The sequence below is a fragment of the Hippoglossus hippoglossus genome, chromosome 13 (assembly GCF_009819705.1).
Source record: "Hippoglossus hippoglossus isolate fHipHip1 chromosome 13, fHipHip1.pri, whole genome shotgun sequence".
Lineage (NCBI taxonomy): Eukaryota > Metazoa > Chordata > Actinopteri > Pleuronectiformes > Pleuronectidae > Hippoglossus > Hippoglossus hippoglossus.
Genome location: NC_047163.1, coordinates 26,859,368 through 27,003,546, shown reverse-complemented (window position 1 = coordinate 27,003,546; position 144,179 = coordinate 26,859,368). Strand labels below are relative to the sequence as shown.

The following is a 144,179-nucleotide window of genomic DNA, read 5'->3' as shown; positions in this document are numbered from 1 at the left end:
CACATATACAACATGTATCTGCAAAAACACTGTAGTTTATAGAAATGCTTTGAACAGAGATGAATTAAGACACCTTCAGGCTGTTATGGACTTTACATGTGGCTCATATAGCCTTGGTCTGGAAAGTGATAGGGTGATAGAGTGTGTGGGTGCGTTAGATGACTTTTCCAGATGTTGTGTGGTTTCCTTTCGAATGGGCTTTAATAAGAGCCAGCAGTGCAGGGGAGCAGTAGCAGGGTTACACAATACTTCTGCTGTTTACATTATATAGACACACACACACACACACACACACACACACACACACACACACACACACACACACACACACACACACACACACACACTCACTCTTCTTTTTCTCTGATATTCACATTACACTGGTCATACATATTCACAAGCACACTTGAGTGCAATCACACATGTGAGCCATTTCACATGCATACACACATGCTCATATACACACAGTCCAGACTGTATATCCTTATAAACAGAGCTGGGTCTGACTGATGGACTGACTTTCAAATATAGGTATGTAGAGATCTGATTCCCCTCACATAACACACACACACACACACACACACACACACACACACACACACACACACACACACACACACACACACACACACACACACACACACACACACACACATGCACGCACACACAAAAACAAACACACCCAAGCATCAGAGCTGCGAGCATGGGCTTTGCTGCATAGTGATGTCTTGGCTTGCTGTTTGCTCTAAGCATCACTGATGGGTCTGGAGGAGCGGGTCTAGACCATAACACACACCATATGTCTCCTGGAAACCACAGAGAACAAAACAAAGTCATCAGCAGGCAACCAGCAGCAAGCAGACCAAACACTTTCACTCCCAAATGACCTCAGATTCTTTCTAGCTGTGGCTGTATTGAGAAAGATTCTTAAACATTTTCGGCTCCGGACTGAAATGAGAAATTTATTCTGGCAATGAAGTCCAGGCTCATACAGCCACATTATCGAGACCTTAAGGAAGTATGTCTGGTATTGCTTATTTATCAAGCTCTGTGGTTGCATTGTCAAAATGGCAGTTTGGTCAGTGTGGTCTCAGGTCAGATAACTATGATGTTGTCTTTGGAATAAATATTCACAGTTGAATCGATCAAAACTTCACTGTGTCCCAAAACATCCATATTCTCACTGTGCATGGCAGTCAAGCTCAGCACCAGTTGGATTACACAAAGGCCTCAGTTATACTCTTGTGGATGCAAACATGGACAGAAGAGTACAGAAGGGTGAACACCCCAGGTGCATAGTTGTTCTTACATTTCTCTCCAGTCCACTTGGAATCCTTGTCCTTATTGGAGAGTTAATGGATTTTCACACTGTCACTCTCTAACTATGAAATATATATCACCTGGACCCGAGAGGTCACTCACACACGCGTGCATTCAGCAAGTATAACACTCTGCAGCTGAGTTAGTTGAAAGAGATAAGACTCATATTTCATATTACCACCACATCAGTCTGAAGGTAGTTTATTGGACTTCTAAATTTTTGATTCACTGTTCACATTCTCTTGTTTCTTTTTTCTTGTTCTGAACTGTCCTGCATGCGTCTACAAGACTGCTTTGCCCATTTAGAAGTTTAACGATGACTAAATTCATTATTAATTTTGTTGTCAGAGCTTTGATGACCCATAGCTGGGTTTCTGTGTGACCCAGGGAAATTATTCAGGCATGATCCATTCTTTTAGTCCAGTATTTAGCTTCTTAAAGGTTACCTGTAATACTTAAAGCCATTATAATTGATATTTATATAATAACCATATTGACATTGACAAAGTGAAATGGGTGGAGCAAACAAAAGCAGAACCAGACTCAGGGTAGGTGCTACTTATACTATCAAGTTCTACAAAATCTATCTGAAGCTTCAATTCACAGTCATCAGCAACATTAATCATAACCACATATCTGATCAATGACTTGACAACATGTGAAAAGCAGATATTTGACCTCATGTATTCATGAGAAGACTGTGCTTCAGGTGCTCGCTGAGCCCACAGGTGGCTCCAGGCAGAACTGAGTTAAGCACAACAACCAGGAGCACTGCCAGCTGTTTCATCATACACACATCATGTGGTCAAGCCAGTCTTCTGACCAGGAGAAGACAGATTTAATATCTGAAAAGGTAAAAACTCAAAGAGTGAAACTCTCCATGGAGCTGAATAAGCACTCTTTGATGAAGCTTTTAATTCTTGTTACTCTCATAGTGGATTTAAATTATTAAAAACAATAGGTTCTAATGTGTTGATTTGAACAACACTCATTGTGGCTCCTACTTCTGGCAGACTCTAACTTAAGGTGCTAAATCTTTAAAACCAATTGAATGGGTTTGCTTCTGTATTGTACTGTTGTCTCTAGGCAAGAGATGTGAGTGAAAGCTGTTCTCGCTCCAACAAAGCATTACTTAAAGGGCCTTGGGTCAGAAGTTTGGAATCAAGCAAACACAGTCGAGGATGAGGTTGTGGCATAAATGAGCAATGACCAGAACATTTTATTAATGTTATTTATGCTAGCACATTTCCAGGCCTTGCACGAGGACGTTTAGGGATGTCTAGATATAATTCTACATAACAGAGGTTGCCCTGTAACAAAATTTGCACACTGACAGATTGTGACGTTCTTATGTATGTCCATGCACTGAGGCTCCAGCCAGGGCATAACTTAATGAGTCACAGTGGGTATACAAGATCATAGATTCAGATTAGCATATGTTTGGATTTCAACAGCTTTATCACTGATAAAGAAAAAGTATGATATGTAAGAATTAATCACATTTGATAAGCTTTTGTATAAAATTGTTCCTGGTACACACTAACATTTAAAGTGGAGATGCATACAGGTAACCTGCACTCACATTGAGATATTGTGGCATAAGTTATGCTAATAATGAATGTGCATTGATCAAGTAATGGTATTCATCGAGTTAAAATGAGCAATTCATGATAAGTATCTGCCCTTAAGAGAGTTTGGTGAGTTGGAAAATTGTACGAGCAAATGTGTCCAATGACAGTCAGGCTAATGTCTTCTTGCATGAGGCTCATTGTTTTATTGAGCCAAACGAATAACATGTCACATCAGAGCCAAAGTCAAACATCATGAGTCCAGATGATTGAGGTGTGTTTGTTTCTTTAGTCAGACCCGTAAACTGCTACAACAGCAAATGTGTCACCTGCATGAGGATGGAATAAATCAAACGCTCCTCAAGTATTCAAAATATATTCAACTGTTCTTCTGGCTTGATCTGCCAAGCCATTAAATCCTAGCTGAGTCATTCTGCTGTGTTTTAATTAATGAGGCCACTTTGGAGATTTATTCTTGGGACCAATTACACCAACTATGACTCTATGGTAAAATCAATCAGTGCTGCTTATATGACATCATAAGTGACCAAGCAAATCTCCTGGATGGCATAATGGCAACACTGAGTAGTAATTCTTATTCAGAATAGAACTTACTCTGGTTGAGGTAATCAGAAAATGCTGTTTACATGATGTGTCTTATTGAGACTATTGTCTTGGGTTAGCCATTTAAAATACAAGTAGCATAGGTGCTCAATTTCCATATTTACTAATGTAGTAGTCACTAAAAGATGGACATCCCAGTCCAATTTATCTTTGTATGGTTACTATTTCTCAAAATTTCAAGGATAAAACAAGTGAGTCTAAAAGAACATGACTTTTTGAAATCATTCTTTGGACAATGGGCCAATATGTACTTAGTATGGACTTATTATTGCAGAAGAAGAGTGTTAACAGTGAGGGGTTTCTCTCCCATAACAGGCAAAATGTGTCCTTTAATGCAGGCCAATTTCAATACATAGGGGAAAAATGCAGGGTTCATAAATCTAAATAATCTAAACAAGGAGAAACACTAGGAAAACCAAAACAGCTGGAACACACAACTGATAAGATCGAATGAAGGACGAACAAGACAAACCAGGGAAACAAGGAACTGACAAAGACAAAGGGAAGCACAGAGATTTATATACACCAGGGAAGCAGGGAGGATTTAACACAGGTGAAACACATAAGAAACAGCTGCAGACAGGAAATAAAGCCACACATAAATCAGGAAACGGAGAACTCAGAAAAAACAAGCAAACAGAACACAAATCTAAACACAAGAAAACCGAGGTAAAAGTCCATCAAACAGAAAAATCTGGTCCAAAAACAGTCCTTTTCAATAATTTAAAATTCCAGGGACCAGATCATGACACAGAAGTTGACCTTAAAGACCAACACGATGATGGGTGCTCTGATGGGTGCATGTGCATTGGCTTTTCAAACCTAGTGGGGGCTGGACAGGAAAACAATGGTCTTAATCTGAAACTGGCAAAAACCCTTAGATGGTACTTTGCAGCAGGTTTAAGATAAAGAGATAAACAAAGGATAAACAGTCTTGTTAAAGAACATTGATTAGCTTCAAAACATCAGCAGTAACTGCACCGATCTTGACAGAGTGAACACAAAGCCTTAATGATTTGAGCTGTGTGTTAATGATGAATGTCATATCTAATGCAGATATGAATTTATCCTGGAGAAACATAATTAGAAAACTAGAATCATGTAGAAACTCCAGCCTCCGCATTTGGATCAAATCTCTTATCACTTCAGGTACTTCACATATCCATTCTCCTCTCTAACTTTAACAACATTCAGTTAATGAGTCAATTTAACCTGAGCTCATATCAATCCACATATTCAGTGTGGATGCAGTTAAGAACTAAATGTTTACTTCTTGCACTTGATTTGAGGCTAAAATGAGGGTAAGGATTACCAATGAGCTGAATTATGGGGGAGACAGTGAATGTCAGGGAGTGATGACTTTCCTCACTGTCCTCCAGGCTGTTTTCTCAGTGACTAAACCCAGATATGTTTTAAGCATATTAGACGTTTGCATGCAAGAAATAAATAGAATATTTTTAGAGTAAAAGTCAAAACGTTATAGCCTAATTGACAGTCGCACAGTTTTAACTCCACACAGCCCACACACTGTGACGGAACCAAAAGCCAAACCGACTGATCATCATATGTGAATAAACTTGCCTCTCAATTTCCAAATGTAACCTTCAGGGAGAATAAGACACTTTGAATTAGCCTGATGACTCTACATTTTTACAACATTCAACATGCTTTTCAAAGAGCTTCATAAAACACAGAGGTTATAGAATATTTACAATCTTCGACCTGAATTTCAGTCAAGAGAATCTATTGAAGTACTTTCCAGACTGTCAAATGACATCATCAAAATCTATACAAATTACATACAGACAGTGAATTGGTAGGAGGTCAGTTTGTGTAAAAGTATGAAGGAGTGTCTGCATATTTGTGCATCTAATTATGTATCTGTAAAAAAAATCAAGTCTGTATGGCCCAGATAGAAACCCTATTAATTCACTGCTCTGTTAGTCTATGCAAACATTAGTGCGTACATGGTCTGACACTTGCATTGGACAGTAGTGGCTCTGCTGGTTTGGACGCTCCTCACATGAAACCAAGCATGTGCCAAAGATTCAGCAGGCAACGCTCTAGTCTTTATTGTAATTGTAATGAAATGCTGCTGCGGTCGCATATTACTGAGGTATGGATTATTCATAATACAGGCCTGGAAACTCAAATGGGAGTGGAAAAAATATGGACTGTTCCAGAACTGAACTTCAGTGAGAGGGATGAGTGGGCAACCGCTGTGATATTCAATTAATCAGTGAAGTTAATTTAAAAAGCATCAAATGCCCAAACTTTGCCGGTTCCGTGTTCTCAAATATGAAGATTTGCAGCTTTTTTTCTGGTTGATATCATCGTACCGAGAGAATCTTTCTCTATTGGACAGTTTGTCAAATGAAATAGGTGCACACTTATGAGGTTGGTATTTTTCACCCGAAATCCTTCTAGACGATTAAATAAAAAAATGTATAAATAAATAAAATGTAAAATTCGTTTTTTGGCTCGCCCAATGATTTAAAGAGCTCTGATGGACAATATTTCTGTATTGACCACCTCTCAGTTTTTCTCTCCTGCAATTGGGAAAGGCTGGCAGCGTAACCCCATCAGGTAATGTTGGTCAAATGAACTTTAGTGTTGCAAGACAATTCATTTGAACATAGCCAGGTTAACAGAGCAGCCCGGTCATCCAATTACACAGGTTGTCCTGCACAAAAGTCATGTGCCATATCCATGGCAGGTAAGTCCAAAAAGTCAAAGATGGTTTCTATCATTTTAGTTAGTTCCTATCTGACTGATATTCAAGCGCTCATTTTCCCAACAAGTTTGGTTTAAGTTAGTTATTTGATGCTGTAAGAAAAAAAAAATGGTGGAAATGTCATACACGTTTGATAAGCCCTAACTTATCCTCTCTAACCTTAAAGCTTCACTTATGTGATGTTTTGGTGCGAGAGCTGTGATTGGGTACCATTTCAGCTAGTGGCATTAAGTCAGAAATTGTTGGAGATGATTGGATACAAACGTGGGTATGTCTCTCCGCAAAGTACACAGATCTTTGATTGGCTAAATAAATTGCCATTGGGGAGTCAGTCAATGTGTAGCCATAGCCCTGTTTCTCTCATCCTTTATTCCCTCTTCTTCCTCTTCCCTTCTCTTAAAACACTGCCACAGAAGCTGAGCCAAAACGAATCGTTTTTTATTCATGCTTTCAGCAGCCCAGCAAAAAGTATTGGATTCTATTAAGATGGAGGAAGGGGCACAGTTTAAAAACAGCATTATCCTTCCAACAACCTTCAATCAATTAGATTCACCATCTAAAAAACCCACTACTAATGGGCACTAAAGAGCTCAGGCACGTACGCACATATACACACATAAATTATCACTATTTTGTCTGTAAGTCTGTACGTAGCGATGGGCCAACTACCTCCACATCAACACTTGGAAACACACACACTTGTGAAAGAGGACAGATGCAGGCATTTGGAGGGTAATCTGTGTTGCACACTGGGAACTAGCTTGTCTGCTGGTGTCACACACACACACACACACACAGACACACACACACACACACACACACACACACACACACACACACACACACACACACACACACACACACACACACACACACACACACACACACACGCACACACAACAGCGAACCTCATCGGACAGAGCAGCCAGCAGCAAATGGGAAGAGATGCTCTGGGAGTTATAGTCAAACACTCCCATTGGCTGAGCGACCAAAACAAACTCCAAACCAGAGCAGATAGTTAGAAGTTGCTCCGAGTAAACAGCTCTTATGGTTTTGGACAGTTGGCAGAATGGAACACACTGAGTGCTGTCAGTGAACAGAAAGGCTCGCAGCACTTTCTGTGAAATGTAAGAGCATGAAAGCTGCTGGAACATTCTCAGAAGCATAAATAAAGAATTTGATGCCAGCAGCAATGCCCGAAAGGTCTCATCTTGAGGAGAAAAGTGATCATTTTCTCTTTTTTACCTGTGTTTTGTACTAGAGTTCAATATGACTGATGTTTTGTGCTGACGGTTCACTACATTTCTTGACTCATGCCTTCGCCTCAGACCACATTCTGTGTCTTCATGAGGCCCCTCACCTCTTCTTCTTCATCTTCCAGCGAAAGCATCCCCGATTTTTCTCCTCACACACTCTCTCACTATGTTTTCCTGACAGATTGAAACTCTCTCTCTCTCTCTCTCTCTCTCCCCCCCCCCCCTCTCTCTCTCTCTCTCTCTCTCTCTCTCTCTCTCTCTCTCTCTCTCTCTCTCCTTCATACTTTAGATGGACTGTAAAGTTTCCTGAGCTATAAATCTATTAATATTCACTTTGGAGTCCAAAGACAATAAATCGCATCCATAAAAGCACTACTTTCCATAAAAGCACTCCCCCACCCCCACCACAAACACACACACACACACACACACACACACACACACACACACACACACACACACACACACACACACACACACACATATATATATATATATATATATATATACTGTATGTAGACATACAACTGACATATGGTGTTACACACACATGCACGCACACAAATCAAGCATTTTATTACCCGCCTGTGTATGTGAATTTAGCCTCCGTCTGTTCACATGATCTTCTTTCAAAAGCGAACTGAAGACAAATCTTGTAGTAATGTTAAAAGTACAACATTAACCGATCTATTGCCTTTTTACTTGTTTTTGTCATGTGTGTTTTTGGCCTGTTTTCTTTGAACACACTCAGTCCACACCTGCTGGATGAAATGTGCACAGGCTTCTAGTGCATAGAGATGAAGTCTGGTGAGGTGTTTTTTCAGCCCATAGCGTGAGATGGACTTTAGACTTCCTTCAGGCAAAGACAGAGATGGGCTTTGATCTATAGGTGAGAGACCATGGGCTCCATGGAGTGATGGCACAACCACCAGACGCAGAGAAGTGCAGTGGTCAGAGTCTTGAACAGAGTAGTGTCGGAGAACCTGTCGATGTGGAACATCAGGCAGCAAGAATCTGGATTAGCATCTGCAGTGCCTCTCTAATGAGGCAGACCCTGGCATCTTTTGACCACATTCCACATCGCACTTATTAGTTTCTACACATTTTCCTTTTACTATAATTTACCATTTATTTTGTAACATTGCATCACTTACGATCCTGGGTTTGTTTGTGTTGGCAAAATGTTACAGTTCATATCAAAGTACTGAGTATATTAAAGTAAACACATAACCACGAGTTAGTTAGTTACCTTTTATTATGTTGCAGGTTAAAACATTTGTTTGAAGGGGTTTCCTTTTCTTGAGGAAAGTTTGTTATGTGATTTTCCGACAGTATTAGTTGTGTTTCAATTTAGTGATTTGGTGATATAAGGTCAGAAGATTGTGTTAGCGGGGGGAATTCTGTGTGTGGTTACCTGCTCTTGATGGTTCAGGTGGAAGGTGTGAATTGAGCCTCTTCTCCCTCAGTCTTCAGGTGGTATCCAGTTGGTTGAATCAAACAGCTGCTGTGATGTATTCCTGCATTGCTTTATATGCTCTGCGTGATTTATTGTTATGTGGCCGAGTTAAGAAAGTCAGTGCTATCTCTAAACCCCACAGGGTCTATAAAAATTACTTCCCACTTGACATTACATCCCGTATCAGAGAACTGCACTGCTGTAAAGTCGGTGGATGGTTGACAATCCTGCTGAAACAAATCAATAATGTAATCACACCCGCTGCTGTTGCAGTGTAAAAGTCTCTTTATTAGGCTGCGGTGAGAATCAGGCCATTTACTGAGTCCTTTTAGGCTGACAGCTGCTCTGATACAGCAAAACCACCACCGCCCAAATATACAAATACAGTCCCGTCTGATATGAGTGCAGCTCTGCAGTACCTGGCTTTTGGGGGTTTTGTAATCATATTCATCATTATACTGTATGTACCACTAAACTATGATTGTTTGACTCTTTGTGTTTCATGTATGATTTGCTCTTTCATTTTGTTTGGGTCACTGCATGTGTTTGTTTGTATGTGGGGGGCTCGTTTTGCTATACATTTAGGGTATACAAACCAGGGGCCTTGGTGGGTGTGTGCATCTGTCAAGGTGGCAGATGATGCAGGAAACCTGGGGTTGTGCCTCCCTGTCACAGACCTGCAATTTGTTTTTCTATTAACCCCGACCACCATCTTCCACTGACCTTATATACAATATAATTACCATGCACACAAATCGTTGGGGAAATAGAAAAATAGAAAAATACATCGAAGGTAAACATTAAAGGTAGTGATTGATTTATGTTTGAAATTTGACAGAGACTCTTTGTCTCAACTCCCACAAATCAACACTAGTTTCTTATCTATGACCATGATGCTTATCCAGCATTGACCAAGTAGTTTCAGTAAATATATCAACGCTTTTTATGAACAATGAATCACGTGAATACTGGTATGTGTAACGTGTCACTTGTAAGGGCCGTGTTGAAGAAAAAAAGTTCTAAGATTTCCTGAATGAGGAATGTGGAGCATCTTGTTTGGTTAAGCTTTTTGTTTCATGTAAACATCAGCACAATATTATCATAACTGTTTAATAACCATGTTTATTATGAAAAACCACATCGACATGAAGGATTTTGTCTCTTTTGTGGAGAAGGAATATTATGACTTTATTCTTGTAAAATTGCTACATTTTTCTCATCATGTTACAACTTTACTCACGGAATACAACGATTTTCTTCTCAATTCCTACTTGATTTTCATAATATGACTTTACTCTCTAAATCGGAGGGTTTTTTTCTTCCACATGGCAGTCACAGAGAATAATGTCATGCAGCTTTGCCTTCAGCTGTGCACATGAGCCACTGTCAGACTTCTGTGTCCTCACATCGGCTCCTCCAGACTGTCTGACGACTTTATGTTAGGGGGCGGAGACAATCAGCTGAAAGTCCGAAGGCTCTCACTCCAACATTTGTGTTCACACATACACGTCCTCTGGAAAAAACTGCGGAGGCTTGTTTTGGTTTTACAGGACACGGACTTCACCGTCTCATCTTCACTTTCAGCCACAGCAGGCTGATGTTTTCAGAGCGTATGTGTTCTGCCGCTGGGCGTGGCTGACCTACTTCAGGCTGTCCCTCCAAATCATTTACTGACCTGCCGCTCATCGTCACTGATTGCCATCACCTCCACTGCAGTTTAAAAGTCTAGTCCTCCTTTCCAGTTGTCACCAGATCATTGTTGATTCCTCGGTGCAGTCTTTGTTTTCTACTGTTCCACTGTGCTTTACACTGACCACACTAACTGTTCCTGTGAAGCCACGTCCAGCCTGTCCTGTTTTTCTGCACTCACCTGGATTTCATTCATTGTGAAGCAAAGACTTCCACAGACTCATTCCCTTCTCTACTGTGATCATCTCCAGTGTCTGCTAGCTCCCTGGATCGCCTGACCCCTGGATATGTTTTTGGACTTTTTCTATCCCTATCTCCAGACATTACTTTATCTAGTGTTGCCAAATACTTGACAAAACACGCTCAGCACCTCATAACGTACAAATTAAGTGACTAGCTGTTGAACATAGTGTTAACCTAGTAGCTATGAAGGAGCAACACAGACACAACTTCAAATGTTTGTGAATGTTGAACTTTATCTGCTGGATGTGCAACTGTTTGATAGAAGGTTACAATGTTGATTTAAAAGTTTAGAATATATCAGTGATAAAGTGGATAAAAAATACCATAAACGCAGGTTTAACAACAAAAGCATTGCTATCCAAATCTTAACCATAGATATCAGTGTACAATATTGTATTGTCATTTGTAATCTGCGAAAGTTGAAAATTACCAATTTGTTGTTTTCCTGTTAGGAAGAAGAAAAGCAGAGGAAAGCTGTTCAGCAGGTAAAAACTAAAAAAGGTTGGTCAGCACAAATAAAGCGAGAAAGTGCCAAAAACACAAATGTGATCACATGCGCGCAGAGAAATGAAAAGGTCAGAAGTAAAATAAGCAATAGAAATCTGGAGGAAAAGGTCAAAATGATACAGAAGACATGGAAACATAGGCAATGGGTAACCACAAGAATCCCACACTATGAAGTGATGCTATGTATGAATGTGTATGTGTGTGTTTCTTGTCTTAATGATACCGTGGCTCAGTGGAGTGAAGAGGCCGACTCCTCCACCAATGTCTACATATCAAACACAGGGACAGAAAGGATGAAGAAGAGGATGGACAGAGATGAAGAGAAATGGAGAGGGGGGCAAAGGAAAGTAAAGGAGAAGGAAAAGAGAAGAGGAGAAACGGTAAAGGGTACAGAAGCAAGAGAAACAGTTAAAGAAGAGAAGGACAAGGATGGTGGGATAAGATAGAGATATGGAAAGAGGAGAAGTGGAGATGGGGTCACTGACACTTTTTCTAGCTTCTCTAGTGAATAAACAGTCTTGAGGTCAGTGAACAAAACAGTTCTCATAAGCTTTTCAGACATGACCTGCAGATCAAGTCTGGACCCAATTCTCCAGACTTGATCTGCAGTTTGTCTCTCACACACGCACAACACAGCGGGAGGTTCTCTGCACAGACGTGTTCACAACAGCAACAAATCCTCCATGTTATTCGGGCGAGCATTAAATCCACTGTGGAGATCACGTGATCTGGTTTACAACACACAGACACCATCGTCGGCTCTTATCACCACAAACTCTCTTGACGTCTTCTTCGGTGTCTTCTATGTGTGTGGCTCCACTTTCTTATAGTTTTTTTCATTTTGCGTCTGTCACTTGTTAGAAGCATCATCAACCCCCCCCACTCGATCGCTGTGAATCCAGCGGGGGATCCCCTGCTGTGTTCACACATCAGATTCTGTGGACTTACTGTGGACTTTATACTGGGGGGGCAGACGGAGAAAGTCTGCAGATAATCTCGAGGCTCTCACTCAGACATTGGCGTTCACACGTACACCTCCTCTGGAGAATCTCCGAAGTTCAGTGCATGTCTGAAAGCAGCTATATCGAACAACTTCTGTCCTTTGGGCAACACTGCTGCGCTGATCTGCTGCATCTCACTGTTGTTCACACAGGGAGCATGTCTGCTGAGGAGCTGCCTCATGACATCTCTGGGATGACTACTGTATTTCCTCGAGTAAAAGTCGGGCTATGTATTCAACTAAATGCCAGGACTCTATGGTATGAAGCCGTGCATCTTCCTGTCCTGCAATAACCATAAAAATCTGATGAAGCAAATTAATGAATTCAGTCACCAGAAACGCTAGAGTGCATTTACTTTGAAACAGGTACAGGAAGTGTTGAGTCTATTTTCTTGAAACTAAGCGAGAACCCCAGTTTCTAGAAAAGCAGTGTGGCTCACACACGAGAGTCGTCTCATGAGGGCAATCTGGCCTCTTAAGGGCTGCTGCGTGTTTGTCATTTGATAACTTCTGTAGATGATGTGTGTCTCATATCAAACACAAAGGAATTGTCAGGGTCTTGTGAAGTAATTCTTGTTGGTGAATGTGAGACATTCAGGTCACACATTTGCATCTTCACAACATGGCTCATCGTTTTGTTGCTTCCACTATGATTGGCGAAACTCACAGGATGTTTCGCAGAAAAGGTTCAGCTATTGGATAAAAGTACAAGATTGTGTGTGTATAATTAACCAATTAAAAAATGCTGATGCAGTATCATCTGATCAATAATCAGTTAGTTTATCAATAACCTTACCAACTTTTTGAACCTGATGCAGCTGTTAGAGACGTCTATAAAGTCAGTTGTTTGTCTGTTGGCTGTTTTTCTCATGATTCTCATGACTTGAATTCCCTTTCACCTCTGTGACCACATGTCCCTCAACGAATACACTGTACAAAAAGAACTTTGTCCATTTGGCAAAATGAAAGATATAAAGCTACTGTCTCATTAATATTCAGTTGATTAAATTAAAGTTGCCGTAGAGGCCACGTCAAGAAACGTCTCAGGGACAAACTTGAAAAACTTTGCTTTTCCCAAAAATGTATGAAAAAAATGATGTGTGAAATATTGACCATGGAATAAAAAACATCCTTCTTTTTTATAACTACAGGACATATTTGAGCATATAATTTACCAGTGGAGACGGATGAAGTTGGGAGAAGAAGACAGGAAGAGGGGACTGAGGGTGAGCCATAAACTAAAGATCACTTTCATCAAACAAAAAAAGGACTTAACAACGTCATAAAGACAAGCCACATTAAATCATGCTCATTCATTCTCTCCCCACACTCTGTCAAACAACTTCCCCATCTGATTTGCTTCCCTTAATCTTCTCTCTCTCGTTTCAACATGTCTCACAGCTCGTCCAAACTTCACTGCTGTCTCTCTTTCACATCCCTCTGTTTCTTTCAAAACCATCGTTCCTCCGTCTCCTCCTCTCTCTCACCATGCAGCTCTGTCCGTCCATTCTCTCACCTGCTCTCTTTCTCGTTTCCCTCTCTTGTGTTTTTTATTAGAGGAGAGGATATGAGTCAAGGGTGATTCCTTGATTGCTCCAGCACATGTGAGTGGCCTATAAATCTATCATCATGTGTCTCTCCCTGCACACACACACACACACACACACACACACACACACACACACACACACACACACACACACACACACACACACACACACACACACACTGTGGTAATAACATATGCCCAAAGGGAGAGAAATCGAGATGGGGAGAAGGACGGGGAGAGAAAAGGAGATGTGAACATGGTGGTCGAGGGGTCCAACGACAGGACAGTATGTTTGTTTAGGCTTTCACACACACACACACTCTACGTAAACACAGACACAGCTCACTAGCCCTACTGTGGTGGGCTTTGCAGAGAGTATTGGTTTTCACAATATGTGTCTGGAGGGCACACCTGTCAATCACAGCGGGACCCCTGTGTAGGGGACCACAGGTGACATGAGGGGCACAAGCTGTAGATCATGAGATGCAAACATGAAGACACACAGTCTCTCTTTTCTCTCTCTCTCTCTCTCTCTGTCTCTCTCTCTCTCTCACACACACACACACACTCACACACACACACACACACACACACACACACACACACACACACACACACACACACACACTTACACACACTCGAATTAGGCCTTTAGAAGCCGGTAATTTCAACACAAAGATGAGTTTCATATCCTCGGATGCTTTGCAGCGATTCATCTGTCACTGAAACAATCCGCAACACACCCAGCTGTTCTCTCAGAAAATATGCTTGTTTTAAAATGACAAGCCAACCAAATTACCACATAGTGCAGTAACTGTTTGTGTTTGTGTCACAGCTTCCAGCACAAAATAAAAACAAATGTAAAATGCTTGTTTGAAAGTGAGAAAGTAGATGAACTGTTTGATTTATCTGGCTGACCAGTAATGCACATTGTGTTTTTTTGCCCTGGTCCTGGCTGCTGGTCGTATTTTCCAGGCTGTAGTAACGTTTCAGTCAAAACATTTCAAAGAATCTGAAATATAACATTTAACAATATTACACAAACTCACAATACAAAGAGAAATAGGGTTAGTTTGTGTGTTTTTCTAGTTGTTGTTATGACAAGAGACAAACTGTAAGCAGGGCTGACTGGTGGGGTTGATTCCAGCTCTTTAATACACTGATGGTATTAATAAGCTTTAAAATATTAATAATTATAATATTAATCGAAGGGACTTTCATTAACAAAGTTAGTGCTTCACAGAGGGATTAAATTGATATAAACATTTTTAGATAAAGAATGTTTTAAGAAAGGGATTTAAAAGCAGTAACTGAAATCTAAGAAAACCTAATCAGGTAAATAATTCACAGTTTGGAGGCCGACAGCCTTTAGTCACCCATCGGGCTCTGGGAACAATCAGAAGGACCCAATCAGCTGATCTAAAATGCTGCCCAGGCTTATATGAATTCTTTATACATAGTAGCCCTGTTGTGTACAGCCTTTAAGTCAATAATAAAAATGTAAAACCTTTACTCAAACAAACAGGAAGCCCAGACAGGGAGGCCAGATGTGCTATTGTTTTTTATTTGATCATATATCCTTGAACCAGTAATAATCCAAGCAGCAGCATTTTGGACCAGTTGAAGGAGATTTAGAAAAATCTGAGCAATACACCTGTGTAGAGGGCATTACAGAAATCTAGTCGTGTAAATACTCAGATGATAAAACAAATATACTGTTTGAAATGAAGTTAAACTGGAAGAAGCAGGACTGAACAACGTTCTTTATCTGGTCATCAACACCCAGATCTGTTGCTATGATGTGAACATGTATACTGTCCCAATCTCCACCCCTCATGAGTACATTTATAAATTAGTTTTAAAAACGTACTTAAATCGTGCTTACCTACAAAAAACAATTTATATATGACATTCAAAAAATACTTTATATACTTCATACTTACCTTTCTTTTTCCTTTGAAATGGGCAGCCAAGAAACTGTCCAAAAGACAGGAAAAGGAAGTTGGCAAGGCCACACCATCTCATATGTGATAACATTTTCAAGAAATTGTTCCCTACAGTGCATTGACAAAAAGGAGATACTGGGTCTATGTAAGTGTGCGTAGTTCAGGGGGTCTGGAAGATGAGAGCACGACCAGGACGTCCATGGCTGCTTAAAAAACTTGAATCCTCCACAGAGTTGGGGAAACAGATGAGTGACTGGCATTGATTAACAGCACTCTATTAAAAACATATTATGTCGAAGTGAGCAGCAGTCGCTAAGAACACACAGGCACAACCTTAAAATCTGTGCAGGTTCCCTATGAGAAATTATCTGTCAGTGACGGATGCAAAACTCCTGTTGCTCAGTCTCAGTTGTTCTGGGGGACATCCCTGACGATGGTGGCTACATACAGAGATGTGAAGAATCGGAAATGAGCAAGCAGAGCGGACATTTGTCAACTTTGATCGTGCCAATGAAATATTACTGAAAGCAGATTTAAACCAAACCCGAGGCTCACAACAGATGAATTCCATTTTCCCCAATTCACTTAAATCAATCTAAGCTTTTTCTTTAAAAGACAAAATTGAGGCACTTCTCTACTGACTTCAACTTTCAGGTTCTCATCTGAGGAACGCTGTTCATGAAGGAGTCCATTACAACACTTTAAATCCTGTCAAAGTGAGTGAGCCTCTCGAAGGCAGAGGACATTTTGTATCAGGGACGATATCCAGTAATCAGTAAGTTTATGAAACAATCAAGTGGACTGTTTCATGGCAGAGACGTGGAGCTGCAGCAGGGGGACGTGCTCTGTCTCTCTACCTGCTGCTGTGATTGCAGAGTCCAGAGACGCAGTCTAGCGTAAAGCCACCGCTTCAAACCGCACTTAATCACACACTGCAGCACAGAGTAAATATCTAATCACACACGCTGAGCTGCATGACTGCTGATGCACACACTAATGTGTTTATCATGCACACACAAGCGCACACACACTGACTCCCAGACTGTACACTTCTGAATGGATAAACACACAAACACATACTGACACGTGTCTTTCAGGTATGGAGAAGGAATTCCATCTTTCTCAACTTTGTGTAACGGTCAGATCAGGCAGCACACACACACAGACACACACAAATGCACACACACCACTGTTTGTGATCTATCTCAATGCCACGCCTCAGCAGATTCAATCATAAGGGAGCTTTAGTTTTTTTCTCTTTCTGTTGTTTTATTTTCCTTTTCTCTCTCTCTCTCTCTCTCTCTCTCTCTCTCTCTCTCTCTCTCTCTCTCTCTCTCTCTCTCAGAAACGCACACACAAACGCACACACCCTCTGTGTCTTTTGTTTCTCAGTCGGAGCCAAGTAACTTTAGTCTGAATGTTCCCTCCCCATAGAACTGAACACAGTCAACACACACATATTCAATAGGACCACACGCACTGAAAGTGAAAAGTGAAGAGTGAGTTACAGACTCGGAGTCGTTGCTGATATATGGCTTATATCATATGTGTGTGTGTGTGTGTGTGTGTGTGTGTGTGTGTGTGTGTGTGTGTGTGTGTGTATATACATTATATAGTGAAGGTGCATGTGTCTGAATACGTTTGCATGTGTATGTTGGGGGTGGGGGTGACAATGGGAATGAGTTACAATTGCTTGTCGGGTCCTCAAGATTTACTCCACACTTAAGCTGCACATTAAACACACAGACTCACACACACTCGGTTTATACTGCTATGCATGTGTGGACCTTCCATTAACAACTGCACACTCATTTTCTAATATATAGTGCCTTACGCTCTCCACAATCTTAAACATACCTCCACTGAGATAAAGCTAATACTCAGTTTATCTGTCAAGTTAATCCCCAGATTCTCATCACCTTTTGATTTTTCTCCATATTTATTCCAAACAAACCAGATAGATCCGTTCCTGTGTGCTCAAGGATTTCTCCATTTTGAAGTCAGTGGGTGTGAAAAGACAACTAAGCAAATAGTTTGGGTTTCCTCAAACGTGTTTGGCTCTTAGCAGATATGTTCTCTTGCCTGTTGCAAAGCGGAACAGGATGACAGGGAATTAAGTGCTGCCAGTGGAGGTGTTGGCATTTCTTTAATATTGTGTTGACAATGGATGTCTGTAGACATCCGAGAAAAACACTCATCAGTTACATGAAGTAATTACACTGAATTATGTCAAGAAAACATTTGCCATTCATACGAAATTGTGCTTTAATGTGACAAAACCAATCATTTTTGGCCACTTGGAAGCAGCAGAATACAAGCTGTACACACAATAATGTTGGGTTGTAATAGTCAACATACACATAATAATTTGATTTTTCACATCCAGTAGAGACAGAGAAAAACTGCATCCGTTAGCACTTGTGTTTCTTCCCATCTAAAGAATATATGTCCAAGGTTCACTCTCTTTTCAGCTCTGCTTTGGTCTCCACCAGCTCCTCTGGGGAGATCTTGTTTTCTTTTTGTTCTTCTAATGCTGAGTTCACGCTAAAACAATTTTTGCCAAATTCTCCGCTTGCTGACAAATTTAGGAAGACGTGACTTTAAAGGCTCGCCGACATGTCACCTAGTCTGACCACATTTCTAGCAGGCTAAATATTTAGTAGAATCAGTGACAACTACACCCATTCAAATGCAGAAAAGAAATGAAGGTGGAGACTGGAGCAGACATACTATTCAGAGGTTTCCCCTGGTGAAAGATTGAGTCCTATGTGACCCCCTGTCGTCAGTCTGTCGCTTAGTATGAACTCATGAGGACTGCAAGACAACAAGTGATCAGACGACTTAGAAAGTTGTGTAGTCTAACCTTGACATTAAATTGAAAAAAATATTGTTTTCTTTAATTCATCATTTTTATTAACTAGATTAGTTTGCTAGTAACCTGGATATCACATTTTTGTCGGCCACTGGATTCTGAATGTAATTGGAAAGGGAAGGTTCGGTTTATGTCACAAAGGAACTGCATCTGCCATCCCACAACCAATACGGACACAGGAAAGTGCCTTTGTTTAACCCAGTTGCTAACTGTAACTTTCCCTAAGTAAAGGAAATTGGCAGATGTTAGAACAACCAGAGTAAATGTGGAAAATTTACCTAGCAGGATAAAAACAGCCCCTTTGTTGAAAAGGCAAAGCAGATGAAGGAAGTAAAGAGTTGTTTCTACCTGAACCAGGACGTTGCTAACTTTATCCATCATTTCAATCTGAGAAGCAGACATTTACTTATTTTTTGGCAGAAAACAGCTGTCTGTTGGGGCTGGAAGTGACGTTTGACATTGATGCGAGCTGAGAGACTGATAAAATCATTACAGCCATCTGAAAGCAGCAGGACTGATATTTAGATTTGATCTACTTTGGATTCTAATTGGAAACAAATGTTTCAGCAAAGTGTAGCACAATTGTACACTGACCCATCGGGGAACCTGACTGAAACGTGCTGCCAACTGCAGAGTAAGTCTGTACAACTGCACCATTTCAACTGGTTAGTTATAATTCTGTACTCAGCTGCCCAATTCATGTTGAAAAACACAGGACACAGTCAGTTTTATTAAAACCTTTACATGCTTCTCTCTTTCTGTCAATAAATATCCTCAGAGCAGACCAGTGTAGGATCCTTGATGCACAAAATTTCTTATAACGAACAGATTTAACTCGCCTCCTGTGTGAGACATAACCAAACACTGCTCACAAAAACATATACATATGCAGCAGCCATGTCTGCATCTGCACAGTGGGTGGCATTAATCGATCACTGTAATAAGCAGGGGAATGTGACTCTCTTGGCTTTCCATACAAATTGGCCCTAATGCCACACACAAATCTCTCCTCTAAGAAAAAACTTAAACTTACTGCTAAATATGGGCACAACTAATCTACCTATTCATTTCACAAATGTCTGTCTGTATGTGAACGCAAATCTCCCGAACCAATAACCTAATCGGCTTTCTTCTTATCATCTTCTTATCGTATTCATACAAATTTGATAAACAGGTGACCAGGGCTCTGTTGCAGTCAGTGGGTCCCTGGATAAACTACAGCAGTCGGAAACTGAGTCAAACCACGGGTCAAAATCACCATCACATCATTTTGATAATTAGATTATTTTTATTTCACCATATCGGGAAGAGAAACAGACACAGACGGAGTGACCTGCGACGCCCATCATGACAACAACGTTCACAGTATCACTTCCTGTTTGGCTTATTGTTTTCAAAGTATAAGCACAATGTACATTTTGTTGCTGCAATGCTTTATACTGAGTGGAAAAACAGGGCTTTTAATTTGAAGTATTGTGAACTTGGGTCTGTAGATTGTGTCCATTGCGCAACAGACAACAAATAGCCAACATGAAATGTATGAAAAAATTACATTTGTTCAGTAAATCAATTAAACTTATGTTTAAACCACACACATGAACAGTAATAAAGCAAATTCTGTTTAATTTCATAAAAAAATTAAATAAAATCCTCACTGCAGATAAACCTGGTAGGATGAACACAAAGTGTTCTCACTTCACTCTGCACCATAGACTGTTTATAAAAAACAATAAAAAGTGTAGAACATTGTAGAATATTGTAGAAGTGTTTGAGGAGGACTCACTAAGGACAAGGAATAATTCAGAAGTTTAGAACAGGTGCTGCACTAGTGTGCTAAATGACAAACAGACAGATACATTTAGAGACAGAGTGGGTTAAACTAGCATGGCTGTACTTTTTGCCTCAGTTATCCGGTTTGTGTTCAGCTGCCGTCACATCCCTCCTCCTCTTCTTACTTCTTTTCCTCTTCTTTTCATGACAGTAAATTGAGAAATGTACACAATTTACAGCCTCCAGGCCAAAAAAACATACAGGTGGGGCCCTGAAGATGGCAGCGGATTGACTAATTAAAAAGGAAAATCCCATTTCCGCATTGACTTTTCATATCCCAAGACCAGTTTGATACGCTTGATTCAATACCGAATTCTAAAATCTCACCTGAGGCAGCGAATATTGCCAGGCGTCTGAGTCTAAGAGTCTAAATCCATCTGTTAGTGTGAGGAGCTGAGCCTGCCGCTGTCTGCAGGAGCAGAGCAGGTTGCACCGCAGAGCTCGGCAGATGTTAAAACTAAATGAAGATGTCCTATCCCATTTATTCCTGCTCCTCAGCTCCTCTGTGTCCTCGTCAACCCCCCCCTCACACACACACACACACACACACACACACACACACACACACACACACACACACACACACACACACCTCGTCTTCCATCTCTTCCGTTAAGTCCAATTCTCCTTCTTTCTCTTCCAAGTATAAACTTTGCTGTGCACCACTGACTTTTATGCGACAGTACAATTTTCCAGCGAGGCTAAAGATCACACTAAGCCGTTAAAGTGTCGGGGAACATCAGTCAATCTTTGTGGCTGCTCCAGCAAACAAACACAAACTGCTTCGCTATATTCAGACTTTGCATGTTTCAATGATCAACACCTTCATCCGTCAAACACACAATCTGCTATTTCTAACACGGGGAGTTGAAATATTTCACTTTAAAAGCATTTTGTATTTTGTATAGTGAGGAGAAAATTACCATGGTGACGTTTCGATTTAGGACTGAATAAGAGAAATCAGGAGCAGTGCAAGAGATCATCATCAATGAATGAGAGCCCCAAACTTTTCAATGATGTTTACAGCACTTTAAGACCACCGTGTTTCTCCTGTACAGAGAGCATCTGGTAACCACGACGATGTGGTTCAAAAGTGTGAATCAAGACTCTTGTCACTTTGAGCCTCTTTAAGCCACCAAACCCTCCACATGAGTCAAACCCCAGCCTGCAGCCTTCACACAGGATCTTATTGGCTGTTCCACAGTTTGGATTCAAAACTATTTTTGTTGGCTCCTTCCAGAAATCTACTTATTAATTTAAAGTTTTTGCAAATTGACTCCTAAATTGTTTTATGTCTCTCTATCTGGAGATCTAGCCATCTATCACCGACTGTTACTTTTCTATTGGCCATGAGTGTCCACTGATACACACGGAGTCAGTTAAGTATTTCAGTGTTCATGTGTTAAAAATGTTATTAGTGTAGAAAACAAGTTATTTTTGGGTGATTTTTTAAGTCTAAATAAGATTGACAGAAATAAATTAATGGCTTTAAACAAACTACAGCACAGTTCTTCACTTCAACTTCCCCACAACTAAATGTCCATGTTGTAATTACCTTCACCAAGGACGTTAGGTTTTCATTGCTGTCTGTTATTTAGTTTGAATTATTTAAAAACTACTGACTCGATCTTATTGAAACTTGGTGGAAGGGTGGAGTATGGGCCAAGGTAGATCTTACTAACCATTAAGGTGACTGATTTTTGTGAATTTCTCAAGGAGTAATTCAGGGACCTTGATGAAAGATTATATATAAAGTGTTAATACTTATAAACAGGTGCAATTTGTGTGAATCTGGATAATGAACCAGATGTAATGTGGTGATAAAGTGTCAAATCAGCCTTGTCGAAGGTAAGCACTCTCCACACTAACCTCTTCAGTCAGTAATAGTTTAGAGAACCGTGATTAGCCTTTAAACGCAACAGGGCTGTAAATGTGGACTAGTGAGGAGATCCGTTTCCATGTTCGCTGTAATGTCATTTATTGTCCCAGATAACCTCTGTGGTCCCATTCAGTCACTTGTTATCAACCACCTTTAATAAGACACGTTAAGGTTCATGGCATGTTAACTGGTTTTGATTAAAAACCTCCTGAGGTGGGTCCCAAAGTGTCAGGTCATTTTAAATTTAATATAAGCAAAATAAATTTGTGGTTTATCGAACAGAAATGAAGTAATTGATTAAAAAAAGAGACCTGGTAGAGGTATGTTTGCCCTCTACCTACTGGTAAAGTACATATAGGACACACTACACATGGTTTGGTGTACATGGGGAAATTATGAGCCCTGCAGTAGATTTCTGATATCTCATTAGCACATTGTATTTGCTGAAGCTGTAATTATTTCCTGAAAACAACTATATTGAAAACAACCTATTATTGATTTTCCAAACTTTTTGTGTTTTGTACCTGATCATCTGCATAAAACTTGTTATATTAAAATAACATGAAGGGGATTTTTTTCAAAAGGTTACCCTAATAGGAAGCAAAGGTTATTTGGACATTTTTAACCAGGTACTCTAAAGAGCCATTAGTGCATTTGTGGCTTTAGTGGACACATTGTGATTAAGTTCCCTAATAGAGTTTGAGTGTTGGTCTTTTCATTGACCCTCACTGCTCTGCATCACCGCTACAGAAACCTTGTTGAACTTCTGACAGCACCTGCAGTAATTCACAGGGCTCTAAGCTGTCTCTCAACTTCTGCAATCCGATGAATCACACAGACCACTGATCACTGCAGTAAAACACTTGCAATTAGCCTGCGTGACATTTTGTTTCTGTGTTCCGTGAATGAATCCATATCCACGTATTTGAGCGTGTGTGCGCCCGGTGTTCAATGAACCATGTGGATGTGCTTGGGCATAGGTAACATTTCAGCTGCCTGGTGAGCCTGAGCATTTCGCTCACGGCATATAGCACTAATTACTGCGGTAAAGACATACAAAGACAAGCACTTAAAACCATTTACTAATTTCACTGAGCCACAGTTGTCCCGTCTTGGTCCCTCCCTCTCGCCGTTTGATTCCATTCATGTGATCACTCTCGTCTCGGCCGTGTAAAGAGACAATTAGTTGGTTCCCTCGTCGACAAAAGGGTGACCAGATTCAACCAGTCTAAAATGGGAGTGGGAGGAGGTGGAGGGAGGGAACAATTTCATCACTGAATAGATGTGATTACATCTCTGGCTAGAGCGCAGGGGAGGAGGCGGGAGGTGGCAGTAGGGAAAATGAGAGGTGGAGGGATAATGACAAGCAGCAAGACTGAAGTGAAACGGAGCGGATGAGGTCTCTCACCTCTTTTTGTTCTTCATTTGGGTCAGCGCTCTGATTACTGGGGACGAATTGAGCAGGAAGTGCTGTTCTTTAATATTGTTTAAGCAGATGGATAAGGGACATTAGACACAATGGCACAGTTGTGTGGTCAGGTCTTGTGGAGCTCAGCGGGAGCAGCATGATTAAATTCTAACTGTGCAGAGCTATTGAAAGAGTTCAGGCTCTATGGATTACAGGATAAGATGAAGCTACAATGTTCCAGTGAGGGAATTAGAGAGTTTTCTGAGGCAAACGTTGATGCTCCCTAGTGCAGTCTCAAGGTGTCTTTCTTTCTTCCCTCAGGCTTGTCTGGGTTCATTGTTGAGACATAGAGTGGAGAGACTGCCCTGTCGTCAGTTCATCAGGAGAGATGCTAAGGTCTCACCTGTAGTCCACTTAATGCCTGTTTAATGCACACATGTAAAGGACCAGATCAGACCATTAGAGTTAACTTTTAGAAGCTGTGTCTCTCTATGGAAGAATATGTCAGTCTGCTGCTCTGATGGTTTACTGCTGTGGTCCAGATTTAAATATCTCATCAGCTCTGACATGTATATTGATTCAGGTTTATATGTTCATTCAGATGATATATTATACTGAGTCTGATTAATCCATTGACTGTATATGAACCCCTGACCTCCAGGTTTTATCGATCTATGGATTTATCGACTCCAGCAGGTGGACATTTAGGATTTTGAGTGAAATGTCAGCAAATCTTGAGCTGTGAGTGGGCGACCCAATTGCTGAATGACATCACATAGGTACAAATGCCTTGAGCAGCAGGTCCCTGATTTGACTCCCAGTCTGTCGGACCATTCGCTTCGTGTCTCTCACTAAATGTGTCTACCTGAATAAAGGCAAAATGCTTAAAAAATATAAATACAACCTAATTTGTGTACCATCATACAATGATGAGTAAGTAGGTGACACTTACAAATTCGGAAACATCCATTCATCATTGATCCAACATCCTCTCTGCTGGAGCTGGAGGCTGGAGCCAAACACCTCTCAGGGTCTACCTGACCCCAACCTCCAAGCTGGAATAGCCGGAGAAAACACAAGGAAATGTAGGGAGAACATGCAAACTTCACTGGGATTCAAACCAGGAACCTGCTTGCTGTGAGGTGACACTAGCCCCAATACCACCGTGCCACCCAAAGACACATGCTGTGCACTTTAAGTACCCAGCACTCAAAATAGTCGAGAAAGTGGACACGTCATAGCAGAAGAGATAGGACCAACAGTTGTTTTCAACAAAAACGCTTAATTTGTGAGTAAAGGAGCAAATGTTTGAGAACCTTAAACAAGCTAAACTAGTAACTCAGTGATCAAGACACACCAGTTCAGACGAGTGTTTATATTCGGAGATGCAACTAGTAGATTTGCTGTTGTGTTACTGATAAAAAGAAGTTTGTTCCACATTTTAGATTCAGATCATCAATCAGTGCCAGATATGAATCTAGTTGTTGTCTTCTCTGTGAATAAACGGGGCAGATCACGTCACATGGCGATCACACTCTGGAGATGGTGGGATGAGGCTCATTGAATTTATGACTTTCCCTTGATGGATTTAGTTTTTTCTTAAGACTCTGAAAAAATGTAATGTGAGCATTTGCCATTCGCAATGATCTCAGTGAAATGACAGCAGAGAGGAACAGTCCCTCGCTACAGCAGCAATATGATTGGCCCAAAGAGGCTGCGGAGAAATTTGATTGGGTTAATTGAAAGAGTGACAGCCCTTAGTCATCTAATTGAGTTGGAGAAAGAGAAAGGGAAAATGGAGAGAAAGACGGGAGGAGTGGATGGTGATAAAGGTGAAACAGTGCATGACGCATGAGGACAGTTGTCCTGATTGAATTTAAGCTGGTGAACAAAGTAAACATTATACCTGCATGAAATCAGCAGCATTGGGACAGTGTACGAACAGTCAGTCCGCAAGTTGAACATGTCTTCTTTTATGTCCATGGATAAACTACAGTAGTGCTCCCAGATCATTTTTGATTGATAATTTTTCGGACTGACACAGGGCATACCGGATGCTGATCTTTGTCATGTAACAGCAGTTAAGTAAATCTTTGGAACTTATGTATAAACCACGGACATGCACAGTAATAAAGTCAATTCAACTGGCACTGGCTATACAATCTTCATTGCAGATAAACCAGGTAGGATGAACACAAAGTTTTAGAACTTCACTCTGCACCATAGACTGTATATAAAAACCTCTGCACACAACGTCCAGCACACAAACATTAAAAAGTGACAGTTTCTTGTAGAACTGTTTGAGGAGGACTCACTAATGACAAGGAATAATTCTAAAGTACTTCCAGAGCTTTAACACTGGACAAGAGAACAGAACATTTTAAACCGAGGTTTAGAACGGGCACTGCAGTAGTGTTGATATAATGTTCATATGCTGCAGCTTTATGAATCTGCTTGATAAACATATACAGGAATGAGAAGGAAGAAATGGGAGACGGGAGGAAAACAATAGAATAAAAGTTTTAACAAAGTTTCGTGACAATCCCTCGGATAACTTTTGAGACAGAGTGTTTTAGTTTGGACTAAATTGAACCAAACGACCAACATTTCCAGTTGCTGATAAATGGAGTGTAGAGAGGTGGCAACTGCAGCTAAATCTTCTACAAGATGGTTTCATTTGTTTAGTTATTTACCTAATGTCCCAAAATCAATGCAGTAATGATTAATTCCTGTCAAGATGCTAAACGTAGCACCTTTTATAATGGTCCGAGAACAAAGGGCGACAGGAAATGAGAGGAAATCTGGAGATTAATTTAGCCGAGCAGGACAGGTAGTAAATGAGGGGGAAAGGCAGCGGGCAACTGGCTGGATAAATGGAAAGTGGACAAAAGGGAAAAAAGCGGGAAAACAGATGTTAAAATGAGAGTGACCGAGAGGAGGGCTATTGTTGGCTGCCAACACACTCACACATACAGTATGTTCACTCAGCCTCTTTCACTTACATGGAATTATTATAGGAGCTGCCAAGGAAATAGCAACAATTCATTCCCACTACTCAGGGACACACTGGCGTTTCACAATGCTTCTGAATACAATCAACAAGGACACACACACACACACACACACACCTCGGAAGCTTTATCTGAGTTCAGCCTCAGAAAGCACTCCTGCCGCTGCTGCTAGATTTGAACCAAGGCCACGGATAAACAGGAACGAGACTATTTTGTGTCATTATACCAACAAAAAACAAAAAAAACGGACATACACACTTTTCTTAAACTGTGGCAGCCTCAGGTTTGGTTCCATTTGATGCGATTTGTTGGTCCCGTCTCCTCTCCTCCCACACACATCTGCTCGCCACAGTAAAAACATAAACAAAGCAAATGTTACAGAGTCATATGGAGGCACAGCAAATGGAGAACGTAATGATATTCAGCCAGCAGGCAGCCATCCTTATGCACCTCATCCAGTCTGACCTGTGTGGAAATGAGTGTGTATCACTTTGCAGCGCAGGTCAAACATAAGACAGAATAAGGAATGCCCCCCCCCCCCCCCCCCCCCCCCCCCCGGCTCTGCAAGCGAACACACTATACATATTCAAAAACACTGTGGGGAAACTCGACATGGACCACAGCGTGACTCAGTACACTCTGACACTGTAAAACTATTATTATTAGAGTATATACTTTTATAGTTGTATTTCATGGAGGTTGTCATTTGAGGGACGGGCTCTTGGGAACTTTTCCATGAAGAGACCGGTGACAAATTAAAGGATGACTGTAGAAACAGATGACAAAGCTCCCGAGTGGGGCACTGACTGGTCTGATGTTCGATATGAAAACGATGTGAATCATATGCTGCTGCCTTCACAGTCACCGGATCTCAACTGAACACCTGTGGGAGATTATGGACCGACACGTAGTAGGGCACTCAACTATCACCAACTGATAAGGGAACTGCTCTGCTCAGTCCTACAGAGAGTGATGCTCCCTCAGATCTGCAGACTTATACCCCAGACGTTATAAAACTAAAGCAAATAGCATTATGGAGGATCCATACTACCCCAACAACAGATTATTTCAGCTCCTGTTGTTCAGGCACCTCTGTTGCAACAATTCAGTCAAACACAGAGAAACTCAGGACGGGGGTCTCACACATTTCATACTGCATTTGTGAAATATGTGAAATGTATCTATTTGAATGCCTCTGCAGCGGCGACAGTCAGTGGCCGGAGGCATTCTATTTTTGATTTGTGAGTCTGTAGTCAGTAGTCAAGGTCACAGTGACCTCACAAAACTCTATTTCCTTGGTGAATGTTTCAGAACGCCTTGAGAGACGTATACTTTCAAATTTGACCCAATGTTCACTTAGACTCGATTAGACAATTAGACTTAAACTTACTGATTAGATTTGGTTGGTCAAAGGTCTCGATGGCTTCACAAAACATGTTACTGGTCTCTTAAACATACCTAATCTAATAGTCTCATCCTTTGGAGAGCTTCTTCAAATTCTGAATGGTTGTCACTTGGAATCAAAGATTAACTGATTAGTTTTCAGTGGTTAAAGGTCAAAGGGATCTCAGATGAATCTGGAAAAAAATATGTCGACTACAACTGCACTTGTTGACGGAGGCAAACAACCACAGGGCGATGATACTGGTTTACATTTAAGGATGGTTCGATTTGGGGTTCGGCTGCAACCGCTCCTGTAATAATTAATGATTTCATGATGGGGTTTAATCATTATTCCACCATGACTCTCTGAGCCCGACTTTTTATTATTTATCATTATTAGTAGTATGTGCGACCACTAAACTTAAATCTAGACAAAACGTCACAGGTTTGAGATCATCTAAAGAACATCTAGGGATTTTCTCTCTCTCTTATTTTAACCTTTCGAAGGGCAGATAAACAGAGCAGATTTACTTTCTTTAAGCTCCACCTTAATTCAATTCCCTTATTCAAACAAGTGCACACTAGATCCTGGAGAGATGTTTGAGTTTAAACAGCTTATTAGGTTTCCTGCTTAGACACAACACAGTAAGACACAGGTGGCTGCTAAGTAAAGACAGGCGAGTGTGAAGTTTACAAAGAGGTTTGGACCATTAGGGAAATAATGGCTAAAAGTCTTATAGGGGCCCGTCGTCTCTTCTGATATGATGAGAATGATGCAGATCATGTGGTGGAATTGATCAGCATACCTGATTTTGCAAATATATTACTGTTATTTAAAAATATATATTTTGATAAAGAGTTTTATTGCCCTGTTTTGATTAAGACTAGTAAGTTTTAATGAGACACATGTGACTCTTTATAAGCCACTGATTTATTGATAGAGATGTAGAAAAATGATTGGAATTTGACCTAATGCCATTCACAGTCTTGCACCAGACCTCATATCTTAAAAATGAAAGTTCTTATAAAATGTTTACAGTAAACCTTCTACCTAACCACACATATCAGTAAATATCCCAGTAAAAGTGGGAATAATATAAGAAGTACCAGATACTAGTGTTTGTGTCTGGTAAACATATCTTGTTAGTTTCTATACAGTTGTGGGAATACTTACAATCTGCAGCAGCTCAGTTTGAAAAGTTATGTCTAACACTAGAACTAGGGAGGTTGTGTCGATATGCAGAAGTTAAATTAAATATGAAGGTTATTGGTCAATGCAACAGGTTTCAGAAGAAAACTATCTCAGTATCTTTTAAATACGTTCAATTCCCATCTAAAATTTACATCTGCTGCAAAACATCTGCTTCAGTTCCATGTCAAACACTGACTGTATATTTCTGCAAGATGCACAAGAATAAAATATTTGGCAGGAAAAACGCCCACGCGTGTTACATTCTATTTAAAAGGCACAATAAATTGAGCTGCACACATTGCAATGCACTCTGAGCAAAACACTTATATTCATGAAGAAAATGAATCTGCATTTTGACTGACATGAAGGAAAATGATTTGCACAAGCCTTTACTGCGCTCTTTTCTCCAGGGTTGTCGTTAAAGGGCACAAACACATGCAGGCACACATACATACATGTGGCTCAGGGTGCCCGTGGAGTGCCGTGCTTCAAGTGCACACAACACTGGAGAATGCTCAGCCACTAGAGTATGACTGTAGCGTTTCATCTGCTGTTTTGCAAACCTCACTAATCTGAATGTGCACGCATGCTCTCTGCACATCAGAATGCAAACACGACAAAGAGGAGAGCCGGAGGTCTGTTTGGCCCCAGAAAAACCTTAACTAGTAATCGAATCTGGGGTGTCAGTGTGACCAAATTCTACCTGACACCCCCACCCTCCCCCCGTCTTCCACCTCTCCGTCCGCTCCGACCGATGACTCTGGCAGTCTGTGTGTCATGTAAAATTAAGTCGGTCTGTGGATGCAGGAAGAGAGAAAGAGAGAGAGGGGGATAAAATGGAAAGCGTGGTCGAAATTTTAAGTGCCGAAGTGTGTGTGTGTGTGTGTGTGTGGCAAGCCTGGTGGTTAGGGCTGAGACACACTGTAGAAGTGACAAGGTAGTGACACGTTTCCTCTGATCAGGGATGCAGACATGACAGAGCCAAGTTTCAGACATGAAGGCAAACAAACACACACACACACACACACACACAGACACACACACACACAGACACACAGACACACACACACAGACACACAGACACACACATACACAGACACACACACACACACACACACACCCTGATGGTCTCTACCTCTGATTTCCTCTATCTCTCTCTCACACATACACACTCACACACAGATTTAGGAAACCCCCTGGGTGAGCGGTTCCTCTCCTCTGCTGCATCCAGCTCTCTTCCTCTTCCTGTAATTATCTTGTGTATTTTTTAGCCTAAAGCTTTTTTTTATTTTAATAAGCATTTGCACTTTGAATAGAAAAATGTAATCCTGAGGTCAGACGTATAGGGAGAAAATTCAGTGTCGGATACTGGTCACCATTTGAAGAAATGTAAAACAACTGCTCTATGTGTGCATTCATCACATGACACAAGCAGACACGTCTGGATTTTCAACACATTCTCGTGGGAACGACAATTTACTAAAACATGCTGCAGCCCTTGAGATTGGAGAAGCTGGAACCAGACAATGTTCCACTGAAACCTTAATAGATTAATTGGCTATATCTAGATTGTTGCTAATAAAAAAAGTTCTGTCAATCATGACTAACTGTTACAACAGACAAGTACACAACAGAAAACCTGGTCTTGAGTGCGCACAGACACACACACAGGCAACAGATCCTCTCAGAGCTGTGGTCTTTCCCTCCGTGATAAATGTCAGCCTCCCTCCTCCTGAACAGATATCGATGGTTATTTGGGCTTATTTCTCCAATCTGTTGCTCACCTCAGAGCCGAGATGGAATCCATTTCTGCCTGGTTGGCAGAGAGGGTGACTGTAGGACAAGGTAATTTGGCTGCCTGGCACCCTCTAGTATCTCTCTGTCTGAGCTGCTGAGCTATCTCAGCCCCTATTTCCAAAGTTTACCTCAAACAAACAAGTGCATGCACACACAAAAAACCCTCAGCGCTTTCCTCCGAGACGTTCAAACTGGCAAAGCTGAAATGAAATAAAGTCCGGACGCCCTGAGTGGTTGTTAAGTTTCATCTGGCTATTGCAAACAATCTCCCGAGGAAGTAAAACAAAAATAAAGACAAGTAATACAAACTTTTTATTTTTCTTGGTTATTTCAGTTGACATCTGATATATATATATATCAAAGACTGACCCATTTATTCAATAAAAGAGTGTCCTGCAATACTTTTTCCACTTTTCCAATTCAAAAAGAGAAATCCAGGACAAACAGTTGAAGAATTGCAGAGTCAATGTTTTTTGGAGTTGTTTCCAAACGAGGAGCAGTCACGAGAGGATGAGATGGATCCATAGATCAATCTATCGACCTGAAACTATTTCGTATGTATTTATTTTATTTTCAGTTCAAGGATTCAAACCATTTTTACAACAAACATATGATTCACTTTGGCCTCAGTGGACATATACTGTATCATCAGTGTGACAAGGAATGGAAGTACGATTTGCCACAGTGTGCAGTGATGACGAGGAATAATCATATTTTTGCTCTTATACATGAAAAGCTGGAATCATTGCAGTCAGAGGTTTTGCTGCTACAGCCTCACTTGATGTGGTATGACCAGACTGTTGTATAACACAATTTAACAACTTTAACAATTGAACAAACATCAGCGTGATAAGAACTACATAAAGTGGCAGACACCATCGTTGAGAGAATGTATTTGACATGCACTTTTTAGTTTCGTTCATGTCCCATCTACTAACATGGAGGAGGCAGGATTCAGGAGCTATACTACAGCCGGCCACCAGGTGATGATCCGGACGCTTTGGCTTCACTTTTGGGGAGCTGGTAGGTCGTCTTTTTTTATACACAGTCTATTGGAACCAGCAGCTTATAGAGGCTGATGTTAACATACTTTCCATTGATAAATATTGCAGTACAAATGAGATTACTCTTCTTGTACTAATGGTATGTTAACTTTAAGTATGTTCCATTATCCCATAAATGCCACTTGTAACTACAGGTCAGCTAAAGTTACATGTTCACTTTAAATACTGCAAATACATCAGGTAAAGGTCAAGGCTGCAGAGTGGAGCAGGTACTAAAATGAATTTAAGCACTTCAGCATTCAGGCTGGTTGAACACTGTGGTCACTGATTAATAAAAACGTATCTAAAAGTTAAAGAATACCTAATACACATAAAAACAATCTTTATTAAATATTGTGGATAATCAGTCATTACTGGTGCTGTAAACATGTCTTACGTTATTTTTGGGGAAGCATCACAATATACAGTTTGGCAGAGGAAGGACAAAAGTGCATGTGGAAAAAAGAGGAATGTCTTCCTGAGATCTGGCATAATCTTTTTTTTTTAAATAACAGACCTTCCATATGAGCACTGTCGTTACCGTCGCTCAATTGTTTCCTTTGTCCTAAGCTACTTAAATGGAAAAGCAGATTTCCTGCAAATGACTATTCCAAGGTGTAAAGCAGTCCAACTTGCCTGTCTGTTTAACTAGTGAGGCACTTTTTGATGTGAAGGCATATGGAATGATCATTTAGAGGAGTTTGAGCCCAATACACCAAATGAACATTTCAAGGAAGGAACCAGGGGAGTCAGAGGAGATCTTGAACTCAGCTTAGAATATATCAGGAATTAGACAGGTCCCTCTATTACAGGGAGGAATGAAGAAATAGTTTATAAAGTGACAGGGGTGGATTGGCAATATGAATGAGTGGAGATTTTCCACTGTATGCTGGTGGATACATGGACAAACCTGTCAGAATTATACTCCTGGTACAAATATGTTAGAAACAGCATAATGTGCTGTTTGCTGGTTTAGAGTGATCGGCTGGCTCCACAGGGAACATCCACCTGAGAAGGCACGACACGGCTGGACTTAAATAAAAGTTTACGATGCCTTCAGGCAAGTCGAGAACAGAAATAAAATCAAGAAAAGGTTACCATCGCAAATGGCCAACATGTACCATATAATATTCAATCTTCATTTCAAAAATTCTAAAAATAGACTGCACCTCTAAAATAAATTGTTCTACATTGCTCTGTATTGTGCGAGTCAGTGCAGGGTGTGTGTGATTGTCAAATCATATATGTCACAGGTTTGGTTCCCCGGTCTGCTGTGGTGTGGTCAGTGTCGTCACACTGCTGAGGTCTGTGGTGACACTGTGTAAAAATAAGTCCAAACACCCTGATTAAAAACCTTCAGCAGCAGATGGACACACAATTCACTCAATGTGTCAAGGAGCGGATCTCTCAAAGATCAGTGGTGATGACAGGGGTGACTCCGTGGATGAGCAGCGTGGGGCCCAGGTCCTGAGTCAGCAGCTCCAGCTGGTGCAGGAAGGCAGCGTAGCGTTGGGTGTCAGCTGGAGGACGGGGCAAGTACAGGAAGCGCACAGCGGGAGGTGGCCGGGCCTGGTCCAGGATCAGCTTATTGACAGCTGACAGGTAGTCGTCCGACAGGCGAGTGGTGTTGCTCGGGAAGCTGTTAACGTAATCGTCAACATCTTCTTCCTCATCTGTACTCTGCTTCTGCTCCTCATTGGTGGTATCAGGGGATTGCGATTGCTGCTTCTTCCCCCGCGTGCCTTGACGCTGCCAGTGTAGCGCCACCTGTTGGTCCCATGGCACAGGATAGATCCGAGCTTTAATTCTCAAATCTTTCAGCAGCTGACCAAGCTTCTCCTCTGAGCCTCTCACGCTTCGTCCCTCCTCCACGCACAGGAAGAGACGGAGCGTGGCTTTTCGCCAGGCTCTTACCATATTGAGGATACAAGCAAGTTGTAGCAGGAACAGAGAGCAGGTATCGACGTAGCTACAGCTGTCTGGTCGCAGGAGGTTGACCGGCCAGACATCAATGTACACAGCACCCTTCAATGGGGAGGAGGGTGGTGAGAGGACGTGAGTACGGTCAAAGGTGTCAAAGTATCGAGCCAGCACCACGTTCTTAAGCATCTTCATGGCATCAGCAATGATCGCTACATACTCCTGGGGCCCCAGAACCTTCCCATCACCAGATTCTCCATAATCGTTCCTGTTGCTGGACACCCGCACAGAGTCAAAGTGGTAGAGAGGAGGTTGTTGCTCCAGCTCCTGAGAAGGTGCCAAGGGATCTGTGGCCTGACACGTAGACAGGGTGGGATCAACCAGCCTGTCCTTTGGAAGACAGTTGTCATAGAAACCGAGGACGAGGGTGTTTGGACGCATCCCACCTGGAGAGAGTTAAACCAGATAAGGCAAAGAATGAGACAGGACCCTTTGTTACAATCTAACGCAAATGATATCTCTTAATTATGATCGTTGTTGTGAAGTGAAAGGCTGCAGAGGTTCAGTGCTTCGGTCTGATGAAGTCAAAGTGAGACAGATGTGAAGAAGCTGAGTGCTAGAGTGGGAACTGGGAGGGAAGCCAAAGAGATACAAAAAAAAAAAGGGCTAAGAAAATAAGAGTGGTTAAAGTTAGACCTGAGAGACAACTCAGCAGAGCAGGACGACAGCAAACAACAAGTAAGAACTCAAAACTCTTTAGTTTGCAGTGGGTGTTACTAAAGTAAAGAACATGTAGAAATAAAAGTTTTTAGAATGTTAGGATTGCTGCCTGAAATCTCATTCAAATTGAAAACCGAGATTTGTTTTCTGAATAATTGTTACAGACAGAAGATTCAATGACAGTTAACACTGAAGTGCTGAAAGGAGTCAAAATGTGAGCATAAGCACCAACTGAAGAAGTGTCAATTTACAGGTAAGTGCTGAAAGAAACTGAAGTGGCAATGAAAAACTTAATCGCTGAAAGATTTTTAACTTGCAGTCAAAATGAAGGGACTGAGAAGAGATACAGTTTGAGTTTTGTCGAGATTCTGTCGGCACTGAAAGAACCTTGGGTGGATGTTTAAAACTAAATTTGTGGAAAACTGAAAAAATCCAATGAAAGTGCTAAAAGAGGAAAAGTTTAAGTGTTTACAATAAAAGAGAAAAATTAAGTGGCAGTTGAAAGAAATGATCAAGGGAAAATAAAATCCTTGTGAGTTTGAAAATATGTGTTGAGTGTTAAGTAAATACAAGAAAATCATTTTCAAAAAGTAACTCACCAAAAAGTACAACACTTGGCTAAAAACCCACTGCAAATTAAAAGTTTAAAGCTACTGAGTACGATTATCAAAGTTTTCACTTCGATGCCCTCTGGTGGTCATAGGGAGCTGAACAGGTATCTTTTGTATTTTTTCAAACAAAAATGTATATATAAATGTGTATATAATATTCAATTAAAATAATGTAATAATCAAATTAATTACTTTACATTGTGAAAAGTTATAAACATGCTTAATATTGTAACATTAGCAGTTTCAAATCCCAGCACAAAACAGCTTTCACCCACTCACCTAGCAGTTGTAATTTAAATATAAATATAAAAATATTAAAAAATAACGTTCACACTGACCTAGTCCAGAGATGAAGAGCAAATGTTGGACTCCATGACGAACAGAATCAGCCAAAGTCAGGTTGACAAAGGCTTTAATGTTCAGATGATCCACCAGGGACAACCAGGAGTCATACTGGCACTGCAGAGGGTCTGATGGCAAATTGTCTGGGAGGGTGGAGGCAAACAAAACGGTATGAGGTGAGAAATATGGCTGAGACTTGACTAGAAGTGTGTTTAGATTCAGAGAAGACAAAGTTTTGCGAGGGGCCGAGAACATCAGGCATACATGTGAAAAGGAGACAGCGGAGAAGTCAGTGTGACAGTCTGAATTAGAGGCAGAGCTTGAGAGAGATACCAGACTCGATGCTGAGACGTTGGGGCGCAAAGACAGAAAGAGATGCGAGACAAATGACAGCGTAAACACAATGTGAGACAGAGAGAAAGAGAGTGCGATGCAGAGGCCAAATCTGCAACGTCTCAGACAGTTCCTGTGGTGGTTCCCTGTTGTGTGAGGACCCGTCCAGACTCCTGACCCGGCTGTTCCCAAGTAGTCTTTGTTTTCAGCTTGATGGAAAACAGCAGCTTGACAAGTGAGACGATAAATGGATGGACTTAAAGTAGAGTAAGAAGGCAATGTGAAAGTAACTGGGAGTCCTCAACCACAAACTCCTCTTCATTATAATTATGGGAATGAATGACTATATCTCCAAACCCAAGTGGCTCATCAAATGAGAGGAGGGCTCTTCAGTGGCTAATGAACGTATCAGTTTTCCACTGTGAAAACACTCAGGATGTGAATTCTGAGGACTCCATTCAGGGCCAGTACCAGTCTCATCGACACATAAAGGCCTCCGCACAAGACAAAGAAAACAATCAATGATTCCGCTCCTTTAAACTATCTAAGTGTGTGCCTCGGCAGAAAAGAAAGGCCCCAGAGCATTGAGCGCATGATTACTTCCCTCGACATAAAACAGCAGTAGATGAGCCGATGTCATGGAGAAAGGTATAGCGCACTATAATGATGCACTGGCTCACTGGGAAGATTTGTACATGTCCCTGTTACGTTTGGCTTATAATTAATAGTTGCTTTCTCACACTGAGCGGATGTAGATAAGACATGATGTGGGACTAAACTTTCCAATGCTGTTGATAATGTTGTCAAGCCTAAGAACTCAAGACACAACTCAAGTGTTTACAAGGCTGAAGTATCACAATGTAATAATTGTCTGTTCCATCATGACAACAGGCAATAGAGTTAATGTAATACTTAGGAGTATAGCCAAAGCTGAGACTTTCACACTAGAGGACTTTCAAAGTCAATGGATTGCTGCACAGTTCACACTAAACGATCACAAGTCTTGCAGTTACAACCCTTCACCAGGAGAAACCACCGACTGGTCCCCAAACTACATTTAATCACGATAACACACACGAGAAGAGACACACGGTGAATCACACTGTGACACTGTGATTGGCTGGAGTCGTTGGGGTGCATCAGCAAGCCTTTCTAATCGCGTCTTTGAAGAGTTCACACATAGTGAATGCGGTTTAAGCGCAGATCTGCGGCTTTTCTCTGCCACTTGCAAAACACGTCTGCATCTGGCAAATTAGCCTGTAAATCGTGTAGTGTGAACTTGGCTTTAACAGTGGGTCCATATGTAGAGTGTAGGATGGATTGTATTGTCCTTACTGAGGTCTCCTAGCTGGACGTGTCCAAGCACGTAAAGGCCACTCTTCTTGATGTCGTTGATGAAGGTGATGAGGCCCACGCTGCTGCGAGGGTTAGAAACCATCAGCAGGACCTGAGGCCTCCAAAACTTGACGTGGTCCTTCCTCACATCCAGCATCAGCAGATACTTACGCACCTACATGTGAGAAGAGAGATTGTTAAAGAAGGGTTGTTATTAAGGGATGTGTCAATATTTGACCGAATTCTTCTACTCATCATTTAACTCTGTGATCCAGAGCAGCTGACTTAAGTGCATTGTCTGAGTGCAATGTCTGAGTGCAATGTCCTAGGGGTCTGCAGTTGTCTGACACATTGGTGATATGTGACTCTTAAGGCAGAACAGGATATTCCCTCTAGGAGTAAGATCACTACAAGGTTTTAATTTAGTAACTTTACCAAAAACATTGACTATTAAATCTTCATTGCAGGTAAACCAGGTAGGATGAACGCACATTTTCTAACTTCACTCTGCACCACAGCCTGCACTTAAAAAACTTGGCACGCAACATCCAGCACACAAACAAGTGAAAAAGTGACAGTATATTTTTGGGTATGTTTTTATAATTCTGAAGTAGCTCCAGAGCATTAACACAGGCCAAGAGAACAGCCCATGCCAAACAGGCAGTATTGGAACGGGCATTGCACTAGTTTAATAAATGTGTTGTAAACCTGGAGAGTGTTCAGGGGCTTACACAATCTGCTTAATGCACCTCCGTTTTTAAAAAATGAACAAAACCAAAATGTACAAAAGTGTTTGTTCAATGGGTCTGAGTGGTGGTGGTGGGGGGGGGTCAGGAGCAGTAAGATCCTGGAGTCTCGTCTTGGCCGCAGTATTACAACACTCACACACATACACGTAAAGCAAATAAACACAATTTCCAAAATGTAGAACTATTCCCTACACATACACATCAAATTGTGCTATCTGTGTGTGTATACATATCCATCTAATATGTATGCATGTGCTGTAATATTTTAAGTGCAGGGTCCAAACACGGAAAAAACATTTCATCTTTAATCAGCATCCCATTAGGATATGAGATTATTGCAGAGACCAAAAACCAAGAGCTTTGTGTGTAAGTGCATGCAAAATGAGCATGTGTGTTTCCATGAATACATATGTATCATTCAAAGGGTTATTAGCAGAAAAAATGTACCCATCTGTGATTGCTAATGAGCAAACACTAACACTGTAACTAGCACTGTGTATCAGTTTGTGCTACAATGCACACTAAAACACAGCCATCATTAGGATTCCCACAGTGCGCTAGCTAGGTGGCATCAAGGTACCATTAAGGAAATGTAACCAAGTGGAACCAAACATTAGATTTGAAACCCAAGTCTACTAGGAGTGATTATCATTCATTTGATTCTTTTATTGGAATTAATGACCATCAAGTCGGTGACGACAGGTCTGCCATGTTAAAGCCACAGACTGCGCCGTCAAACTCGTCAGTTTGAGAGAAGCAAGGTGACTTCAAAGGGTAATTTGGTGTTTTTCACGGCGTTTGCGCTCTCAACATGGAGTGAGTAACAGTATCTTGGCCTAACAAGAAGGGGGAGAAAAAGTCAGAGATGTGAAGGGAAGGAAGGGAACTTCGCTGAAGTCAAACTGTGATTTACACATTTGACGAACTTAGGCGAAGAAGTGGAGCCTGAAGTACCTCTGGTCAAATAAAGAAGGGGCATTTTTTTGGCAGCAAGAAACTGCCATTAAAAAGAAGAGAATAACTTGAGACTGATACTTGAAAACCGTTTTCAGATGCGTTGCTGGATTTTAGGCAATACATTTAAATAGTGGGACAAACAAAAGAACGACTTTCTTAAATTTAGAAGCTCCTCTCTTGGATTTAGCCTGAAACAAACCAAAAGTGGTCAAGCAGAAAATAATCATCTAACCATCATCTAAAAATAAAAGTTTACCTCAAGGTTTATCAACACTCAATCAGAAACTGAAGACATTAAACATTATATCTTAACATATTAACATTATACCATAGCCATTTTCATGCGTCTGTCCAGAAATATTTGTAAAAACTAAAACAACAAATACAACAGGTCCCAAAGGGAAATCCAAACTGCCTCTACTCATCTGATCATCTGTCTCTCTTTATCTCTCCATTTCCCAGTCTTCTCATCCATCAGGCTATCATCATTTCTCTGTCGTTTCAGTCTCATCCATCACTTTGTTTTCTCGATCACTCATCCGTTCTCCCTGCTTATATTCTGTCTCTGTCTTTTTACCTCCCATGATACCATCAGCGATTCTTGCCACAGTTTGTCTTTTTCTCCGTTTTCTTTCTCTACTTAACACTGTTGTCAGACGCCTGTTATCTCCAGATGTGTGGTTTTTTTGTAAGCTGTTGTGTCTACCATCTCTGCTTCAATGTCACCCAGTTGGCACCCTGCCACACTGGCTACTGCTGGAAGGTGCAGAAATGGAAGATGAGTGGATGTACAGGGTATGTACATGCACACACTGCCATTAGGCCCATTAGTGCCTTTAAGTGGGACTGGGCTCTTTTCCAAGGGGGGGTTTGGAAATGTTTGGGGGGTGGGGCTTGGGCATGGTTTTTAATTATTATAATTTAATAGTGTGTTTTTTTAAGCAACAAACTATACCTTATTAATGTATATGATAAATAAAGTCTGTGTTAAATATTCTACTAATATTCCACTTATTTCAATAAGGGCTACTGTCACTCCAAGTAGCCTACAGCCACGGGCATTTTGAGATAAGGGACCACTGGTAACTGGTTTAGAATGACTTTGACTTTGCATCTCTCTGTGTTTGTTTTGCATGTCCCTGACCCTGTTCAGCAAAGAGCTGTGAAGTGAGATCCAATCATAAGTTATCACATGAGACACATTAAGGACACAATTTAATGGCAGATATGAACCGACGAGCTGAATGTTTTCCACTTGTGATCAGATCTCTCAGGACAAATACCAGGTCTGAATACGGCCTTTATGTCTTTATAGTTGTATTTGGCACATCTATAGTCATTCTGCATATTTTTTCTAGATCTTTTGAGTCTTTATTTGTTCACTTTGCATGTTGTTATTTTGGGTCTCGTTGTAATTGATTGATTGAACCCCTCCCTAAAAATGTCAATGTTCCCTTCCTACAGAGGATCTTAATATTTTAAAGAATGCCAGACATAGTATTAAATGAACGTTAACTTATTTAAAACCAACCTGTAGATTTAAATGTAAAAAATGAACACATCTACCCATTCTAATCCCACAAATGTCTGTTTTTATGTCTATCTGTTTTTGGAACGCTTATCTCGCAAACCGTTCAAACTTATCTACTTCACACGTGGCATGTGTATTGTTGGTGGTCATGGAAAGTGCAGTGCCAAATTACATGTATGATTTGGACATGCAATATCTTTAATATACAATCAATTAAGATTGATCAATAAAAACATAAACAGTAAGATCACTGTGACCTTGACCGTTAACCTTTAGCATCCAAAATCAAATCAGTTAATCCTTGTTTGTGCCAAATGTGAAAGGATTCCATCAATGACACTGGGTAATTCTGAAGTAGTTCCGGAGTATTACCACTGGCCAAGCAAACAGCCCATTCCAAACAGGCATGTTTAGAATGGGCACTGCACTATTTAAAGTTTTTTGTATTATTAGACCCCACTGAAACCCTGGATACTAGTAAGGAAACACCTTATCGACCTCTTATTCTGCTAAAGGGGTTACCAGGGATGATCACTCAGATTCCAGGAGGGGGCCTTTGCCACCCTGGCCACCCCTTTGCTGCTGCCCCCAGCTGCCGCCTCAGGGTGAGAGAAACAGCCGAGGGAGAGAGGGGGGAGGAGATGTAGAGAACAGGCTGGGGAAAAGGAGAGGGAGGGGGTCGAGGAGGAAAAGCACAATAAGTTAAGTGGTTGTAATAATGCTCTGCCTCCTGACAAGCTTCTGGCAAACCCGGCCATCCTCAGCCCATAACCCCTGCCCACAGCCTTGGCAACTGCTTCCCTCGGCAACAAGCCCACCTGGCAACGGTGCCCCCTCTCCTTGAGAGCAACAGGCTCCCAAGACAGAGGACACGCAGAGCTGGATGATGTAAAGCTCGGAGTGCATGTGTATCTGTGTCATAAATGTCGAGAAGTTTGCTGAGAGAAAAGATGCAGATGTGTGAGTGTGTGTCTGGAAAGTCTGATATAAACATGATAGATAGCTGCTGTAGAAATGACAAGGCAGTGCTCTGTGTATCTGGGAAAAGAGAGGGAAAAAATGTGTGTGTTTGTCTGCTAAATGCAAAGCACTTGGCTTAGTGAGAGGCAGCAGAACAGTCCGTCTTTGTGTGTGTGTGTGTGTGTGTGTGTGTGTGTGTGTGTGTGTGTGTGTGTGTGTGTGTGTGTGTGTGTGTGTGTGTGTGTGTGTGTGTGTGTGTGTGTGTGTGTGTCTGCATGTCTCTATAAACCTGATAGAGCGATTACTTGGCAGAGGTACAGACTCTTGTAAAGCTGAGGGGATGAGATTTTAGTTGCTCTAGTAATGACAAGGCTGTTTGAGAAAGAGCGAGTGTGTGTTTGTGCTTGTACTTCTATCTTTGTGAGGACCAGTTATAGATGTTACGGGGAAGGGACATAATGCGAAAGCGAGAACATTTTGGCGGATCCTCACAACTTCAAAAGGTTGTTTGACACTCGAGACTTGATTCTAAAATCCAGGTTAGAATTTGGTTTAGGTTATGATTAGGTTAAGGGGCTAGGGAATGGATTATGTCAGTGAGTGTCCTTACAAGGATAAAAGTGTGCATGTTTGTGTGTGTGCGTGTATATATATCAAACCTGGTGGAAAATGAGAGCCTGGCTGATGTAACCCCAGCTGGAGGTGGGACTGAGGTAGTGAATCAGCAGGAGCAGCAGCAGCATGAAGGCAATGCTGGCCGAGGCATAGATGGCATTGATCAGGAACATCATGATGGCACAGCCCACAATGCCCAACACGCACGTATGCCAGGTGAAGTATCGAAAGGTGGGCCTGAGAAGAGAACAGGATAGGTCAATTTACGGTGGAAACTATTAATAACTGCAAAAAGAGCATGTAAAATGTAAAGGAAAATAAAAACAATTGTATTGTCATGCTTACAAGGCTATTAAGATGCAATATTTATTCAAACAGAAAGACATACACAAGATTTATGTATTTTTGACAGGGAAGAAAAGATTAGGTGACAACCATTATACAAACACAAAGCTGTGATTGAGTTCAATATCAGTATGATGGGATAGATTTGTGTGTCTTTGTCTAAAAAAAGGCAATTGTTTGCTACTGACTTTTAAAACTTTATTTGATTGTGTGATGTTTGGTTCATGACAGAAAAAAGTTGGAGTACCCTTGTGTTTAAGCTACAATACCTGGTTTAGACCTACCAAGCACTTTATTGGGAACACCATACTATTACTGGGTAGTTCCTCTCTTACTCCTCAACAGCCTCAGTTCTTTGGGAGGGATTGATCCCACAAGATTCACCTTAGCTAAGCTTTTGACACCGTGTACCACAATGTCTTAATCAGCAATCTGAAAAACAATGCTGACCTCAGTGATGTGGCTCTGATGTGGCTCATTGGTTCAGCTCAAATTTGTCCAGCAGGTCCTTCTGATGCCTTTTGTGGAGCCCCGCAGGGCTCTATTCTCAATCTACAATCAGCAACTGTATGTTCCGATAAAGCCTTGTACCACCACTGTGTCACCCATCATGTTTATGAGGGTCTAAGTCAGGTAAACTCACAATCTTCTTTTAATCCTTTTAAAAACTCAAGTGTATCTTATGGCTATTCCAATAAATAGCAAACTATTGATATAAACAGAAAAAAGTAAAAATTCTGGCCCAAATGAAATAAAAAAAATTCCGAGGACCTTTTAATTGATTTGGTTAAATGTTTAAAGTTATCAGGTTCAAACCTATTGGGACAAGTTGTGCAAACACACAACACAGTTTCATATATGACTTTATAAGGTATACTGCTTAACATGTTCACTACGCTATGCAAACAATGTGTCTCCATCCTACAGTGTAAAATTACTGCACAATGCAATGCCATGATGTTGAATCCCACCACTCTGCAGGGCGCTTTGGGAAAAATCAATACAGGAGGTGGAGGTGCGTGGCAACACCCAGTGGACGCAAGAGGGAGAAAGAAGAGAAAAAGAAAACGAAGAGATTTAACTAGCTACCATTTGGTCAGATAGATTTTAATAGCTATATATATTTAATCTGACTGCTGGTGTACTATGTGCATCACCCAGGTTCTACAAAACTCTAGTCACAGGGCATAGCTGGACAAATTCTGACGGGGTGCAGCATTGGTGGGCAGATGGATTGTCAAAAAATCCATTAAGTTTTTACCAGCCCTGTCAGAGTCTCTTTTTACCTAATATATTAAACAAAATAATTTGTAAACAAACTCTGAAGACAATACGTATTAACATAACAATTTTCTGATAAGCCTCTAAGTAAACTTCTTTAAAAGGGATTCTACAAAGGGTATGTTAACAAAAACATTGTCTTAGCTACAAGCTCCCACCCCACATCTGTATAGGGACTTCCCGAATGCCAGTTTTTCTCCTAACATGTGTATCCATCCACATGGGTTGAAAAAGCCAATGAAACAAAAATCTCTTACTGAATTATTAAAGACTAACAAAAGAGCAAGGAAATACTTTTTCATTCGGGTCAGAGTATTACAGGTTACTGACCTTATTCCCACTCTACCAAGTCCATTTTTAGAAAACAATGGCAGATTTTTTTCTTCAGTCAGATCCGGAATATACTTTTATCTTCTCTTTTTCAGTCTTGGATCATGACTTTAACACATTAATTTGTATTAAGTTATTTCTCTCTATATATAACTTTATATAATAATATATAATAACATTTTACTACTGCCTTTGTATATGTTTAGCATATTCTGGTAGTGCCCATGCTTAGCAAACACCAGGAGTAATGCTACATTTTTTGTTGCGAATGTCTATGTTTTAACTTCAGCTCACCTTGGTGCAATTCAATGGCAATTGTAAATTTACAGTGGTGTTAACAAAACATCAGGATCTGAGGCTCTACATATGACAATGCTTGACTTTTGACGTCATAATATTTTAGGAGAAAGGCAAAACACAATGAAACTTTTCCCATCAATATATTTCAGAAACATATAAAAAAAGTCACTCTTTAACCAAAATTGATGACTGAATCTCAGTGTCAGAGAAACCATAATGACTTCAAGTCAAATTCACCACACACACACACCTACAGAGTAATTTCCTAATGCATGACTGCAGGGCAGCATCAAAACAAATTGGGAGATAATGCTGGGACAAAAGCAATTCAAACCCACATCGCATGCAGATTATACTGTTTGAGACTTCAGCAGACCTCTGTGTTTGTATTCATGGGCTTGAATTCATATATGAATGATGGCATTAGCCATATTTTACGCACACGAGCCTGTCAAAATACAATTGCATGTGTGTGTGTGTGTGTGTGTGTGTGCTATTTAAGTGTAAATGACTTGTATGGGTCATGGAGTTGGGTGCAACCCGGCGGGTGGAAGCGCTCACATTTTTAGAGGATCATGTACTTGACCCCAATTTCCCTGCAATAACTGCAGACGTGTGGATAAACAGCCATTAAAATAGCCGCAGCTGTAATTACACAATACAGCTCAAATGACCAGACTGGCTTCCTCCAGAGAACAAATTTTGACACTATAAGAGAGAGAAAGTAACCAATCAACACAACACAGCAGGAAAGAGCTAATGTATCATGATGATGGCAGAGGGGGGGAAACCACCAGGAAGATAAATCAAAAGATAAGAAAAACAGAGAGTGTTCGACAAAGACAGCCATGAGATAATCATCCGGCCTTTTGTTGGTGAATATTTCTTCACTGAGAACAGAGGGGAAAAGGAAAACATGAGCAGGTCTAGGGTCAGGAGCTTGGAAGTGAATACTTTGAAAGATTAAATATGAAGCACATTGATACTCCAATTTCCGTCAGATAACTATTTTTGAGTTATTTACATATGATATTGATTTATCAGTTGATACAGATCAGCTCTAGGGATGAAAATGTCAGTCTGTGGGTTGGTTCAGCAATTTCCTCCAAACTGAAATACTGGAATAACAACTAGACGGTTTGCCGTATTGACTTTGGTGATCCTTGAGGTTGTAATTTTAAGTGGAATATTCAGAGATCTTAAAAATGGATCGCCATGAACTTTGGTACACATATTAATGCCTCTCCCTCCTGGAATCTTTCATCACCAGGTCAAACTTTATGATGTCCAATACTGTGGTGTACGTGCAAATACATGACACATGACATTCCTATTAGCCTCAGCTCTACTTTGGGTTTAGTGGTAACCAGCAAATGCTAGTATACTAAAATTAAACAAATCTGATATAAATTAGAACAATAAGTTATTAAGATTGTAAATGAGGTGAACATTACTTGCTAAAGATGGTCACAGTGAGTATGCATATTGATGTTAACATTAGCACATCAAGGATCCAAACTTTGCTTCACCCGCTCAAGTTGAAATATTTGAACTTGAGCGAAAGTCGCAATGTTGCAAAAAACGATCAGCGTCGAGACTCTTCTGACATCACTGACGTCTGCATCTCATGTCCTATAATGTTGCATTAGAAATAGAGGACAAACCATTGCTGCTGTATTTGGGCAGCTCAAGCTGTATGATACAACCTGCCATTCATTTCGAGACTGGGTGAAGAACGAGAGGGTTTGGCAAAGAGTGAGTGAGGATGTTGGAATATATGGTTAGTTCTGAAAATATCAATCTGTTACATGATTCAAGCGTCAACGCTTTACTAGGATCATAGCGATTTTCGGTTTACATGTTAACTTGTTTGTGTGTGTGAAGATGATATTCGCATGTTGTCTCTACTCACTTTACTCTTCCAAATAAACACAAACAATCATGTGGCCAAACTCACACGAGTAAACCAAGATGAAAATGAACTTCACATTTGGCCTGAATGCACCCTCCACCCAGGTGAACATGCAAGCTCCTTTACATTTGTTTTTATGAATAGTTATGACTAAGATATGTTCTGTGTAAGACACTATGAAGCTGAAAAAAAACATGTCCAAATTGTTCTCTGTTGGACAAACTATATAATAGCAACAACTCAAGAATTCATCCGGCATTACACCAGCACCTTGAATCTACCTCCGTTTGTAAAAGGGGCTTTATGAATTAAATTAACTTGCCTTGCCTTACAGTATTGCTACTTCTTTTTTATGGGTGGATTGTATGTCATTCAGATATATCTGAGACTTTAAAATCAGCACCTGATATCAACCACTCTGTTGCATTGATAAGGCTTCATACATAGCATCTGGGTGTCTAGTCAAGCAGGAAATGTTCTTTGTGAAGTGTCAACCAAGTGACAAACTGAAACCTAAAAAGAACAATCTCAGTTTGATTGCAGAGTTTGATTCCTGCACCTCACTGCTGACGATCGATGCAGATTGTTCTCGACCGCTGTTTTCAAGTCGAGACATTTACATTTTTACTTCTCATCAATAAAAGACTGAGATCCCAGAAACATCATCATGCTGAAGTTGTACTCTCGCAAAAAAAAAAAACATACCCCTAAGCTATACCATCTTTCTCTCCTCTCCCTTCCAGCATCCTTTGGCATATAGCATCACACAGGCCGGGTTGCTTAACAGGAGCCTGCTGTGTGGAGTTTACTGATGTAAACACCAGATTTCAGGCTCTTTAAAATTCAAACACTAGACTCAGCCATTTCACAGAGTTTTATCTTGCTTTTTTTGGGACAAATCATAAAAACTTTCTGTTGTTAGAACCTTTGAAACAGCAGTTAGACCACATGGAACCAAGAAGTGAATGTAGCACCAATGATACGAGTGCGAAGGTTCCAGGCTCAGAGAGAAAGGTTTCATTGCAGGTTTGCACGGACCTACTGTCTTCAAACTTTGCTTTTATTTCTTCTTGACTTTATCACTTAGCATCAGCGCTGCCCACAGTTCTCTAATCTTATCTCTCTCTCTCTATCCCATTGGAGAGTGGGTGGGTGTAATTACGATAAAAGCTTGCCCACCCGATCCGTCCTCCCCCACCCGGCTCTTTAGTCACTGCTGTTCCTCCATCAGCAGCGCCAGCAGTCCCTCCATACAATCACCTCACTCTCACCCTTTCTCCCATCTCTCTTGTTCTCCAGCGACTGATGTCACTTAGCTGACACAGCAAAAGGACCCTGAAATAATCGCCAATGGAGTCCTCCAAGACATTAAGAAAAAGAAACGGAGAGCGATGAAGATGGAGAGAGGATATTCGGCCTCTAGCCAAGAGACACGTCATAATTGAGGGAAAGCGGGGACAGAAGGTTTATTCACCCACACACGCACAGTCAAATATAGGGGGAGGGGGGGTTGCCAGAAGATGCCAGGTTCCATAAGTGAAGGATCAGTGAGTGTACGAGACATTACGTCAGACAGCGTCTCAACACTGGCACACCACCAGTGGAAACTGGACTGACCTTAAAAAAAATGTTCAAGAACTTTAGAAATCACCTGATTTGGGATCAGACCACAGATGACCACAATGATCCCAGCGAGGATCAATCTCTGTTTATCTTGTTACCTGATAAACATGACATAATCGAGGAGCTGTGTTCAATTACTCAATCAATCAATCAATCAATCAATCAATCAACCAAAGACCCTATTCAGAATCACAATTTGCTGCATAGATAAACATCATCTGTTCCTGAAAATTATTTGGATCACAAATCTACAATTAAAGGCAGCTTCCTTTCTTTACAACTTTTTTTCTCTTTGTCATCTGTTCAGATGATATCCTTGAGTTTTGCCTTTTGAGCTTGTGTCTAATCTTTCCAGGCCTCTGTACTTCAGAGAAAGTTTTATGTCCAATAGTGTAATTTATGTCCTTAGTGGCACCTGGAAATTACTATTGCATAGCTGCTCATTCTGTAGCAGGGATTCCTCTTCTGTCGCTCATCCTGAGGTTTAGGGTTATTTAGGTATTTTCTATTTTCTACCTCTCTAAGGGACTGTGGTGGCTTGGGCGAGGTGTATTCTTTTCCACCTTACACTCACACTATTTGCAAGAAAAAAGTTAAACTAATATGCTCACTGATAAAGGGCAAGCCTGACTAATAGACTGGGCGAGGCTGCTCTGTAAAAGAGTTCTCTAGTGATTTGGTTTTAAAATAGGGGCATTCCCAAAGGGCTGATGAAACAAAGATTGTCCTTTTAGAGTTCAGGAATTTGACCTTTACGTTTCCCTTCCCTCTTAAAAAATAATTTATGCCTGCCTGAAAATATTTTCGGTGACGTCCAGGGGTTTTCACATTGCTGACTTGAACGACAGGTGTACTCCAGGAGTCTGTGATATCACCAGTGGGTGTGGTCAGAGGTTAAGCTGCTCCTAACTTTTGTTTCCACTGTATTTTACAAAACAGTTTCTTACAGTTTCAAAACTCTCGAGCGCGCTATCTTTAATCAACTCTCCTCCTATCTTAATAATAATAACCATAATAACCTTCTTGACCCTCACCAGTCTGGTTTCAAGGCAGGCCACTCAACTGAGATGGCCCTCCTTGCTGTCTCTGAGCAACTTCACACTGCTAGAGCAGCCTCTCTCTCCTCTGTCCTTATCCTTCTAGACCTCTCTGCTGCATTTGACACAGTGAACCACCAGATCCTTATTTCCTCCCTTCAGGACCTGGGTGTCTCAGGCTCTGCATGCTCTCATCCTACCTCAATGACCGCACTTACCGGGTAACTTGGAGAGGATCTGTGTCTGAACCTTGTCCTCTCACTACTGGGGTCCCTCAAGGTTCCGTCCTGGGTCCCCTCCTCTTCTCTCTGTACACCAACTCTCTCAGCTCTGTCATTCACTCACATGGCTTTTCCTACCATAGCTATGCTAATGACACCCAACTAATCCTCTCTTTTCCCCAATCTGAAACGCAGGTAGCAGCACGAATCTCTGCCTGTCTGACTGACATCTCTCAGTGGATGTCTGCACACCACCTGAAAATTAACCTTGACAAGACTGAACTACTCTTCATTCCAGGGAAAGACTCTCCCACCCATGACCTGACAATTAACTTTGACAACTCTGTGTTAACCCCCACTCAGACTGCTAGGAACCTGGGTGTGACACTTGACAGCTAACTCTCCCTTACTGCCAACATTACTGTAACAACACGTTCCTGTAGATTCATGCTGTACAACATCAGGAGAATACGTCACCTTCTCACTCAGAAGGCGGTGCAGGTTCTGGTCCAGGCTCTGGTTATCTCACGCCTAGACTACTGTAACTCCCTCCTGGCTGGTCTACCTGCTAGTGCCATCCGACCTCTGCAGCTCATCCAGAATGCAGCAGCTCGACTGCTCTTTAACCTAAATTCACTCACACTACTCCGCTCCTCCGCTCCCTTCACTGGTTACCAGTGGCTGCCCGCATCCGTTTCAAAACATTAGTACTTGCGTACCGTGCTGCGAACGGATCGGGTCCAGTCTACATCCAGGACATGGTCAAACGTTACACCCCAGCCCGTTCACTCCGCTCTGCATCTGCCAATCGGCTTGTTGCTCCCTCACTGCGAGCTAAACACACATAAAAATCACCACTGTTTGCTGTCCTGGCTCCTAAATGGTGGAACCAGCTCCCCAATAACATCAAGACAGCAGAAAGTCTACACATCTTCTGCCGCAAACTAAAAACACACCTCTTCCGACTATACCTTGAATAACATTTTAAAACTAACAATTTAGTAGCACTTAAATGGCACTTACTTATAGCACTTTGTAGTTTTGCTTTTTTGAAGAAATTGTACTTTCTTGATTCTTATTGTTCTGGGTTTGTACCCTCATGGTTGAATGCACTTATTGTAAGTCGCTTTGGATAAAAGTGTCAGCTACATGAAATGTAATGTAATGTAATATACTTCATTAAAATGTGACACAGGGACTAATGGAATTTAGTTGTGCTGCTCCAAAAAAAACCTGCTTTAAAAACTTTCTATAAAGGTCCATGGCTTGAATCTAACTGTGGACATAGGAGCTATGTGGTATTAATGTTAATTGTTTAGTTAATGAAGTGCCCACTTGATTAATGTAATGCATCTTCATAGCAACCAGATAAACACGTGTGTCCTTTAGAGGTGTGCATCTTCAGTAGCTTCACGATTCGATTCTATTACAATTCAGCAGTCAACGATTTGATTCACAACGATGCATCAATGCATCTCGATGCATTTCAATGTATCACATCCACAATTTTCTATATCACTGCACATAACTGCTTTTTCATCAATTACTAAAATCAGTCAGACAAACATGAACTCCCTTTTCATTTAGAATGTGCTTTAAAAATATGATAGACTATTACTGTTATTACAAATGTGCCTTAATTTACTAAATAAGGTTTTCAATTCATGAATCCGACTACAACAGTAAGTGTATGACAGTGGTCAGTGATCTCCACACTGATTTCACATTCATTCAGTTTAGACTTGTGTGCGGCACCTAAGGCTTAAAAGGACAAACTCTGATTACAGCATTTACTGTATCAATGTGGCACCACCTGGCCCCCCTTGGCAGCACCACTGCACTGAGGCGCATTACTGCACTGGTCAACAAGTGACTCTGCTCCTCTGATGTTTTGTAATCATCACACTTAGAACTGCTCTTTATAAAAACCTGCTGAATTCATATTTATGTTCCTGGATAAACAGGAACATTCTTCTGCAACAATGAAGTTAAAACACCGCTGCGTCATAATCTTCGGGAAGAACTTCTGTCTGCAGGAGTGTGTGAGTGTGTGTGTGTGTGCTTGTGTGTGTCCGTATTTAGTTATAAGTCGATGACGTTGGATCATGACTCAGGATAGTTCCGTTCACTTTAACACTGATGTCCTGACTTTGCGTGTCACGTTATGTTACATGTGTCTAATAAACTCTGGAGCGAGTCAAACAAACACAAAGTAAACGTCAGTACTGTACGTGTCCTAATAACTTGTGATCAGTGATGGTGTTTATTGTTAAGTGCAAAGTGAGCACCATTCGGAGGGGGAGTGAGGAGGAAACAGTCTCCGACAGAGACACAGGAAGACCGGCCTTTAATGAGAGTCTGTCTGATCCGGAAGCAGCGCTGGTTGTAATCATGCAGCGACGGGACATCGCTAAAACAATGAGAGTAGCAAAAAACATGAATCAATTCTGTTCTGTCCCTGCATTGATGCAGAGTCGCCCGAGTCTGCATCGCAATGCATCTAAGGATCAAGAAATTTCCACACCTCTAGTGTTCTTCATATTCTTGCCCCAGCTTGTAAGGCTTTCTTTCTAAAGCTTAAACCTGGTAAAACCACTGAATCACTCTTCATAAACCTAACTGAACTCCTATACAATCACAGAGCACATTATTCTACAGATTTGCCAGGCTGAGGGGTCATCCATATGACATGTAAACTTACTAAAGGCAGCCAAATTCAATTGCCTATGAGTGAATCTAAGTAAAAACACTGTAGAATCAATAGAATAAAAATCTGACACTCACACTGGACAATATCTCGGAGGATGATCCAGACAAAGACCTAATCAAAAAACAAATAACCAAAGCTCTGAATGTCTGGTCTGAACTGAGGCGAGCCCCCTTTATCCTCAGCCACCATCAAGTCATACCATTTTATAATGATTGTCTAACAACCCGCTTTCTCTCATCCATCCAGACACAATTGATGATCCATCTGGATTTGTACACAACCCCAATCTCTTTTAATAACACAGTCTAGTCAAATCAGTCTGACTCATATTTGGACAAATAACAAGGTCGACGTTGTTTTTGTAGCTAATGGTTCAGCCAGTCAATTCACAGATTATTACAAAGACAATCAAGGTGGCTGCAGAGAACGCTGCTGTAATTTGGATTAATCAGGTGGCACAGAGATGGTCAAAAGAGAAAAGAACAAAAATGTGTGTTTGTCTGTTCAGCCGCCAGTTGTTGATGCTTTTATTGTCTAACTGAAGGTCATCGCCTAAATGTGACCGAGCTCCACACTTTCTGCAAAAATCCTTCTGCTTCACTGTGGAGCATTCAGTTGTGTCCTGATTCTTGGCCAGTGACCCTGTAGTACTATGGTGCATATATGTTTGTGTGTGTGTGTGTGTGTGTGTGTGTGTGTGTGTGTGTGTGTGTGTGTGTGTGTGTGTGTGTTGATGTGTATTTAAGCCACAACTTCAAGGGGCCGGTGCACATGCAGCATCAGCAACAGGACACACAGCACCCCTGAGGAACTATGCACACAGCTGGAGTCACCACTGATAAAGCTGCAGCCAACACAAACCTCCCAACACAAAACATACACAAGTGAAGGGAAAACACACACACACACACACACACACACACACACACACACACACACACACACACACACACACACACACACACACACACACACACACACACACACACACACACACACACAGAGAGAGAGATTGTCAAAGAGGCAGATGAACTCACACATGAATGATCAGGGAAAAAAACGCCTAGCTTGACTTAGATCTCAGGCAAAAAAATTGCAAATTGTCTATAAATTGCATTGCACTTTCCTGTTGTAGATCCACTGTGCAAACACACACACGCACACACACTCTTAACAAGCAGGCATCATTTCCGCTACATCATAATTTCAATCCCTCCCCTCTATGCACAACTGCAAATTTAAGGGAAAGGAAAATATTTCTGCTAAATTAGTTATGCTAATTACAGAGCAGTTCTCAGGGGGAGAGACGGCGCTAAATGGCTTTTAATTCTTTTCGCCTGGAAAGAGACGTGGGAGAGAGCCAGACAGAGCGAAGCAAAAGAAGCAGAGCGCACAAGCAAAAAAATAAAAAATAAATAAATAAACCAGTAAACACACAAACAACTGGTGTTAAAATTTGCCTGGCGACACAGCAACAATGAATTAACAGAATTAACAACTCAGGGGATGAGGGGGGAGGCCCAAAGCAGGCGGCCGGCCAGACAACGAGCCACCTTATCAGCTCTGTGAGCCCTTGGTCCCCTGGCCGACAGGGAGACGAGAGCTCGACGGCAGCAAAAGTTTAGCAGCTAACTTTGTGTCCTGTAGCCTTTGCCAGCGGTCACACAGCGATAACGAGGCATGAGCAGATAGCACACAGCAGTGTACATGGAGGGTACCCGAGGAAACACTGGGAACTCTGACTGCGCTATACAGAAAGTTATTTACTCACACACACAGAAATGCCTCCGATACAAGATGCTGGGTCGGCATTGGCAAGTTTACTAATCTATGTACCGATCCGATATGACGTCTTTAAAGTATATTATTTTCACCCAGAAAAATACTGCAACTTTCTTTTGGAAATAACTTCATCTTTGACACGTAAAAACACTCTCCCCATGGCATCGGCCATCATGATTTTTCATTGCATACGCCAATTAAGTTCACATCGCCCAACCTTACACTAGTGTTGCCGATAACAACACGCGCAATGTCATACAGCCAAGAACACCCCAGTCACCCTGTCATGCAATCATCACTTCCACACAGGGTTAGTAGCATACAGCTGATAACATACATTGTATCAGTTGTTATTTTTCTGTACTGGTGTCGGATTGATACTCGGTATCGGCCAGGGATCAGAATCAGTATCGGGAGGGTCAAATTATATCTGAACGTCTCTAATCATTGTCTTTTCTTCTAGGTGATAGGTATGTTAGGCTGTCAAAAATGCACTAGGGACAAATGAGAGAGACTTGGGGTAAAATAACACTCTGATCAGGTCAGTACTACCTCATTATTTTCCACAGGTAAAAATATACCCAAGATGGAGCTTATTTTCAAGGCTTTGTCAAAAATTCATGCCTCTTTTCTAAACAATGACACAACGGTTTTAAGGTTGTGGCTCATCAGTGTAAATCAAATCTTAGCTTCAATACTACAGCGGCTAATCCCTGATCAGTCTTGTCAAAAAAACACAAAAATGGTCCATAGACATTTCCTTGGGATTCAAACTGTATTCAGAGATATTCTGTCATTGTTAAAAATATATATGGAAAGCTATCAATACATTGTACTGTTTTGGGAAAACCCAAAATGTTATAAATAAGTGTTACTAAATTAAGTTTTAAGAAAAAATTGTGTAATAATTGGGTAAATGTAGAAGTAGACAATAGTAAATACATTTAAATATGCTATATGGTATCAGTTACTAGCAAGTTTTTTTTGATCATGTTAGAAATACTTTGACCATGCAGTTACAGAGCAAGTTTGTAGGCGATGGAAAGGCCTGAGTTTTCAGCCACAGACAAATGAGACATTTGTTAAACCATGTTATATGACCACTTTCATTGCTCTATTGATGACCTGCCCTGAAATGAGACAAGAGCATTGGGACCAAAGTAATCTCTGAGTCTCTGTGAGTAGCTCTGTTAAGTTTGAATGCTCACATCCAATGTCAAGTAAAGGGAGCAGCTCTTGTTGAATCAAGAATTTGTCGAGAATCAATATTTCAAAAAGGAAATTGTTGAAGAGAATAACTACTCCATCTCTTTGTTTCGCAGGTGTACAGTGTGTTCACAGTGTTTGTTGCCTACTTCCCTAATGCGTCCTTGACGTGGAGCGCTGCAAATGTTTTGACACGCTTTCCGACTCATTCCCAACCGTTACTGCAGAAGAATATATATTACACCAAATGCAGCGCTGGAGGCAATCTGTCGTAACGATAAAGTGATGCATGCTGTTTATACATTTTCACTCCTCCGTAACAAATAAAAAACAGTAGCAGTTATCATGTTCGAAATGTATTTCACAGCCAGTGGAGGAATTCAATCAAGGAAGGGATGTCTTTGGAAAAACGATGCAGGTTATAGGGTTTGGAGATATGCTTTTAGAAATGAAAGATTTGGAAGACAACATACTTTCTCAGCTACATCAACATTTCACATTTAAAATATGGAATATCTCATAAAAGCAGCAGAGGGAATCAAATATCAAACTCTGGCCGTCCAGCCACACACACACACACACACACACACACACACACACACACACACACACACACACACACACACACACACACACACACACACACACACACACACACACACACACACACACACACACACACACACACACACACACAGAGAGAGAGACTAACTCCATCCTCATGTTATGCTACCGTTGTGTAAGAATGGCTTCAGGGAGCTTTATAAATCAGCATCATTGCAAGTGTCCTAGGAATACAAACTACACACGCACACACGCACACGCACACACACACACACTGTAAATTTAAATCTTTAAGCATCTCCACACGATGTTATTCCAACATTCAGTTCAAGCTGTCCACACACACACACACACACACTCACACACTCACACACTCACAGTTTTACTGTCGGTCCCCCTCCAATATGGGGCTATAAGGAGTGGCCAGTTTTATGTCTTTTAATTAGTACACTGTCGCCATAGCAGCGTCCAGCTGGCAAACGACCACCTCCATACACACATACATAAACAATGGCAGATGTAGAAAAAAAGAGAAGGGGAGGAGTGTGTTTAGTGAGAAAGAGCTCCAGAATACAGTACAATACATGGCCGTGTGTCACCCACAGGCCTTTATCATGACAGGTGAAGTGTGTGTGTGTGTGTGTGTGTGTGTGTGTGTGTGTGTGTGTGTGTGTGTGTGTGTGTGTGTGTGTGTGTATGTGTGTGTGTGTGTGTTTGTGTGTGTTAAGTAAGTGATGAGGATACCTGAAATTAGGTGCCGAGGCCCACTCCAAGGCGAGGCAGGCCAGGTCCACAGCCGCATACACCAGCAGGAAGAAAATGGTCACAATGCTGGCGATGGTGTTGAGCTTCCCCGAAAACAGCACCAGCTAGAGAGAGAAAGAAAGAGAGAGCCAAACAAAGGAAGAGAGAGAGAAAGGAAAAAGAGAACAGCAAAGAAAATCATTCCCAAGTTGGACAGAACGGAGCATTTTGATGCCGTTTTTATGACCTTTCCCAGCAAATTACTTTTCACAGCCAAAACCCTCTAAAAAATGAACTGAACAACGTGATTTGCATGTTCATCTTTGTTTTAGGTGTACAGAAGAACAAAACTCTTTTTCATAAGCGGTGGCTTCCTTTTTTTAAATCTACCCTTTCTTCCTCAATAACAAAATGCATAATGAATCTATTTATGCATATGAAAAAGTCAATTCACAGTGCATGTGCAGTGCTTTGGGTTCCAAGTTTTCACAGCACACTTCTGTAAATGTCATCTGTATGATAAGCTCTAAGCCAGTTGTGATGTCACAAATTATTCTCTACGCTATGACCAAGATGCCTAATACGAGTTTTTTATACAGTGTTTCTAAGGTGTGATGAAGAAAAGACATCCTTTACAACTTTGCATACTAGATAAAATACTGTATAAGAAGACAGATTATATAAAGCAAAAGACCAAAGCCCCTAGCAACTACTATATAACCCCAACCCATGGCAGCCCTATAAGATACCAAACCAAACCATGATCAGATGGTAGAAACCTGGGGTTGATATTTGTAAAAATAAATGTCCTCAAAATTATTTAAATAAAAACAATTATTTAATTGCTTTGAATGAGTTGTTATCAAGACCAGAGGTTCTATAATCATTTAAAGTCAAGGATCCCCAGATAGCAGAGCTTAAGTCCACTTTGGTCCCTGGAAATCTCGCGAAGATTTTTGCTGTGAGATATGCTTATCTGTCTGCACTGTAGCTGGGCGGTGACATCAAGGATAGAGTTCACCAACATCTAGGGAGAGATACACTTAAAATTACACTGTTGTACCTTTTCCCAGCGATGCTCGAAGGACCACAGGTGCCCCCTGGCTCCGTTTTGGGAGCGCTGATTGAGGCTAATTTCCAGTTGTAATTAAGATGCTATCTGGGCTGCTGTTCAGCTGCATACAGCCAGCTCAGCCAGCTACGTTAGCAACAGCACCCTTGCGAAGTCACTGCTTAGTCGAGTTACATTCAGAATTTGCGGAGCCACATACTGAGTGTCGTACATCTGATAATCCTGACAGCACATTAATGTTCCACATTCACCCGTGCTCTCCGACTGAGGAGTACTAGGAGCCTTTTATTAGAGAAAGTGAAGGTTGACCCCATTATAAATGCTGCCCCATGCCATGTTCTCTGACTGCAGAATGTGCGAACATGGCTGTGAGTAACTCTCTGCGAGTTACTGCAGATGTGACAGGCAAGAATGAAAGCAGTAAGACTTTTCATCACCTCAGCTGCGGTGCATCTTGGGAAAAGAACAATAATAATAATGATGTTGTATTGGCAAATATAGTTGTTCACATGACAGATTTTATTTTATTTTAAAGCTACATTGTTGTTGTTTTTGTTAAGGCAATGTGTAACAGTATTATAATTGTATTAATTAACTTGTTCTCATCCTGTTTGGTTGCGAGCAGGTGGTGAACAGTTGGTCTATTTTTTCATTTTTTTTAGTTGAAAACAGCTGCCTGCTGTTCCGGGAAGAGAGGGTGATGAGAGTAAACCTAAAGTGTAAAGTTGCGGACCAGACAACCAAAACAGACAACTGGGTTTATCACTATAGCTTTTTCCAGACATGCACTGAAGTCTGGAGATTTTCCTGAAGTTCGGAGGGGCTGTATTTAAGAATGAAAATGTCAGCTGCTCCTTACATTTTCTGGAAGATTGCTTGCTAGACCCCTTGTAAAATGTCCAGTTGAGCTCATGCGGGAATACAGCGGGAATATAATTTAAAGCACGTGGGCTTGTCAATGACCTTTCTAACACACCAATGGAAACAAAATTGGAAGAATACAAACATCTCAAGATGAAAAAGAGGAGCTATACATGTAAAAGACACAGATGAAGATGTCACCTTGGAAAGATGATGAGATTAGAAAACTTTTGGTGATTAGAGCTGACGCTGGTGTTGATAAGCTGGGAAGTAAAAATCACTGGTGTCCCCCCTCGCCTGAAACTTCGGGACATTGTCTCGTCTGACCCTGAGAATCCCCTGATGTGTTCTTGACAGGTGAATGGTAGACTTTGAATGTTCAAATGAAAATGTCCGGACCCAACTATCAGACATTTCCAGACTTCATCTTGTCAGTGCAACCTTTTACATGACATCATTTGATCCACTGTTAAAATAAAGGCTGGTAGGTGCAACTGTAGTTTTGAAGAAATCTGAGGTTTAGTTTTTTTGACAATTATCTTAATGGGTAATCTACATTATAATACAAACAGATATTTGAAGTAACATCAATACTGTATTCAACTCAAGAAAATGCATCATGTTTATCCAAGCTGAAGAAAATCTGAGGAAAGCAAGTCTTTATCTTTAAGGGCTGGAACTCTTCTGAAGCAAATGTTTGAAGATGTTGGAGATGTATTGATTTGTTTGCATATGGTCCGTCATGTGACTTGGACTGTCTGCACTGATCACGTGACTGCTTGCCTATATATACTGATCATATGACCACAAGGTATAAACAGCCCAAGGAAGGCCATTTTGTGCTTGCACTGATGATGAACTTAATGGCTGAAATGCGTAGGCATGTTCTTACCATTGATATGATTCAAAAGTTGGTAAGAACGAAGGAGAAGAAGAAGTAGGTCCAGTAGATGGCAGTAAGGCACCTTGACGTTGGTTGCCAGCCACCAATAAACCCAACAAAGAAGAAGAAAGAAGAAGATTTAACAGTCTTGAGTGTCTCAGATTCCTTCAACTTGTCTCAACTTTTTGGATCCCCAAACTAAAGAGCGCCAGAGACACATTACTCACACCCTGTAGCCCTACTAGCTGCTGTTTTCTTTTTCTTGTAAATTCAATTCACATCCGAGCAAATATTATAACTAGGATTGTCTTCTTTTTCTGACTTAAAAAAATAAATGATAGAATCAGAAAAGTAAACAAACATGAATGCCACACAACAGCTGAAGTCCCTCATTTACAGCAACTAGCCTGTAATCCTGGAACATGCACACTATTTTTATCCACCAGCTGTACCCATCACGAAACCGAAGCTTCACTATTCATGCAGTGTGTAAATTGCATCCGTCCACAACAGTCCTTGTCTTGAATCGTGCGATGCTGTGAACACTTTTAAGTTACACCCTTCTATCTTGGTGTCAGAACAAAAAGTGCGTAAACATTAAATGGGCACTGGCCATCATTAGCTCTTCTGTTTTGAATGAAATGATTTTTGTGGTTATTTCATCGTCGTTATCTTTAAAGGTACTTTCTTTATCTGCATGCGAGCTGTCAGGACTGATTGGGCAGAACAAAGAGGTAACTACTCCACTGTACCAAGGAACAAACACAGAGTATAGTCTCTCTCTCCAATTATCATATGTTTCATGATTGGCTGCTGGGAAAATCTACTGTAGTTGGAGCATATTTTCTTGAGCTCAAGGGCACATCATTGGTTTTTATGGAGGGGAGAAAAAGCTGCATTTCTGAGATTCCTAAATTAGTGACCATGAAGCAGAAGTAAACTGAAGGGGAGAGAAGGTAATGATGGGGAATTGAGATTAATAATGTCACATTACTGACAGGCGTTCAAAGCGGGAGAGAAAATGGCATGAGACAAACCAGGGGGAGCAATGAGGATGGAGAAGGGTGGAGTGGGAGAAAGACGAGTGGAAAAGATGAGATGGAAAGAAAAGAGAGAAAAAGATGAGTGGAAAAAGAGAATGTGCGCGAGAGAGCATATCTGACCTCTGGCAGTGAAAGTCAGTGGGCGTCTCTCCAGTGCTCCCCTGGGAGCCGGCTCCACCAGAGCATTAATTAGCCATTAACTCAGACACAGGCCAGCATGGACAACTGCTGTCATAGTGCACAAAGTGTGTGTGTGGGTATGTGTGTGAGTGAGATGTCCATGTAGGTGCGAATGTGTGTCTGAGTGTGTGTGCGTGTGTGTGTAGTGGTACAAATCTTTCCTGGGTTTTTGTGTGGTGATTTGAAAGACTTTTTACTGGAAAGCAGAGTGCATAAATTTCACTGAAATAAGTGGGCTCACACAGACACTTTTATCAAATAAAGAAAATTGAGCGGAAGCAGCTGAGTGACTCCTCGGGATATAAAGTCGATGGTTTTCCAGAAATGTCCTGAAGGTTACCAGTAAGAATCGGACAGCGCTTCCTGGAGTGTTTATTTAGGTTGAGTTAGCCCCACCATCTCTTATGGTTGTCATGCCGCAGCTCATAGCCCAAGAGTAGCTTGTTCTTTAGGAAGCATTGTGGAAAAAGCAACCTGAGATTTCCTTTAATCATTTTTGTGACTTTGTGGTAAGTGGTACGTTTTTTTTTTTCTGTACTCTTTGCAATAAGAGACCTAAAATAAATCCAAGAAATCAAACAATGCATAATCGTAGTCTCCTCCGTGGATTTGTACTCACACCATGTAAGACTCGATTTCTTGGTTCAGCGCTACATCAACAGTTTTTCTGCAAATCACTTGAGAGTTTCATGTTCTTCTTCCATAATCATCAGACTGCAATCTTATGAGCACAGACTGTTTCCAATGGAGCATGAAGCAGTCAACACATCCAGCTCTGAAGCCATGGCACTCTGCTGGGACACTGATCATGAGTGTGAGACCAATAGGCAGCCTGGTACTGCATCAACATTAATGCAGATGATGTCCTGGACTATGAGGAGAGATCTTGATTTTCCAGTTAATCTATATTCCAATTCTCACCTATGATCATTGTTAAAATTGACTGATCTGTCCTGGGAAGGGCCCAGAAAATCTTCCATGAAGAGCTGCAGAAATAGACTCACACTTCTTTTTTTGTCTTTTATTGTCGCTGGATTGCTGTGCAGGTCAGAGGGGTGTGATCTTCAGACTCGCAGTCATTGGGAGTTTATACTACACAACTGACTAGCAACAGTGGTCACAAATTAAACGATCTGTTACTAGGAAAAAATGGTCTCTAAAGTATGTCACAAAAACATGTGAGAAAAGTCGCGGTGAGTCCTGCTCTTCTGTGTAATCCTGCCTACAGAATGATACATCAAACTGGAGAAGGTGAAACGCTTCAGTGGACATTAGTTGTAAAGAATAGAGTAGAATAGAAAATATTTTTTTCCGTCTGAACCCATTTGTGCCCAAGAGAAACTAACCAAGCCCGGCTTGGTTAGTAATTTGGATTGAAGCGTGCCCCAAATGGGCCGAACTTCACTTAATGTCATATAGTTAAGTGGGTCCTCATCCTCGTATGAATTTAAGGTTTGTGGAGATTGAGATTACTTGGCTTTGGGTGAAAACATGGTTCTGAAGAGAATTGTTTTAGTGCAGAAATCTATAATCACACCAATTTTGCGGAAAGCTTGCAGGGATTTGAAATAATTCACAAATATTTTGGCGTATTAGCATTTGTTCTGAAAATCACAAGATTGCCAATCCTTTGGGGACTCAATAAAGCTGATCTGTACCATTCCACGTCCATCTTTTCCATCATGTTAATTTGTGCCGGGCTGTAAAATTACTTTCACCTCACCCGCAGTATCCAGCTCTATCCACATCAAACTTCTCTTTATCTTTTTATGTTTTTCTCATCTCCTTATTCCTGGAGTCTGCCTATTTTCCCTGTACTTAAAAGTCCAATGAAAAAAAGCCTTTGCTTGTGCCTTCTCTCTTCCTCCTTCCTTTTCATCCTGCAGTGCAAGTGTTCAAGGCAAGATTACAATCGGACTTTGTCATCAGTGAATCATTCAAATGGCAGAGGGAAAGGGAGAGAGAAAGAGGACAAGAGAGTCAATAATCTCTGATGGCAACGGCGACGCAGCTAACGATTTCCATCGAATTGCTCCTCCTCCACTCTTGGAAAGTGGTGAGGGATGAGGAGAAGAGGATGAGCGAGGGACAAAGAGTGAGAGCAAATAATGACAAGCCATTCAGCCTTTAACACCCACCTCTGATAATGATGGGATAGTCAGGCCTGTTTGCTCCTAAGATCCTCCTCCTCCCCTTGTCTCTCTATCCTCACCAACCTCCCCTCTTGCTAATATTTTCGCCTCAGAAAATATCGACGTTGTCTTTTCCCCACTTAGTAGACACAATAGAAGAGACAAAAATACCACGACAAATAAAGTAGTACAAAAATAAGTATGTTTTAGTATAACTTTCCTCCTGGCCTATTTATGTCAGTTCGTGAATTCAAAAACATGGGAAATGATGTATCTTTTTCCCAAGTTCCACAATTAGGACATCTATCTACATTTATTTTATTTCTTTACATTCTTTACATATGGAAACATTTTCAACCGATGCCAGGTAGATTTATTGCATATTTGACCATAGCACACCTAACTGTAACAGCCCCCTATTATTAAGAATAATCTTATAACTAATAAAGTAACTAAAGTAACAAATAAAGCAAATTTGACAGTAATTTTGACGTAAATCTGAACTTTGACAAACAAGAAAAAAAGATTCTCGAAAATCAAACCATTTATGTCAGCTGCTGATCTGAAGAGGGTTAATCAAGCTGCCTTTTATCCCATCTTGATTATTGTGCCTCTTATATTCATCACTGACTAAATTGCCTTCAATTTGTCCCAAATGCAACAGCTTGACTTTTAGATGGAACTACTAGAAGAGAACACATTACTCAAAATTTAGCAACCATTCATTGACTTCCCATTGCTTCTGGACTACACTTCAAAATTCTATGAATAACTTACTGTAGATGGATCCACTCAAAACTATTACTATTATGACTAACTAACTAAGCCCATATTTAAAACTTTTCTTTTACTGACCAGTATAATTGTTAAACCCTTGTGCTAGTTTTAAAAGCCCTTCTTCAAAGTATTTTGTAGCTATTTGTAGTTTAAAGGGGACATAGCATGCAAATTCCACTTTGTTAGTGCTTCTACAGGTTAATGTGGGTATCTGGCATGTCTACCAACCCAAAAACTCTGGGAAAAAACACTCGCGCGTTTTGTTATGGTTCCTCTAAGTCAGAAACGTCATGCTTGAGTGACTCGATTGAGATTCCTGGGTTTTGTGTCGTAACAATGCACTGGAAGTCTCCCTACATGGCCTTGGCCCACCCCCCACCTCATCCATCATGGGGGGAGAGGGGGGAGGGGGGAGCTGGCTCATTAGCATTTAAAGGAACAGGCACTCAAAACAGGTCACTCTGTGGAGGGCTGTTTTATACAGGGTAAAAAGGGTGCTGTTTTAAATGATCCATGTGGTATTTTGACCAAAGTATGTTACAGACATTTCATTAAGACCCCAAGGAACCATATCAACTTGTGGTAAAATGGGCATGCTATGTCCCCTTTAACATTTAATTGGTCAAGAAAATGTAAAAACCTCACAACAATCTATGTTAAAGAAAATAATAAAAAACTGAGGGGTGACAGGATCCTGCTTTGGGTGAAAAAAAGGGAACAGCAGATTTCTCTTTTGTAACTTCTCTATGGTAGCAAACAGAAATATGATATAATAGCTATGGACACTCATTGAACACTATTAAACCCAGGAGACTTGAGTGATTCTAGAGCACTTCATTGGAATGCGCGATAATGCATCCCAATAAAGTGTGTGTAATGGCTGATCCTCATGAATGATTGAGCTCACACATTATTTGTTGAACATAAATGGCAAAAAGATAACACTATGACAGCTTAGATGCAGACTGAGTGGTCGAGTGCAGCTTGGGACGCATATGTCTGAACACAAACCGAGTGTGTTAACCGAGTGTGACCTGAACCGACTCAAACCCAACGCAGTTAATGCACGTTGAAGCACTGACTTTGTGTTTCCCAGTGTTAAGTTGAGCATTGTGCACTTTAGTAGCCCCGATGCTCATGGGGATCTCTCGGTCAGAGATAGCCGCTGATCATCATTTGAACATCATTTCTACGTTTTTGCCTAACCCATCCAGTCTGTTGAAGAAAAGTGGGTCTGGTATCCACCCTCTAAAGTAGTCACAGGAAACAAAGACATCAAACTACCCAGGCTGAGTTCATTTCTTCTCTGAAAGAATCAGTTCTGTTTGAAGGAGGAATTCTCTCGAGTCACAAAGGAGGCCTCTCTGATCTTGTTGCCTGAGGAAAGTTTCTATGACAAGACTTTACAATCCAAACAATGGGCTGATTTTTGTCCCACTACCTTGCCAACCTTGCATTTTTTATCCCGAAATAATAGCTGCTTGTTAGAAGCTTCCTTTTCTTTCCTACTTATCTTCACTGCTCCCATAGATCAGCAGGAATTTATCCCAGATTTATTGATTTCACTAAAATATTCAAAGCAAGTCTAAGGTTAGTGTTATCTTAAATCTTGACCTTTAAAGCTCTATGTTTTTGGAACGATTGATTGCACAACAAAAGAGTGAACACAATTAGGAACTAATTTAATTTGGTTAATTAATTCACTAGACAATAATAGTGAATGTTGCCTGAAATTCTGACAATTGAGACATTGAGTCCCAAAAGCTGAAATGTACTTTCTTAATGCTCCTTTCCTCCTCAGATAACATTTAATTAAAAAGTAATCATGATTTTCGTTTCCTTAAATTTATTCTTTCAAAACATCAGATCAAAGAACTTTTGTGCACTCTTTTGCAATACTTCTCAGTTTGCTTTGATGCCCTAACTGGTTAATTTGTTGGTATTTTGCAGGATCTGCCTGTTCTTTCATCTGTATTAAATGTCCTTATTGACTATATCCACCATTCTGTATTTGTTTATCACCACTAACCTGCACAAGAAACCAGGAGATGAGCACAGAGACCCAGGGGTTACCGCTGAGGGACGTCTTCTTGGCTGGAGACAGAACCTTACCTACAGGAAAGAAAATAGATGTTGATGGAAACAATTAATCCTTCACATCTGAGGGAAGCACTAGCTTGAAAATATCCTTGTGCAGCCTCTGTATAAAAATATCAGCACTGACCTTCAAAACCCACATCAGTGAAATTCTGGATACATATGAGAACAGAAAAGTTTAATCAAAGAAAGAATGCGATGAATGACCAACCTTCGGTTAACTGGAGAATTTCTTCCACAACGTTCTATAATAAATGTCAGCGAGCATTGCTTCTAGCAGTGGAAAATATGACACAATTTTCAACACAGTGTGGGCACTGAGTAAATGAAATATCCGGTGGACATTCCTAGTTGATCGTGCCTGTTGTCAATACTTCAAGAGTTCACACATGCACAGTTTAAAATCGGCTCCTCTTACCAACACCTCCTCCCCACTGATATTCCTGATCATTTTTGACAATGTACTGCCCCCATGAAATAATAATGTGTACACCTATCAAATAAAAAGCAGATGCGTGTTTACTGTCAGTGGACATTTACTGATTGATTTAAGGGTTACTTCAAGCAGGAAAAATACAATTTACTAATGTTGTGCCCTGTGTGCTGCCTATATTCTAGGATTTCAAGGACTGGGGTCTTTTATAAACACTGAGCAGGTTTTTACTACAGGTTTGTCCAAGAATGTGCTCAACAGGTAAATCCTGGAATGGGGTCAACAAACAAATGCAGGTACTCTTTAAAAAAGGTCAAAATCTTCAAACACCTGCACGATCAAATTCTAGGCGAAGATGCATAAAGGTGCAGGAACATGTGATGTTTTGATTAAACAGGCTCATAGCATAACTCAGAAAAACAATCAGCTCAAAAACCTCTTTATCGGGTTCCAATGAGTAGACAATATCATAGTATTATCAACTGTGGTACACTATCTCTAATGAGACTTCCTGGGTCGTAGTTTATCATCTTACTACCTGAAACAATACGCCCCCACAAAAGCGGGCTTTTGCATTTTGTTAACAGTTACGGTTTAAACACCCACTAATACAGTACTTCAACTGCTCTGCCATATAAGAAGAAATAAATGAAAACATGAACTGAATAACACTTTAATTGCCGAGATTGCTTTTAGCTGCACAGGCAACTTAACCACCTCTTGAACGTCTCAAGGCTGCGGTAACTAAAAGTGAATTAAAACAGAGCAGATCTACAAAGTGAGAGGAGCCATTTTGGGTGACACTGGTTCCCAATTAGTTTTCCCATAAATAATGTCATGGTTGAAGCACTTCTACGATGATTAATAACTGCTTTAGAAAATATCACTTTGATAGAAAGTTAAATTTAGAAGCCTGTGTCAATAAAAACTTTGAGGGAGAACTGAACTAAGACTCCTAAGGTGCATTTTCAGCCAGCTAGAATGAGTTCAGAAAATTATTTAATCTGTGGCTTAAATATTTCTTATTTTAAATTCATTAGGCAACTACAGTGTCGTGTTTTGTTGATTCAAATTCAAAACAGTCCATCGTTGAATTTGATGATTGACAGTTCTGACTGTACTGCTCCCCGTCACCGCACTGCCAGCTGAGGCTCATGGGTTTTACTGGTATCTAGAGTCATAGCCATCGTGTCCTTCCAAAATGACAGAGAAAGAATGACGTCTCAGAGTTCATTTTGAAAAAAGGTTGCCCGAATAAATTATCAGTAAAACTTTTGAATTGCTAAATTGTAGAGAAAAGGGAAAAACCCCTGTGGACATCATGTAATGTGTGAATTTTGCTGCTGTCTACTATTTATAAAAAGGCTTTTTTCATATGGAGGCTGAAGCAGACCAGTTTCTGACAACAGACCTCTGGGCAACAATGATGCTGTAGTTTACAGAGCCACCGACTGGATTCAGACTATGGATGGCAGATTCTAAGATAACTGACATTTAAACAGAATGCATGTAATTAACTAAATGTCTTGTCTGAAAAGAGAGAGCGAGAGAGAAAAACAGTGAATGTGTGGGCGAGACAGCAAGCACGACAAACTAAGATGACCCTTCACTTTTTTTACAGTTCATTTGCATGCAAGCCTCTTTTTTAATATGTGCCATTCGATCTCATGATGAAGATGACGTTTATGTTGGATCTTGCAGTGGCTCTGCTCTGTTTAACAGCCATCTTTGTAAGTGTTGTTACAAAAATGAAAGACAGATCTAAACACGAGACAAAAATATATGAAAAAGTTAAAAAAAATACAAGAAGAGAAACTCAATATAGGGATACTGGAGGTGGGGGAGTGGGATGTGGAGGCGGAATCAACGTTTATGACTCTAAAGTCCAATCAATGCAACTGAGAGGAGAGGACTGAGTGATGGAGAGGACAGAGAAGGCATGACAGAGGTGAACACAAGTTTCAGAGACGAGAGAGAAATGGAAGATATGTGGGATGACAAAAAAAAACTTTGTTTGTTTGTTTGTGTGTGTGTGTGTGTGTATGTTCTTGTCATTCATGCATGCTACTTACTGCTTGACCTTGCCTCTGTCCTATGCAAACTGAGTGATGGATGCATTCATTTTCCAACGTGCGCACGCATCCACACACACACACACACACACACACACACACACACACACACACACACACACACACACACACACACACACACACACACACACACACACACACACACACACACACACACACACACACACACACACACATTGGTCATACGAACAGCTTCTACAAGAGCATTACACATTTATGGTTGCGGAGTCACTGACTCTTAATTAAACAGATTAATCTGATTGGGGTTAACCCTTTGGCTGTTGGTGAACAGACGGCTGAACTAGAGTCATCTGCCGCTGCTCCGTCTGATCACTCCACAGAGGAACTCCCACTAATACAGCCATTCATCTCCCCTGACACACACACGCACATGGCTGTAGACACAGACAGAAACAGGCCAAATCAATTTGCAATGGACTTAGCGGAGGAGCAGAGGATGGGATAAGGAAGTTGCTCACAGTCATTAATAATGACAAAGGAGCATGCAGCGCGGACTCACAAAGTGAGGTGGATATCACTACTGTCTGACTGTGGCTAACATTACAACTCAGTATCTTTGTGTTTAAACTTTCAGGACAAAGTGACAGTGATCATTTACTTAAGTTGTTCTGTACCGGTATCCTCAGGGCCTCAGTGTGTCTTTGTAGTCTCGACACTTCACTTCACACAAGAAAGGGCAAACACACTTCAGGACAGTCTCGCTGCAAAGCCACTCATGGCGGTGCACAAACATAAAGTTAAAACTCTGCCTTATATAATGTGTAACAATTCTACAATGTAATAATAACTAGACTTATTTTATACATTTTGTGGACTTAAGCAATATTTAAATCCAGAGAAAAACACAATTTTATTCAAGGTAACAGGGTTTCATTTTGGTCACTTTTTTATTATGTGATAGACGCTTTACCTGACATACTGCTCGCCAGTTAGCAAGTCGGCCAATATGTCTTTCCACTGTTTTGTATAGGTCACCCGCAATGGATCATAATTAGGGCCCGAGCACATCCGGTGGGAGGCCCTATTGTATTTCGAAGGATTTGTATTTCCCTTTTGGGGCTTTTTCAGGGCCTAGACATGCTCAAATTGTAACCAAAGTTTGCAGGGAATTCAAAACCCCAAAAAGTAATTGTATTCTGGAGTAATTTGAAATGGGCGTGGAAAAATGGCTCAACAGCGCCATCTAAGGAAAAGCCCCTCAGTTAGCTTTCACCGATCTTCACAAAAATCGTAGCCCAGGTGTATCATGACCAGACAAACAAAAAAGGTCAGAGGTGCAATTGGAAAAAAGCAACAGGAAGCCCGCCATTTTGACTTTAGTGGCCATATTGGCCATTTTCCACATTTTTACTTTGATGTACTTTCATCAGATCAACTTCATATGGAGATGCGTGTCATCACAACAAGATGGAGATGAAAACTACCTCAAAGATTGATTTTTCGTCACACGGTGTGACCGTGGCGTGGCGTCAAAGTTTGATTACACGCCATCAAAACACGAGGTTCTGTATCTCGGACATACATGGTCCAATCGAGTCCAAACTAGACATGTAAGACGGCCTGATGACATCTACACAGAAATCATGACTTAAAATCACAACGCCACCTGCTGGCTAAAGGAAGTGACATGTTTTATACTTTGATGCACTGCTCCTGGCTGCTTTACAATACACAGCTCAAAAGAGCTCAGTCAAGTCATTGGACCATGGTCAGAATTGTGACATTTTCTCAAACCGTGTAAACATTGAGGTGCGGCGAAGGATCATCCTTCGCCAAAGGACACGATGTTGTCATAACTCCAGTGTGCATAGTCCTATCACTACCAAACTTCTGTCACATGATTAGAGTCCAAGCCTGAACAGCGCTATGTGTCAATATTTCCTCAGTGTCATAGCGCCACCTACTGATTCGCCATGAAACAGGAAGTACTTTGTGAATCCACTCTGCATTATCCTACCGGCCCCCAAATGCTGACCTATAATCACAATCCTGACCTGCACAGCTCCATATATTAATATTAGTGCAGGGTCATAGCGCCACCTACTGATCAGTGTGATAATTAAGTTGTTGTAACATTGTCCAATTGACACAAAATTGCTCATGCTACATCAGAGCCCCTTCTTGAACAGATATATTAGTCTGTATGTAATAATAGTGATGGCACCACCTGCTGGCAACAGGAATTAAGCTTTGTTTTACAACTATCATTCGATTTACATAAAATTTTCACAGTGTGATCTGCAATTGATAGCGTGGACCGTAATGAGCAATTAGCGGGCAAGGATCGACATCACGTGATGGACGCAGGAAGTGAAGCGTTCGTCCTTGCCGCAGTGCGCAAAACGCATGCAACGTGGAGACGTGTGCTTGGTCATTGATCGCTCTCTCCACTAACCGCAACAGGCTTCAAATTGCCTGTGCTCGGGCCCGTTAGTGCTACAACGTAGCCCTAGTTATTTATTGACATTTGCTCAAGTGTAATTTCTTCTTTTTCTTCTCTTCTTCTCATATTTTTTGTGGAAATATGGTCCATAGCCAAATATCTTAGTGTTGCAGAGGTGCAGTCAAAGGCCTCGTTCAACAGCCCGGCAGCAGTGCTGAGATATTTCCTTCAACAGATTTTGGGTGAACTTTGCCCATTTGAACGCATAACAGAAGGCCAGAGTCAGGTGTTATAGATGACAGTTGTTGATCAATAAGTGAACACCCTCCTGATCTAGTCCCCTCAGTCTGACGCTTCAGCTGCTGGAAGACATTTCCATCACATCAAGCAAGCTCCTGACTCTTGAATTAGCTGATACAGCATAGACAATGAGGATGAAGGTAAAGGTGTCGAGTTGTTTGCCCTGAAGTTGCTTTTGGTTGCTTTATTTTAAAGTGTACACTTAAAATAACTATTCTTGACTTTACCCTTCAAATTATGAAAAAAAAACATAAAAAAGACAGTCTGGTATAGTTTAATCAATGAAATGTGTCTATCTGCCTCTGTCCAAAAAATACCTCCAACGCTGACTTTAAAGAGGACATATTCTGCTCATATTCAAGATTATAATTTTAATTTGCACTATTACTTAACGTTTTACATGCTCTAATGTTCAGACAAATCGTACTTTCCTCATGCTTTCCATTTCTCTGTTCAGCCTCTGTCTGAAACATTTGGTTTTAGCTCTCTCTTTAAAGCACACAGGCTGCGAGCAGTGGTCTGTATAAAACCCTGCCAGGATGCTTTGTTATTAGAGGAGCAGTTCAGTTCAGTAACATCGCTGCTATACGATGGTTCAATCAAGTGCATCGTGTATCTTCTAAGAGGGGGGATGCAACATGAAATTATGTGAAAATACGAGGAAAAAAAAACAGGTGACCAAAATACATTGAAATGGTATTAAACTAAGATATTACAATCATTATCATAATTTTTTAATCCGTATTAATGGAGAAATTGCTACATTTGTGGGTCTCTCTCCCAGCTTGCCAGTGATTCGCAAAGGCATTCTGGGAAACTTCCATACCCCTTGGTTTAGATGAGGGTCTGAAAAATCTTTGGCCCCACCCCTTCATCCTAAAAAGGTATTGGGACAGCCTACCCCTAGACGGGAGCGCGCAAATGAAGGGCAATGGCTAAGGGCTCGTTCCAAGGGGTGAAATGGGATTGGGCCCAAGTCTGCTCAGTTTGACCAGCTGGCCCAATCTTTTGTGTTTGGTCAATCACTACCAATGCGTATAGAAAATGTTAGCTGCAAGGCATGCATCATGCAAATGTGGGGCATCGTCACATGACATCATGATGATGCAGGATCGGTGGGATTACTGATGAGGGGCTCAGGAGATTCAAGAGCAGTGTTTTCTGTGGTACTTTGGGCATTTAATTTGTACATTCACAAAAATATATCTATATCACTGAAAAAGCATAATATATCTCCTTTAAATGCCAATTCTTTTTAGTTGTGCTACCTACCAAACAAGTCATCCCTGGCCAAGGCGTAGAGGATGCGTGAGGCTCCAATGAGGTTGCTCATGGCAGCAGAGAGCGTGGAAGAATAAACCCCGATGGTGACGAAGGGTTTCCAGACGTTAATGTCCCTCAGGAAACTGTAATCCCTCTGCAGCAGAACACTGTAAAGGTTTGGGAAAAAAATTAAACATTATATAAATATCCTCTTGAAAATGAGAATTTAAAACTCAACGGGACTTTTCCTGGTCAAATAAAGGTTAATAATTAAAACAATCATGGATGGGGGTTTGCTTCTGGCCTTTAAAATTGACTAAATTAAAAGAAATATTATTTCCCCTTTATACATCTTTTAATTTCATTACAAAAATTACAGTAGAGAGAGAGAGAGAGAGAGAGAGAGAGAGAGAGGATAAAGATTGGCAAGATGTGATAATTCGACTCATTTCTCATAGCTGTGTGAATTGCTTAGTAGGGTTGGGCCATGTCAAATTAATTGGCATATGACGCCTATTACCGAATGCAGTGAAACATCGGGATAGATGATCCCATGGCATTTACAGTCAAAACATATAAGAAAAGACCCAAGATAAACACTCTAAGCGCACTACTTGCTCACTATAACCAAATTATTTAAACAGCATTTGTATGGGAAGGATTCTGTCCAAAGCTTTGATCCATATAAGTGGTTAATAACTATCAGATATCACTATATCTGGTTTCCACTGTATTTTTCTACGTTATAGTAGACACTGAAATTATAGTCTGTGCGTCGCAGGCTGCACCGTCTGCCATTGTAATGTAATGAAATGAAAATAAACTCTGTGCGCTTTCAAGCAAACCTTGTCTACTCTATATCTTCTGACATTTCAGTTTAGTCCAAACCAAAATAACAGGTTTAAAGGGTGCCTCAGTCCAAAATTTAGTCCAACCAAAAGAGGTGGTCACTTTTTGGGATAGTTACGACTTTCGGACCAATTGCAGGAAGTTGACATCATGCTGAACATTAGAAGAAGAAAAAAAATTTAAACAGAACCAGCTTGCGGGACTGGCATCCGACAATATAATGTTTGAGTGACAATGACGTTCATTTGACACACTTGAACTAGAGTCGAGTACTGTGTAAAGCCATAATGATGTTACAGTGGTAATGAAATTAACAATATGAACTCATTCATTTATTTTCTCCATTCACACAGTAAGACTACAGCTCGCTGAACTGAAGATACACCGACAAGTATAGGTAGACACAGCTCACGTAAGAAATAACAACAGTATGTACATATGTCATACAAAATTCTTAAAGTGTGTTCCCTAAATTACAATGTGAAACCAAATCATACCCGATCAAATGTAAACAATGTAAAAAAAAATTATAATAACCTTGGTTAAGACCATGGTTCAGACTTTAAGAGGTGAAAATGCCCTTTATTAATAGTGGACTAAGATTTCCTTAAAGGGATAGTTCACTGTGGGTGCAACACTGTTTACCCCCGGGACTACAGAAGTGTTTTGTGGACTTAAACACCTTACCCCCCCCCCCCTCCATCGTCATAGTGGTGAGTAGATAATGAGGGAATTTTCTTTTTTGCGTGAACTATCCCTTTAAGGGTTCTACCTTATGGTTGTATGCCTGTCTAGATCATGGCGAGGGTGAACAAAACATAAACATTGTTGTTCCATGTAATTTCTGACAAGCGTCATGAAGACTGTCAAGAACAGAAAGCACATTTGGAACATTGCTCTTTGAACAAACAATTATTTTTTAATGAGGCATCAGACAAGTCATGTGGGCCTACTTTGAGTGGGCATGGTCGCGCGGATGAAAAAGGCCAAACTTGAGTATTAGTACAGCTGGAAACATGGAGCTAAACTGGATGATTTAAGAAGACAAATGTTCTTGATAAAGTTAAATCTTTCCAAACCCAAACAAGCAGCTTTCACTCTACGTCATTCTGACAGAGACAAGGTAATGCAGTCAAGTTTTGTAGTGGACTATGGAGACTCATTCTGAAGAAGGAGAGTCTTGTTGTTTCTGTGGAGCTGCTATAACCTGACAAAGTAAAATTGTTACAGGGTAAAAGTTTGTCCCAGAGAAGCTTCAGAGAGCAGATTAACGATATGGCAAAAGTTATGAAAAAACACTAAAGGACACTAAACTAACTAATAGGTAGAACCTGCCGAATTCATCAGCAGGATGATCCCTATCAGAAATATATGATGGCGTATGCAAAACGACAGTGACTACGCTTACATAAACAACAATACTGTGGTAATTAACCTTATTCTGAATAAGACATTGTTTACATGAGTTGCTAGAAGAATATTCCATTCATATTACTGTTTACATGTTCACATCAGAGCAAAGTCTGATTATGACACATGTCAATATGCATCCAACTACATTTTTTAACCCGGACATGAGTGGTCAGGCAGTTGTTAACTGCCATATGTTGAAATTGCTAAATACTATGAAAACTCAAATGTGAATACTGTGATTAGCATCCATGTGTACATAATGAAACTAAGATCGGAATACTCTTTAATAACTCTTCAATTCTTAATTCAACTATTCCTTATCCCAGGTATGACCTTATTAAGATTAAGGTATTCAGAAAATAAGGTTTATATAACAGCGTTTGGCTAATATCGTAATATTGTCTATTTACTGTAAACTTTGACAGTCATACAATGTAACAGTTTCTATGTTATACCTGCCTGGAAACTAAATCAGGTAAGCTCTATGTTTTATTTCAGAGAAACAGAAGGGCAAAAAAAAAAAATAGACCTAGAATTGAAAATTGAACATGCAACAAACCAGACAAAGATTACACATATACAGTCTGTGCAGCCACAGACAATGTTTATCGTTAGATAACATTCATACCAACAGATCAAAATCAAGTAGTTCAAAAGGTTCAGTTTCATTTCAAACTCATCTGTTCTAGGGGGGGGGATATGCCCATGTTCAATGAAAAAGACCAGGGTTGAAGAGGGGGTGATGATTACTCTGCCAGGGTGCCTAATCATGAGATCCTGGAGTAAGGGGCTCACTCCACTGAGAGAGAGTGTGTGCGTGTGCGTGTGTGTGTGTGTGTGTGTGTGTGTATAACAGATGCTGCACTAGACATGGCGGCAGAGAGATCAGAGAGTACAAAAACCACAGCAGGGTGTGGATGATTACGACCTGCCCCCCCCCCCCCCCCATCTTTTCAATACAACACAGCCAGAGAGAGGAGAATTAGAGTGCAAAATATTTCTCCCTCTCCATCTAACTCAATCCCTCTATTTCGAAGCACACAACCACATCCAATCCATCTATTCCCCCTCTCTAACCACCTTCAACCCCTCATTATGATATTTTTAAAACCCACTCAAGGTTTTTTTTTTCTCTCTTTCATTTTATTTCTACTTGAACCAATGTCCATTCTCTCCCTCCCTTCATCTCTCTCTTATTTTCCTTGTAATTAAGAGTCTCATCACGTTTTCTTTCAGGTCCAGTGATTTTAATACTTATTATCATGGTCCTATTAGGTATTGTTCACTCCATCCAAAGATCTGGGCACACTATTATTTCACATTGAACCGGAGAGGCAGGCAGCACACACACACACGCAAACAGACATTCGCACACACGCTCACAAACACACACAGGCGCGCACATCCACATTGCCACAAATCAACTAAACAAAGGTTCTGTGGAGAAGTTAACATCACCCTCCAAATTAGGAAATGCCAACTACTTTGTTTATTTGGGGTGTGTGTGTGTGTGTGTGAGTGTGTGTTTGTGCGAATGTGTGTGGTATGAGCACTGCAGAGAAAAGTTTACGAACAATAGCTTTAATCAAGAGTGTCTGACATATTCATAACGCTAAAAAAAACATCCAATGGACTGATACGCATGCACACAGTTGAAGTGGGTGTGCTAAGCATGCTAAGCATGACGAGGGATTCAACTGTGTGTGCATGGGAGAGAGGTGAGTGATGATGTGGGTCAAACCTTATGGGCTGATTATTAATTTCTCTGACGTGCGGCAGGAGCAAAATAAATCTCGAAAAAAAAGCTTGACATTTCCAAACTCGCTCCCAAAAACAAAGCCACTGCAATCCGGATGACAGATGACAAATGGTGTGTCTGTGTGTATGTGTGTGTGTGTGAAAGGGAGAGAGATAGGCAGAGCGAGAGAGATTGTCCATATGTTTGAGTCATAACAGAACGAACAACAATATGGAGTCTGTGTTTAATAATTTTGTGTTTCTTGGGAAGCTGTGTATTCATTACCAACAGAGTATTGCTCATAAGTGACTCAAGTGTGTGTGTGTGCTGTGCGTGTGCGTGTGTGTGTGGCCTGGATAGTAATTATTGATCAGATCATCCAGTTGAAATGAGCTCTGCCATGCACATAAAGCGGCGATCAAAGCATGAGGGAGCGAGTGACAGATTAAAAGAGCTAATTTAGAGAAGGAGGAGGAAACAAAGCTAAACGACTAAAAGGAGCCCACAGAGATTGTTTGGCTGATTGTTCTCACTCCCCCCAGCCCGCCACATCCTTCAGCTCATTTGTTTACCATTTTTATTCAAGCCCTCATTTGTGTATTCATGCGTATTCATCTTTTAATCCATCATTTCATGTGTTTGTGCTTCTGATAATTCACCAGCGCTTTGGTCGAACATTATGGATTAATTATCTGTGATTTTTCAAATGGGATGAAAAATGAAGTGCTGACACCAAGTGTGTTTGTGTGCGTGTGTGTGTTCATTACAACGTCAGCAGCAAGATTTCCATCACACTGTGAGCTTCTGCTGCAGCAGCTCTTGGTGGTCTCAGCTCATATAGAGGGCGAGGTCACTCCTCATCAGGTCTAACATAACGATCCAGGATCATCTAGTTTAATGATCCTGAGTAAAACGGCTTCCAAATGTCCAATAAATGCTCAAGTGGGGTCAGAGCCACGAGATGGCTCTGCCTTATGGCTAACATAAGTGTTTTGCTCATTGCACCATTATCTAACCATTTGTGTCTCTATATATGGAGATGTTCCTGTAAGGCAATACGCTGACTCCCTGTTGACTGTAAAGGTTAGTCCCTCTTATCTGTCTCTCCATCAGTATTACAGCATTTATCAACAGCATTTATTATTATTGTATTTTTCTTTTGTCACCCCTTTACTCCGGGTTTGCACGCAGGCATGGGAAGATACACTACTGGTGTATTTAAACAAAAGCTTTTCTCAAAAAACCTTTCCTTTAGCTTCCCTTTTCTTTTTAAAAACTAAGTGTTGAATGCTTAACTAATCAATATGTTTTGTGTAACAGTGCATTAAATGACAAAGTGTCATGTAAAAGATGTCACTCACGATGACAAACCAACAGAGAAGTAATTTTCCACCATTTCAGTAAGAAAAAAACCGAGACAATCACTGCCAAAATCCTCAGAGAACATTTCCAAAAGTCGGAGCCGTAACAGCCTGAACACGTAGATCTCACCTCACAAAACACCTGTGTTACCTGTCCAGTCAGTGTCTGGGCCGGTGGGCTCTGAATGAGCTCAGGCATCTTAACCACGACCAAATCGTCTCCACAGCAGCAAATGCATCAGCACAGAGCTACACCCTTTACTGCTGGGATTTAGTGTTGGGATTTAGCCTCACTACACCTTCACTTTGGTTTTTCCAGAGTGTAGCCAAAGTAAAAATGGGTTGGGGGGGGGGGGAAATATAGACACATAAAGAAGCAGAAGAAGAAAATGAAGCAAACAAAAAGTTAAACTGGAGACAGAGAGGGGTTGAAAGAGTCAGACAGAGGAAGAGAGAGGGAGAGTTAAGTGCTCTCAGGGGAGTAGACTGTGGTTAAGGATTATTTAACGGGATAAATAACTAACAGGGGCTCTGTGCACACGCTTACAATCTCGATCTCACACACACACACACAGCGTATAAATTCCTCTCACTTTTCCAGAAAAGTCGAGTCTTTCTTTTTTATTTGTCTGCTTCATTCTCAGAACAACATGGAGTATTTCTGCGGTGTCTCTTCACCCACACATTGTGTATTTACATTCCTCTGTTTTCTTATTCTTTAGTTTGTGCTTTTTCCCCCCACTGGATCAGTCACACACTTTTGTTCGCTTCTCCTGCTTATCCTTTTGGTCCTTTCTAGCACAACTCTGAAACTTTTTGGATAAATCAAGGACCTTTACCACCTGATGTTCCAAATGTAGTTTATTTTCTTCCTCCTAAAAATCACAGTGACCCAAATAGTGTTTCACAATGGGTCACAGACTACAGAGTTTGTGTTTGCCGTAGCAAATGTCTCTTGAGTGGTAAATTACACGGGTTCTATTTTTCATACTTGCAAGCAGCTGATTAAAAAAAACATACCAGCAGCAAAGAGGAAGCAAGGCTAAAACAAAGTAAAATGCAGGTACAAAAAAATGGGCTAAGTTACAGGGCAACTGAAGGGCAAATACATACAAGAGCTGCATTATATTTCTTCCTGCTGAGCACATGCTGTTTCAAGTTTCAACTTTGAAGTCACTATTTGCAACTTTGAAATGTTTTGCCTTTGGGGCCCCACAGTGAAGTTATCATGAAAGACACGTTGGCAGGCAGCCCCTCCCGCCACACATATAATTCAAGTAGATGACAGTGAGGGACAGTCCAGGTAGAAATAAGGACATTTACGTATTTTTTTTAAAGTGCGTTTTTTATTTTGTCACCCCAAAACAGACAAGGCAATCGAATCGATATAAATTTGAACTGAAATATCCAGCTACCCTGCACTAGAGTCCTGCTACAACGCACTAAAGGTTGCCCGCAAGAAAGTTATGATCTTACCGACTATTTCAATTAATTTATAATGTTTTATTTTATCTTGTTTTAACTCTTTTCTCATCTGTAACATCTTTTAATTTTGTATTTGTGCTCTAATGTTGTGTGATCTTCAAACAGATTTTAATTGTTTCAGATTTCTTGCTTTTTCAACTTTTCTATATTATTAATTTTTTCATCTTACACCTTGTAACTGTGTTTTGAAAGGTGTTACATATAAATATTATTATTAAGAAATTATAAAAAATTTAAAAAAAACTTACACACTTCTTGCAAAGACTTACATTGCCCTCAGTACACTAGAAATCAACCTACTGTATAGCCAGTAAACAATTAGCTCTGCTGAACTTAGCACAAAGTTCCCATTTAATAATTGACTGTGAGAGGTGATGGTACAGGGATTTGATTCAAGGCTCTATACCGGTGATAGGTTACATTTTTAGTATATGAGCGGTATCCACCTTCTCATCCAAGTTTCAGTAAGGAAACGTATTAGTAAAATTAGATATTTCCAAAGATCTCAAACATTTTTTTCACTCCAGTCATACAGAAGAAACTTAAGAAACGAAATGGTCCATTGACTTTTACTTTTACTATGCTTGTTCCTTGTTTGTTCGTCAGAAAAGATTCAGAAATGTTATTGCCTTCAGCCTCATTCTTTCTCTTCCGCCTCATCCAGACTGTAGCCATTGTCAGGCAACACATCCAGCATCCCTTCTCTCCTCGCCCTCACTCCTTTTCCCTCTCTCCCCTCCTCGCCTTACTACCATCCCTTTTTTCATGGCACTATCAACCAGAAGCAGCATTCTTGGCTTCCCTCTCTCGTTTCTCCCTTCTCTCCCTCTCTATCATTCATCCATCCATCCACACAGCCATGGTCCCTTCTTTTGTTATTCACCCCCTATCTTGCCACTGCAGTGATTCCGGTCACTTTCATCGCCTCTCCCTCTCTCTCTTTCTCTCTTCTTTTTCACAGTTGTCCCGATTTTCGTCTATTTTTATTCTTTTATTTTTCATGGGGTGGGGGTTTGAAAGCCAAACCTTCAACATGTCCCAGAAAAAGTTGCAGTGATTCTAGAAAAAGATACAGGATGACGAGCGAAAGACAGAAGAGAAAGGAGAGAAAATTGAGGATTTGGGTGACAAGAGACCAGACATTTTATAAAGACTCTATATCCATGTCTATGTCTAATTTTGATCAAATTCCACAGAAGCAGTGATGACTAGAGAGGGAAGCCCTGACGTCATTTTTGGGTTGTCCCCCGTCTTCTATAACTCAGTTTTCTTACATTGAGGGTTGCTGTCCACATTAGTGATTGTTTAAATTAATTAACGGCGTACTTCAGTCCAACATGTAAATGTGATTTATATAACCTGCAGTTCATGACAAGTTGATGGTGACTATCATACAAATAACAAATAGATATAAAAAAAAAAAAAAAGAAGTATATGCGCAGACAAAAACAAAAGGTACATAGCACATGGAAAGCACAAAAACATAAATGACCAGAGAAAGCAATATAAAGAGGTGTATTGAGAAAAAATCCTACATACACAAAACGATAAGTGAGATTAGACGGAAAAAAGAACCCAAAAATCTGTAAAACATTGGCATAGCTGTGCCACTACTCCTGATGATGACATGTACATCTGTACAAAATTTTCAGTGTATTCAGTGGTGACTTGTTGTAAGTGGTTCAGTTAGGCCAGCATGTTCTGGAAAAGAAAAGTTTACTCTGTGGGAATTCAGTTCCTACAATGTAAACGAAATATGTATTTCAAGTCAAAAAAGTGTAAAAGAAACAGTTTTTACAGACCTGTCCCAGTTTACAGGACTGTCCTGATTCAGGATGTTTAGCTGACTCTCGCTCACAGTAAGTTCTGAGGTCACAGGACAGACTGAGAAACAGACTCAGCACACTGACCTGAGCTCTGTTTGTTGTTTCTTGAAGAGAAGTGATGTGAGGCAGAGGAAGTAAAGTGAAGACTATGTGGATTCTATGTTCTTCAGTCTGTCCCGGCAAGGTAGCTAATGCTAGCCAGTCAGCTGTCTGCAGAGGACAGGCTGATGTCTTGACAACACAAACAGAGCAGATGAATTCAAGCTAGGGTTGGTAATCCTGGAAAAGTTTGCAAGAGCAGGCTACACTTTGAAAGAAATGCAACAGATACATCCAGCCCCCTCCCATCGGCCATATCTTCAAAGTGACGCCTCCAAAACACATGAACGTGCACTGATAACTGCTAAAAGATGACTTTTCCGTAACTCGCTCGCTAACTTCTGGCTTTTCGTTATGCTGTAAATGTCTCTCTCCGGTTATTAGCAGTGAGAGCACGGGCAGGATGCGTGCAGGCAGGTAGCTAAGTGAGAGGTACATCAGCCAATCATTTTTGTTTGCTCTGCTTGAAATGATTGGTCGCGTTCATTACAGTCCTGCGAGGGCCACAGACAATGCCTTTTGTCTCTGTTTCTCTTCTATTTGTTGATTGCAGAATCTCCACAAATAAAATAAGAAGTGTTTCATACACAAATAACCAACTCTACCTTTAATGAAAAGAGGTTTGGTTCCTTCCCAATCTGTGCTCAGACAGATCAGTAAAGTTGATGTCTGTAATTTATCGAATCATAATGAATAACAGTGAAATAAATTCTGGTCTTTGTGGATCAAAATCAAATGGCATCAGGAGATCGATCAATATCTCACCACAGAGTCCATTTGGCAGCTCTTCTTGAGCTTTTAGCAGATGCTGTTGCCTTGGTGTTGCTACAGAACGTCTAGGGTCAAATAAAACATAATAACCCTCACTTCTGAGCAGAAAACAACTAACAATGTCAGGCCGAATGAATAAAGTGAATTGAAATGGTAGGTCTAATTATCAGGCTAGATTTGAAAAGCAAATGGGATTTCTAAAAAACACTGCTGTAGAGTTTATGTGCTGGAAAATAGGAGAGTGGACAGTGTCAGTGCAGATCCTGATGAGTACATGCATGCATAGAACATTGTCTATGAATAAAATCCTTCCAGCAATTACATTTGTTACCGCAGCATAGTTGAGAACACAAATTTAGTGTTATGTAAACAAAATTTCTAGGTGACAGGGTTGATGATAATCTACAATTTGTGCTTTCCACCTTAAATATCAGAAAACACAGCTGTCGATATTGCTATCTTATATTGGTACCCCCGAGTTACAATCACTGAGGGCGAGTGATGGAGAAATACAAACAAGTGGCTGGAAATTGGACTTTGGTGACTAGATTGTCGAAATTGAGAGGCTGAAAATTGGAACTGGTGAAATGGAGAGCAGTCGTAAAATGAGAGCAGCAGAAGGAGAAATTAGATAAAACATTTCAAAATGTGAATAGAAAGACTGATTCAGAAAAGCAGAGACGCACAGAGCTTCCTGGTAGAGAAGGGAGGGATAGGAAAGAGTGTGTGTGTGGGATCAGGGTTGGTGGTATAGGCATTTAGTTGTGATGGTTGATGTTAGGGGAGAGGGGGAAGGAAATGTGTAATTTCAACTACATTGGCACAAAGGGAGCTTCTGTCACGGTCCAACAGCCCCCTTATGAAACCACATTTAAATGAACTAAATCCAGATTTTTATTTGAATCTGCACACACACACACTCATAAATATCAGTCCCCTAAACATGTCTGACTTTTTTTTTTTTAAATCAAGATTCATGAATTATTCTCTGAGAAATCAACAAAAAACTTAGACAAACACCCGTTCTCACATTGTTAAAGAAAGTGAAAAATATCCTGGATCTGCCCCCTGATCCAAATCCACACAAACATCCCTCCACCAAGTTTGGTGTTGATCCACTCAGTAGTTTTTGCATAATCCTGATAAAACATAATCCTGTGTGTGTGTGTGTGTGTGTGTGTGTGTGTGTGTGTGTGTGTGTGTGTGTGTCTATAGTTATGAGGAACAATTTTGGTTCGATACCATCATTGTGAGGACATTTTGGCTGGTCCTCAAAAATTCAATTGGCTGTTCGGGGTTAGGACTTGGTTTGGGGTTAGGCTAATGGTTAGAGTTAGGAATTTAGTTGTGATGGTTAAGGATAGGGTTAGAGGCTGGTAAATGCATTATGCCAATGATTGTCCTCACTAAGATAGAAGTACTTAAAGAAACTTAAAGTGAGCATAAAAACTCGCTGTTGCTCTACAGTTTTTTTGATTTCAAAACTGGTTTCATTCTGGAACACTGGTTTGCTACGTGTGTGTGTGTGTGTTTTTGTCTTTGCTTGATTGACTATACACACGTGTGTTTTTCTACTCCTTCTCCATGGCACCGTGCGTCAGTGACCTGTGGGCTAATCCGCCCGACGCTATAGAGGCTTTTGTAATAATAACTGACTTGATGATTACAATAATTTGGATCTGCTGGGCCTTCTTTTGTCGAGCTATCTCTGACATGCAGCCTTGTGAATGCGCGTGCAATCCGTACACCCCCCGAAGTGCCTCTGTCTCTCATCTTTCTTCTGCCAAACAAACACACGTACACGTACACGTACACGTATACACACACACACACACACACACACACACACACACACACACACACACACACACACACACACACACACACACACACACACACACACACACACACACACACACACACACACACACACACACACACACACACACACACACACAATACCAAAAGAGCTTGATAAAGTAGCGACAGGGCAATCTGTCATGGCTGGCTAGCTGGTCACATGAGGTTAATAGATTCTACCTCTATCTCAAATTCCCTCAGCCTTCATCGCCATCATCACCGGCCCTCTTACCATACTGGCATACTATCAGCGATAACGTCAAAAAACTGACTGAATATGGTGCAGCTCTATTAACGGTGACCTGGAAAACAGCTGTATGGCTTTCTCATCCAAATGAGCCTTTTCTCTGCCGTGCTAATAGCAGTGAGGCAGAAAATGTGCTCATACGGTGGAAAAACGCTTGAAAAGCAAAAAAAAGAAACGCTCAGAGCCGTCAGTGCATCTGCAAACTCAATCTTCCTGTAGAGATGACACCTAAAATTCCACAACTTGCGCAAAGTTGTATTACTTACCTGGAATGCTTCTTAAAATATAGTTAACGCTTTATTAAATGCATGATAAAAGTTAAAAATGTCTAATATTCCATATTGTTGTTACTTGTTACAGGTGAAGATCCATTTTACAAATCCCTTTACTTTCACCTCCAGGAGCTCACAGACCACAAGTCCAGGACTTCCCAGGACTTTCATGACCACTGAGACCTCCACATACAAGGCATAATGAAAAAGCCTTGGCGGTTGATGTTAAAACCATGTCTGAAGTGGCTGAAGCCGTCAGCCGAGTTTAATCACCTCGTCCCTCATTAAAATGAGCACACACTGACACTGATCCCTGACTCCCCCTCCTCACCTCGGTGCTGTGAGAGCGACACACACGCTGACACAGGTAGGCAGGTGTTAAGATCTACCCTCACCGTGGAGTGCAATCGTCTTCAATTGGCTACTCCCTCCTCCCTGAAATACATTCTTGACTGCTCTGCCTTTAAAATAATGATGCATACTACAATTTACCATGGGTATCAATTTAGGAGAGCCTTATGTAAAGGTTAGTTTGTCACCCACTTAATCGTCCTTTTTTAACAGGGAGCTGGTTGGTAAGAGAGCAGGACTGCCACCCTTTGGACAACTCAGGCAACTACAACACAATTTTGCTCTTGCTTTAATTAACAAACTATCACTGGAAACTTTGTTTAAATGTTTTTCCTGCTGAGAATGAGTCAGATGGAATCAAATTACAGCCCTAAACCCATTATGTTATAAGACTTAAACCCTTTAACTGCAGATGCACTTATTTCAATCATTCCATTTAGCACCTATAAGAAGTGTGCAACACAATTAACAAATAGTTTCACCAAAATGTAGTTTAGGACCATAAAAGGACATTGTTTTAAGTGTTAACATAAGATGTTTCAGAGACAAATTGACAGGATGTTTACTTCCAGGTATGTAATCTGGAACTGATAATGGATGGTCTGTATGTTCCCCCTGTGAAGCCAAAAGCATGATCCCTTAATACCACAACTGAAATTTTGTATATATGACCATAGTTAAAACAAAGTAATTAAAAATGTTTTATATATTATTATTATTATTATTAATTATTTGTATTATTTCTTTACTCTCAAAAAACCTGAGCAAACTCTATCCCCTGGTGACGACCATGAGATCCGAGAGAAATTAAGTAATGGAATTTGAGATTAAAGCTGTTTGCACAGTTTAAAACATGTATATATGATAGTGAAGCTTCAGACCTTCTAGTGTGGCAATTCAATTAATTCGGTGTATAAAGGGTGGGCAAAATAAGATATATAGATATTTGCCATAAACATATCTGTTTTGCTATATTTTTTTTTTTTTACCTATTGCTTTGTTGTTTTGTACCAATTTGTAGAAATTGAATAAACAAAATGTGTAAATGTGTAAAAACTGCAGATTCTCTCCATCTCTCGCACACACGCCTGCCTACCCCCTTGACATCCCATAATAATGAGACAGTGCCATAGCTGCAGTTAAACAGGAGTCTCGTCTCAGGTGCGAGGGCTTCCCTGACACTGCGGTGCAGCGGTGGCATAACATGACAGATGACTTTAAAAGAAGCAGTCGTATTTGAATCCATGATAATTTGGTCAACTTGCCTGTCTGCATAATTTAATAACACAAAGAAAACCTGGTGTCTGTCTGCCAGACGCATGCTGGTGTGTGTGAGTGTGTGTGATTTGGAGCTGGCATGAACAACTGGCTGTGTGAGATAAACACAATGTGAGAGGATTTTTCTCCTCAGCGCTTGAGATTCTCTTCTCACTGATCAGCCAAGTTTTTATTGTCTTCACACTGATCAGCCAAGTTTTTTATTAGAAAATCTAAATTATCATGATTTTTTAAAGTAAATATAATATTTCTGAGACATTTTCACAAAACAGAAGGGTGTGTGATCTTGCATTTGTATGGGTGACCAGTTTTCCCCTCATTTCTAAACCCATTTGCACTCGGGAAACAGATGTTACTTTAATTCTTCTGCTATGATAAATGTTGGTCTTTTTCTAAATGTCCTTCCAAGTGATCAATAAAGGTATTGTTGATAGTACTTTTTTTCCTAGGAGTGAGCCGGCCTAATGTAGCAGGAATAGCGGCGAATGTAAATGTTTTTCTGCAGGCAGAAGATGAAATACACAGCACAGCACAGCGCTCACAAACCGCACAGAACCGCTCTCGTTTCCACCATCTGAAAGTGACATATTAAAACGGATTGCTCACTAGTGGGACCTGTCACTATTGGCTCACTTCTCATCTCCTGATAGTGGCTTTCCCACAGTGCACAACTAGACCATTGTGTTCATGTGGGGAAATGAAAGCAGTAAGTTCCACCCATCCAGAAATTATCATATGGTGAAATTCAGTTATGAAAACCTGAAAGATTCCGCAAATGCAAGATGTGAAACTACACTGTGACAAATAAGCAGCTGACCATTCATTCATGCTGATCATTCTGGTCTGAGTCTGGAGAGACAAATGTCTCACATAATCCAGCATTGAGAAAATAATTCAAATTCAAATACTTCAGACATTTGGCCTGTATGAGAACAAACAGAAACAAGTGCACAACTACACTGGTTCTCAGTAGAGCATACAACACCACCAAGCCACTACATCTAGATTTGCACCAACATTTCACAGTTTCTTCCCTTCCACCAGGTTTTGTGGTTATCTGTCCAGTAGTTTTTGTATAATCTCACTTAAAAACAAACATACAAACCAACAAACAAACAGAAAGGGGTACAAACATAACCTCATCGGCGGAAGCATAAAGTTAATACCCTCTTGGTGACAATTTCCGTGGTGCTTCCGAGAAATGATTATATCACATTACTTTTTCTCTACAAAGATAACACTCATATCAGTTCAATTCCAGGTCAGCCTCAATAAACCAAACGACCCAGAGCAAACTGAAGATAAGGAAAGAAGTGATGTACCGGCCATTAAAACCTACACAACAGGATTTTACAACCCATGTGTGTCTTCTGTATTTCATAACAGTCGGCCCAGCTGTGAGGAACTAGATGTTTCACTTTCAAACCCCAGTCATCTGTTCCTTATGCAATCCTGCGTCTTTAACAGGAATCTCTTACATTTCCTCTCTACAGTAAGTCAGGGTCACTTGAAAACACACATAAGCTTTCACACATGCAGCACAGGTCTAGGCATGCAGTACACACACACACACACACACACACACACACACACACACACACACACACACACACACACACACACACACACACACACACACACACACACACACACACACACACACACACACACACACACACACACACACACACACACACACCCTGTGTGTCATGTATCCAGATCCTGTCTAAATCCAGCTGCAGTTCACACCTGGAATCAGAATGTGTGTCAAATGTGTCTCAAGTGACTTGACTTTATCGGTGGAAAAACTGTGACCACTGACAAACACAATACAATACAATACACACACACACACACACACACACACACACACACACACACACACACACACACACACACACACACACACACACACACACACACACACACACACACACACACACACACACACACACGCATATACTGTTTTATAAGTTACCAATCCATTTTATTTTGTATGATTTATATGTGCCTTTTAACAAAACCGCTAGTGTTTTTCTCTTATTTTTGCAAGTATTTTAACATCCTCAGGAGTTGTACGTGTGTTCACAGGCCACTGAGACTTCTTCAGTTCTAACAGACTGAGGGGAAGTTTCAGGTATTTACCTTCTGTGGGTCTGTACCTAAGTTTTGAGTCATTCTGTTAAACAGGCAGGTTGTTGAAAAAGGTTGTTCAACAGTTAAATACTTTTAGTTAACAATTCCATTTTTATAGTTTTCTATTTATCCAACAGCTACCATCTCTGCTTGCTTGTTGTTGTTTTTCTAATCAAAAAAAAAAATGTATACACTCTTTCCACAGACCCCCTGGCAACTGTGGAAGTACCCCCTGGGGTAAAACCCCTGGGGTTTCAGAATGACTGCTGTGTGTATCCACATGTGTCCCTGATGTGGCTCATGTGACCAGATCCTACCGTTTCCAAAACTGTGTTTCAAGCTGAGAATATGAAAGGCACACACACACACACACACACACACACACACACACACACACACACACACACACACACACACACACACACACACACACACACACACACACACACACACACACACACACACACACATCATGTGAGGGATCTTTTGTGGCCTCTTAGTTGAGTCATGTGAGTGGGGGCTATGAATTGACTCTGTCCCACTGCCCCAAGCCTTCAACCATGACCCCTCCACTTAAAGGTCATTGTTTTCTAGTTCTAGCTTTGTACAGTATATCTAAACCCATGTAAAATAAACTGGTGTATATGTGTGTGATTCTCAGAGGAAAGATAGAGCACTGCAGAGGTATAGAAAATGTGTTAAAATACATCGTCTCTTATCACTGGGAGTGCATGTGGTAGGAGGACAGCGTGGCAGGGTAAATGATGGCAGTATTGATCTCCGATGCTCTTTTATAGCCCTGTCATGTCAGTTTAGCACCTTAGCAACACTCGCTTTAGAGCTACATCAATACTGAGCTCTGGCACTCCGCAAAAGACAGATAGAAAGAGACAGACAGATAGGGGGAGAGGGAGGACAAATAAATAGAAAGAAGTAAATACCAACTGCAGCATCAAGGACTCTATGCTTTACGGCTCTAAACTTCAAAGTCAGAGTGAGGACACCAGAGTTGTCCACTTGTCACTGATGAACTGTTAGCTGCACGCTGACACTTGATTAAAGGAATGCTTCGCTATAAATTTATCTTGACTGACTGTCAGAGGTGGGGGGATGTTTTGACACAGGTTCTTTAGTTTGTATTTTTGCTGTAACTCTGCTGTGGACGATGACATTACTTGTAAACCACATATACAAGTTAACTATAGCCTGACTAGGATCAAGCTTCAAATGTTATGCAACTGTCAACATGTTGCTAATTTAAACATTCAGTAGACGCAGGGCAACATTTATTTTTGTATATGTACTTATTTAGCCTACTTTTAGCTCTATCTTGGACCATATAATCTGTTGTTAATATAAAAACATTAATCAGTACAACATTTTAATTGATCCATGAAATTAGTGCAACTGACATAGCTCCATCTTCAATATGGTAAGTGTAATTGGCCAGAATAAGTGAAAACCCCTATGTGGGTGTGCAGGGCCTTTAACAAATGGGAGATCATGTTGCAAACAGCAAGTGTTCCAGTGTACTGTTGGAGCACCAGAGGAAGATGAGGTTGTAGCCACCATACGGAGGAGTAACAGGAGGACCTGGTGCTGACCTGATGGGTCCTAGTTGTGGTTATATGATACAACTTCATGTCTGAATTCCCATCGGACAAACCCAGGCACGATTTCTCAGCTTGATCCGCTCATTGTTTCAATGTCTGCAACAGTATCACGGTCCTTATAATGTTCCTTTACAGCATTTACATGGAATTAAATATCTGATTCCCTTCAATTTCTATCAACTACCAGAGTTGTGTTTTCATTATTTTTGCTGCTTGCATTTTTGCAGTTTTTCTGATGAACTGACACCTGGTGTTGGATAACATTCACTGGAAATAAAATCAGGCTCCAATTCTGTTTGTTGAGGCGGAAAACAAACCCTGTTTGCATTATCTGATAAGCACTAAGTGAAAACAAAACATGCTAACATCCATTTCTACCGCACTGCACTTTTACTCTTATCAACCAAGGTTTAATTAACTTGTTTGGATCTGCAGGGATTTATGTTCAATTGTGGGCCATTTCAGTGCTCGTTTGTTTGTGGTTGTGTGTGTGTGGTTGTGTGTGTGTGTGTGGTTGTGTGTGTGTGTGGTTGTGTGTTGCTCACCGATCACAGGAGCAGGCCACCATCACACTGAGCAAGTTATAGATGATGAAGGTGAAGATGACGGCTGTTATGGTACCACGGGGAATGGAATAACTGGGACTTTTCAGATCACCTGAAGGACACACAGATCAGCCTCGTTGTTCACAGACAGACAATCAGGTAACACGCACACATGTACACACAACTGGCCTCTCGTACCTGACATGTTAGAACCAGCCATGATGCCGGTACAGCCATTAAACATGACAGCGAAAACTGTGGCAAAGGTCATCATAGTTTTAGTAGTATAATCCACCGTGTAGTCAGCTGTGGGAAGAGAGAACAACAGTTTAGTCCCTGTGGTTCAGCATTTGTCAACAGCATCAATCTACTAGTAGTTAATTTGGTTTGTTGGCAGATACTTCTCTGAACCTGCTCGCCACCAAACATCTTGTTTTACAGCATTTGAACTTTGAATTTATATTGTGTATGGTTTAATGGCATCTAGCAGTGAGGCCTCACCCTCCCCTTAAGTGTGCAGGAGAACCTAGAACCAGAACTAGAGCCAGTCCACAAGAGGAACTGCTTCCAAAGTAGATATGAGGGGCTCATTCTAAGGTAACGGAAACATGACCATTCTTATTCGTAAAAACATAAATAAGTTTTCATTCATATCACATGTTAAAGTATAATTTTAAAAGTCTGTGTGTGTGCATTCTAGTTGGATCTTGGGATAATCCAAAGCTTGCTGTGTGTAATATTTCTCACGTGTCCCCGGGTGCAGGCCCAAGTTACAGTGTTTATGGCTCAGTCATCATGTGTTTGGATATGAATCCCTGCAAACTGAGTCGAGTGTTCGGTTAGTTGTACATTTACTACATCTAATGGACCTTTTCTTCTGGTGGCACTGTTCACACGAACCAGAGTTACTAGTGGAGTGAAAAATTACATTTACATGATTCCTCACTGGCTTCCCACAATTAAATGAAGTTGGAATTAACACTGCAGGAAATGGAGCCAGAGGCTCTTTGGTGGTAATGAGTGGTTTGTGCTGTTGCAGCCCCTGTTTTTTCAGAAAATAAATATTTTCCTTCTTTGTTGGCAGAGGACAGAAGTTTTTACTAATCCGTAATGGAGCTTTTTTTCCACAGCAGCCATTTTGACAGGAAATAGTAGGTAATCACAGGTGTCACATGAACCCCGGCTGTAAACAGAGCAGAACCTTCATTAATGTGACAAAGTAGTGAGAGTTTATTTTTGACAAAGCTAGAATTGATTAGTGTTAAAACTGTGGAAACACGACCCAGGATGGTCTGAGTATGTTTAATTCAGCTTTTGAAAACTTTGTACTAAGTGATTAAATTACTGCTTTTTTTAATAGAGTTCGGAGGGTTTCACACGCGTCAGAAAACTGATTCGGGCAAGTTAGAAGATAGATTTACAAGACAACCGTGGAATTTTAGTCGCCCAGGACAGCTGCCTGTTTACCTTACAAATGCATTCAAATCTATATTAACTGTATACCTACCTTAATCAATTTTATTTAACGTAATCTTTTTAAGTGTTACCAATATTTATGTTTACCCAGCAATGATTGTGTTTACTATTTCAGTGACATGGAGGAATTCAGTAGATCTATTAAGAAGCAGATGAGGAAAAAAGGTTGAAAATTAGGAGGTAGTGCTGGTACAATCTGGGGTTTGAACATTGAAGGGTCAGGAAAAGTCAAATGTTAAAAACTTTGTTTTTCTGTTTTTGTTTGTTTGTTTCCTTCCCTCTGTCTCTATAAGAGGAAACTGTGGCACAAAGCATGTGGACTGGTTGCTGGACAGGTGCCAGTTTGAAGCAAGTGCGTGCGTTTGTGTGTAAAAAGTCAAATGAATTCTCCTTTTTATCATATAAAAGAAACAAATGTCTTTCCTGTCTCCGTTCAAATATCTGGTTGAGATCTAGTCACTACAAAGGTCATGGTATCTTTATTTAACCTGATAATAAACTGTATTATCATCATCTTTTGAGGGTTGTTGCAGTTTGATAAATAAGTAGAATGAACCATGTTTTGCATCCCAGTTCAAATTTATGTTTAAAGTTTAACATTGCTGAAATGTTTTGGACATTACAACAGTTTAACTATGGGCTAAAAAAAGACTTCAGTCAGAAGACGTTATTACCATGTGATGTCCACAACCTAGCATCATCCAATTTATTTCTCTAACAACAGAATTGTATTTAGACAGAAGAAACTGTGGCTCTGAATAGAACAATATGAGACTTTGTACTTTAAACACATTAAAGTTAATTGACTCTTTCAGTACCTGCTTCATCTGTATGTTACCACATACAGATTTGGTAAGTCTGCTAATGTTACAATCTTTTTCTAATTCATTCAACTGAAGGTTTTATTGGGAGATAAGCCGACTACTGATCGAGCAACAATCAGCACCACAGTTAGTTTTCTTTGATTCAAACTCAAATGGGAAATTTAACATGTTTTACGAAACTCTAAGACCTCTAGAGTTTCAAAAGTGGCCATTGTGTGAGGAACTGAGATTTGATCAACTTTCCCCATGAGTTTTAGGAACCAGAAAAAAGACCCACCAGTGCCTCAACTAGACCCATCATGACAGCCAATATGCAGCATAGTTTTTGCCTATAGGACATCTTTTTACTACTAGCGTGACTAATACTTTGTCACAAAATCCAGACAAATTAGGTATTTGAGAAATAATTGTATCCTATTATTATTAATGTTATTATTATTAGTAGTCGTGGTTATAAGTTACAACTACTTTTTGTTGCGATTCAATTAATGACTACACAATTTTAAAGATATTCAAAGAAGGCTAATTATGCTGAAGAACTGATGCAACAAAAAACTGCACAACCACCAAACCACAGTACACCACTCTGCAGGTCATTGTAATTAACATGGAATTCACGTAATTTAATGGTTTTAATCAATTAAATTCTTAGTGCTGATTGCCGATTATTCATTGGTATCTCCAAATCCAATCTAAGTTTGATTTGCATATAGTCGTTAAGTACACTAAAATGTTTGGTATGAACTTATTTGGACCAGCGTCCTCCACCTTACCCCACAGGTTCCCGACCAGCGTGTCCAACTTGAAGCCAGTGAAGTTGGCTGTAGTGGGAGACACAGGGCCTGTTCCGTTGGCCGTGGCGGAGCTGGGCAGCAAGATGATGTGTGGCCGTACGGCAAAGAAGCTGATGAAGATGGTGCCCAGGACAAACATGACCACCAGGAAGATGATGAAAGTGGCCTTGGCGTAGATGTGGGCTCCAACCAGGCACACCAGGAGGCAAAGCAGGGCGATGCCAGTGGCATACAGCAGAGACCACCAGTAGCCGGACGGCAAGACCTGGTAGGGAGAAGTGGCCACAATCCCGTCTAGGAGAGGACAGGACGTCCAGTTGAAGGTCATGAGGGAGAAGATAAAGGGAAAGAATTGTTAATGCTTCAAATAATTGAAAGGATATTTAGCATAACATTATAACACAGAATATTAATAGACATAGAATGTTGGAGATCTCATGATATGACAACAAGCAATGCTGACACTTTCCAACCAAAACACTGAACTGGCAGCATTTCACCAGCTGTTAACAATCAAACTTACCTTCCGGCTTGCCGAACGTGTCGATGATGGCCTCAACCAGACCCAGCACGAACAGAGCGCTGCCGCACACATTAGCCAGGAAGAACATGATACCGATGCTGCCACCAAACTCTGGACCCAACGCTCGGCTGATCATGTCTGAGTAATGTTAAGCCATAGTTCACTTGTTTTTGGATACACAGTGAAAACAGGTGTTTTTGTGTGTAGGTGTTTTTGTGTGTGTGTGTGTGTGTGTGTGTGTGTGTGTGTGTGTGTGTGTGTGTGTGTGTGTGTGTGTGTGTGTGTGCGTTAATGTTTGATTCACTTTTTTGTTTATTTCTATACTAATAGAAAGCATTTCGGCTTTAAGACATGATATTTTCAATGGATGTCTCTTTTGTGACGACCCCTTCCACCCTCACCTGGACACTAGGTGTCGCTGTTCTCTTTTCCCCTGAGCTGTAGGTGGAGGTGACGTCAGCGTTAATCAGTGCACACCTCGGCCAGGTGTGCTGTGCCCTTTAAAAGGCCTTGCCACGTTCCTCTCTCTCTCTCTCGCGCTCTCGGTGGGACGAGGTTGGCTCTCCCTGACTCCTGACTGCAGCATCCTTTTCTCTTAATTGTTCTTGGACACACGTTGTGTTGTTGATTATAATTGATTTTGTTAATAAATGTCTGAAAGAGCAACAGTCCACTCGTGTCATCTCCCTCCTTGTCACAATCTTTGAGCCGGGCTGTGACACTTTAAAAAAAAACAAAAACAACCATAACAAAAAGAATAGTGTGGTGTAAAGGATCTAAACATGATTTGAAGTTTTGAAGAGAGTCAAAACAAAGCATGATGATAGTGTGTGTAGATATTGTATAATTTTTGAATAACTTAATTCCTGTGGCCATACCATAATCATAATGTTATGACTTAAAGGGAAATGTAAAGATACGATAAGCTGTCAAATTATTGCCGATGCTCCATGGTTAATTTATTACTATTACTGTACATGATCATCTGCAGGAATTCACAACAGCAAAAACCCAAAAGCTAAGAAAACAAGGCAGTTTGACTTATCTGTGATTATATCAGCTGGTCGATAATATCAGCCGATATGAGTCTTTTATAGACATAGTATTGGAGTATTGGCATAGTTGTTTGCTTTTAAGCACCAATATTATTTTACAAAATAAACAAAGCATAAAAGATGTGCATTTGTTTACTTTTTACAAAAAATATATATTTTCTCATTTGAAGTCCTACATATTTGGTTGCATTTGTGTTTTCTTTCATTCAAATATTATTATTGTATTTATATATTATTTAGTTAAGATATATTCATAGTTAAGTTTATGACAAAACTTTAAAATATTAAGCCTTAATTACATTTCTTTGTCATAAATGTTTTATAACATAATCTTAATTGCCAATTTATACATAAATATATATACACACATCAGCTGAATGTTTTTCCTCCCTAATATCAGCGTTGGCATCTGCCCCAGAACATCAATATCAAGATTCAAGATTCAAGAAATATCAGTTGGACTCTAAATGTAAACGTCTAAATGAAAATCAGATATATTGAATAAACAACACTAATTAGGGTAATTTACAAATTCCTGGCAGGGAAGCAGTGGCATCCCAATCCCAAGACCTCAACAGTGCCTCATGATGTAGTTCATAAACAAAACTCCATTCAGAGTCACAGACAACGCATAAATGAAACGAGGGCATTGTTTGTGTTTGTGTTGGTGCAGCATGGAGTGTGTGCTCTCTGCCGACATCTTGACCATTGCTAATGTTACTGACACTGGTAGGTAGGAGGATACAATAGGCTCCCCCAGCATCCAGGGCTCCATTGGTGGAGATGGCACAAACTGACAGCACAGTCATGCAGATGATGAAGTAGGCCACCAGGAGCATGGCAATGGCTTGGTACAGTCCGCACTGGCCCACCAGAAATCCTAGTCAGACAAAAAAAATAAAAAATTAATAAACTCTGCTGATAAGCTGGTTAAACACAGAACTGCCAGGTTCAAAAGTAACTTCAGTGTGGTTAAAGAGGGAAGCTCAACTTTCCCAAAATGAGTCCACACAGTACACAGGGGAAGTGAGAATGCACATTAATACGCACTAAGATAACCATCACATCAACTACGATTGAACCACATATTCAAGGTCCGTCTTAAAACCCATATTACATATACAATGTGTACAACAACTGTGGATTATAAAATGTGAAATATGTTATATTTACAGGAGCTGTGACATGTAAAGATTATGTTGAGACTCATCAAGACAATCAAGAAAAAAGTACAAATGAAACCTGTCATTAGATTAATTAAAAATATGGATATGGTTCACTAGGTTGCACCTTCCGTTCCACACAAATGATTTGATTTACAATAATTTATAGGACCCCCACAGAGTATCAGTTGATATATTACTAGAAGCTTCTTTAAAATGTATAAGATCTTTATGAAGGGGAAGTACCATATTAGAAAAATACTTCAGGCTTCAGAGTTTACTGGATGCTACATTGACTTGCCAAGTCTCTGCTCTCTCTTGAGACTTAAGGGTTAGGGTTATCTGTCGCATGTTACAAACGTCATCAACATGCCCATTTGTTTGGAATGATTTCTCTGGACAATAAGCTGTATTTCCACGTTGGTTCACGCTGACATGTAGTACAGTGCATGTCTGAAAGCTGCTTTACAGCTCAGATGGAGGAGTAGGAGTACAGAGGTGTCCATGCAAGGGAATACGTTAATAATGAGGTTCAGCAAAAACTTAAATCTCCGATATATCAAAAGTAATTTATTTGTCAAGATCAACAGTCTGGTACATCTTAAAAAAGCTGATGTGTTTAGGAAAACTAGTAAATGGCAAACGAGCTGGTAGACTGAGTAACTCAGTTCCTGTAAATAAGCAGAAAATAATTTACATAGTGAAGTAAATTCCATTGAGCTGTAAAACAAATCAACAACGCTCTGCAGGATGTACAAGGACATGTTCCCTTTTGAACAATCAAGAGACTCAGACTTCAGAGGTTTTACCACAAGATGCTGTAAACCTCTGGTAAACCTCAGACACAGACATGAACAAGCAGAGCTCTATGGGCTGATGAAGCAAGATCAACTTCTAACATAATGATGGAATATACGAAAGTTTGGAGAGGAAAGAGCTCATGACGCAACGACACCACCTCGTGGTGCTGGTTCTGTTGTGGCAGTGGCAAATCCTGTATGGCTGCCAATGGTACTGGCACACTGGTATTTATCGATGATTCACTGCTGACAGAAGCAACAGGATGAATGCAGAGCTGAACAGGAGCATTCTGTGAGCTCAGAGTCAACCTAACGCAGCAGAACAACGATATCAAACATTGGATCTCAGTCCGATTAGACATGCGGCCTATTTGATGAAGACCAGTATAAGCAGCATAAGAATAAGCAGCGAGGATACAAAGTGTCTGCTGATGTCTGTGCATGGGTCAGACTTCAGTAGGTCAATGACTGCCAAGCCCTTTTACACAGGATGTTAAATATGATGGTTTTATTTGAAACCATGTGTATCAGCTCATTAACATTGGAACCTCTCAAGGGCCACAGTTTATCTCTTAAAGAGTCCTTTCTATATTGATTTGACATACATGTGGCACTTTTATGTTGAACCCAATATTTTATTGAGGGACAGTGTGGAACAAAAGCAGAGTAACAGTCCATATAATTATGGCCTGGACTGTACAAACATTACTTATATTCTGGTTAAAATGCATAGTTACATACAACATTTATCATGCTAATGCACTGTGTCTGAAATTACTAGAGAGCAGTAAATCAAGACCTCTGAAAATAAGGACGTTTTACTAATATTTACTGACGTGTGAAGCGTCGCACAACAGTTTGTTTTGCATCTATAAATGAAACACACACCACTGTTCCATTGTTGGAGTGGATAAGGGCTCTATATACATGAAGTGTATTTACACAGTATGTATATTATATATGGCTTATTTTGAGCGTGCAGTTTATCCACAGTCCTGCTTTGAGTGTCACATGATCACAATCCTACAAAAGCCAAAATATGATTGACAAAGAACCAGGAGAGAAAGAAGGCAGCAAGCACAGCTTTAACTAGAATGTCACTCAGTAGAGCACATACCTCAGCCAAGGGCCAGTACTTCCCTATGAAACCACATTTGAATTGACAAGATGCAGATTCTTATTTGGATCTGCATCAAATTGCACAAACCCAAAAATATCAGTCATCTAAACATCAAACATGATTTTAATCAAGAGCCATGAATTATTCTCTGAGAAATCAACTAAAATATTGATTAACGCCCTAACTCACAATGTAAAAGAAAGGGTAAAAGAATTCTGGATCTGTCCCCAGATCTGCATGACAACCTACGTGGGTCTTTCCCTGCTCATGCCCCACGCCTTCACAAAACTAGGAGGAACTTGGTTGAGTAGTTTTTGCCTAATCCTGCCGACAAACAAATAAATGCAGACAAAAACATAACCTCCTTGGCAGAGGTAAAGACACTGCTTTGTTTTAGCCTTGATGTCATTTATATGCACATTCTAGGATGATATATGCCCTATTTTTTTTTTATTTACTAGTAAACATTATCTCATGATAACAAATGTATATTTTTTTAGGTTAAAGATGTGTAATTCACCAGTGAAAGAAGTCTCTTTGTTCTCACACAAGTTGAGAATCTTTTTTTGAGGCGGGGAAATTAACAGTAGTTTCACATCCACAATGGCAGTGACTGTTATTTCCTGGGCAGACTTTACCGTAACAGAGGGAGAAGAGTAGTTTGAAAGTTCAACACAGCAGCCACTACGTGTGTGTGCGCTCTTGTACAGCTATCTTTGTGAGGACCAGTTTGAGTGTACAACCGACGGAGTGAGGACATTTTGGGAAAGTGAGGACCTTTTGGCCGGTCCTCACTATGTGACCCCCCTTTAATGGACTGTTTGGTGGTTAAGACTTGGTTTTAGGGTTAGGGTTAGAGTTAGGTTAAGGGTTAGGGTTAGGCATTTAGTTTGGATGGTTAGGGTTAGGGTAAGGGGGTAGGGAATGCATTATGCCGATGAGTGTCCTCACTAAGAAGCTGTACAAACGTGTGTGTGTGTGTGTGTGTGTGCAATATGCGTGTCCACAGCACAGCAGCTGACATCTCACGAGACTGTGGGCAGGGGAGGTGGAGGGAATGAGAGGGAGTTAGAAAACAACTTAGAAGGTACAAAACAAAGCAATAACACACACAAGTGCAACATCTAAATACCTGGAACACAGATAACAGAAAGGAGCAGATCAAACTGTGTGAGGATGAAGAGACTTCTTTCTTTTAAACTTTTAAAATAAAAGATTATACATTTGTTATCATGACATAATGTGTTCTTCTCAGTGGTCTCTGTCAAACCTTAGATTGCATTATGATAACTATAGTTTTACATCAGCAGCTTTTTTTCCACATGAATACTTTTATACTCTTGGTGATGTGAACAAAAATGAGTTATTTCAGCTACTTTTCCTTAAACTTACACAACATTACTCGGAATGACAAACAAGACTCCTTCCTCTAAATTACCAGTTCTAGTTCCCCGATAAGAAGGATTTTACCAGTAGAAACCAGTAAGTTACACTTTCCCTACAGATCATAAAACTTCCAGGGACACGTTACATCAGATTTAGAACGAAAGAAAAGTCGGGTCGAACATTTCATTCACACCCAGTAAATGTAAATAAGGAGGAGAAAAGGCTTTCCTGCTGACTGGGAGAACTCATCCACCTTGCAGGTTACATGCAAAACTGTGTGAGACGTTTGGTGGTTTTAATATATTTTACAAAGTGGAAATTTAATAAAGACATGTCTGCCTGTGGTATTCCTCACTGAATAATTAAATTTGATGACAAACTCCATTGTGGAGCACTCACTATACATTCAACTGGTGATTCAACTGAGGAACAGAATTTGTCCTACAAGGAAATTTAAAGATACAGAAACTAATTTACATGGATTTATCTCATGACACCTGGATAACTGCAACATCCTTTTGACAGAATCTGTAGACTGGCTTCATACAGCACAGAAGTTAGCTGCCAGGCTTTAAAACAGCTGTAGAATGGGGGGGACAGAGCTTTTGAGATAAGAACCCAGAGGCTCTGCAACACCTTGCCCGAGGATATACGTCAGGCGGAGTCAGTAGCTTCCTTTGAACTTAAAACATACTTTTGTTGTACCACATTCCCTGAGTTGACCTACTTGGGTTTTATGCTTTAATTTCGATTACTATTACTATTATTATTTAATCTCCATCCCATCAGATGTGGGTAACAAAATATGGTCCATGCATGCAGTCCAGTTCTGACACTGGTAGCACAGGGAGGACTTATAAGAAACAGGGGCTTGGTTTTAACTGCAGTCGTGTGTGTACAAAACCTACAATGACTAGTTCCCTCCGTACTTTATTGACTTGTCAGTTTAAATCACCTTAGTGAACACTGATTTAATAAAACAATTAAAATACTTTGAGTGGAGTCTATTAGTATACATTTGCAGTAATCCATCCAGGATTATTCAGATAGAAGAACAAAATGAAACTATATTAATATCGCCAGTGAGTCCTAAGGCCAGACTTCTGTGTGAATCTTTAAGATCTCTGTGTTTTCTAATAGCGGCTTGGTGGAGCCTGATCAGTCACACAGAGACGTGCAGTGATTGAAGTTGACAGCCCCGGTGCTCACCTATTCTCAGGAACACCACCACGCTGAACATGGACAGCAGGGTGGGGATCACCACGCCGACGAAGGTGGACAGTTTCTTGGGTTGGCCCGCCTGGGCGGACCGCTGCCTGGGCCCGCCCGGGTGCTGGTCCGGGGGTCGGCCGGCCGGAGGCGTCCTCGGCGCGGACTCATTGACGCTGGTGGAGAGGCGGTAGTGGAGAAGCGGGGTCCGCTCGGTCATGGTGGAGCCTGCGGATGGAGCAGCGAGCTCCTTCACAACTTCATCAATTCACTGAACGATGGATAAGGCGAAACTCCCTGACGCGTTCCTGAATAGGTCGTTTTTAACGGTAAGTAGTTACGCCTACCCGACTACATGGCGGAGCAGGGAAGTGCTTTGGTCAGTGATAAAAGTAACTTCCCGTAGTAGAGTTACATCGAAGAAGAAGAAGAAGAAGCACCGTTATCAGGTATTAAACTGTGAGATACTGGTTTCCTGGTCCAACTCCTCACTAGAATATCATGTGATTTCTGCAGCCATAACAACAAGTACAGCTTCCGGTTATCACTTTCAGTATAAAAGACAGAACAGAGCTTCTGATAAATGCTACAAAACAAAGTGGGGACAGAGCTGCTGAAACAAGAGCCCTGAGGAGTGCAGGCTGAGGCCGAAGCTTCCTTTCAATCAAAGCTGAAAATATACTTTTATTTGTCCATATTCCCTGATTTTAACTATTACAAGTTTATAATATTGTATTGGGTAGTCATGCTTAAATATTCTAACTTTGTTTGTGGCTTTATTCTTTTATGGCTGTGTTTTGTATGTTTGTACTAGTTTTGTTTATGAATAATAATAATAATGATGAGTATTATTGTTATTATTACTACTATTAGTACTTTGTTATTGTTGTTATTATTATTGTTATTGTTATTATATGCATATAGAGAAAATTCAATGTAAATGTTTGTTGTTGCTGTAACATATGCAAACTGCAATATTGATATAATGGTCTATACAAAATACCATCAGCTCTCATTAAATCAGTGGTGCCATACAAATATCTACCAAGGCACTCAGAAATTATTAAGAGCTATTTTTAAGTCATTCATTATAATCCACAAAATGAAATGCAGGCAGTGTATGAGAATCACCAGAAATACGTGCGCTTGTCTTGTTTTGGAAATAAATCATTGAATTTCCGGTTTTTCCTTGTCTGCCCATCTTAGCTTGACACATCAGCCTGTAGCGTTGGTCCCATGTTTCTGCTGATGTTTCCAGCCTGTTGCTTTGGGTCATATGATCAAGTCAGCTGGACCAATCAGGAAACCGCATTCTTTCGGCCACCTGCTTATACCTGAACCCTGGTGGTTCACTGCTACTAATGTGTAATTTATGTTCTGCCTTTCGAACAATATTTAACTTTTTCAAAAATTTGAAATAATAAAAATTATAATTATATTAATAATAATAATGAAATACTAAATGTAGGGTAGTTGTCCTCAATACATGCATTATTTACGATCGATGAAACTTCCAGTATTAAAGTGTAATTTCTAGTGTAATGTGCAAAAGTGTTGTTCAGATAATTCAGTAGAGTCAGTATTTTTGGCAGCAGTGTCATGCTATATGGAAAAGATTTGCCAGATTGAATCATTCATTTATTTATAAATGTTTTGATAATAATGACTGCTTTAACACTATTGACACAACGGTTTCAATTAATACAGAATAGTGCAACAGTATAGTGACCCATGTTTCTCACAAACATTGTCTCCCCAGTGAATAAACACTGTATTATACAGGATGTACATATTGTTTAAAAAACAGTAAATGTATACATACAAAACCTATAAAATGATTGCAGACAAAAAACAAATCGGTATACGTACTTGCATATTTAGTAAGATTACAAATAACTGTGCATACACTGATTTGATTAATATTACACAGGGAGAAATGCTGCTTTACCACAATCATGGTGCATTTTAACTGATCATTTGTATATTCATATTAACATCATCAAAGTTTTAAATGTACGGTAACATCTACCAACTTTCCACAGCTGAAGATGAAGAAGAGATGAGTTGCTCATTTTATCTCCTTTTCTGTATGAGAGTGGTCCACTGCTTAATTCAACACCTCTCATCCGGCACCAACGGAGGGAGCTACAGTCACAGTTTTGATTATACGTTTCAAGAAGTAGTATGACCAGTAAATGACACTCACTGCCTCATTAAAGTTTTTCCTGTTTAGGCAGCATATCCAAATACTTCCCATCTCACAACCAAATTGACTCAAATGAAGTCAAATGACAGAAAACAGCATTACAGTCACATTGCTTTAACTTAAAAGATCCTGAACCCCTATTTCTGAAAATGTCCTGACACCATTTGGTTGTTCTATGAAAAGGAAGTTACTGACTTCACTTAGCTTATTTCATGTGGTTATATTGTATCTTTGAATCTGAAACAGACACACATCACTATCAATAAAAAAACCTTTTGATAGTTAATTGCTGGCAGCATGACTCTAGGATGGCGATGTCTCCTACTCTGTCTGTTGGTCAGTAAACCAGTGTGGACCACATTAGACAGAACTTTATGGGATAGTCTTTGGTGATTGATTATCTTTTGATGAGATGCTGTCATTAGGTCACAATTTCTATTTATCAAAAATGCTTTGTGATAAAAAATACCTGCAGACCTAATTATATTTCAGCTTCACCTAAACATGAGCAAATGTTAGATTGATAACGCACTAAAAAAGATGTTAACAAAGTAAACATCACATGCTTATCATCACCATGTTATCACTTTCAATGTCCCCATACTGCTGTGGCTTAAGTATGCAGACTCACTGAGATGCTGGTAATGATGTAGTTAAACAAGTTCTGCTTGAGAGGATGAAATATAAACACAGTTTCTAGTAGTCATAACGTATTTTGTAGTATTTTCCACCAAAAAAACGCCTGCACAAATCTGTCATTGCTTTCATTTTACTAAATCTTTTGCCACCTCCCTCCTGGGCCTTGTGCAAATGTGAAAACCACCAGTAATTCTGCCATTTATACCCACTTAGTCCCAGTCCTTTCAGCTTGAGTCTTCCTCAGCACAACTGGGCCTCTCAGTCCACATCACACCAGCAGTGCAAATATGCTCATTCCCATTTGTTAAATTAACCTCTGGCTCCTTTGGTATTGGTTGTCCCACATTCTTCCTTACACATCTTGCAATGGAGGTCAGTAGGAATGTTCACCACTTTTCCCTTGAGTAGCTTTATGTTGTGTCTCGCACTTTGCTCCTGATGGTTGTTCCACAATGTTTGTGGAACAAGGCTGTGGGTAGCATGTTAGCTTCCTACTTTGTGACATTTGTGTCCACTGTAGGTCTTGGATTGTGTAAAAGTAGGTGCCTGGGGGTAAAGAATTGGGGATGAAGGACGAAGGATTTCTTTATTATCCCCGAGGGGCAATTTGTTTTACAGCCAGCAGTCACAAGACAACAATAAAGACAAAGACAGTAGACAACATAAAAAAACAACTTACATAGAGATATTTAAAAGGCCAATTGCAGTAGAGACAAATTAGTTTTTTTAGTTTTTAAGGGGGTGAAATCATGTGAAACTAATTATGAATAAGTGTATTTTATCAGTGAATGTATATAAATATGTCAGTTAGCCTTCAGTAACAGTGGCAAATTGAAATGTATTTCTCTCATGATAGTGTTTTATTTTATGTTTCTTTATCAAACTGATAGAGTTACGTCAACTTAGTACTTTTGATGATTTCTTTTCTCTATGTTTATGTATACACGTTTTACAGAGATGTAATTTACAGCAGCTTACAGTATATGTGGTCCTGGCATTCATGTACTGTATGTGAAGTGCGTTGACAAGATTGTGTTGACAGATTGTTTTTGATGTGATTCTCAGTCTCTCCAACCTTGTCGTCTTCATTTTCTCCTCTTGCATTCTGTCCTGACAAACTTAGACGGCCCCCACCACTGCACCACCTCTGCACATTTTCAAGTCTGTGCTGAGGTGGTGCAGAGGACAAGCGTCAAAGGGATTTACAATCTGTCTGTTGCTCGCAATATACAGCACCCTTATCCTTAAACCCAGAAAGAAAACTCAGCAAGAGTACCAGAGCAGGGATTTATGTAAAAAGTGGACAGGTAGGTGCCAGCAGAATTACAAAATAAGGAAAATGGATGAAAAATGGATTTAGTGAAGCAGATTATACATCAGACGTATTCATTGATTTTGGTCCAAGAGGGAGCAGCTGAACAAGTCAAACACATCATTGACATAACACCGTATAAAGTTGTTAGGGTGAATGCAAGTCGTTTTTCATAGACTCTGCAGACAGGATGCATTATAAGCAAGTACTTTGAGACACGTTCCTGCCTTTGATGATTTTGTCTGTCCAACACGCACTCTGCTTTTTCTGTTTTGGTCTCAGCCAACCAGACGATATATTGTATTATACTCTGTTTCACACCGTTTTATTGGGCTAACATAAGTGTTATCATCTCTAGCATAAAATCACCTGCACTTAACAAGATAAAACAGCTTGTATTTTATAGGTAATTTAGCCGAGTGTTTCTTTCAAAGTTTATAGACTGGAAGTCTAAAGAGACAAAAGACAGTAAAAGCTCCATAGCTGATGGGAAATGCAGCAGGGTGCTAACTCTCTTTGGCTTTGTCCCTATAAGAGACCCCTTTCACTGTTGTTTATGTAAAATGGTTTTGAATCATTTTCTACAGTCCACTGGAGTAAGAGTTTCAGGTGATATGTTAAAGTAAAATGATAGTAGCACAACAATAATCATCATCATCATCATCATCATCATCATCATCATCATCAACATTGTTTATACTTATATACTGTACATTTTTCTTTGTTCCCCGATAAAAGAGGTACCATATATACTACACTGATGAGCAAGAATGATATTCCACTATTTGTTTTAAAGATAGTATATGTATCATTTGTAAATGTCTGCCACTAACACATGATTGCTGAAGATCAATGTCAAAGCTGCTATCATCATGTCAAAAATTCTATGACTAGTATAGCCTGAATTTAAGTTTTTATTGAAGTCTACATTTGGTTTATTTGAAAATCTATAAAAAAACATCTCTGAGGTGACAAACCACAGATGCAGTGTATGAATGTGTGTATAAATGGGTGAATGGCAAAACCTGTACTGTAAAGCACTTTATAAATACTATTATAGACTATTAATAGACTATTATTAAAGGTGCGAACACACATAATGTAGTGTTGGAGGGGGACCACTCAGTGTTCCAGTCCTACATCAGGGAGGCTAAACTGGACATCCCCCAATCTGTCAGCTTCAATGGTTGTTTTTGTATCTGGTTCTGAAATCAAAAAACAACTCTTTGCTCTCATGATCCAAACAGGACGTACGACATTTTTTAGAATATTCCATCTTTAAGAGTCTTCCTTACACTGACTCTAGACATGCCCCCAATGTTGTAGACAAGGAAGGTGAAGGGGGACGATGAGCCATCACCTCAGCAGCAGTGAATTACAAGGAGCTGTGACAAATATCTTTGACATTCACATAATGTCGTCCTGGAGGTGGACCAATCAGTGTTCCAGTCCTACATGGGGGAGGCTCGACTGAACATGACAGCAGGGTATCAAGGACCAGGAGGAGAATCTGTGTGTGTGTGTGTGTGTGTGTGTGTGCGTGTGTGTGTGTTGTGTCTAAGTGGTGTAGCTCGTGCTCATGACAGTAATGAGTTCTCATAGATGGTGTGTGTGTGTGTGTGTGTGTGTGTGTGTGTGTGTGTGTGTGTGTGTGTGTGTGTGTGTGTGTGTGTGTGTGTGTGTGTGTGTGTGTGTTTGTGTGTTGTGTCTAAGTGGTGTAGCCCGTGCTCATGACAGTAATGAGTTCATATAGATGGTGTGTGTGTGTGTGTGTGTGTGTGTGTGTGTGTGTGTGTGTGTGTGTGTGTGTGTGTGTGTTGTGTCTAAGTGGTGTAGCTCGTGCTCATGACAGGAATGAGTACTCATAGATGTGTGTGTGTGTGCACAAGTGTTCCTTGCAGCACATTATCTTGCAGTTGTGCGTCCCTATACGGGAAGAGCCATTACCATGGTAACCCCCAGCAATGACTACTTAGTGAAAGGCTGGGCTCTTCTCTCTCTCAAGCCCCTCTCTACCTCTCTCTACCACTCTGTCTCTCTTTTATCTGAGCTCAGGCCGTGCCTCCTGCTTCACAAACAACAGACGGACAGAGGGGACGGTAGAACAGAAGGATCTCCTCATATCTGTTCAACAGTGTTGTGTGCATCCTGCAGTCTGCTTTTGGTTTGTCAGAAAACACTGAGCTTTGTCGTTTTTAACAGTGTGGGATGTCTCTACCCACAAGAACATCCATGTGATATTACTAACCAAAGGATCCTCACTATAAGATGTGGCTCCTGCGTTTCTTTTCTTGGAGAATGGATTGTTGTTGAAGCGAGGACAATGACTGAGGCCTTGCTTACTGATGGATATACACCGTTAGGTTTTATGTCCACCCTGGGATCGGAATTTCCTCATCTTATTTGGACTTTCCCTTAATTGGATGGTATCTAATGAGGCATGTAAGCAAAGAGATTTCCTTTCCTTGTTAGAGTACTTGACCGTGTTAACAGTGAAGGAAATGAAAGGAGCAAAGGCGAGTACCAAAGTTATTTAAATGGCAGTGAGGATATCGTGTCCCCAAATAATGTGCAGGGAGCTGGATGTGGCAAAGGCTGATGGGGAGGAAGACTCTTTTCAGTCAGTCTCCCGGTGTCCAGCTTGTAACCAAGAATATGACGTGGCACTGATCCTGCCGTGCTCTCACACCATGTGTGGTCAGTGCGTAGCTGCTGGAGAGAGAACAAGCTCAGGTCACTCTCTCCACCGCCGTGTCGGCCTCTCTGTCTGCTCTGTGCTGTGCCCCAGCTGCCGACATCCTGTGGAGCTGCCATGCGGGACCTGGTCCTCTGCCACTTCCTGTTTACCAAAACATCCTTGGCTGAGTCCTGCACGTGTCGGCAGGGAGACGGGTAACATGGAGGGAGCATCTGAAGATCACCTTCAGCATGTGCAGGTGAGGAATCCAAACTTCAAGATTCAGCATTTAAAGATTATTATGCAAACACAGTGAAAAGCTGGGTGGCATAATCATAAGACTGTGCTAAAAAGCTTATTAGAATAAACATACCAGTGGAATTAAAGAAGCATATGAAGTTAAATATAAAATATTTAATATATAATATTTTCTATAGTGTAGATTCAAATGTATACAATTTGAAAATGTCCACATGTCACAACTTCCCTAGGGATGTATAAATGTAAATTAAATACAGTATATATAATATGTGCCTAATCACAACCCAGATTTTAGAAACATTGAGTTAATGACTTTAAGTCGCCCAACAAGCCCCACATCATCTGGAAAGTCTCCAAGTGGTTTTACTTATTTTGAGTCACGAGATGTTACTTATTGACACCTTGTCATAAGAAATAATAAAGCTCTCGTTTATTTATCTATTTATTTTCTAAATAACATTTATTACCTCCATTGAGGCGGTTTATATTTTCATCTGCTGTGTTTATTTGTTTCTCTGTCTGTTAGTTAGCAGGATTGAGCAAAAACTACTAGACAGATTACCGCAGAACCTGGTGGAAGGATGTGGTAGATCAGGAAAGAACCCATTCAATTTTGGTGTAGATCTGGGTCAGGGGTCAGATCCATGATTTTTTTTTTTTCACTTTCTTTAACATTGTGAGATAGGCCGTCTTTCAACGTTTTCCTTGATTTCTCAGAGAAAAACGTATGGAACCTGATCAAAAAGATCATGCTTGTTTAGGGGACTGATATGAGTGTGTGCAATTTGGTGGAGATTCAAATAAAAATCCATATCTTTAATGTTAATGTTTAATGTCAATTAAATGTTGCATGATAAGGAGGTTATTGGGGCTCTACTGAGTCCCACTCTAGTTGACCTTAAATTTGTCAAATTTAAATGGACAGAGTTGGTAAATACTAGAAATTGGTGTCAAATTTTGTATTTACCTTTAATTTGACCTCATTTGTTAGGAAAGATCATAGACTGTTTACATACAATCTAAGGGAAGATGCTTATTTGCAATCTTGAGAGTGAGATGAGAAAATCAATACCACTGGGAACAAGGGGACTTACCAACATGGCTCTATAGGGACACTAAATCCACCACCACCTTTATAGTGGTTAGTTTACACAGTATGTCTAATTTTATCTATATTCTCAGTTTGTTGTCCTTACAGTTTGGGTTTATTATATTACAAAGGAGATATTGTGAGTTCAGTAGGGAACTTATGAGGTACTGTTAGGTGAGTTTTGTTACCTTTAGTAAGACCCAGGCTGGCTGTTAGTCTTTAAAATGCTAGTTATAATCATCACCACTGGAAACAAAGATAAATAGTATGTATACAAACTTTTGTGTATTTGATTTCACCGATACAGTGAGGCATTGCATGTAAGAGTCACTGAACAAATATATATGGAGCCTGGTTGATTTTCACGTCATGAAACAGATTGTCATGCTATGTGAAACCGATTGGTTCTAGATTTCATTTCAAGCCATCGCTGTCACTGTATTTACAGGGTCACACACACTGCAGGGATTCAGCACACAGCTGTTTACATGGTGAGTGGCCTGATGTACTGTTGGCTTCAGTCAGTTTCTAGAAACAAACCATGTTATCCTCACTGTCAACAGGTCAACCTATTGTGTTCACTCTCCCTGTTTGAACCAGGCTCTAATGCTGCCAGTTCCCAAATACCACCAGTGGATGGCGATGTAGACCTGCGAGAGGAGGAGATGGAGCAGTCAGTATTTGGTAAAGATTTGATGCTGTTAATCCCATTTAATTTAATAAACATTTAATGTACGTTTATGTGTACAGAAAATGAATTATATTTTTAGTTAATAAAACATTCACCTCTGCTCTACTTCAGGACTGTGCTTTGCTCTGGATCCCTCCAGCGTCCCTCCATCCCTCCTTCTTTCTAACGGCTCGCTCACTGCCACCTACCGAGGCCCTGCTACCCCACCTCCAGACAACAAGGTCAGAGGGCCAAAGATGACCTCTGACCCCATGGTCCCATTGGTCCTGCCGCAGGTGTGCGCAGATGTAGTCATTGCCCGGGGACAGTATTACTGGGAGGTGGATGTGTGTAACAGCTCCATGTACAGGATTGGTGAGCGCTCACTTCACTTTGTGTTTGTTGGTTTGATGCCAGTGCTGCTTATTGCTTCCAGAAACCCTTAGAAAACATTAGTCAGCAAGGCCCAGACTCACATGAAGACACACACTTGTAAACACACACACGTCATCATACAACTCAGGTCACATTGCCAACAACTGGTTAGAACTCTGGTTAGACCTCTGATCACAGGTTAGGCAAAAAAGCTATTTCCATTCTTGGTGTTCAGTAAAACTACTGCATCAGTTTTTCCCAAAATATCTGCGCCTTGCGTTTGACTTTGTATCCATTAGTGTGACATGACTAGAAATAAGTTTTCAATCCTTTCAGTTATAAAGAAGTTCCACTTCACGTCTCATGCACAAAGAGCTACAGTATCTTTACCTCCGTCAAGGAGGTTATGTTTTCATCTGAAATTTTTTTTTCTTTGTTAGTTAGCTGAATTTTGCAAATATTACTCCACCGATTTCCAAATTTTGGAAGGGTGGGGCACCCAAAAGAGAACTTGTTCAATTTTTGTGTGGATCCCAGATTTCTTTTTAACTTTCATTAATAATGTGAATATAATAGGAAAATATTTGGAGATATCAGGCATCAACATATTCATATTTAAGAAATAGTTCTTATTCGTTGATTTGCAATTGAACCAAACCTCAGGCATTTAAACACAAATAAAAAATGTGGCACTGATCGAGCTGTTAATTCAAAGAAGACAGAATAAATTAAATAATTATTCATTATTATTATTTATTATTATTATTAGATAATAGTAATGCACATCAAAAAAAGATACAGCACTTATTATACATACCAAAATGTGTTTACTTTTTCAAAACTTACCGATATGTTTCAAGATAGCCTCTATGTTTTATGTTACAACAACACTGCACTGTTGCTCAGGCTACAGCCACGAGGTACTGAGCAGTTCAATCACACAGGTCCGTCATCAGTTGGTCACAGTCACAGTGATGTGGTCTTTACAGGATGTGTGTGTGCAGTGGTTCTCTGTTTAATTACCAAACTTTATTGTCTGAGCAACATCATCATACTCATGCTCCAACTGTGGCACAATCTGAAAATCCACATCATCGTCAATAATGTGTGTGAGCTCCTAGTGCCGCCATGTGGAGAAACACAATATCACCTACTATGAACAGTGAATATGATGCTCTTACAAACCTTGGGTCTCTAAACATCCTCTAACATTTATTGAAGAACAACAGTCAGAGTCTATGGGCACGATTGCAGCTGTGTGATTCTACACAGAGGTGCTTAGCTGAATGCTAACATGCTCATGGTGACAACACTATATGCTGATGTTTAGCTGGTACAATGTTTTCCATCTGCATTACATGCTAATATTTGCTAATTAGCACGAAACACAATGTAGATTACAGCTGAGGGTGATGGGGATTTCATTGGTTTTACAGATATTTGGTCATAAGAGGATTGCATAATGTTACAGTAAGTTTGGACCTGATGATAGTGCTAAATAAAATGTAAAAGGGTCTTATTACATTTGATATAAACATATAGAATAAAAATCTGATTTGTAACAGCTGCTTTTGTGCACAGTGTATAAAAAGCTTCAGTTCTCTATCTCTCAGGTGTGATCTCATTGGATGGTTGCAGTGGCTGGTGGCTGGAAAGGCAGGGCCTGTCTTTTTGGGCAGTGTATGATGGGAGCTGGGAGCCGCTCTACACTGTCCCACCCCAGATCAAAAGCCTGGGGATCTTCCTTAACATTGGAGGGGGGGCCCTGAGCTTCCACAACCCTCTGACCCACGAGCACCTAGCCACACTTCCTACCCGCTTCGGCACCGCTGGGGTGCTCCCGGCTCTGGGCCTGGGCCAGGGCCGCCTGAGGCTGCGCTGCGGTGTGCCTCCTCCACCCCATGTCTTCCTCAGTAAGGATTCAACCTACAAGGGGCCAGGCGTTGCCAGTAGAGGCCAGTGGTGCAGGGAGACTCCTTTCTGGTCAGTGAGGAAAGTGATACAGAAGTTTGAGGAGCTGGCCGTGTCGGACTCAGACTCGGGCGTGGTGTCCAGCTTTGGATCGTCCTTGGCTTCCCTTCCAGATCTGGAGAATCCTGGGTTGCTTCCCTCTGGGCACTGGAGCTGAATGAGAAACGCTCCTGAAACTTCCTCTTCGATGGGAGCATAAAAAACTCCACCACCACTCCTCAGAGGGGTTTGATCTCTACATGTCAATTGAAAGGCTAATTTTTCATCTTGAGGGACTGCTGGTTGCCTCTCTCCACTCTCTGTGTGACCCCGGACCTGCAATTGACTCTCTCCCCAGGACACAGGCTTTTCTCTCAACCACACAACCCCCGCTGGTTTGGGCTTGGGCCAGAAACAGTCCTCTATAATGTGAAGTGTGAGGAAACAGTGGGCTTTTAGCAGCGGGACGCCCTGATTTGTCTCTGTGTGCCGGTTGTCGGACGGTAGGGGGTCCTACAGTAGTAATGTGCACGTTCCTGTGTGTGTATGTGGGCCTAAGCACTCCCATAAGTGCGTGTGCATTTGCTCTCTCACTCATCCATTTCGGTGTGTTTGTGAGGGAACAATGTACGAGCGGCAGGGGGGGAGATGGCGAGGTGCGAGTACAGTGACACCGGCGGTGTTGACACAGAGCAGCAAGAACAGGTGGTAACATACGTTCATCCCGCGGCCTCCCTTCGCTAGGACAGTAGGCCTGTCCTTTTCTGACCTTTTGAAAACCACAGGACTCCCCGAGACTTCAAAAGAACAACAGAGAGCAGGAGAACAGAGAGGGAGAGAGAGAAAACAGCACGCATGAATTAAAGACAGCAGGTGATGAAGTGGTAAGATAAAAAGGAAGAAGAAGAGATGGGCAGAGAAAGAGATTCTTAACGGCTCTCATGAATCCCCGAATAGATCAAGTGGCTCAGGCTACACTATCTGAGGATTTGTTTTAAGGTAGAAGCTGCAGAGGTTTTGACGTCACAGCGTACTAATGAATAAACATTAGATTTCTTGGCATATGAAATAATGAAAGTGGAAAGTTCATTATGGGGAATTAAAGCGTTTTAATATCTTGATTTGCTAAGCTTTTCCTTGGCGACTTAGACCTTCTCTTGTGTCTCTCCGTCATTGGCTTTTCGCTCCACTCAGCCCTGGTTTTTGCATGTTGGGACGTTGGGCACACATTCAATTCCAGCAATTCTGGCAAAGAGGATGGTGAAAGTATAAACTTTTCCTCATTTTCTCCTCAATCCTCTGGGCTCCAAGTCCCATTTGTAGAACCACTGGTGCCGAGGACTATTTATACTTGGCATCGCTCGATGTTCATATTCATTCAGCCTGTGGCCACTTATGAATAAGAATTGTAGAGGCCATTGAAGGAGTCGCCCTCTGCTTTTCTGTCAGTGCCAGGGTTTGCTTCTTTGGAAGGTGCAGTCTCAAGAGAATTTAGTCAGACCACCCAAACCTCAAATGTGACTGTGAAGGAGAAAAAGATCCATCAGAATCAATCAGAAGTTTCTGTGCAGATCCTCTGAGGAAGAGCAGCAGTGGACTGATTTTACATTCACGAAAAGAGTGAAGAATATTGCTGATGAGTCGTGTGAGAAAACGACAGAGAAGCACGTCAGGATGACAGTGTGTTGATGTTTAACGGACAGCGTATTTACCACGAGGGTTAAAAAATGTGTGTGCCTTGACTGTTTTGGAGCAGCTCTTTCTTTCTCTCTTTCATTCTTTCTTTCTCTTTCTCTCTCTCTCACGTACAGAGTGTGTTGAAGTAATCCGACTCTTGTAAACAGAAAAATGAGAGCGACATGATGCAGATTTCAAAGGGCGGAGTGTGACAGGGAGGATGGATGAGACTGGAGGCCCGTTGGGCCATGTGTGCGTACAAAGGCCAAACATGGATTCTGACTCAATGTAACTAAGGACAGTCGCTCCATTTTCATTTGTTGAATTCAGGATATTTATTAATGTATTTCACTGTTGTGCATTCTTTCTATTCTACTGTTTAATATGTTCAATTATAATTTTGACTTTACACTTTCACATCCGTATGTTGTCTTGTGATTTTGCTCTTGTCTTTATGCTTGTTATAGCCTATGAATAGCACTTTGATTGGCCTTGTTGTTGAATTGTGCCATACAAATAAACTTGACTTACTTTAACACTTTTACTTCACTATTCACTGAAGGCCTACTAACAAAATGATGACATACATTTACCCAAGCAGTGTACTTCAGCTCAATGTGAGGTAGTTTGCGCTATTGAATAATTCTTCTTCACATTTCAGATATATTACTTACCTACAGAAAACCGAATAAACTTGTGAGGAGTTTGTAAAATACAATACAATACATTCCAACAGCTAAACTAACAAAAGCCATTGAACAATGTTATGTAATGCCATAATATAACATAAAACAGCCATATACACAGGCAGGAGCCACTGCTGTAGAAGAGAATGATACTAGAGAACAGTTGGCTCATAAAATGTTTGTAATTGTGTAACTTTACTTTGATTTTCTTTCTACTACTGTAATGAATTAGTGTGTTGCTAAATCTAATTTTACTACATCATTGGATTCTTGTAATACATTTTCCTGATAATACTTTTTGTCCTTATTTTAAAAAATGTACAGTTCTTTTGCTCGTGATTGTTAATAGATCCCAATATTCTTCCAGCTCTGCGACACCTCCATGGTAATTAAGGACATTTATAAGACTGAAGTTATGATAAATTATCAAACACATGTTGCTCCACCTAAACCAAACTGCTCATTGGTGACAAATGATGCTGAGAAGAGACTGTATACCCTGTGATTTATTTGCATCGTCTATTTCTATATCTCAAAGTGACCTCATCGTCAATATGATCAAAACCAGGATAAAATCATGTTCTTGACTTGACACGCTCACAAGTTTCATTTCAAGTGAGACAAATATCACTTTATATTTGCTACAAATGTAAAGGAGAAACTTAATAATGAACCTTTCCTATATTAAATACTTACCAAAATAATATTAAATTAATTAAATTCAATTTTGCGCAATGTTGTGTGTTCACCCTACTTGAGGACTTTCCTCTCCTAGTACTATTATTCTTATTTTATTCCTTTCCATCTTGCCATCATCGTCTTGTCACTCTTGGGACACTGTCTCACAAGATGTAATGATTCGAGCTGTAATTGTGTGAAACCCTTTAACTACTAAGTCAAAGTGTGGACATCACATGCACATTGGGGCCAGTCAGATTTCACCCTGTAACCTCAGGTCTCTTCACCTCGAGGTGTCAAAATAAACCACCGCAGTCCTGCCCAGTACATTTGGAGATGACTCCTGCTCGCTAATTGTCTGCGGTCGTTATTGTCACGCACTCTCCATCGTGGGTGTAATGAAGACACAGAAAGAGGAGCTTCATCCCCTGCTCGCTTTTCTCTCGCCAGTTTCGACCGTGTCTGCCAATCGATGCCGTGTGAATGAATAAACATACAACTCCGCACGACTTCTCCCAGGTTTGCATGCAGGCTGAGGAAAAGGCCCACTCGTCCCTTTCCGCTGCCGCCAGCAGCATCGAATTAGCTTTACAACTGAGCGGACCCCCTCTTATTACCATCATTATCAGCATCAGCATAACACTGGCTGCTGCCTCCACCGTGCGCTCCTTGTTTTGTTGCTCCGTCATTTGCCATTGAAGCGTCCTCTGAGGTACATCCTGCGTTTTACTGATATGCACAGTTACATAAAGACTGCAGCTCCTGTGGTGGTGGTGGGGGGGCACTTCACTTCACTTCTCTTGATCTGATCATTTTTCCAGCTCCTCTAATGAGCCGCCTCCTTTAGATGTCTGCATGTGATAGAAAAAAAAAAGACCCGAACCTGGAATTGGACGCGTGCGTTTTGGAACGGAATGCGACAGGAAATGCACAATTACAGCCTGAGTTTGTATCGAGGCAAATCTACACATGAGTCAGAAATAAGACTAAGTGGTGCATTTATAGCACGTTAATATATAGACCGAGATAGGAGAGGTCACAGAAGCTCTGAACGGAATCTGTCCTATGAGCCACATGAGAGGTTCTCTGTGAGCCAGGATGTGACGCGGCCCTGTAGGAAGGCGCAGAGACTTCCATGCGTAACTGCTCGAAATCAGCTGACTGGTGTTTTCATCCCTTTTGGATTTTTAAGTCGTCACATGTAGGACTCATTGTGAAGCGGGTAAAACATGTCATGCTTGTTAGAGCGGCTCGAGCTTCCACGTGATGAGGAACAGGTGGTGTGTGTGTGTGTGTGTGTGTGTGTGTGTGTGTGTGTGTGTGTGTGTGTGTGTGTGTGTGTGCGTGCGTGCGTGTGTGTGTGTGTGTGTGTGTGTGTGTGTGTGTGTGTGTTTGCGGGCGGGTTAGGCACATCACAAAGGCACATCTGCCGGGCCATCATAGCTTCTCAGGCTGAATATTCACACCTCCCCGCCCGAGCATGGAGCAAACAGGATGCGGTTCCCCGTGTGAGTGTGTGTGTAGTCAGACAGACACATTCGGGGAGGGGGTGCATGTAAGGGTGTGTGTGTGGGGGGGGGGGGGGGGTACTATTAAACAGTCCTCATTTATGACCTGCAAGCCGCGGCGTCTGACAGACATGAGCAAATACACAGCGCGGAGATGGAGAGTGAAATACGCACGGTGTGTATCCATCCAGATGCGCCATTATGGATGATACTGGTACGTCTGGTACACATACGCGCTCCCTCCCTTTCTCTCTGTCATAACCGCGCTCACTAGCGAGGTCTGCGTGAGAGCCAACTGATACTGTTCTTTCAGTGATGTCACATGTGGACCTGTAAAAAGTCTCTTGCTGCATGTATCCCCTGATGCCAGCAGAGTTTCTTATCGGATTATTGCGCTCCCCCTCGGACAGAGGAGCGATGATATAAATAAAAAACAGAATGCAGAGCATCGTGTCTGCTTCTCATTAAGCCCTGATTGAAGTGCAGCGCGTTTGTCTCCGAGTCATAAAACGATCTTCACGGTTAATCGATTTTATTGGGCTGTAATATTTGGTGATGGCTCTGCTGACTTGTGGAGCTAAGGACATTAGGGCCATAAAGGTCTTCAACAGGTTTTATTCAATGCTGAAGGAATTAAAACATGACCAATAATATGTTTATTCTTAACCATATGGTTTCATCTGTGGTTTCACTCTTTTTGAAACCGTTACATTAGAAAACCATGCGATTAATGTTGTTTGTGAATCAGAAAAAAATAAAACGACATACAACAACAACTTAAAACTTTTCCTTACATCTTCAAGAAATGCTGTTGAATTCGGCGTGGGTTTACTCTCATATCAATACTGTCTCATTTGGATTTCTTGGTCATGTTTCCTCAAAATAGCGCAGTGTCTTGTGCTTAATTTGCGCAGTGTTGATACCATGACTGGATATAAGCGGAAGGAAGAGTCTTGTACCATATTTTATCTTTCATAAACAGTTTCGATGATGACATAAAGGAAAGAGAGTCGGTTTCCAAACAAGCGCTGGACGCATCCAATACACAAAAAAAACACGTTGCGCCCTTGTGCCAGCGGGGCTAATAAGTGTACTGGGGTTTTGTTAGCTCCAATAGACAATTTAACCATCCAGTCTGCCTAATGAATCACCGTGTGCAGTGCAGAAGAAAAGCGTCGCTTATCACCCTATGATGAAGAGCAAACAGACCATCATTGACTCCCATTGTTGGGGGGAGGAGGCAGGGGGGGTGCGAAGCCCCACACCCGGATGGAAGTGGCTCCCACAGGCCACATAATGTGACACATGCATAAAAACAACACCTTGCGCCTCGCACCTTCAGTCGCACTTTTGGCACAAACCCGATGTGATTTGGCACATTGTTTTACTTGGTGCTTTAGTATGAAAACACAATAGTTTTTTAAGGGTCTCCAGAGAGAGAAAGAAATGTGGTATACAAATTCTGCTTCTCAATGAGGGATCTGTACAGAGAATTTAATGTGAAAAAAAAAGCTAAATAAGACACATTCAATGATCATTTTTGAGCATGTCCTCCAGATTATATTGTTACAAATCTTGCAGGGGAAAACATTACGCTCAGCAACCATTGGGATCATCATTGCATATGATTACGATCAAAATCCCCAATCAATCACTCCTTTATTCCAAACATTTCAGCCATATAATAAGCCTGACCCCTTCTGAACCCTCTGAAATAAATCACCCGGCGCACCACTACAGTAATGTAAACTTGAACGGCAGAGCGTTTGTCCTGGCCCCCAAGGGACCCCCGCGAGGAACTGGACTGTTGCTCAACCCGCTCTGTTTTGTTTGGTGGGAACTTTTCCCAGATCTAAATAGGCCCTAATAAATTTCACTTGTTGTTGATGTTGTGAAGCGCCCCAATGGCCACAGTGAGCTCTAATATATTGGAGGTTGAATTGCTTTTGGCACCTGTATCTATGTGAGGGGGGGCCTACAAATTTAACCGAGGCTTAATATATGGGATTCTGAAGCAGTCTCCTCTAAGGTAGGCTTTCTGGAGAGCCAAGAGAAACAGTCGAAGGTCTGAAAGAGGACAGGGGCTTGCAGAAGGCCAGGACAAATTGAAACGGCTTGCTTTGAGGCATTCCAACTATTTTCATTTGTTTCTGTTAAGTCACTTAGGTCTCAGCGCCAAACACACTTGAAAAAATAGACGGTGCAGCCAGCCACAGCAGCAGACGCTCACACATTCCTTATTGTACATGATGTGGAGATTCACACTTGCTCGCCACAGGACCGCAGATGTAGGTCTTCTTCTTCTCTGATCGCAAGCGGCACCGTTTCCTGAGATATAGGTTTTAGGACTGTGGCACAGTGAGAAAGTCTTAGCATCACCATCTATACAGAATGAGCAGGCCACGTGACAAACTATGAAACTGGAAAATAAATGAAGGGAGCTTTTGGTATCTATAAATCTAAAAAATAAAAGAAACTTCACAGATAAATAATCAAAGAAAATAAGGCAGGTAAAAGTAGTTAAGTCCCTGTGAAACAAAGGTTTTGTGACTTTCATTGTAAATATATATATGGCACTTTACCAATACTTATTATAATACAAATATTGCATCAGTTGAGCTGATACTAATCGATGAGGGTCTCTCCTTAATTCACTGAAAAGCTTCACTTTTTTCCTTACAGAGGGTTTTTGGCCCAAACTGTATCAGACGCAGGCTCGTTTCCATATCTTAAGCTTTGGTGAATGGACAGGGGCGTCGATTTGCCTCTCCATCACCCAAACCCCAACCCCCACAGCCCGTCACCCATCCCTCCCATCACCTCCTCCTCCTCCTCCTCCTCCTCCTCCTCCGGCCGGTGGCTGCTTCGAGCTGTTAGGGCAGCAGCATGCTATAAAACAGAGAGGGACGGGACTGTAGAGGAGGTTGGTGCTGAGGACACACACAGAGAGAGAGAGAGAGAGAGAGAGAGAGAGAGAGATAGAGAGAGCTTTGGTAAAAAGTCGCGTGATATATCAAAAAAAGCTGCTCGACTTTCACGCAGATCAGCACGGACACTTGGATATAAGGAAGAAACTTCTCATCTTGTTTTTTATCGTCAGTGTAATTAGTCGCTCCAAGTCGACAGTGGTTCATTGAAAGCCTCTCAGTGGGAGCTTTGAGGAGAATATTCTGTGGAGAGCCTGAAACGAGAGGGAGGTCGCTGGGATGCTGCTTCCCCGCGCGCTCCGCTCCGCGCTGTGCGTCCTGTGCTGCGCGTGGCTGCGCACCGGAGCGGCCTCGCGCCTCAAGTCTCCAGCTCTGCCCATCCAGTCAGAGAGAGAGCCGCTGCCGTTCAAAGGCCTGTCAGGTAACACACCGTCATCGGTTTGAAAACGAGAATGTAAAGTGACTGTATGTTCAACTAATTAATATTAACCAGCCAATAGAAAAAGCAGCATCAACTATTCCAAACTTCCAACACACCAAGCGGGGGCGGTAGCGAGCACTTAAAAAGTCCGGATTTTGTTTAAATCAACGCTTTTTATAATCGTAGTCATGCCGAATTGCAGTGAACACATTGCTGCTGTTATCGATTATAGTATAAGTATCAGCTAATTATGTTTGTTGCATAAAAAACACAATTAAACTTAATATTGTATTTATTATGTATGGGATTTGGTGCTGCATGTGCGTAAAGGGCCAGTTTACGGACTCGATAGTAGATAACGCTTTAAGAACTCGCAGCCCCCCCCCCCCATATAACAACACGGGCTACTTACCCCAGTTTTCTTGAATTTCCACGTATCCTTGAAACGTCACGTAATTGCCAGTGTTGCTCATGTGTAAAACCAGCGGCAAACCTCTGAGTCATAACCACAGCGAATACCATTTGATTCACGTGTGAAAAAAATGCGCATACCCAGAGGGGTAGAAAGAGCCAAGCAGCGCGGTTATTATTACAAGGTAACTTCTGTGGGGTTCGACACTGTGGGAACTCCACGTTCACCATGTAATCCAACGCTGGAAAGTGCAATCAGTCCACTTTTCCATTACAAGCGCTGGCCGCTGCGCACATGATTTATTTCTGCAGAGACAGAAGTGGCAGGCGAAGCGAGCGGCTCACAGTTTGGACTGCACTGTTTAAAGTGTGCAGTCACTTTAATGAAAGAATAATGTGAACCAGGTTGGTAGCAGCGAGAGAGGAAGGCCATCAGCTCCAGTCCAGTTAGCATCACGCCTAGTGTGTGTGTGTGTGTGTGTGTGTGTGCACTTACAGTTAGATATAGGCGCTCTCATCACACACCACCAACTCTTACCTACAGACACTTATTCTGACCAACATGCAACACTATAATATTATTGCACCGCAGTAATAATATCACTAAAAACTATTTTTATCTCGCCCCGTGTATTAGAAAGTTTATGAGTTTTTGAATAGACTCCAGCACACAGGATTTAAAGTGACTCAATGATAATTTCCACATCTACATTGAGTGAGGAATTAAAGTTGTATTTATTTGTATACCGCCAAATCACAACATACATTATCTCAAGGCACTTTATAGTAAAGTGGAGACCTTTTATCTCCTTTTATAAGCAGAATTTAGTTTCTACATGGTTCATCCAGTGTAGGTGTAAAAACTGATTCTGTAAAGTGTAAAGTCTGATTCTGTGCTCACATTATGTGTGGTGGTTATTTCATTTCAAATCTAAAATGCTGAAGTCGATATTTAACACTGCAATAACCAATTGAATGTCTGCGTCATGCAGAGTTTGCTCTAAAGGGAGGCACTTAATCGCAATCCTTTCTTACTTCTGTGAAATGTCATCTGAAGCTCTCTTGATCAAAGTTTGGCCAACATTCTGTGCATTTCTGGGAATGCCTCATCATCCCTCAGTGGAAAATTGAATATCTCCCATGCTTGCTCATGGATCATTTATTCGAGACAGGATGCAGGGTTGAGTCCCAAAAAACTGGCGAGGCGTCTGGGCAGTGAGCTGTGCAAGATTTCTTTGTTGAAAATATGAAAATTGGTGCAGTGGTCTGGTCGGCACAGTTTGTCATCCTGCAGTCTGACACTCAATAAAAGCCACAGAGTTGCACTTTTTTTCTAGCTCTTAAATGTCAGGGACTTTCTATAAATCAGCTCATAATTTAAAAAGCCTCAAGTAAATTATTTTCTGCTTCCTATAATTAATCCAGGCATAATTTAAAATCACAAACCTCATATGTAATTATGTCATTTCACATAGTTTCTAAACTATTGTTGTTTTAGATGGAGACACCATGATGATAGTGTTTGACCCCAGAGATCAGTGTGTGTATTCACCGGTGTTTGTGTTGCAGGATGCTCATTTGGAGGTCGTTCCTACTCTCTGGCGGACACATGGCACCCAGATCTGGGGGAGCCCTTCGGTGTAATGCACTGCGTCCAGTGCCTTTGTGAACCTGTAAGTTTGACCTCAATCTCCCGCTCTTTCTGCACGTGCACATATATCACGCTCACTTTGTGCTGAATTGTATATGTTGTGTGATGCAGCTATTTCCTTTATGTTGTGCAGCAAAAGAGTCGTCGTGGAAAGGTGTTTGGGAAGGTCAACTGCAAGAACATCAAACAGGACTGTCCCAACCCGAACTGTGACCATCCCGTCCTTCTGCCAGGGCACTGCTGTAAAACCTGCCCTAAAGGTAACACCCCCACCTCCCACTGCTCTCCAGGTTCTTACATTCAAACTTGATCTGAGGTTTAGCTCCGCCCCCTCGTGCCTCTCTCCCTCACAACAACGGCCTCTTTCCCTCAGTTTTGTTTATTCCTAGTTTGAATCATACCTCTCACCCTCTCTCATCTCCATTTTCCCCATTGGGCCCTCAGTTTTTTTCTTTCCCTGTGGGTCAGCTAGTAAGTCTTCAGAACAGCTGCCGGATTCAATGAGCACGTCAATTGATTTTCCATTCAGCCGCATCCAATAGACATTTTCTCTTAACCAGCCACAACTGAAAGTACCATCCATCTATTCAGCCTCATTCACACGCTGCCACTTACCTTGTCCACACACTGCTGCACACAAAGTTCCACCTTATTAGACAATTGCAGCAACCCTGCGTGCACACACACACACACACAGACACACACGCAATTAGGGTTGGTCTTCATGCGGCACTGTTATTTAGCAGATTGGGTGGTTCTTTATGCCACGTGTGTGTGGTAATGGAATGGAAAGTAAAGGTAAAGCACTGTTAGAGCAGTGTGTGTGTGTGTGTGTGTGTGTGTGTGTGTGTGTGTGTGTGTGTGTGTGTGTGTCAAGAATTGGAAAGGCTGTGACTGTGTGGTCAAGTTTGTAGGAAAAGGTTGAGTGTGTTTGTCTTACCATATGCTCCAAAGCAGCTAGTATATTTGTGTAAGTGATGGAAAATGGTGTGTGTGTGTCTGTGTGAATGTGTTTGTATGCATGTGTTTGTGTGTTTATATATATATATATATGTGTGTGTAATGACTGGTGCACCTGAGGATACAGTACTGCTAAGTGGGGAGAAGTGAGAGTGACACTCCCCAGAAGCCTTCAGCGTGCCCAGTGGAGCAGAGAAAAAGTGAGGGCAGGATGATGAGAATTAAGGTGTGTGTGTGTGTGTGTGTGTGTGTGTGTGTGGGTGTGTGTGTGTGTGTGTGTATGTTTTAGTGTGTGTGTGTGTGTGTGTGTGTGTGTGTGTGTGTGTGTGTGCGTGTGTGCGAATCAGTCGCCAAGACAGAAAGCAGACAGTGCAGCTGCTCCTCACAAAACAACTTGGGAGAAATTTGGGTGACAAGTTGGGGTGACTAATAGGCAACGTGTGGTTTTTCGTTCTCAAGATTGTGTCAGTGTGTCTTTTAGTTGGCTGAAGGAGTAGCTAACCACTGCATGTGCGTCTGCGTCTGTTTGAGAGTGTGCGTTAGAAAAACGGCGAGGTCAACACATTACATCAAGGTGCACGTCAGTTTGTGTGGAACAGCGGGTCAGTGTTGGGATCGCACGCCAGTGTCACTCTCAATTCTCCTTAAGCTCTTCAGCTGCAAGAGACCCTCCGGTTAGTTTCCCCTGGGTGAGAGGGGGAGACAGAGAGAGAGGGCGGGTGGGGGGGTGGAGGAAATGGGCTTTAGCCTTCACCGTACCATTGCCTTGAAATTGGCGTCTGACATCTTACACATCCTTTAAATACCTTGTCCACGCATTTCACACTCTTTATCCAGACCCAATACACAGTCAAAGAAAAGAAAGTGGACAGCTGATGCTTTCGTCTCGTTCAGTCTTTGGAAAGCGTCGCTGCCAGAAACTGAAACCGTTACAAAGACATGATTCGACATGAGAAACTCTTATTTCTTCCAGAAAACTAACTACTAATTAAACATGTTTATATTCACACGTTACATTAGGTGATTATTCCAGGGCCAACAATAGAACCTCCATATTAACTGCATATTTAACATATATATATATATATATAACTCTACTTTGCTTCCACAGTTGATGGTGACACGAAGCAGACGGACGCCGTCCTGGACAACTTTGAGTTTTTCCATGAGAAGGGAAAAGACAAGGAGGACGACCTCCACAAATCTTACAATGACAGGTCGTACCTGAGCTCTGAGGACATGGGCCCCGGGGAGAGCCGCACTGGTGAGCAAGGAGCATTAAGAGACAGAAACTACTGCTGCAGTTAGAGTCATTTCAGATATTAAAATGTGAAGTAGGACACCAATGCCCCACAGGCATGCAGCACATGCTGTTAGTAAGAAAAGAACCTAAATTAAATGAATGAAACTATATTAAAATAACTCTGTCTTCTGTTCTCCTGCAGACTTTGTAGCCCTGTTGACAGGGGGGACGGACTTGGGGAGCTCCAGTGGTGTTGCCAGAGCTCGCTTCTCCCTGACCAGAACCAGTCTGGCCTTCTCCATCACATTCCAGAGGTAAAACACAGAATGAGTCTCAATGGGTTTTTCTTTTTCTTTATAGCTTTAGTTTAGTGGTGCTCTCTCTTCTTTCTCATAACTTCCCGGCTCCTCTACTGTTCCTCCCCCAAACAGACCAAAAGTGTTTAGAGAAGCGAATTTAAAAGACGTCATGATTGATCTGTTGTTTTGAAGCCTAATTTTGTTGAGAAGTAACAAAAGGGAGCTGAAGAAAAATGAACACAACGTTAAATATTTGTCATTTTTTCCACCCATGACTTTTCAGAATGGACCGTCCCAGTAAGATACTCTTCTTGGATTCAGACGGGACCACTGCATTTGAGTACAGGGTCCCCAAGGGACAGTTGGACATGGTAAGACACCACTGAAAACAATCTCTTATTTTTACTCTGTTAATGTTTTTTTTGTCATGTGTGTCCGTGTAAGAGAGAGAATAAAAGATCTGGTATGAATAACATTCTCACTGCACGACTCTACACACAGACACACTGCCGAACACACAAACACACACACATTTTTGCTTCATTGCCTCTTTGTAAACATCATAAACTCTCTCATTGTGTGATTGCACCAAACATCAACACTCGCTCCCCTTCAGGTTTGAGATGCAAGTCTGAGTTTGATAAAAGGCCAACATCATTGTGATGAATCATTAAACCAATATGTTGGTGTAACAGTAGTACCTACACATGCATGTCCACAAACTCCCTGAGGTCTGACCCAATCACTGCACATCATTTGCTGCCAAAACGCACACACATCTCCTCATTCCATGTCAGACCCCAACACTCTGCGCAGCGAGGCTGGAGCCCCGTAAATACAGGTCCTGGAAAAATGCTCCTATTATTATTTTTAGATAAATGTCAGTGCCAAGAGGACCTTAGAGAAAACACTTGTGGACAAAAAGGGAAGATTGTTGGGGGGTGGCGGGGTTAAGCTGGAGCAAAGAAGAGAAAGAGAGAATGTTTCACATGTTACATCACTGCTTTGCAGGGGGACAGAGCGTATCACTAATTGAAATGGAGATTACCTCTGAACTCTTGAGTTATGAAGTGCCGGCACGCTGCCACATTTCTTCCCTCTGCTCTCAAGAAGTGTGTTGAAGGGTTGCAGCCTGTGGTTTATAACACAATCACGTTAGATGTATGCAGCATGTGTGTTTGTCCGTTTGCCCAAATGTTACATGAGCGAGTAAACAGATTTTAAGATTATATCCCCAGTATGAGTGGATGTTGTCGCCTCACAGTGCTGCCGCCTCATTGGCCTGTGTGTGTGTGTGTGTGTCTGCAGATCTGTGGAGTCTGGAAGAACCTGGCTAAGCCTCTCATGCGACAGCTGCAGTCTGAGCAGATGCGCATCCGCATGACCACACCAACGAGCAGACGGGAAGAAGTGGAGGGGAAGATCATCAAACACAGAGCTCTGTTTGCTGGTAAGTGTGCACGGAGGATATTATAGCATTCTCTATCAGACTAGACATGTGTATGCCTTTGTTCTTTGTGCTGTTCTACACAATAAACTCAATATTTACAAATCAGTGGAACTGTGTACATTCTCATGTAATCTTTAGCAGCCATAGATGGGATTAATGTAGAGAAAAAGTGAGGGCTTTGTTTACAGAGGAGTATTTGTATAGACGTCCTGTAAGAGAGCGCAGATACTCAATGGGCTGATGTCTCACGTACAGAGACATTCAGTTCAACGCTGACGTCCGAGGAGGAGAATTCAGGCACGGGAGGCATCGCCATGTTGACACTGAGTGACACGGAGAACAACCTGCACTTCATCCTCATTCTGCAGGGCCTCATCAAACACAAAGACAAAGGTGAGTGATGGAAAGCTAAAGTGGAAGTGTTTGGGAACATGGTGACACTGAGAAACTGCAGGTCTGACAGAAAGAGATCAAATGAGAGTTCAGAGGGTTGGGATAGATAAACACCAGACATTAAGACTTATGAGTGGATGATGATCAGTTACTTCTATCAGTTCCCTTTAACAAATACTTAAGTTGCATTCCTGTTTTAAAACTACAAGGAGAAAAAGAATGTAGCTGATCATTTAAAAACAAGACCTCCGCTAAATCTGGATCCTGCATAGATTGTATAGTTTTGCAAAATTAACACAACTGGATCCAGAATCGTGTGATGGGATCGCTTCAGTTCATCCGTTTCTAATAATGTCCCCTTCAATCTGTAAACCTTCCTTAAAGCTAGGGTTGATAATCCTGGAAAAGTTATAGCAACAGCAGGCTACATTTAAAAAAATGCAAATCCAACCCCTCCTATCGGCCCTGTCGTCACAGCAACGCCCCCAGAATACATGAACGGGCACTGACAACTTCTAGAAGACGTCTTTTAGGCGACTCGCTCTCTAACTTCTGGCTATCGTCTCTACTTCAACGGTGTATGTGTCTCCGACTAAAGAGTGTGGTCATGTGCAGTGAGATCACAGACAGGGTGTGTGCAGGCAGGCAGGTCGGTTAGTGACAGACAGGTACACCAGCCAGACCCAATTTATTTCAGCCCTGAGAGGCCACAGGCTTTTCTCTTTTTTTCCAGATGACTTTATTTATTGATGTCATCAGGATGTGAAGACAAAAAAATGTTTCAGTAACAATTTATCAACCCCAGCTTAAATTGTTGAATTTTGAAATGGTGATATTAGTAGAAGACGTGATGATGAGAAAACTGACTCTCTCTCTCTCTCTCTCTCTCTCTCTCTCTCTCTCTCTCTCTCTCTCTCTCTCTCCCCTCAGAGCCCCTCTTGGTGCCCATCCGTGTCCAGCTCGTGTACCACCAACACATCCTCAGGGAGATCCGAGCCAACATCACCTCTCATGTGAGTATTAACACACATTTACTAGAAGGGGCAGATACCAAAACTGAAAAGTGACTGATCGCCAACATTTTGTAGCAAATATATTGATTTTTACATCTGAAAAATCCTCATTTGTAAAACTCGAAATAAACAAAATATTCAGCGTCTGCTCTTAGATAAGAAGGGAAAAGTGGGAGTAGTGTTCGGAGGAGGAGCAGGGTTGTTGTTGGTTAGGAACATATGACACAGCAACCCACCACCACCACCACTACCACCACCACCACCACCTTCCCTCTCTGAGACGGATGTGGTTGGGTCACCACATCCTCGCGCGGTTGTTGCCGGCGCTCTGATCACAGCTAACTAGCCTGAGATGTGACAAGAAAAATGGATGGAGACGAGGACGAGGGGGGAAACGAGGAGAGGGAGAAAGTGTGCGGGAGGAGCTTTTGCAGGGGACAGATGTGAGCGAGGGATGAGAGACAGAGAAAGAGGGAGGTAGAGAGGATGGACTGCGTACACACTCCACACACATGTCAGTGGTTAGTGGTCTGTGGGCTGAGATGGATGGAGGGAGGAAGGAGGGAGGGAGCGGGTGATGAAAGGCGGGCCTGGTTTTAATTCTGCCAGGAATTGCATGAGGAGCTGATGCGCCCCTTTCAAGTCTGGTGGCGAGGGACACTGTCCGTGAAAATTATGTGAAAGGTTCGAGCTCGGCGACGCGACCTCGGCGAGCGTCCCCGGGCGAGACGTTGAAACCAAAACCGCTGACTCATGCCAAGGGGAGCTGAGTCACAGAGGCATGTAAACAACAGACATATGACAAGCCATTTTTCAACTCTCATATACAAGCAAGCGCATTGGACCAATGATCCTGACAGTGTTACTGCTCCTCCTGATTTATATCACACCCCGATATATCCTTCCTCACCTTACTTCTCCCTCATTATTCTGTCCGTTCATTTCCCCAAATATAAGTCACCCTCTCTCCGTCCAGCCACTTCTCTGCTCCCGCTCGGTTTTGGCTCCTCACTGTGTGGATTTATGGCACATGTATATTTATATTGAACCGAGGCCCCGGGGTCATAAAAGTAACATTTCTTCAACACGCTCGTACATCTGTCCTATTAATTCAACATTTCTCAACATCCTGACTGCCTCCCCCCCCCCCTTCTCCAGTCTGCCTGCTTGAGATTAATCTTCACTCAATATGAAACATGTTACGGCAATGCGAGCCATATTTTTGCCCTGGGTTTAAGTGTGCACTTGCGAGTGGCGTGATTTAAACACTGTGGTTTTATGTCACAGCACAGTTTGTGTCCGTAATGGTTACTGACTTTGTGATTGTTGAATTAATCTCACACTGGCAGTTGAACCAACATCAGGTCAACAAGATCTTCAAGATATAAGGTGACTTTTCCCCTCTGACACCTGACCCGCGTTTAACTCCATTTCTCAATCTGTGCAGGATCCAGATTTTGCCGAGGTGCTGACAGACCTGAACAGCCGCGAATTATTCTGGTTATCTCGCGGTCAGCTGGAGATCGCCGTGACGACCGAGGTTCAGGATCCCCGGCAAATCTCTGGCTTCATCACCGGCAGGAAATCTTGTGACAGTAAGTGTCCCCGCTATACTTTCCTCCGCATGTTTTTTCCTCCGCACTCTGCGTTGTGTGTGTTGCTTCTCAATACTGCAGATGCAACAAACACGTAGGTCGCTGAGAATGTGTTTTGAGTCGTAGTTGGTTTGTGCTCGTCCATGTGTGGCTGTTTTTGTCGTTCCTCTCTATAAATACTTCTTTTTTCTCTCTGTCTCCATCCTTTCAAGTCTTATCACTGGGGGAAAACCATGTTTATAGACCTTCTGTTTGACTTGGTGGCCCACCAACACTGTGTATGCATGTCCATGTGTGTGTGTGTGTGTGTGTGTGTGTGTGTGTGTGTGTGTGTGTGTGTGTGTGTGTGTGTGTGTGTGTGTGAGAGAAAGAGAGAGACACAGAAAGAGAGACAGAGGTTTCAGGAATGTTGTGGACAGCCCAATCGTCTGAAACCGTAAAAGCATGCACACATGGTCTTTTCATGGGATGCATACTTGTACATGAACATGGAACATCAAGGTGTCGGACACTTTGAAACACTTTGAGAGGTGTTTTTTATTCTCTAACAGACACAAACACATGCACACAAACACACACAAATACACATAAAGACTCTATTTTATGAAAGTTTATGTACACACAGACACACACACACACACACATAAACACACTGCTGCCAAGGTCACAGTCTGCTGGACATGACTCTCCTTGCTGGTGTTCCAGTTCTGTGATTAACAGCTTGACGTTATGTATGAAGAATTCGAACCCAGCACACTCTTCTCCCTCTCTTCTCTCCTCCTTCTCGTGCCTGTTCTCCCTCTCTCCTTCTACCAGTCTCTCCATTTAGCGGCGGCCCCGTTGTCTGCTGTCCTCTTCGTGTGTCTTTGGCAAAAACGATTCTCATAAAATTTCCTCTGCTCTTTTCTCATCCTTCTCAGTTACTCATTCCCTCCTGTCATTTCAGCTCAATCTTTTTAAGCCTACTGCATTCAGCAAGGGTTACCTCATAGTAAGGCTTAACCTTGGGTGGGTTTAATGTGTGTTTGTGTGTGTGTGTGTGTGTGTGCGTGGGTGTGCGTGCTTCAACATGTATGCATTTGGCTCAAGGTCGCACACAATTACACGTGCAGGAACGCCTCCTGATTAGTGGTTCAATTGAATCTGTCCCCTCAATGACTCTTTCTTCTTGAAGGGAGGACATTATGGGCATAGCTTCGGTGTGTGTGTGTGTGTGTGTGTGTGTGTGTGTGTGTGTGTGTGTGTGTGTGTGTGTGTGTGTGTGTGTGTGTGTGTGTGTGTGTGTGTGTGTGTGTGTGTGTGTGTGTGTGTGTGTGTGCGTGTAGTTGCAGAACACGGGTAAATGTGATGTGCCCCCAGTGTTTTCCATCCTTCACCCAAACCAGCAGATTTCTACATGACAGAAATGGTTGCCTCATCAGTCATGCTGTCAGGCTCTGTGGTGCAATGGAGGAAAACTCTGAGGGGAAAATGTTGGTTTCCGATAAGTAATAATAATGAGCACTGGACGTGCTCTGAAGTGGATTTTTGATATTAATCTTGGTCTTTTTTCCCCGCTCAGCTATTCAGAGTGTGATGTCCAGTGGCGATGCCCTGACCCCGGGGAAGACCGGAGGTGTGGGATCCGCCATCTTCAACCTCCATGATAACGGCACGCTGGACTACCAGGTGAGGTTTCCATCAGGAGGATTTGATTGTTGTTTATCAAACTTTTTAATGATCATACATGAGTTGCACTACAAAAGATCATTGTGAATTTTTCATCAACATTCTGTTCTAATATCCAATATTTGTGGTTTATTAACAGTAAACCTGTTGTATTTATAGAGTTAAGCTCAATCTGTCGCTGTCATCTTGGGTTGACAATGTGGAATTATGAGTGATCAGTCACTAATAGTAACAGTATTCCCATTACTTTCAAGAAAGCTGTACATCACCAGTCTTACAATAAATGTCATGGACTCACCGTCACAAAAATTGGGTTTAAACATACTGAACAGTAATAAAATAGCACATAAAACATTCTCTTTTTTAATGGTGTCAAATAAGGCTGATCCCCGATCAAACTCACCCACACCCACAACTAATCAATAATTAAAGATCCCCTCCAGACATGTGTTCAGACCTAGAAATATTCTGTGCTTTGAATCACTGATTTTCAAATTTTATAATCACATCTATCTGTCTCTTTATGAAAAGTCCAGAATCTTTTTATCTTTTAGTTTAAGTACTGAACACAAGATGTTGATGTCTTGCTTCATTGAAAAACTCCTAAAGTTTGAAGTAAGCACAGAGGAACTTCTCCTCTTCAGCAGATTCTAGGGTCAAACTCACTTACTGCTCTTCACAATGAATTTCAATAATAAGCCTATTACGTGAAAAGGGGCTTAAACTGTTTGTCTCATCTCCTCCGTTCAGGTTCAGGTTGCAGGTCTCACCAGCGACGTGGTCAGCCTCACTATCGAGCTGAAGCCGCGGCGTCGCAACAAGCGCTCTGTTATTTACGACTTGACGACGGAGTACAACAAGGCCTCGGGCCAGGCGGTGGGCAGCTGGAGTCGCCTGGAGGCGCGACACATCCACATGCTGCTGCAGAACGAGCTGTTCATCAACGTGGCCACGGCACACAGCCAGGAGGGGGAGCTGAGGGGGCAGATAAAGGCTCTGCTCTACAGCGGCCTGGAGGCACCCAGACATGGTGAGGAGGGGAGGGAGGAAAGTTAGGAAACTCAACAGACACATGAAAACACATTGAATTGCTTTATAAAATGGCAAAATACAGAAAAATCTTCCTTAATCCAGGATCCACTCTCATGTATATTCATGTCTTCCTCCTCCAGAGTTGCCCACCCCTCTGGCCGGCCACTTTGTGTCCCCACCAGTGAGAACCGGTGTCTCTGGCCACGCCTGGGTCTCAGTGGACAAACAGTGTCACCTGCATTACGAGATTGTCGTCTCGGGGCTCAGCAAGGCCGACGACCTCACCGTGAGCGCCCACCTCCACGGGCTGGCTGAGATCGGAGAGATAGACGACAGCAGCACCACGCACAAGACCCTGCTGACCGGCTTCTATGGATCACAGGTACATCCGTTCAAAAATGGACATGAAGGAAAACATCCACATGCAAAAGTGTCACATATATAAACCCATCCTCTCCTTTCCTCTCCTCCAGGCTCAGGGGGTGTTAAAGGACATGAGTGTTGAGTTACTGCAGCACCTGGACCAGGGAACAGCCTTCATCCAAGTCAGCACCAAGCTCAACCCCCGCGGAGAAATTCGAGGACAGGTAAGAGAGACAATTACGACAAAAACAACCACTTTACATTCATTATTACCACTAAACGTGTTAAATAACACGTTTATCCACACATACTTAGGAGATGCACTTTTTTAGTGATTTGTTTGAATTTTTTTAGCTTTTAGTACATCACTAATTGGTTTGGGGCAAATATCCCAAGGCAGGGGTTCAGCAGGGTTCGTCACTTGGGCTGTGTAGAGTTCAGTTAAGGATTCACGTCTCCCAAGGTGGTCCAGAGGTTTGAGAGGCCCCTGAGCCTGTTGTGTTGAAATTCTGAGGGAAACAAAATGGTTGTGTCTGCATGAAAAGTATTTAAGAATGGGGACAAAAAGACAATTATCAGTTGCGTCAGTGGAATAAAACTAAATAATATGTCCACAACGGTGAAATTGGGCTACTTTTACTACGACCTCCCAGCCACAGCACAATGACCTTAACACACACAAGTGTTTTACTATTACAAGACAACTATTTAACGACCATAGCACAATAAAACTGCACCTGTAGCAGTGTAGTCCAGCTCGGAAGCTGGTGATCAGATCATTTTATGCTTGAAACTTTGGTTTCTATAATAAAAGGAAGTAAATACCCATTCACACATTACAATTTAATGATGAACAAATGCTTTTTTAAATTTTAAACCTGCCGCATTCTGTAACTATGGATCTCCAGGGGAGGATCCAGAGGCGGGGCAGGGGTGGGGGGCACTGGCCCCATGTCCTTTAAAATTAAGTATAATAATTTGTTACGTTTTATTTTCTAAGCTTTTTTAAAGAACACAATGTGTTAAAACAAGGAACATTTTTCTAAATATATTCAATGATGTGTGGCAAATCTATCGAGCTAACAGTAAACAAGCAGTGACTCAAATGAGTTTTACAGGGATATTGGACGTATGTGTAAATTGTGGCCCCTTCATGGCCCCTGATTTAGAAAAATCCTAGATCTGTCACTGAAGATCGCAGAGGCATGGTGAAGAAAAGATGTTTATACTTTGCTATTCGCCCAAAATTGTCATGCCCTGTTTGCAACTTTTGTAAGCAAAGTGATGATTTAACATGGACAATCAGAGAAGCAGAAAAGCAGAGCAGTTTATTAGATTAAAAAAAGAAGTCAAGTCCTCGGGGCCTCTATAAACCCTCTCAGTGTTTATGTGTCTGTGTGATTGCTCACGTAGCGCTCACGGGCCAACACAAACACACACTGTCACTTTCACTGGCAAGTGCTGTCGGCCTGGAGAGACGTTTGTTGAAAAGTTAAAATGTAACTGGGCTTCAGTAGCACACTAACTCAGGCCACAGTTGCCTGTAAACCTGTGTGCAGCTTGGCAGGTGTAGCTGTTGATGAGTTCTTTGTTCAGTGGGTCCAGCTGTTTTAATAGCAAACAGGTCGGACACATAAACGGCCATCTGCTCGGGAGCACAGCAGCGCTTCATTTTGGAACAGTTAACAAGCCACAGCATGACACCTGCCTGCGCTCGGGTGTGGCCAACAGATCTAACATCTCCCTCTTGTTTTTTCCCTTTCTCTGTCATTCATCTCCACCCGTCCCTTCTTTCCTTTTTCTCTCCAGGTCCATGTGCCAAACAACTGTGAGTTTGGGACCAGAGGGGATGTGGAGGAGGCTGAGTTTGACGACCTGTTTGTGAAGGACCCGGAGGAGCTGAAGAAAGACCCGCATACCTGCTTCTTTGAGAACCAGCACCACGCTCACGGCTCCCGCTGGACACCCAGCTACGACAAGTGTTTCACCTGCAGCTGCCAGGTAACAAAGCACGACCAACACAAAGGAAGCAGGGAAACAAAGGATGCACAGTTTTGTTTTTGCAGCCTTTGAGATGTATGTTAGGACTGAATATTGGATTTATCTTGTTTCACAATTCAAACTCACTCTTGGTCATCTTTTTGTGCATTTATTTCTTCTGTAGAAGCGAACGGTGATCTGTGATCCAGTCATCTGTCTGGTGTTGACCTGCTCCAAAACCATCCAGCCTGAAGACAAGTGTTGTCCTGTCTGTGACGGTGAGAGAATCAGAAATATAGTTTTATAGTTCTTTGATTTCTGTGGACATCTCCTTATTGTCCCAAAGTGTCAAATGATAAAGTTTAAATCTAATTCTGTTTCTATCTCCATTTCCTTTTTCTCTGTACAGAGATGAAGGACCCTAAGGACACGAAAGCTCCGGAGAGAGTGGAGGAGCATCCCGAAGGTATGCACCACCTCTCGTCTATTGTAGTTTTTCCTCTCTTGTGTCTTTTTATGCTGTGCTTGTTTCACTGAATTTCTGCCGACATTTAAAGTTTAACTCTGGATAACTCAGGCATTTTCTCTCTAACCTCCTCTCCTCCTCTCCCAGGTTGTTACTTTGAAGGAGACCAGAAGATGCATGCCCCAGGAACCACATGGCATCCCTTTGTTCCTCCCTTTGGCTACATTAAATGTGCTGTCTGCACTTGCAAGGTAAACACACATCAACAAACCCACTCACATCTGGCTGGATTTACTTTCCAAAAGCCCTTAATGGATCGTTTATTTTTTGCACTGGACTCCAAAGAAAATGAGGCAGAAGTAAATTTCTCGTCATTTCTTTCTTGAAGAATGATCAGACTTTTTGACTTTGTTTGAATAAAGGAAAAACAATGAGTCCGACTCAAAGGAGCTGAAGCAAAATTGCTGACGATGCTGCATTTTCTTTCCAGGGATCTACAGGGGAGGTGCACTGTGAGAAGGTGACGTGTCCCCTGCTGACCTGCAGTCACCCTGTGAGACGTAACCCGTCCGACTGCTGTAAAGAGTGTCCAGAGGAGGAGAAGACGCCTGCGGGGCTGGAGCACAGCGACATGATGCAGGCAGACGGCCCGAGGCACTGCAAATTTGGCAAGAACTATTACCAGAACAGCGACAACTGGCACCCCTGGGTACCGCTGGTGGGCGAGATGAAGTGCATCAACTGCTGGTGTGATGTAAGTACACGCTGGCTGCCAAGAAGGGGAAGAATTGTAGGATAACTGGAATTTGCAGACATAAAAGTCAATTTGTTAATCATGTAAATTGCCTGAAGGTAGCTCATTAGAAACCAAAAGAACATTTTAAATTGATGTTGACTGAATACAGTTCAAACTAAGTTCTTTAAACATACCACTAGAAAAGTGATCCTATCATGAAACCAGGACATTGGCAAATGTGAGTATTTGTGCATGGACTTTTATCATCGGCCATTTCAAGCAAAACTACGTTAATCACTAATGAGTTTCCACAAAGAACCTTTTTAATTGTTGAGGTCGTCTTTGGATTTGCATGTTTCTCTTGTTTGAACAGTGGCATCAAATCTCACTGCACCATCACATGTATTTTGTCAGCACATTGTAGTAAGACTCAACTTCTTGTTATTGTTGTTACTATTATTATTTTCTGTTATTTAATGATGTTTGGCAAACAGCTTTGCGGTGCATTACTGCCACCACCTGGCAGTCATAATGCATTACTTACTACCAGGCGCTGGTCAAAACGAGACGAGATGCACAAAAGAAGTTGCATAAACTATATGATTTTTATCATTTAATACTTAAAAAATCATCGGCCATCGCCAATCAATATCTTTCTATTAAAATAGAATCAAATAAAATGTGCAAATGTGCAACGCAAAACTACAAATTCTTAAATTCATCAGGCTGTCAGAAACACACTCCATATTTTCTGGGTATGAAAATGACCAACTGTCCATTAACATGTATAAACTGGATTTGCAATGAATGCAGGTTAAATGCAATAACAACATAAAAAGCTGAATTAAATGAATCATATTTTCACAACATACCAGTTTAAGATTAAATAGCGTAAATGTAAACATGCAGGCTAACAAATTTGTCGCTTGTACCTCACATTCGGACAATCCTGTGTCTCATCATCTCAAACCTCGATGTTCACCTTCTTCTCCACAGCACGGTGTCACCAAGTGTCAGAGGAAACAGTGTCCAGTGCTGACCTGCTCCAACATCACCCGCAGAGAGGGCTCATGCTGTCCTGAATGTGCTGGTGAGCCTTCAACACACACACACACACACACACACACACACACACACACACACACACACACACACACACACACACACCACACCACGAGCAGGGACTAAACTGATATATCTGCGAACAGTGACCGTTATTTGCTTATTTAGTTATTTAAAAAGAAAAGTCTTGCTAACGTTGCTGCTGACCTTCAGCTGGTAGTTCTTCTGTCACTTATTAGATTTGTACATGTTAGTATCAAACCTGGAGCTGTGTCAGTGTTGTGCTGCCTGGGTCTTTATTTTATTTTTGTGTTTGCCTTAGATTCCAAAGAGGAGGACGATCTGGTGATGAAAGTTCCAGACAAAAGACGGACCTGGAGACACTGATCTGTGGGGAGACCAAAGAAAAAAACCCTGAACCCGTAACTTTTACCCATCGAAGTCCCCTCGTCCCAGATGGACACACACCCAGAGCCATACTGGATCTCCCCACCTGCCTCCCCCCTCCCCACACCCACCCAGTTATCAGCTTCAGGATTGTAATGAACAGAAGCAGAGACGGAGGAATGATCAAATGAAACACGGACTCATTAATGAAGCTACGAAGAGGACCAACCAGACTTTATCAACCTGCTGCTGCCTTCTGCTTCCCGCCTTAACGCTTTCTGCAGGAATTTCTTTTTTCTTTTTCTTTTTTCAAAGAAGCTCAACAGGACAAAACGTGTAGATGTAGATGTGAAGCGAAGTTGGGACTGTTTTACTGTTGGATTTAAAAATGGGAAAGACTGTGTGGCATGTGTTTCTTTGACAGGGCTTCTTTTTGAAGTGCAGAACAGGATGAATGTGAGCGTGTGTGTGAGTGTGTGTGTGTGTGTTTACCGGTATAAGATAGGACTAATCAGCGATATAGAAACTGTTACAGGAAGAAAGTGGAGTCGAGAAACAAATGAACTTATCTCTGCAGTCAGTCTACAACTTTCATTAGTTGTACAAACATGTTTTGACTTGTCATCACTTGTGTCGGCGTCAGGATCCGTCCTGATTGGTCGGGAGACAAGTTAGAAACCTTCTCGGCTGCCGTTTCGGCCTGTTGAACTCGTCGCTCCTCTGCTTTGATCGTTCAAAATAATTCATTTGTATGGATTTTTTTTATCATTGTTGTTTATGAATATGAAGCTGGTTTGTACTTTGTATTTATTGAATGGTGTGGAGACAAAATAAAAAAAAGTTTGTTGGTTAAAAAAAAAGAGGGGAATGCCTGTGGGATTTTATTTTGGATGCTGTCACTAACCACCTCTAATAATCCCGCCCTCCTTCCCTCTTTGCATTTCTATCTTTCTTTTTCATCTGGACTCTTTGGGATTTTAGTTTTCCACGTTGTAGCTCTCAGTCCCTCTGTTTTTCCATCTCTGTTTCCTCTTTCCTCACAGTTTTTCACATATGGAGCTGTGATTATCAGGGGATGAAAAGCCAGATTGACTCGACTGAATCCTTTGTTTTGAGTTTATATTTCTCCATTGTTCTCTCTCTCTGCCTCTTTACACCCTTTATTGATTCCCTTCATGTTTTTTGGCAGTTTTTTATTTTCAGCTGTAACTTTCTCCTCTTTTACTTTATGTCTTCCCTTGTTATTTATGGTTTCTTCTCTGATCTTTTCTTTTCACACCATATTTTCCTTTTTCTTTCCTTCAGTTTCTTTTTCTTCTCTTTCCTTAGCTTTCGTGTCTTACGTTCCTTTTCTTTCCCTCCCTTTTCTTTATATCTTTTCCATTCCAATTATTTTTCTTTCCTTCTCAATCCGTTCACTCTTTCCTTTGCCCTCTTGCTTTACCCGCCAGTCACCACATGTGCTCGGTAATGTTGTGTCCTGACCAGTTCTACTGCAGACGGACTGAAGCATAAACACAGATGTACACATGTGAAAACTCCTGAATCAGGAACACACACATTAAGGCCGAGCGAGAATTCTTTCCAATACACACACACACACAGACACACACACAAACTTGTACTTCTATATTTCTGAAGACACATTCACTATCTTCTTTAAACATCCCAAGTGCCTAACTGTAACCTTAAGATTAATTTAAACCTAATTCTAACCCTCATATCAGAATCAGTTTTTTTTTGCCAAGTAGGTTTACACATACAAGGAATTTGCTGAGGTCTGTTTGAGCATTAACATAAATCTAAAAATAGGCAACAGTATAAAAATATTATAAACACACTGATGTTTGTGCAGTATGACCTTTACAGGCCACAGAAAGTTCAATCCAAGTCTCAACCCTCAAAATGGTCCTCATAAGTACAAGTATATTCATCCATTTACACACACATTCATACAGCACTATACAGAGCCATCAGGGGTAGTTTGGGGTTCAGTGTCTTGCCCAAGGAAACTTCAGAATGCAGACCGGAGGAGACGGAGATCAAACCACCAACATTCTGGTTAATGGACGTCCTGCTCCATCTCCTGAGCCACTGCTGCCCACAACACACACACACACACACACACACACACACACACACACACACACACACACAAAAGAGCGAGAGAGAGAGAGAGAAAGAGAGAGAGACTGCCCTCTGCTGGGATAAACCCAGCACTACACCAAAGGTGCCTGGCTGGCAGAGCTTTTCACTGCACACGTTGACGTCTCCCAGGCACAGACCATGGAATATCTTCACACTCAAGACCTGTATCGTCCTGACTGAAAACATATTGGAAAGTCATCATCAGTGCAGCAAGTAGAGGTGCAGGGGGTTGTCAAAGCCGGATGGTGGAGGTCAAAGGTTAAGTGTTCTGAGCTATGGCTTGTGGCAGCCATTTGAAGAAGCATGAGACGTGTACCAGCTTGAGACCTGCACCTGCACATGTTTTCGTGTGTGTGTTTGTGTGTGTGTGTGTGTGTGTGTGTGTGTGTGTGTGTGTGTGTGTGTGGCCTGTGATTTGAACATTACCGTGATGGATGCTGCTCAGCTAACTTGGATTTTACGAACAGCCAAGAACTATTTTAGCTCCACTTTACCATTAACTTCACTCTGAACGTTTGACACTCATTAAGACTCTTGTTATGGATTTCTTTCAGTGTGTTTACCAAATTATCAAAACATTCAAGAGATGCCAGAAATATCTGAATATCTCACGGAGCAGATCTGCAGAAAAGAACACGCTGCTCCTTCCATGACTTCTCCTTCTTCTTCGTGTCTCTCACTGACACCTCCTCAGATGTTCGTTTAGTTTGTTGCTGATATGAAACATTTGAGCAGCACTGCACTGTGATGGGCTGTTCATCTAATTTATTACTGTAAGGGAAGTGAAATCAGAGCCACATGCAATAAACTGGACTCTAGTCGCCTTTCTTCTTTGTTGTAGAAGAACTCCACACTGTTTCACTTAACACAGCTGTGCTATTGGTTTGATTTTTTCCTTTCATTCTCATTTAGTTTTTCACACTTTGGCCTATATCCTCTAATTTATTTATTCCTTCATTCTTTTAATGCAGAGAGGCACAAGAAAGACTTCTAGAATTCCTTTTTGGATCCAAATCACTTCATGAATAATGAAAGTCACTCACAAATATCCTGAAACCTTTTCAGTTCACTAACTCATTCATGTTGTGTCTATAGATGATTAACACTACAGCAGAGCAGCTATGTAATTATGTAATACATTTTCATCAGTGTTCTAAAACCTGCTGGATTGGAATGGGCTGTTTTCTTGTCCTGTGTTAAAGCTACTTCAGAATTATTCATTGTCATCAGTGAGTCCACCTCAAACAGTTCTACAATATAATGTCACTTTTTATTGTTTGTGTGCTGGACGTCGTGTTCAGAGCTTTTTATATTATCTATGGTTCAGAGTGAAGTTAGAAAACTTTGTGTTCATCCTACCTGGTTCATCTGCAGTGAAGATTTTATAGTCAATGTTTTTCATTACATAAAACCAAATTAGCTTTATTACTGTTCACATGTGGTTTTTTTCCCTACATTTCATGTCAGCTATTTCAGAGGTCTGTTTAGCTACTGACACAATCTTCAGGTGACGCAAGTTCACAGCTTTTCAAGGTAAAAGCCCAATTCAGGGGCTGCATGCTTTGGAACACAAATAAGTCGGGGACAAGGAGGATTTCCTATTTACCTTACTGATTTGTTGTTGCAGCTACTTAGCTACAGTAACTTGAACATACCTCTATGTATGAAAGGTGATTTATAAATTACCTTAATTTGTCCGGCTACACTTACTGCAGCTCAGCGACCAACATTGCTAGCTTATTAGCTTCGTCATCAGTGCGCAATGAATCCTGGGATCGGTTGGCCTGAGATCACCTGTTGAATCCTTCATTGCTTGTGAATGGTAGGACATATTTTTCGTCAGCCTTATCACGCCACTGTGAAACCATCATTCTTCAAATGCAGCCTCTGAACGATGAGGCAAACTTTCTTCTCCACTTTTAATCTGTGCAAGCGAGGGGGTGAATAAAACATTAGCATAGCATGGAGTTCTACTTTGGTGAACTTTGACTCAAGATATTCGCTTCCCACTTCCTGTCTTGCAGTTCCTGGTTACCATTACACACCTGTCACCTGATTAGTTCCCTGTCCCTGCACATTTCCACCGAGAGACCTGTCGTGGAAATTTATCATGAGATTTGAAATAATGAGTTTTTCAGACGTTGTCTTAGAGTTTTTATTATTAGCTCTGCAGAGGGTTACACAGTCAGCAACATGGCTCAGAGTGCAACAGCAAGAAAATTAAAAAGGAGGGTTTTTATACAATGTGATAAATGGGAAACAGAACAGAAAGTAAACAGGACAGTCTGCTGTCTGGCATCACTGTTACAGAAAGAGGAATCAAATCCAGCACACAGTTGCACAAATGAAGGTCAACAGGAGGTGGAAGACATTGATGTTGTATCAGCTAAGTGCACAGAAAACAGTCAAAACAGTAGTAAGACATTCTTCACAGTAGTAAGACATTGATCAGTGGAATTTTCCATTACATTCCTCCCCCATATAAATATGATAACAAGAAAATAGTCAAGAAACATCATAACAAACATCAAATCATTGAAGAATATTGACGAGTCTTCAACCCATGCACATTGTGTACGTAAATAGTTAACATCCACCATGGAGAGGTTCTAGAACAAACGATGCATGGCGATGAGGACACAATAGGTAACTGCTGCTGTTTTTGTGCAAAGAAAAAAGTACTTTCCTGCAATTGAGCAAGCATATAAAAAGAAAAATGGAAGGTGTAAGAGGAAATCAGGTTACACAACATCATCATTATCACACAAGTCCGTTGACGGAAGTGGAGAGGACAACAATGCAAAGAGAATCTCATAAGGTGAAAGATTAGACCTGGTTCGTTTTCTCATCCTCATTTACATCAGCACCAGAGGCAGGACCTTTGTCCATGTGAGACCTGTGTCTTCACAGAACTTTGCAAGCTTAGTTTTGAGTGTGCCGTTCTCTCGTTCCACAGCTCCACCTCTGGCTTGGTGACCACACTTGCAGTTTGTTTTGAGGCAGGAAAGGCTTCAACCCATTTTGACCACATGTCGACCATCACTAAGCACTGAGATTTACCTTCTGATGGTGATAGCTCTATGAAGTCCATCATCAGATGTTCAAAAGGTCGTACAGGCGGTGGGTGTGCTGCCTGGCTGGTTACAGGCGGTGTGTGTGCCGCAGATTACGCATGCCTGACAGTATTTTTGAGCAAAGGTGGAGAAACCTTTCGTAAACCAATGTTCTGTGATCATAGATAACATCCCCATTTTAGATGTGTGATCTTTACCGTGCGCTAACTTAGCATGATGAGGAAAGAAATGTTTTGGCAAACAGGGTTTGTTGTCAGGGCCATACCACACACCAGTTCGGAACATAGCACCAGAGGTCTTCCATAGGGAGACCTCAGGAGGAGTTACAGTGGACTGTACTGCAGAGAGAGAGGAGGACATATCAGAAGACATATACTGTCTGTGTATGAAAAAGAGGAAGTGACATGTCAGATGTGAGTGTGACAGCCTGTTGTTTGAAAGAAGAAGTTTCTATTTTGCCAAAGGGCATCAAAATCAGAAAGGTCAGGTCGTGGTGAACAATGGACTTGAAGTTCAGCAACACAGTTGTGTTCTTCCCCATCGTCCAAAAACAAAAAAACAAAAAAAACATTGGATAAGTCTACAACCGAACAATATTGGACACATTCAGAGAATCATCGGGAAAAGGCAAAAACAGAGATTCATAAACCGGACAACAGAAAATCATGTTCAAACCTTATGGGATGTTTGTCAAATTTAACCGTGCACGGGAGAGGTTTCCTTTAAATTTTCCTTTACTGTTGCTGTTGAGCCTCTGGGCACATTTGTCTTTTTCGCTTTAGTGTTATTACTGTGATACGATTAAAAATTACACTGACATCTCACAGGAGAATTTAAATGAGTGTCAGCTGGGTATGAATTGTGAAAAGTACAATAATGATCAAAATGGTATGACTTGTATTCATAGATCACATGTAGGAATACATGTGTGTGTTTAAAGTTAACAGGTTCAGTAGTGTACTGTAAAATTGTAAACAACATTGTTATTGGAGTAGGGGGGATTTTAACCTGTCAGACAGCCCTGCCTGTCTTGTGTTTATAGAGACTGTAAACTTTATAGTCTCTATTTCTTTCCGAAATAACTCACTAATCATTATATAGTGCACCGTATAGTGAGTTCACCATTTTGTGGTGCTGTCCGAATGTTTAGTGAAGGTTTTTATACCCTTTATACTGCTCTCATTGTTTCCCATAATGCATCAAGAAAAATAGTGTCCAACCAATTGTCAGTAACCAAATATATACCATCATGCATTGTACTCGCGGCGGGGACAGGAGATGAGTGAGGGCAGCAGGAACAGCCCGACCTATCTTATAAATATAAATAAGAGCACAGCAGCACAACACTAACTGCCGCAACTGCCTGCATGGTCATTCAATTCGTTTTTTTACATTAAACTATTACTAGGTGTAAAATAAACAAGTCAAATTTACTGTGGGATTTTCCACCATCCGACGCTATTGTAGGTCACAATCCTGCGTCAATAACGTGATTACCGTTGCAGAGAAAATGCACCGAGCAGTGTCTGAGAGCGTTTTTTTCTTTTACCGATGACCTCACTATATATATCCTCAACATAGAAGTCACTATATAGTGAAGTAGGGAATAGTGAGTGAGTGGGTGATTTCACACACAGCCTCTGTGTTTCCCTTTGTCTTTGTCAGTTTGTCTTGTTCCGCATCAGTTGACACCAGTAGTGTTTCAGTTTTACATTCATTTAAAGGTTCAGTGTGTAGAATTTCGTGACATCTATTGGTGGAGTTGCATGTTGCAGCTAATTACCCCCCACCTCACCCTCCCCTTCCAAACATATAAGAGAACCTGTGGTAGCCTTCAGTTGTCATAAAAACTCAAAAGGTGATTAGTTTGTCCAATCTGGGCTACTGTAAAAAACATGGCGGCCTCCGTAGAGAGGACCCGCTCCTAATGTAAATATAAAGTATTTAAATATAAAGGGCTCATTCTAGGGTAAAGAAAACAACAATTTGTAAAATTTAGATGAAACACACTAGTGAACACATCACTAGGATTATTTTATGGATACAATTTCTGTCAATAGATCCCTTTCAACTGAATCTTACACACTGAACTTTTGAGGATCTACCCTTTTGTTTCTATGCTTATACCTGCCACCGCTGACTGGTGTCCATGGAAGTCTGTTTTATTTATTTTCTTCTAAATAAACTTTCTCTATCAAACCAGCTGCAGCTCCTGCATTTGGCTCCACCTGCTCACCACCCCGCGACCATTTCATGTTATAAGAAGATAGATGAGACATTAACAACAGTCCTGTGTCTATTTATGACACATTAGAAACCTTTTTCTAAAATGTATCGTATTTGGGGAAAATTAAGATAAATTATTATGAATAATTCTGTTGAACATTTGTTTACAGCGTTAGGTCTGGGTCGCAGACGAGCGGCCTTATCCATTGACATACAGTTTTGTGATACCGCCCGTCAGAGTTTTTATCTGAGAAAAAAACTGCTTGGCTGTATCAGAACTTAACCTCAAGTTTCCTTTCATTTTCCTTGAAGTGGCTTTAAGATTGTTGGATGATCGTATTCCACACTGTTCCGTGGTTTGTTATACACCCAGTGTTTACTTGAAACACTTTGCCACTATAATTTAAAAGTGGGCTTTAATCATTTGGCTGCACTGCTTGAGTTCATGTAATGACTGAACTGAAGAGGTAACACTTTTTAATTACTTTATCTAAAAAAGTATTCTATAAAGAAAAGTGTATTTTTGAAGAATGTGTTAGAAATTGATTTATCAAAGGGGTTAGCTGAGAAACCCTTAGACATCCTTCTTAGATTACATTAGAGAGGGAGAGTTGAGATAATATTGATGAGCCATCAATATTTTATCACTGCTGCCCTCTGCTGTAAGAAGCTGAACCGACATTTTAAATAGCTGTGTTAAAATGTGGATTTACAATGTTTAACCGACCATATATACACATGAGCCCCATGCAGCCTCATAAAATGGTTCTTTAGGCTT

General features: G+C 41.2%; 3 protein-coding genes across 4 annotated transcripts; 2 read left to right on the top strand and 1 right to left on the bottom strand.

Annotated features, from left to right (window-relative positions):
* Positions 1-31,813: 31,813 nt before the first annotated feature.
* On the bottom strand, positions 31,814-100,647 carry zgc:153039 (uncharacterized protein LOC767698 homolog). Its single transcript, XM_034604497.1, has 13 exons — positions 100,168-100,647; positions 95,235-95,369; positions 93,435-93,572; positions 92,891-93,205; positions 90,016-90,123; positions 89,818-89,929; positions 71,983-72,140; positions 65,413-65,495; positions 56,436-56,560; positions 42,425-42,617; positions 37,569-37,743; positions 35,897-36,043; positions 31,814-34,673 (listed from the first exon to the last, which is right to left on the bottom strand). The coding sequence occupies exons 1-13, from the start codon at positions 100,385-100,387 to the stop codon at positions 33,715-33,717; spliced, it is 2,868 nt and encodes a 955-aa protein (XP_034460388.1). The 5' UTR covers positions 100,388-100,647; the 3' UTR covers positions 31,814-33,714.
* Positions 100,648-106,393: 5,746 nt separating this feature from the next.
* On the top strand, positions 106,394-113,955 carry LOC117773211. Its single transcript, XM_034604929.1, has 5 exons — positions 106,394-107,260; positions 108,801-108,843; positions 108,953-109,036; positions 109,155-109,397; positions 111,011-113,955. The coding sequence occupies exons 1-5, from the start codon at positions 106,862-106,864 to the stop codon at positions 111,523-111,525; spliced, it is 1,284 nt and encodes a 427-aa protein (XP_034460820.1). The 5' UTR covers positions 106,394-106,861; the 3' UTR covers positions 111,526-113,955.
* A 3,022-nt stretch (positions 113,956-116,977) lies between these two features.
* chrd (chordin) lies at positions 116,978-143,879 on the top strand. 2 transcript variants are annotated; one of them, XR_004615872.1, is made up of 22 exons: positions 116,978-119,244; positions 121,225-121,328; positions 121,440-121,566; positions 123,378-123,530; positions 123,712-123,823; positions 124,092-124,179; positions 125,117-125,258; positions 125,514-125,651; positions 126,582-126,664; positions 128,112-128,259; positions 129,821-129,927; positions 130,678-130,957; positions 131,100-131,341; positions 131,433-131,546; positions 133,132-133,323; positions 133,487-133,580; positions 133,712-133,768; positions 133,916-134,019; positions 134,259-134,522; positions 135,501-135,594; positions 135,889-136,655; positions 143,869-143,879. XR_004615872.1 is itself a non-coding variant. In XM_034604895.1 (21 exons), exons 1-21 carry the CDS (start codon positions 119,103-119,105, stop codon positions 135,951-135,953), a joined length of 2,850 nt encoding a protein of 949 aa, XP_034460786.1. In that variant the 5' UTR covers positions 116,978-119,102; the 3' UTR covers positions 135,954-137,104. The 2 variants fall into 2 exon arrangements, 1 of the variants encoding a protein (XP_034460786.1); XM_034604895.1 differs by lacking the exon at positions 143,869-143,879 and having other exon boundaries at positions 135,889-137,104.
* The last annotated feature ends 300 nt before the right edge of the window (positions 143,880-144,179 follow it).

Excerpts from the sequence above, each read along its gene's own strand:
- zgc:153039 (XM_034604497.1), bottom strand. The coding sequence starts at position 100,387 with ATGACCGAGCGGACCCCGCTTCTCCACTACCGCCTCTCCACCAGCGTC. Across the intron at positions 95,370-100,167 it reads GGTGGTGTTCCTGAGAATAG|GATTTCTGGTGGGCCAGTGC; the intron begins GTGAGCACCGGG and ends TTGTCTGACTAG. Across the intron at positions 72,141-89,817 it reads GTGGCCTGCTCCTGTGATCG|TGTTCTGCTGCAGAGGGATT; the intron begins GTGAGCAACACA and ends AAACCTTTACAG.
- LOC117773211 (XM_034604929.1), top strand. The coding sequence starts at position 106,862 with ATGGCAGTGAGGATATCGTGTCCCCAAATAATGTGCAGGGAGCTGGAT. Across the intron at positions 107,261-108,800 it reads ATCACCTTCAGCATGTGCAG|GGTCACACACACTGCAGGGA; the intron begins GTGAGGAATCCA and ends CTGTATTTACAG. Across the intron at positions 108,844-108,952 it reads AGCACACAGCTGTTTACATG|GCTCTAATGCTGCCAGTTCC; the intron begins GTGAGTGGCCTG and ends TGTTTGAACCAG.
- chrd (XM_034604895.1), top strand. The coding sequence starts at position 119,103 with ATGCTGCTTCCCCGCGCGCTCCGCTCCGCGCTGTGCGTCCTGTGCTGC. Across the intron at positions 121,567-123,377 it reads CTGTAAAACCTGCCCTAAAG|TTGATGGTGACACGAAGCAG; the intron begins GTAACACCCCCA and ends TTGCTTCCACAG. Across the intron at positions 131,342-131,432 it reads CCGGCTTCTATGGATCACAG|GCTCAGGGGGTGTTAAAGGA; the intron begins GTACATCCGTTC and ends CCTCTCCTCCAG.